The sequence below is a fragment of the Myodes glareolus genome, chromosome 12 (assembly GCF_982192425.1).
Source record: "Myodes glareolus chromosome 12, mMyoGla1.1, whole genome shotgun sequence".
NCBI classification, from domain to species: Eukaryota; Metazoa; Chordata; class Mammalia; order Rodentia; family Cricetidae; genus Myodes; species Myodes glareolus.
Genome location: NC_142037.1, coordinates 28,988,847 through 29,131,942, shown reverse-complemented (window position 1 = coordinate 29,131,942; position 143,096 = coordinate 28,988,847). Strand labels below are relative to the sequence as shown.

The 143,096-nt window shown below is 47.3% G+C and overlaps 3 protein-coding genes across 5 annotated transcripts; 1 reads left to right on the top strand and 2 right to left on the bottom strand.

Annotated features, from left to right (window-relative positions):
* Positions 1-33,876: 33,876 nt before the first annotated feature.
* On the bottom strand, positions 33,877-66,579 carry Fam167a (family with sequence similarity 167 member A). Of its 2 annotated transcripts, XM_048422115.3 has the most exons (4): positions 66,434-66,579; positions 61,232-61,332; positions 50,415-51,187; positions 33,877-37,021 (listed from the first exon to the last, which is right to left on the bottom strand). In XM_048422115.3, the coding sequence occupies exons 3-4, from the start codon at positions 50,796-50,798 to the stop codon at positions 36,758-36,760; spliced, it is 648 nt and encodes a 215-aa protein (XP_048278072.3). In that variant the 5' UTR covers positions 50,799-51,187; positions 61,232-61,332; positions 66,434-66,579; the 3' UTR covers positions 33,877-36,757. The 2 variants fall into 2 exon arrangements, with proteins under 2 accessions (XP_048278072.3, XP_085554764.2); XM_085698638.2 differs by lacking the exons at positions 61,232-61,332; positions 66,434-66,579 and adding an exon at positions 51,472-51,588.
* A 20,956-nt stretch (positions 66,580-87,535) lies between these two features.
* On the top strand, positions 87,536-142,823 carry Blk (BLK proto-oncogene, Src family tyrosine kinase). Of its 2 annotated transcripts, XM_048421938.3 has the most exons (14): positions 87,536-88,066; positions 121,835-122,030; positions 124,182-124,290; positions 125,773-125,824; positions 127,413-127,506; positions 128,306-128,404; positions 129,758-129,861; positions 133,359-133,505; positions 133,876-134,028; positions 134,922-135,101; positions 136,162-136,238; positions 139,196-139,346; positions 141,051-141,182; positions 142,076-142,823. In XM_048421938.3, the coding sequence occupies exons 3-14, from the start codon at positions 124,183-124,185 to the stop codon at positions 142,279-142,281; spliced, it is 1,503 nt and encodes a 500-aa protein (XP_048277895.3). In that variant the 5' UTR covers positions 87,536-88,066; positions 121,835-122,030; position 124,182; the 3' UTR covers positions 142,282-142,823. The 2 variants fall into 2 exon arrangements, with proteins under 2 accessions (XP_048277895.3, XP_048277894.3); XM_048421937.3 differs by lacking the exon at positions 121,835-122,030 and having other exon boundaries at positions 87,537-88,066.
* Positions 114,230-115,317, bottom strand: LOC146892278 (spermatogenesis-associated protein 31C1-like). The gene has a single exon (XM_085698100.2). It carries the CDS (start codon positions 115,172-115,174, stop codon positions 114,383-114,385), a length of 792 nt encoding a protein of 263 aa, XP_085554226.2. The 5' UTR covers positions 115,175-115,317; the 3' UTR covers positions 114,230-114,382.
* Positions 142,824-143,096: the final 273 nt, after the last annotated feature.

Sequence of the window (143,096 nt, the reverse complement as noted above, 5' to 3'; positions counted from 1 at the left end):
TTTCAAGTTCACTCCTGGTATTAAAGTGTATTTTCAGTTGCTTACCAGCATATGATTTTGGTTGTGTAGGAAAGTGTAAGTCTGAAGTTCATGAGTACTCTTAAAAATCTATGTGCATGGTGAAATTCAAGTAACACGAGTGAATAAATACAATGAAAAGGATGCCTCTCACCCTCTGCACAGGAAACCATGACATGGGTGTGTGTGTGTGTGTATGTGTGTGTGTGTGTGTGTGTGTGTGTGTGTGTGTGTGATGCTGGAACTCAGTGCTCATGCACAACCAGGTAAATGTTCTCCCATTAAGCCATATCTCCAGCCCCATCTGCTTGTTTAGTGGCTCTATAGCTCTTCATTAGCTGCTTGAACAGATTTGAACAGGTTGCATTATTAAGGACATGTGGACTTACAGACCTTAACCATCATAAATAATGCTGTAAGAATGATTGTTGCAAATACATCCCACTTTCATCGTCTTAAAGGGGCCAAAATCTCTTTCTGGCACTTTGAAGTACACAGCTTTTACATCCAACTAACTCTTAAGCCCTGCTCCAGCCAGCTTGTTTGCTGCTTGCTGCACACCACTCCACCATGGTGCCCCTGAAACTGTAAGCCCAAAACAAACCCCTCTTCTAAGTTGCTTTGGTCATGGTCATTTATCATAGCAATAGAAAACCAACTAAGACAGGGCCATTTCAGAAGTTGTTGGAAATTCTATCTTAATCCCAAGCCACAGTTCAGCAAACCATATTCTTTTTAAAACGAAATTCAAACAGCAATTTTAAAAAGAAAATGTCCTAACACAACCCTATTCAAAGATACTCTTAATCTGATACTAAACGTGCCTAGGCCTGATAATAGGAGGACACTATGAGATTCTGTTTCCTGTAATTAAGCCATTTTGTTTCTGCAGCAGCAGAAAACCATTGCGTGGGCGGAAATGGACTGCAACTCCTGAGGTTGGGCGGCCTCAGTCTGAGCCATGTTTCCTGCAAGACCCTGCATGGAGTGATGGTCACAGAATGCAAAGTGCACGTGCCCATCAGAACCTCAGCTGTGGTGAGGCTCTGTGACACAATGTGGTGAATTCTGCCAGAAACACCATGGGTTCACTCTGGGTCTGATTTTGAATTAATTTTTGATCTTCATCCTATATGGAAACCTTTTGCTGGTAACAAGATTTTTGAAATTTCCCCCTTCAGGTTTTGACCCACAGGGTAAAAAGCTGGGGGTTGGGGTCCGTGTCGGGTCTTTGGCATCACAGTGTAAGGAACTCACAGTAAATTGGTGGCTTTGTAAGTGCTGGGTGACCTAACACCCTGTTCTTTCTTTGTGTCCCACTCACATCTTTGAACCTGCTTACTGGGGTCACTAGAAACCGACATTGTCTCCAAACTGTGGAAGTCTGGTTTTAGAGGCTGGATTTGTGCATATGGAAGAGAAAAGAATTCTACTTACTAGGTTGCCTAGAGTTATATAATATTTTTTTAAAGAAAAGATAACTTTTTAATTATTTTTTAATTTTGTATCTGCATCTCTGTGTATGTGTTCATGAATGCAGTGCCCTCTGAGTGTAGTATTCTCTGGAGTTAGTTAGATGGTTGTGTGCCAGCTTGTCTGTTCCATGCTATGAATGAAACCCAGGTCCTCTGCAAGAGTAGCCAGCTCTCCATTGTCCAATCTTAATCAAGTCCCTTTCTGTCCTGATTCCCAACTGTAGGCAATGCTTTGAGTTTGACTCTGCAGGGTGACCCTTCTCCCTGTCCTCTGAAGCTGCAATTTAATCCTGGAGTTCAGAATATACCTACACTTCACTTTCCCAGTCCTAAAGTAAAAAGCTGGATACATTTTTAAAAAATCTGTAAAATGTACAAATTATAAAACATAAAAACAAGTGAAATGGCCCGAAACTTCCACCTGTACTTAGGAATTGCTTGTTTCCATACCATGGCCTTCGCCTTGGATACTTTTTTGATTTGGAGTTTGTATGGTAAAGTGAGGTTTGCTGTCATCTTCACTTCCATTTTCTTTTGCTCTTTAAAGAAACTATGGTCAAAATAACTCACCTTAAAAACATTTCCTTAGAATTGTTCATTATATTCACAAATAATCACTTGGTTGCCTTTTTTGCTTTCTCAAGAAACATATGCCTGAAGTCTCCAGGATGGCGGTTAATTGGATGTTTCTCCATCCACACCTCTTGCTAAGTGTGAGCCCACCAACTCCTGAATCCCTTCCCCACCCCGCCCCTTCGTCCCATCTCCCCCAGGAAGCAGCCAGACATGAACCAGCATCCATATACCCAAAGAGTCTGAGATGTTCTGGTGGACGCTTCATCCCAAGCCCCCATCCCTCTCCAAACCCTGCCACACGAGAAAGCCCGCCAAATGATGACCCTTCCCCCAGATGTGCTTAAGACCACTCTCACAAGGTATTTATAAACTGTCCCCCAGAAAACAGACATGATTTTTGGTCTCTCTTTTCCATCTCTCTGGGGTGTTGGAAAACCATCTGGGAGCATCTTATCCATTGAACCGGGGCTTTTTCTAATTTGGTTTAATTTGGTCTGATTTGGATTGCTGCGTCAGTGGAGAGGCTCATCGAGGTGCAGAAACTTTTCAGTCTTGTCAAGAAATAGAATCTACAGTAATGGATGTTCATTCTGTTAAATAGGTAAAATGTTGTATTGGAACAATTTGAAAACATCTGGCTTTATTCCAGGAACGTGTGTGTGTGTGTGTGTGTGTGTGTGTGTGTGTGTGTTTGTGTATCAGTGTCTTACTCTGTAGCTCAAGCTGGCCATGAACTAGTTAAAGCTGTCCTCCTGAATCAGCTTCCCGTGTGCTAAAATTAAAAGATGTGAACCATCACACCTGGTACCTAGTTTTCTGTTAAGTCGTATAGTTATTTGGGGAGGGATAAAAGCTCAAACATTTACTAAATATTGGCCATACTCTTTGAAACTGACTTCTCCGTGTTTACTAACTTCCAGAAACGAACCACATGCTGGAGTATTTATTCAGTCTTGAAACAGATGGGCAGCGGCTGCTAGGAAGAAACGAATCCTTTCCGAGAAGCCGGATCTCTCAGAAGCTGCCCCTTTAATGCTGAGCTGTGGTCATGTGACAGTCCCCATAGTTGTGGAGAAAATGTTTCAAACGTGTCTGTTCTGTAAAGACAATTCTCACCTCCCTGGGGAGCATCCTTAACAGCAGAAACATTGTGCTTTTGTTTGTATGTTAATGCATTCAGAAATAAATTATTTCTGTGTTACTGTCATTTTTCCCAGAAAAGCAAGAAGGGATCTAGAACAACCTCATTCATCTTGTGCCAAAGTCACTCCTGTCCCCAGGCCTGTCACTGTGAAGTAGATTTTCTTTACTGCTCTGGAATAAGGATCACACAAGATCAACCATACTTGTGTTGCTGTAGCCGGCTTCCTTTTGCTCGGTCCTGTTTGCAAGATCCAGTCGCACAGCTGCAGAGCCACAGTCTGCCCATTTTCGATGCTGTAGTGCATCCTGGTGTACACCTGATGAAGCAGCATCCTAAAAGTCTCCTTTTCAGCCTGATGGCCATTTAGATTGTTACTGCTTAGGAGTGGTAGGCATAGGAATGCTGCATGCCTTCTTTCTTGGGTCTGTGGTGAGTGGGTTTGGCTTCTCTTTGGCATCTCCTAGGTCTGTTGATCTACTGTGTAGCAGACTGGGTTTAGCTCCACACCTGTTGCCTGATCCGCACAAGCTGTGATCACCTGCTCCATGTCCCTGCCAACGTTTGATTTTGTTGGAGTTTTTAGTTCGAGCCTCCTGGTGATTGGGTTATATAGGATTTCAGTGTGCTGTGTCTTTGTTTGTGTGTGTGCGTGTGTGTGTGTGTGTGTGTGTGTGTGTGTGTGTGTGTGTGGTTGAGTTCCTCTTGTGCCAGAAACTGAGCTCGGTGCTTTGTATACACACACACATATATATATGTATATATATATATATATACACATATATATATATATATATATATATATATATGCACTCAGCCCCTGATTTCTATGTACACTGCACAAAAAGCACAAATTTTAAGAGATGGTTTTTAAAAGTTTGAAGGGCATTTGATAATTTTTATTACCTAAATAGGCCATTATTATTATTTATTTTTTAATATGCACTAGTGTTTTGCCAACATGTATGTCTGTGTGAGGGTGTCAGATTTTGGAGGTACAGAAAGTTGTGAGCTGTTATGTCGGTGCTGGGGATTGAACCCGGATCCTCCAGAAGAGCAGTCAGTGCTCTTAACCTGCTGAGCCATCTCTCCAACCCCTAAATAGGCAGTTTCTTAAAATATTAAAATTATTTTACTAATCTACTTGTATGTGTTAGTGTTTATGGATACGCATGTGTGTGAGAGTGTGTTTGCATTAAATGACATTGTTTATTATATGCATGTGTATGTGCACGCATGCATGTGTGAGAGTGTGTATGCCTGCAAGTAAGTGCACAACAGCTTGCACATGGAGGCTAGAACTGGCTCTTTTCACTGTGGGCTCTGGTACAGACCCAGACTGCTAGCCTTTGAAGTAGTCACCTTTACCTACTGCTACGTCTCTTTAGCCTAAGTGGACTATTTTAATTTAATTAATTAATTTTTTTTTCTTTTTCTTTTTTTGGAGACAGGGTTTCTATATAGCTTTGGAGCCTTTCCTGGAACTAGCTCTTGTAGACCAGGCCGGTCTTAAACTCACAGAGAATCGCCTGCCTCTGCCTCCTGAGTGCTGGAATTAAAGGCATGCGCCACCATCACCCTGCTAATTCATTAGTTTTTATGTTTAGAGGTTTTACATGCATGTTTTACCTGCATGTATGTCTATGCATCATGCACATACAGTTGCCAAAGAAGCTAGCAAAGGTCATCTGATCCTTTGGAACCAGAATTACAAATGGTTGTGAGACACCACATGGGTATTGGGAATCGAACCCCAGGTCCTCTAGAGGAGCAACCAGTGTCCTTGATTGCTGAGCAAGTGCTCCAGCCCTAAGCAGACTATGTTTTAAAAGCAAGTTTTGGTTCAAGGCATCTCCGCTGTTACATATGCACAGCCTCACCCAGTTCCATCACTGCACATGGGAGAGAAACCTTTGTTACCACTGACTCTGCCTCGGTGGGTCATCATCATCTACATCTACAATCTACATGAGCAAGAATTTGTGAGAGGAAACTGGCGTGTGTCTCTTCTGCGTGTTGGGGAGCTTTGACCACAAATTAAATAGTTCTTCTCAGTGTCTAAGACTCTGTCAGGGAGAAATAGAAAACAAAAACAATTAAGATATGCCATGGAAAGTTCTAGATAAAAGGAAGAAACCCTTCTACATGCGAGACTGTTTCTGCACTTCAAGCTTGACTTGTCTAATGCAGATCTCTTGGGAATAGAAAGAATGCGAAAGAATTTAAAATGGGAACAAAGATTACTAGATACTCATTTGGGTTGTCTGTGCTGCCCACTTAAAATCTTGAAGAATCATAGGTCATTTCACAGCTCCGAGTTGACTGAGAGCAATACAGAAGACTCTCTTCTCTAGAAGTATGGATGAATTTGGTCTGATGGAGACAAAATTGGTCCCTTTACCATGAATCCAGTTTGGCTTCTTAACAGAGATATCTTGACATTGTGTGTAAGGAGCCGTCCGGATATCGCCATCACAAGATGGCGCTGACGGTCCTGCAGCTTGGAGGTAAACAAAGTCCTTCTTTGATATTGCCTCGTGGGGCTGAGCGCCCTTTGCTTGTACATGCGAAATTGAGCCTTGTTCCCTGGCCAATCCCGAGGCTTCGGGCATCAGCAGACTGGTATTCACCAATCAGGACAGTACCCGAGTCCCTTCAACCTATGTAAGCAGATGCCGCTTGGCCTTCGCTCTCTCTCGCTTCCGCTCTCCCTTCAACCAAGAGGCTCCAATAAAGTGTGATTTGAGAAGGATCCTCGACTTCGTGGTCGTTCTTCCTTGCTGGTCAAGGGGCGCACCACAACTGGTGTTGTGAAACCCAGGACGCCAAACAAGGACAATGTATCAGTCACCGGCGAGAGGGCAAGAGGATTCAGAACTCTACACACGGAGCGGCGACGTCGGTAAATCCTCCAGGTATAAAGAGGAGGATAAGGATAGTGCACTGAAAAAATTCCCAGGTAAAGGGGAAGTCTGCCTCAAGAGCGGGGTCAATGACCACGACAAAAGTGCGGTTTAATGACCACAAGAGTGGTGTTAATATGACTGCTACAAAAGCAGGGTTAATGTAAATATGTACAGATGTATGTTATGTTGTTTGTGTTGTCTTTTGTGTACTGGACAGGAGAAAGATATTTGAATTTAGGAACTGCCAAAAAAGGTATTTTGAATTTAAAATATGGGCCTAAGGATATGATGTTTTGGAAAAGAGGTTCTGTTTTCATCTCCACAGAAAATGAGAGCCTAAGGATGTATTCGAGATTTATGTGGTTTGAATCACCGAGACCTCCTGAAATGTTGTAGTAAATACCCCTAAGAATGCAACGTCCCTATTCAGCAGGAAGTAGCCAGACAGACTGACAACACCCAGATTCCCTAAAAGATTAAGGGAGGTCCTTCCAGTGGTTACAGAGCAGCAAGCCTGCTTCTCTGAGTTCCGCTTCACTCCATGCACCAGTTTGGACTCTAAACGAATGCAGCTGCAGCTAGAAGGCAGCTGGAGCAGAACTTTGCTAGGTGGCTGTGGTGAAAGGCACATTGCGCCAGCCCAGTCGGTGCCTAGCCTGGCGGGTCCCACAGCAGTGCCGAGAATAAGAGCGGTGCCACAAGCTGCCAAACCAGAAGACTTGCAGTGTACCTGAAACTGTGAGGGGCTCTGAGGCTGGAGTGGCTCCGGTTCCACTTGGCTATGCTAAACTATGCTGACTTCAGGCAGGACTGGTCGCAACTATCATAATAAAAGCGCAATTAAGGTTTAGATGCAGTAAACAGGCAGTACCGTATTACATCTACATAGTGCGACTTAAGTTTTTAAGAACTGCTTAGCATTTTAAGAACTCACTTCCTCCTGAAAGATTGCTGTATATACGCTTGATTTATCTAATGTTTCAGGATCCGCAGGGAGGTGGGTGCGAAAAGCCCTTGAATTTTTAAGGTGATTGGGTCTTTGGCTAAATCTGTGAGAATTTACAGCCTCTTTTACTGTGGCACAGGTGTTGAGAGTTTGCTAATAAGGAAGCGGCCCTGTATGCCACCTTTCCCATCAGCCCCGTGAGCTGCAGTTCCGGCGCGGGCCTTGAGGTGTTGCCGGCCTGTGCCGCCTCGGTCACCGGTCCGGCACCTCTGGTGTCAGCTCCCACTGGACTCCCCACCAACACAGCCACGGAGAGCAAGGCTAGCCCCGCGGGGAAGGCGGGGGGGGGGGCCTGGGGCTGGAGCCGCCACTATGGGCATGGGCTCCATAGCTGTGCAAGCCGGGAACCGGCGGAGCAGTGCGAACCGGCCTCGGTGGAAACGGGCGGCGCGGCTTCCCTGAAGGGGCAATGTCCAATGGGGTGTACGCCCTGCCAAGTGCGGCCAAGGGAAAAGTAAAGCCCGTAGTTTCCAGCACGCCTCTGGTAGACTTCTTGATGCAGCTGGAGGATTACACCCCTACGATCCCAGATGCGGTGACTGATTATTACCTGAACCGTGCTATAAATTTGTCTAAGCAATTGTCTAGTTATCTTCTAGGTAATTGGACTGGAGAACTTGATGCCGTGCGGAAGCAGCAAGGATGACCCTCTGGGCAGTGATAAGGGCATGGCCCATACCGATACCAGTTCATGTTAATTCATCCCATTTGCCCACATTATTTTTCACCTCCTGTGACACGAGTGCGCCATGTATGTCTACATTATCACCTTGAACAGCACCCATGTACAACCTCTCACCTTGGAGCAATTTTTCTGATTGGCTTTCTTCTGCCTTTTCCTTCTTTAAGGAATGGGTGGGGGTAGGGATATTTTTGGCATGCTGCCTAGGTGGATGTGCGGTATGTCTGTGGTTGGTGTACCATCTGCAAGCCCAAATGAGAAGGGACAAGGTCATTGTGGCACAAGCCTTGGCTGCCTTGGAATGTGGATCCTCACCCCAAGTCTGACTTTTAGCCTTGAAGAGTTCATAGGCAATATGCTATGCATAGCCTTTGCACCCTCAAGGGACCCGATAGTCCCATTGCACAGAGGAAGGTATGCATAGAGGAGAGTGTGTAGATACAGCCCTTGCACTCCCAGGGAAGTATTTGTCCCATTGCATGGGGAGGGTGTATCTTGCCTTTTTCTTTCCCTCGATCGGTCCGCACATCATGAAGTGGGGACCAGATTGGGAAATAGTTTTGCCTTATTGCTCTTAAAAACAAAAAGGAGGAACTGTAAGGAGCCGTCAGATATCGCCATCACAAGATGGCGCTGACGGTTCTGCAGCTTGGAGGTAAACAAAGTCCTTCTTTGGTATTGCCGCGTGGGGCTGAGTGCCCTTTGCTTGTACATGCGCAATTGAGCCTTGTTCCCTGGCCGATCCCAAGGCTTCGCGCATCAGCAGACTGGTGTTCACCCATCAGGACAGTACCCGAGTCCCTTCAACCTATATAAGCAGATGCCACTTGGCCTTCGCTCTCTCTCGCTTCCGCTCTCCCTTCAACCAAGAGGCTCCAATAAGGTGTGATTTGAGAAGGATCCTCAACTTCGTGGTCGTTCTTCCTTGCTGGTCAAGGGGCGCGCTACAATTTTGTGTGTGTGTGTGTGTGTGTGTGTGTGTGTGTGTTTGTGTGTATGTATGTGTGCATGTATGTGTGTATATATGTTTACATGATATTAATTTCTAAACATAATTTTGCACCTGGCTTGTGTGCTACAGAAGGACCGAATCCTGTAGCCATATGGCTATTTTAGAAAGCACTAGGTGGTGATGTAGGATGTAGAGTCATGTGTGGTCCTGAGCTTTGCTCCTCTGCTAAAATGATGCTGCACTATGGCTCAAACTTACAGTCCTTCCTTCATGTCTCAGAAGAGTTCTAAAAATTAACAGAGTGGTTGAACCTCTATAAGGGTCAATAATGGCACCAGTGAAATTGTGCTTGAGGTTTGGGTTTTCTGCAAAAGAGCATCCCCCTCCCCATCCCCAAACACATTGATTCCTAATCTTTCTGGAAGAGTCTTCCATGAAGTGGAAGCTTTGGGTTTTCCTTGGGCTTTTTCAGAAGTACTGCCCTCCACCTTTTGGGAGCAGCTGATATGGCTTCACTCTGTAGGAGCCAAGCTTCTAGGCTCCACTGAGACAGGAGAAACTGTGCCCACCTCTTTTGCTAGTCAGCTAGATAGGGCTTGGAAGCCTGGCTTGCAGATACTCACAAAGATCAGATATGCAGGGAAAGATGGGTTGAAGATTCATCCCTCTCTCAGGGTGGCCTGGGGATGGGAACAGTTGACAGAGAGAGCACCGGAGAGGGAAGAGAACATAGAGGAAGAGAAGAAGGTGCTCAGATGAAGTCAGTCCTCAAGCCCTGTCCTCAGAATCCTGGGATACAGCCCTCAAAGTGCAGTTAGGAAGGGAAGGGCTTCAGGCAGCAGCCACTAAAATGGCTGCTGAGATTTGGGGACAATGGCTTGCTCATGGAGAAGAGAGGTCTCTGTCTCCGAGGGACCCAAAGCCTGACCACACAATGACCCCCACACCACATGATAGCTTTTCATCAGGTTATCAAAGAGTCCCCTTCACCTCACAGCATGAGCCATGGCATGAGTGGGATCCAGCAGATTCAATTCTAGTGTAGAGGCATAAACTTGCTGCCTTGGTTCTTCCTCTGCCCAGGAAGCAGGTATGGCTGGGAAATCCTCCAAAGCCCAGCAGGGCTGTGCCAGAGGACTCCAAGGCCGCTCATGTACTTGCACCCCACTAACTTATCAGTTGCTCTGCTCAGGCCTTGAGCTTGTGATCCCAGGCCTTGGAAGCTGATAGCATCCTCCCCTCCTGCTAGAGTCAACAGGGCTATGTGCCTGTGAAGCTGGCAGCCTTCCCTAGGGGAGTGGAGTGCGATGTTGGCACCTGGTGAGCAGGTGTGTTCTGGTCTTGACAGGTCCAGCTGGCTCCCAACCATCTTTCTGCCCTTAAGGGACTCTCAGTAGGTTGAGGCCTCTTTCCTCTGCCTCAGAGTCTCTGACATATATGTCAGTAGCTACAATTCTTCAATTTTAGTCTCTTGAGTACTGTTTTTGATCAACAGAGACCCTGTGCGTCTGGAAACCATTGTGCAAGAATGCAGAGTCAGCTCCTGGGTGGGCAGGAGCCTTGGATGACTCTCCCAGGCTGTGTTGGGCTCCTATGCCGAGGTGAACAAAAGACAGGGGTGAACAGCGCCTTTGCAGGCTGATTTTATGTGATGATGACGTCAGTTAATTTTTCCACCACTGTGACAAAACACTAGAGATAACCAAACTGAAAGGGGCGGGGACTACTTGTCTTATGGTTTCAGAGGCTCTGGTCCACAGTTGCTTGACTCCATTGCTCTGGGGACTGTAATGAGTCAGGCACAGGAAATAAGTGGTCGAGAAAGGATGCTCACATCATAGTGTCTAGGAAGCAACCTCTGGAGTCCTCACATTCCCTTCAAAGACACATTCTTAGGGACCTGACTTTCTCCCATAAGCCTCAGCTCATAAAAGTACCCCCCAAATCTTAGGACACCAGAAGGGGGATGGAAGAATGTAGGCACACAGGAAATGCCAGGAACACAGAGAGAAAACAGGAGGTGCAAGACGAAAGAGAGGTAACACCACATGATGGAACATACCTTAATATAAATAGGTTAATTTAAGTTGTAAGAGCTAGCTAGGAACAAACCTAAACTATAGGCTGAGCTTTCATAATTAATAAGAAGTCTCCATGTCATTATTTGTGAGCTGGTGACCCAGCAAAAGTTCAGCTACATGAAGGTTCTGGATAGTGGACTCATGATTGGACTCCTCTTCCTAGTAGAAATGGCCTGCTGCCTGCAGAAGGCAAGAGAGGAGGTCAGAGCTTCTGGAAGTGAGGAAGCTCAAGGGGCAGGGCAGCTGAGTCTTTGGTGGTGGCTGAACTAAGGAAGCAGCACATTTTGTATTTGATTAGTCATACATGTTTAGTTTTTGCACTTTCTATATGTTGCATGTTTTTATACAGTATCAAAACCAACTAAAACAAACAAATAAACAAACAAAAGTACCCCCAAAACAAAAATTCAACCCTTAGAAATGTCTGGTGCTGAATTAAACACTAGTTATCCCGGAGTCCTGGCTCACAATATCCTTTATTAAAATTGCCTTTATTCCCTGCTATCTCTAGTATTTACTTTCCCGGGCGAGCTCCTCAAACTGCTGATCTGAAACTGACTCCACCCTCAGAGGCTTCCCTTCCTAAGAGCCAATAGCCAAGCTTCCATGGAGAAGGCACAGTTGGCTTCTAGCATGGGATTCTGTCTCCCAACAGTTCCTAAGGCTTGGACCCCGGCTCCCTCCAGCCATCAGTAGAGTGCCTCCCTTTCTCACTGTGGAGTCTTACCTGACAACCCTAGTCAACCTTTCCCAGTGAATGAGGGTACTCTCTGGGTATAGATGTCAGGTACCCTGAGTGATAGGAAGCAGGGTCACCTGGCCCTGCATAAGAGTTACCCGGAGGCTTCTAAAAATACCTACCTTCAGCCCCACCCCCAGACAATCTGCTAGAAAGGTAGTCAAGGAAGAAGAGTTCCCATCCATCATACCTGCCAGGCACCAGCAAGGGCAGTTTTTTTCCCAGTGGTTAACTTTGCCACAACCAAAGCAAACTCCAAATTTGAGTTGATTTGTGCTGCCAGGAACAGACATGTCTCACTGTCATGAAAAGTCTTCTGTTATTAAAACATCTTAAATGTCATATTCTGTAGGTCTCTGAAGTATTTGAAGACAACCTATTTATCTAAAATATATCTCAGTATGACCTTGAAAACATACCTAATTTGACTACAAGTTTGTTATAGATGACTAACTACTAACCTGTGCTTCTTAATTATCTGAAATAGTTTATATTAATAGTTTTCAAGGACTAGAACTTTATGTTACACTTTTAAATGAGCTACATAGGTACAATACCTTAAACAAGAATAGAAACATATGAACTTTATAACAAAATAACCTTAAATTTGTATCAATATACAGAAATATCCTAAAGAAGAGGAGAAACATATTTAGAGTATGTTCTAGCAAAAATAACCTTAAATTGTGTCAATATACAAAAATCCATACCAATGTAAAATATTTAAAGTTAAGAGTTGCTTTTTAGTTAAAATTAGATTCAATAACTTACCCTTTTATCCTTTCATTGCTATGGTCCTCTTTTTATTTTCAGAAAAAGATCCTTGAATCCAACCTCCATTGCTTAGTTTTCTCCCTTACCATGACCAGTAACAACCTATAACCAACCTCCCTAAATGATGACAAACATTCATAACCCACCAAATGACCAAAAACCACCTCCCCATCTCTTAGGAATGTGAACATCTTGTTTTCTAGACTGCTTTCTGTTGTCTAGGTGCAATGGTATCTTTCAAGGAACCCGAGAAAAATTGGGATAGTGGTCAAGTCCTGGGAGAACTAGCTGTATTATTTTTTTTTGTTTAGTCTCTGTTTGAGGGAAACTGTAGAGATTATCTGAAGTCTAGCTGAAATAGTCTGTGAGACTGGGCCATCTCAGCTAGCAGCTTTGAAGTTGTTCTGAATGCAGAATTTTGAGGAAACTGTAACGGAGGCATTCTGAGAACCTGGATCACCTGGGTTATATGTCTTTATTGGTGTCTGGTTCGTTCTTCTGAAAACACATAAACTTTTAAAGGTAGCATATACATCTGTATTAACACAAGTTAATGTGTGGTGTGCACAAGTCAGATAAAGATGATTTTCTCTTCTGTGTTTGAGCAGGTAAAAGGCATCTGTCAACTTTATAAGTCCATTTGGACTATAAAACAAAACTTTACCCATGCCATATTAAAAGGTGGCATGCAATAATAAGTCACGAGGACTCTGTAGCCAATAAGATTTGTCATGTCTCATCCAATCTCAGAACTGTTTCCATGTGGAGGGATAAGCGATACACCACCTGTCCTGTAGTCTTTCTTGTTTTTTATGTCTATAGTCAAGATTTTTAGGAGGTTTCCACCAATATAATCTGATCTTCATTAGCTTTGAAGAGAACCAGAACTTTTTGTTTCCTGTGGAAACAGACATAATCTCTTCCCCAATGTAACATATTTTTTGACTTCTATTTTAAGGTAAAGATATTTTTTAAATATAAAGGTTAGTTTAATTTAGCAGTTTTTATAATCCAATGTATCTCAGCAGTTATTGTTTTTTATAATAACATTTAAAAATTCAAAGTCAACAAAGTACTATATAGGCTCCAGATACCCTGTGCATTTTTCATGTTTACACAGTTTATTTTTTATATTACATTCTTTTAAAAGACTTTATTTTAAACCATTTTTGACTATCTATTTCCATTTTTTACTGTATCTGTTTAAAAGTTTTCTTGGTCTAGACTGCATTACTAAGCACCTGTAGCTGTTTGTTGTCTGAGTTTTCTGCCCTGCTCAGTTCCCTCAGTCATTAAGTCCCAAACAGATCACACAGAGGTCTACATTAGTTATAAACTGATTGGCCCATTAGCTCATCCTTCTTATTAACTCTTATAACTTATATTAGCCCATTATTCTTGTCTATGTTAGCCATATGGCTCCGTACCTTTTTTGGCAAGGCAATCACATCTTGCTTCTTCTGAGGCTGAGTCACAACTGCGGACTGCATTTTCCCCTTCCCAGAATTTTCATTGCCCTGCCTCTATCTCCTGTCTGGTCACCCTGCTATACTTCCTGCCTGGCTATTGGCCAATTAGCATTTTTTTAAAATATAAGTGACAGGGTACAGACCATTGTCCCACAGAAGCTGTCTACTTGCAGCATTGACATGTGAGTCAAATCTTAAACTGCCAAGTGGCAGCTGGGCCCTCTGCCACTAGAATATGGCCTGGGGGCTGATTAAACCCCCTTTGAATAGGTGAGAGCTGAGCCTCATAGCTGTGGCCTGGCCTGGGGAGAGTGTATCCACCCCAGCTCTGGTAGGTGCCACTACCTAGTCTCCCACCACTGAATACCACACTGCCCACTATTCATAAACCCCATATAAGTGCTTGGTGGCAGGACCTCTTAAGAGAGCTGCATGTCTGTACCCTGAGCCTACCCAAGAGACCACTTTCTCAGGCTCATGTGGAAATATGTGCCCCATATTGGGTGCCATATGTAGTCAGACTTTTCTTTGGGCCTCTGGCTCACAAATAAGAACACAGAGACTTCTTATTAACTATGAAAACTGGACCTATAGCTTGAAGGTGTAAGTCACAAACAATCCCACACCAGTTTGGAATTATGACTAATAGAATGGTTATTTATTCAAAGGGGAAAAAACTTACAGATTACCGTCCCAGACAACAGCCCCTCTGCGCAAACAGGAAAGGAGTCTAGGAGCCAGAAGCGGAGATGGATGCCAGAGTGAGAGTGGAGGACAGCTGCTGCTTTTTTAAAGAGAGAGAGACCACGCCCCAATGGGCTGGTATCTCAGCGGCTATTGGCTGAAGGAGCGGAAGGAGCTCCCGCAGCATCTCCCCCTTTTGTTTAAGTAAGAGAGTTCTAAGCCTACTACAAAATTATATACAATAAGTACAAACCTATGAAATTATATACAATAAATACAAATATCCTATTCTAACTAGCTTAAGTCTCGTATAACAAATAACTTGGCCAAGTCATGAGAGGAAAGTAACTACATTTATATAATCTTCAATCCCATCGAAGATCTGAGAAGGGAAATAATGTTACCTGAGTAATTAGGAAGTGCAATCAAACAACTTCCAGAACATGTAACAAATCACAGAGACAACTGGCTACCTGGGCAAACACCCAAAGTCACATTTGCAGCATTGAAGCAACCAACTTTGGCTAAGACCTGATGTAACTGACATACCATTTTCAAAGGCAAGAAACTTTTCAAAACTATCTTACCCTGTCTTGGCAGGATATGACAGTCCTGTTTTATCCATTTAGGGATATTCTGTAACTCTGTCAGTAGTTGAGGTGTGGGCCTTTCTTTACCCAAAGGCCAGTTCTGGCAAGAAGAAAGGCTCCAGGTGGAGTGTCTTTGGTGCTCAACATTCTCTCGGGAATAGATTGGTGTTGCCAGGAGTGATTGTGTCTCACTACCACAGAACTCTGAATTAGACTAAAGGCCATTTTCTATATTCTTTGAAGAGGTTGAAGATTATCTATCTATACTGAATATAATCTCTATGTATCTAAAGAACCTCATTAGTTTAATTATAAATGACAAAATTAGATGACTATTGATCTATATAATTCTCAATACCTATCTAACTTAATGACTGGGACAATAAACAACTGTGCAATAAATGAGGACAATATGACCTCCAAATATAAACAATGTGCAAGTATACATTGCAATATGGTAAATACACATATATCAATACAATATATATATATCAATACATAAAAATGTTTTAAACAGAGGTAGAAGCATGCATGTATACAATAGTGAACATAATTTAACTTTGTATCAATATATAAGAATCGATACCAATATATTTGTCTAAAAACAATAACTCACAAGTACAAATCTATTATCCCATAATCCAACTATCCCTCTTTTTTTTTAAGATTCCTGCGCTTATAAAATTTCTCCCCCAACCCTCAACCATATACTAATTATAACCAATCCCTAAATGATGTCCCTAGACCCAAGGACAAACTTTACTGGGAGAGGGGACGTCATTCTCTAGAATTACTTCCAGCTGTCATGGGAGCGACGTTCTTTCTGGGGGATCCTGTGAAAGTAAAATGATGGTTAAATTTCAAGATCAATGTCTTTTAAAATTGCAAATAGTCTCTGAGTATTTTGTGGAGGTCTGGCCAGAATGTTGTTCAAGATGTGCACCATTTCAGCTAGCCATGTTGGAACCGTCTTGTGCAGCTGGTACCCAAAACAGGTCTTGTAGTAGCACTATCAGTATTATGACGTCATCTCAACCGGGTGGAGTTGTTGTTATGGGGCCCCATCTTCTTCCTGGAAACTTCAAAGGTCACTGCAGGAAAAACTCATTGTTCATTGTGGAAGACTTAAACAGTAATCATATAGACATATACAGACATACATAAATTCAATGAAAGGCATGATAGATATCTTTAATGAAAAGTATGATAGATATGAAGAAAAGTAAAGATGTTTTCTAAACTCATATTTCTTTCTGTCCCATATCATGGCTCTTGACATGAGACAGAAACTCCAGAAACTCTGGGTTTTTCTTTTAACAACAGGCTTGGAATTAGAGAGGGACTGAGCCAGAGTCCAACTCCAAAACCAGCTCTATAAATTTAGAAATATGATTTAGTATATTTTACTTACAGAACCTATCCAGTTTTCTTGATAATCCCTATTGGGCCGTTATTTTCCATCTGTCAGTATTCAAATATCCAGGGTCCCTTGAATTTTTCAAAGATGAGTGTTTTCCTGTGGAGATAAGAACAGAACCCTGCCCCCATTCTATATGTTTTTCTTACCACCTGTATGAATATCATCATTGTAGATGAGCTGTCATTTCTCCTTTCAAAGAGCTTTCTCCTCTTCAAATCGAACCTTTATTAATTTTGATGGTATCCACAATTTTTCTTCTCCTGTGGAAACAAGAGCAAAACCCCTTCCCTAATGTAGCACATCTTCTGGCTTCCATTGAGAGGTCAGCACGTCTTTGAAATAAACAGGTTGGTTTAGTTCAGAAGTTTTTTCCATTATCCAATGCCTCTCTGCTGCTGTTGTTCCTTTCTCATTAGCATTAAGAAAATTCAAGGTTAATAAGGCATTATGCAATCTATTTCTGGGGGTATCTTTTGTCCCTTTCTGTTTGTTCAGCATATCCTTTATAGTACGATTTGATCTTTCTATAACTGCCTGACCTGTAGGATTATTTGGTATACCTGTAATGTGTTTTATATTATAATAAGCAAAAAAGCATTTCATTTTCTTAGATACATATGCTGGACCATTGTCTGTCTTATTTGTGCAGGTGTACCCATGATGGCCATAACTTCCAATAAATGTGTGATTGCCGAATCAGCCTTTTCTGAACTCAGGGCAGTTGCCCATTGAAAACCTGAATATGTGTCTATGGTGTGGTGTACATATTTTAATTTACCAAATTCCATAAAGTGGAACACATCCATTTGCCAGATTTCATTCCTTTGAGTACCCTTTGGGTTACTCCCTGCAGGCAACGGTGTTTGATTATAGAAAGAACAAGTAGAACATCTCTTTATAATGTCCTTAGCTTGTTGCCATGTAATGGAAAACTCTTTCTTTAAGCCTTAACTATTGACATGATGTTTTTATGATATTCTGAGTCCTGCAGAATGCTTCCAATCAATAATTGGTCAATTTCAGCATTACCTTGTGCTAGAGGGCCAGGCAGACCTGTATGGGACCGGATGTGTGTTATGTACATTGGACAAAGCCTATTCCTAATTATGTCCTGTACCTGGATAAACAATAAAGTCAACTCTGTTTCATCTGGTATGAATTCAGCTGTTTCAATATGCAAGGTAACTCTTTCTGCATATTGTGAACCTATAACTATATTAAGAGGTTCTTTAAAATCCCTTAGCACCATAAGAATGGCATATAATTCTGCCTTCTGGACAGAATTATAAGGGCTTTGTTCCACCTTACTCAATTTTTCTGATTTATAACCTGCTTTCCCTGATTTATTTGCATGGGTATAAAATGTTCGGACTCCAGTTATTGGAGCATCACGTACAATTCTAGGAAGAATCCAAGAAGTCCTCTTTATGAGGTTAAGTCTATCACTTTTGGAATAGTTGCTGTTAATTTCTCCCAGAAAATTAGCACAAGCTCTTTGCCATGGTTCATTATCTTCCCATAACTTTCTTATTTCCTCGGTAGTAAAAGGCACTATAATTTCTGCTGGGTCTATACCTGCTAATTGACGAAGTCTCAGTTTACCTTTTATAATTAATTCAGAGACCTTTTCTACATAAGTTTTTAATTTTTTACTTGGTTTATGAGGTATAAATATCCACTCTAAAATAATATCTTCCCTCTGCATTAAAATCCCTGTAGGAGAAATTCTGGAAGGCAGTATGACTAGGATGGAACTAAGATTCAGGTTCACCCTATCCACATGTGCCTCCTGTAATTTTTCCTCAATCATTGTCAGTTCCTTTTCTGCTTCAACTGTCAATTTTCTGGGACTATTCAAATCTTTATCACCATCTAAGGTTTTGTTTAAATGAACTATTAAATCAGGTGTTATCCCAACAGCTATTCGTAGACTGGAAATGTCTCCTAACAATCTTTGGAAGTCATTAAGAGTCCGTAACCGGTCTCTCCTAATTTGTGCCTTTGCATTCGACTTTTCTCTAACCCTATTCTGTAACATAGGTAATTAATAGAATCTCCTCTTTGAATCTTTTCAGGGGCAATTTGTAATCCCCACCTAGGCAAGACTTTCTTTACTTCTTCAAACATACTTTCCAAAGTATCTTTATTTGAATCAGATAATAAAATGTCATCCATGTAATGATAAATTATGGACTTGGGAAATTGCTTACGAATTATTTCCAATGACTTATTAACAAAATATTGGCACAGTGTGGGACTATTGAGCATCCCCTGTGGGAGGATAGTCCATTGATATCTCCTAGTAGGCTGAGAATTATTATAAGTAGGCACTGTGAAGGCAAATTTTTCTCTATCCTTTTCTTGCAAAAGGATAGTGAAAAAACAATCTTTCAAATCAATAACTATAAGAGGCCATCCTCTTGGTAATAGAGAAGGCAAAGGAATTCCAGATTGTAGCGGACCCATAGGTTGAATTACCTTGTTGACAGCTCTTAGATCTGTCACCATTCTCCATTTACCAGATTTCTTTTTTACAACAAACACAAGAGAATTCCAAGGGCTGGTTGATTCTTCAATATGGTTAGCATCTAGTTGCTCTTGTACCAGCTGTTCCAAAGCCTGTAATTTATCTTCAGCTAGAGGCCACTGTTTGATCCATATTGGCTTCTCAGTTAGCCATTTTAAAGGTAGGGCTGTTGGTACCTCTAAAGGTTTGCTATTGGCTGTATGTTCTTGTACAGCCTGAATGGCTGGTGACCTTTTTCCATAATACCTCATTATATCCTTCCCAGAATTGTGAGTTCCTGGAACTACAGGAATGTTAATCTGGGTATTCCATTGCTGTAGCAGGTCACGGCCCCATAAATTTATTGCAATATTGGCTATATATCGCCTTAGTCTTCCTAGTTGCCCTTCAGGCCCTATGCATTCCATCTATCTTGTGCTTTGTTTTACACGAGATAGGGTTCCAATTCCCAGGAACTGAACATCTACCTCTTGAAGAGGCCAATTCGGATGCCAAGATTCTGGAGTAATGATACTTACATCCGTACCTGTGTCTAATAAGCCTTCAATAAAAATGCTATTTATACAGACTCTTAGCTTTGGTCTTTGATCGTTAATAGAAGTCTGCCAAAATATACGTTTACTCTGTCCTACTGAGTTTTTTGTCTCATTCTCCACATGTAATTCATCATTTAGACCAGTATTACTTTTTATAGCAGACATTGGAGTTTTCAATTTTCTTGGTGAGACACATTTTCCACTGTAACTGGGAATGACTGGGCCACTTTTGGCTTGGGGGCCTGCGAGAGGCCCCTCAAGGAGTTTCCCGATGGTATCGGGTTGCTTGTCTGTCTGTTGTTGACCTGCATTCATTGGACCAATGTCGGCCTTTACCGCATCTCCTACATATACCTGAAGGCTGAGGTCTCCTATTTTTGTCATTCCCAGAGGAGATATTATTCCTAGAATTTCTTTGCCTGCAATCCCTTTTCAGATGTCCCAATTTACCACAATTAAAACACCTGGTAGTTTGATGTCTCCTTATAGCTTTGGAAATCGCTTCTCCTATCCAGGATTCATCATTATAGCTAAACGTCTCAACATTCATTGTATGCTATATCCATTCTTCCATAGGTGCTGATCTAGATCTTAAAGGCCCAATTATCTTTTTACATTCTGTATTTGCATTTTCAAAAACTAGAGATTCGAGAAGTATTCGTCTAGCTTCTGGGTCTGTTGCCCCTATGTCCAGAGCCTTAATTAATCTTTGCACAAAGTCAGTAAAGGGTTCTCTCTGTCCCTGTCTAACCCTGGTATATGATTCGACCCTTTTTGCTGGATCTTGTATTCTATTCAAAGCATTCAAGGCTGCTTTGTGACATAAGGACAGCACTTCTTCGTCATAAAGAGCTTGGACCTGTGGGTCAGCATATGCTTCTACACCAAGAATTTGATCTTGGGAAACCTCCACACCTTTTGCTCCTTGCTGTTCCATATGTTTGGATTCCTCTCTGAAATAAATTCCAAACATCAAGGAAGGTCCATCATCTAAAACTGCAGACACTAGCTGAGAGAAATCATGGGGGGTAGCTCTGACATTAGAAGCCCAAGTCCTTATCATTTCCTTAACAAATGCAGAGTGCAAGCCATAATTAACGACAGCTTGCTTAATTTCTTTTAAATAATTTATTGCTATTGGTTTCCATCTAGCTTCTTTAACTCCCTTTGAGCCTTAGAAGTTGACCCTTTGTCAGAATAAATTATAGGGTATGTCGTTAGAACCCTGGGTAAGCCAGTTCTAACAGCTGGTGGTGGCATTGTATCCTGTCCTTGTGCCTTCTTACTTTGTTCACCAGCTCCAATAATTTCTTCAATCATTTCTAATCTTTTTATCATTGTCTCCCTTAAATTCTGAATCTCCTGACCTACCCGTGTTTCTAGGAATTTCACTAAGGTATCAGTTTTTTGGTTCCCATTCTGGAGGTACATTCTATCTTTTACCTTATCAAAACTTTGTGGTAACATCTGAACGTCAAATTCAACAGCCTGAACCCTTTCAGGTAACTTCCTAGTACCCTTGGACATGGAGTCAATTTTGTCTATCATAGTATCCACTTGTTCAGATAACCCCTGATTTTCAATAATTTTAATCCTTTCAACTAGTTGTTCATTATTAGTCTGTAAAAATTGTATCATCCTTACTGATAAAATATTGAAAAGAAAACTGAAACCTAGTAACAAGTAAATTAATGTATTCCCATAGTCATATAAACCTTGCATGACATAATCCATTGCATTAATAAAGAAAACAATAAAATTGGCATTGGAAACAAAAACTGCCATATTACCTCTTGTCTAGTGGGCGGCACTGTTGCCAAGTCGTGACTAGAACCACTGCAAAGGTGACGGAAACGGGGTCCTGTTTCAGTGTCTGCCTTAGTATTTGTTAAAAACTAGGAAATATAAGTTGCTCAAGAAAGAAAATGTAATTAAATCAATTCCATACACGGAACCAGAAACCCAGAATCCAGGGGTAGAAAAGAGCAACCCGGAAGCCGCATATGCCTCCACGTGACCGAGTCATTTTGATTCACGCCACTAAAGCACCGCACTTCCAAGGGAAATTTAAAAACAACTCAGAAAAGAGCAACCCAGGCAGGCAGAGACTGTCCCAAGCCTGTGGAGCTTGGGAGGTGTGGGGTTTAATTGAACTGCTGGCTCCACACACAGGGCACAGGCCGCAGCTGAGGGAGGTCTCGTGACTAGCCGAGCTGGTGGCAAGCAGTTGAGTGGGGGGGGAAGGGGGGTTCTAGAACCAAACGTTGGGCGCCAGATGAAGGCGTAAGTCACAAACAATCCCACACCAGTTTGGAATTATGACTAATAGAATGGTCATTTATTCAAAGGGGAAAAAACTTACAGATTACCGTCCCAGACAACAGCCCCTCTGTGCGAAGAGGAAAGGAGTCTAGGAGCCGGAAGCGGAGCCGGAAGCCAGAGTGAGAGTAGAGGACAGACGCTGCTTTTTTAAAGAGAGAGAGACCACGCCCCAATGGGCTGGTATCTCAGCGGCTATTGGCTGAAGGAGCGGAAGGAGCTCCTGCAGCAATAGCTTAGGCTTGTTCTTAACTAGTTCTTGTAACTTAAATTGACCCATTCAAATTAATTATATTTTATCATGTGGCATTACCTTTCTTTCATCTGCACCTCCTGTTTTCTCTCCATATCTCCTGGTTTTTCCTGCACACTTAGATCCCTCTTCCTCTTCCTTTTTCTCCCTAGAAATCCTGTCTGTACATCCTGCCTAGCTATTGACTGTTCAGCAATACACCTTCACAATGTGTATAAATATCCTACAACACCACCACTCTTTTTTTTTTTTTTGAGACAGAATAGCTCTGGCTGGCCTGAACCATACCCTGTAGACTACACTGAACTCTGATTCACAGAGCTCCATTTTTCTCTGCCTCCCAAGTGCTGGGATTAAAGGTGTGTGCCACCACACCAACATGTCCACTCTTTGGATCACTTTGCTTGTGGAGGCTCTCTGCAAATGCCACGGCCAGCAGAGTGACAATTTGCATGAAGCAAGAAGGAAATCTGGTTCAACTCAGTACCTTGTCATTGGTTCAAACTTCTAGAGTCTGACCCTGGGCAGTTTATCTTAGACATATTTAAGTACAGTACAGTTTGGGGAAATGTTTCCTTGTGTGGCACAAACCCATGTGCACAATAAAGCTTAAGGAGTGATTACATTGAAACTCCTCTCAAAGTACTTCTTCCATAAAGATGGATTCTGCAGAATGACTACATGTGTCATCGTTAAGGGCCTACAGGAGGATCTGGTGTGGTCTTTGTTATACATGCTGGTCATATAGCATAGAGCTCACCTAGACTATTAACTATCTCAAGTCCTATTTATGGGAGCTTGACAGGGGAGCCAGGTGTGGTCTGGTCCTACAGATAACATAGAGATCACCTACACTATTAGTCACCTCCATTCCCAACCTTCTGGGCAGAAAATAGGTTATACATCTCTTGCACTGAAGAGTCAACCCTGCATGTCTAGCATTCCTGGTTTCCCTAGTGCTCCCAACATTTTCTTGTGCAAGTAAGATGATGGCCTATTTCCTGCTAGCACTGAGGATTATATCCTTGTAGGAATTTGACAGAGAAACAGTGAGAGAGTAGTGTGTGATGGAGGGGACCTTTTAAAGGACTTTTGCCTATTGGTGATGATGTAGCTGGCTGGTGTTAAGCTGCTGAAGGTAGGCTGCAGGAGTGCCTAATTTCTAAAAATAAACTGAAACGAACCTCATCAACACACACACACACACACACACACACACACACACACACACACACACACGTGTAGCTTAATGAAGGCGGAACCTGTGTTTGTGTGCCTGTATCCTTGGGTTCTGCCAAATGCAGTTAGGAAATATTCAAGGTGAAAACTTCTGTGTCTGAACTGAACATTTAGACATTTCTCTTTGCCATTCCCCATGACAACTGAGTTATATATTTGAATTCATCTAAATATGATTTAAATGATACACAGATTATACCCCCCCCACACACACTGCAGATGGAAGGGACAGCTGTGCCTGTTCTGGAAGTCTTAAGTGCTGAGTAGTCCAGGGAAGGGAACTGTACCTGCTTCCTGTGCAGGCCAGCACCCTTGCGGAAGTCAGCATACATGCATTATCTGCTTTAATCTCAACTCATCCTGTGAGCAGAGCACATGAAGAAGGAGGTGGATGGGACTGGAGAGGTGGCTCAGAGGTTAAGAGCATTGCCTGCTCTTCCAAAGGTCAATTTCCAGCAACCACATGGTGGCTCACAACCACCTGTAATGGGGTCTGGTGCCCTCCTCTGGCCTGCAGGCATGCACACAGACAGAATATTGTATACATAATAAATAAATAAATAAATATTTTAAAAAAAAGAAGGAGGTGGATTAACTAGTTCCCATGGAACTTAAAGCTAGTAAGCACAGAGAAAGGCCTCCAAGCCAGTGAGCCTACGTTTCTGTCATTCATCTAACACAATCTATCAATATATCCAATTATTATCTATTTATAATTCAACTATATCTATGTATCATCTATCTACCTACCTGCCTATTTATCCATCTATCTTCTATCTACACACATGTGCCCACAGAATGACATGAAAAGAGAAGGAAGATTATTTGAGAAGAGGAAGGGAAGGGAGTAGGAGGCAGCGTGGGAGAACAGGAGAGAGAAACAGGAAGTGAGAATGATTGAAATTCATGACGTGGTTGAGCAAAAATGCCACTGTACCAATGGATTCAGAAATGCTTTTGGTTGTGTAAATATTGGTGATTTCATCAGGCCCAATAGATAGGTCTAATCCAGTATGTACTAAATGACCCTGTTTAAGCTAAAAGAGTCGGTAAAGCTAACCCAAAAGTCGTGAATCTGGGAAATGGACTGATAGGAACGGAGGGGGTGTTGGTAGGAGAGCGAAAGAGATAAGAGAAAGTGCTTGGAATATTATCATATGTCCATCTGCCGAGTTCCCACACCTCCCTAGGTAAACTGTAGTCTTAGTCTTTTGTGCACCTTTCCAGAATTTTAAGAATACGTATCTGGGCTGGAGAGATGGCTCAGAGAGTGAATGCACTTCCTGCCGAGCCAGACGACCTGAGTTCAATCCCCAGGACACATATGCTGGGAGGAGAGAACCCCATAAATTGTCCTCTAACCTCCACACATGTGCCACGGTATGACCCCCAGTAAGAAATAAAACATTTTAAAAATGAAACAAAAGTGCATATCCCAGAAAGTCAAACCTTAGATTCCTATCTCTCCTGTCTCTGTGAGTTTGTGCATTTCGTGTCGTCTTACACCACAGAAGTCACACCGCAAACCTTCCTCGACTCAGTCCGGAGGGAAGGTGGCTAGGTACATTGCTCTTACTGGGCCCTGCTTGTTATCTTCACAACATCCTTTCTTTGGGGGAGACAGAGTGTCTGTGTGTGTCTCTGTGTGTCCACACGCAAAGGAGTACGTGGGGGCATCAGAGACAACTTAGAGGAACTGAAAAGTTTCTGCACCCTGATAAACCTCTCCGCCGACCCAGCAATCCAAATCAGGCCAAATCAAACCAAATTAGAAAAAGCACAGGCTTAATGGATGAAACAAACACTCCTGGATGATTTTCTAGCGGTCCCTTTGCCCCAAGAGAGGAGACAGGAAAGCCACATGTCTGTTTTCTGGAGGGCAGTTTAAATACCCTGTGGGAGTGGTTTTGAGCATCTCTTGGGGAGGGGTCGTCATTTAGCGGGCTTTCTGAGATATGTCAGGGTTTGGAGAGGGATGGGGAAGGGGGTTTGGGGTGGAACTTCAGTTAGAATATTTGAGATTCTTTGGGTACATGAATGGCAGGACCTGGGGTGAAGCTTCCACCAGAACAGGAACTGGTTCTCTCCATCCTTCCAGGGGTCAAACTCAGCTTACAGTTCTTGATGCCAGGCATCTTAACACACTGAGCCTTCTGCTCAGCCCTCCTAATGTTTCCAAGCACTCCTCTGGTCTCCACATATGCTGCTTTACATGTGAACACACACAGACTCACATCCTTTCTCTGTGTCTCTCTGTGTGTCTCCCCCACCTACACACAGTAAATAAATAAAATTAATGTTTTCTTCTTCTTCTTCTTCTTCTTCTTCTTCTTCTTCTTCTTCTTCTTCTTCTTCTTCTTCTTCTTCTTCTTCTTCCTCCTCCTCCTCCTCCTCCTCCTCCTCCTCCTCCTCCTCCTCCTCCTCCTTCTAGCCAAGAGGCTGGCGTGATGGCTGGCAGGTAAGAGCACTTGCTGCTTTTGCAGAAGGCTAGTTCTCTGCACCCACATGGACGCCCAAAACCATCATAGAGCCAGTTCCAGGTAATCCGATGTCCCTTTCTGACCTCTAAGACCACCAGAAATGCACATGGTGCACATGCATACATACAGGAAAAACACTTATACACATAAAAGCAAATAAAATTAGGGGCTGGAGAAATGACTTAGTGGTTAAGTTGTTCTTCCATGGTATCTGGGTTCGATTCCTAGTACCCACAAAGTGATTCACAACCATTTGTAATTCCAATCCGAGGGGATTAGATACCCTGTCCTGGTCATGGGCACCAGGTGCACAGAGACATACATGGGTAGACAAACCCCTCATACACATAAAATTAATTAGTTAAATAAGACTTAATGTTTTATGTAGTTTTTTAAGTTTTTAATTAGTTATTTTTTTGCCAGCCTGTTCACACTTTCCCCTCTCTCTCTCCTCTCCTCCTAGCCCCTTCCCTCGTAAAATGATATTTTTTAAAAGCCCAAACCAAAAAGAGAATTCCTCTTGTATATTTGTTTCAAGGCAGATCATGGGGTCCATTTAGTTTCTGTACCATGCTTCAATCCAGCTGGGGCTCATTTTCCCTCATTTGCACCGTTTTGACTGTTGAAACTGAAGGAGCCCCGGCTAAATGAGCTGGCAAAGATGTCACCAAACTTGCTACAAACAAATCTGTTAGGGGTCCCATGTCCTCAAGGTAGTCCATCCTCCTCCAAGTCTGTCTGTTGGTCTGTTCAGAGACAAGACACCCACCAGGATCACCACCACAGGGCTGATGTGTTCTGACAGAGGTGGACTTGGGCAAGGGCTGGCAGCTGGCATAGGAATGAGTTCAGGAAGCTCAGCGGGTCACTGGAACACAGAGAGACCTTTCAGGTTTGGGAACTGTTCCAGGAAAGCGGTGCCAGTGACCCTGACTAGTGTCATCTGGGGGACAGGCAGGGAACGTAAAGAGCAGACACTCAGAAGTGACTGCAGTCCAGGTTGGCTTGGATCAGCACGCCAGGCACTACTGTCCCACTGCCACCAGGGGCAGTGTGGAACACTCTGAAGAGCATCACCGCACACTCCAGGTAACCATATGTCTCAACCGTGAGCTGGGAAAACAATCAACATCACTTTCTTCAGCCTTGTCCAGCTGTCTGACTCATCTCGGGGTTGCTGAAAACTTGGGGTTTGGGTACAAGAGACAATCTTTCTACTTAACAGTTTAAGGCAGGTATCAAGGAGTTGCCTGAACCCCTCACTCAGGCGGCTTACATGGAGTTTTTGCTGTTTAATTATTTATTTTGTGTGATTGTGTATCTTGGAGTCCTTCAGGACATTTATGTGTCTGGGTGGGTATTTGAGCTCGGGACCTCAGAGGAAATTGGGCATAAGAAACTTCCAACAGAGTTCTGGGTTGCTGGAGAAAGGCAAGCAGGTGGACAGGAAATCAAAAGGTTTGCGTTCATCCTATTAGAGTGGATGCCATCTCTACATACACAGAGAGAGAGGGAGAGAGAGAGAGAGAGAGAATTTGCAGATTTTTAATCTTGACAGATTACTTCAGTTGGAGGTTTTATGCTTGGTCCATGGAGAACAGCATCAAAATGTAGGTTATTCCAACAAACAGTAAATTCTGACAATCAAAGATGCCCAGGAAACGTTTGCCAAACCGACAAAAATGAACATACAAATATATCCCTCGTTTCTCCAGCAGAGGGCACTTTAGGCTTTCTTAATTGCAATGGGTTTCAGGCCAGCAGTCTGAAAGCCATTTGTGGGCAGATTTGTTTCCTCAGACCTTCTCTGCTGTTGTTTGAGCAAGAAACATGTGGACATGGGAAGCCAGAGGGAAGAGCTCAAGGAAGAAGCCAGGGACCTCTGGCTCATTGCTGACTCCACACTGGTTGACGGTTAACAGGCCAAGGTTATTTGGTTCTCAGTCTGGTAATGATTATGAATTACGCCCCAACCGCCACTTTATAAGCCACCAGTGCTCACAGCATATGTCGCTGTAACAACTATGTCCCAGGAAGCCAGTGGAATCAGTTCAGGGCCTTGGTTTTACATGCTGTGACCAAGCCCCAGAGGGATCCACTGTCTCCTAAAAATAAAAAGTATCTGTCATCTTTTAAACAAGAAACTTCATTTGCTTAAAAGAAATTGATGTGTCTCCTGGACGCCTGGCACATTTTTATGGTGGTGGCTTCAGCTTCGTCTACTTGAGGCCGGCCGGTGTGTGTGTGTGGGGGGGAGATCAGGGTAGCTGTGATCAGGGAGACCACAGTATGGGAGATGCTACTGGGAGTCACATGGGGCCTGTGAAGAGCAGAGTAGGAAATGACCTGCTGAGGGCTGGGCATCTCTAGCTGAAGCTGGGGTGTGGCCTCACAGAGACAACAGGTGATGGAGAAGCCTCTCTGGCTGGTGGGGACCGTAGGCCTGGGCGTCTCCTGCTAGGCATCAGAGTCTGCTAGAGCTTGAAACTCGAAAGCTACGGTTTGTAGGCCCTGTTCTTAGAATTGACCAGAGCATTGTTTACAGGAGGAAGGGAGGTGGCAGAGGAGGCAGGAAAGCCTAGTTCATGATCTGAGATTTAGGACCAATTCACATCATCCGAAGGCTCCCTCCCTTCCTGCCTTTTACATTTTCTGACTCCTGCTCTTTGGCTTCCCCACCCCCATGTTATGTCCCAGCCCACCTTTTCCCCTAGCTTGTATTTTCTGGGGCTTCTGGTGAGGGCTGCCCTGTGGCACTTAGCTCTGAGAAGAGTAGCGACTCTGCCTTTTCCTGAGCGACTGGCAAACACGCAGGCGCCTCCTGCTGTGGGCGAATAGAATGTGCCTGAGCCATCTCCCAGAAGAACAGTCTTGGCTCCTGTGTCATCAAGCACAGCCAAGGACCACCGCAGGCACAACCCAGCACCACGTCTGCAGACAAAGGCTGGCCACATACTTGCTTGATTTTGGTCTTTCAACCAAAAGGTTGGTGTGTCCTCCCGATTCATGTATCATTTAACGAGTTGCCATACCGATGTCATCCACATTGAAATCTCGCGGAAGACGTTAACAACACTAGCTGGAGTTGCAATCTTTTCTGCCCACACTCAACCACATTGTTCTGATGCCTGCCAGGGACTGACATAGCGCATGTCAGGTCTTCTCACTCAAGAGCCTTTGTGGCCACAGCTGATGGAAGATTTTGGTCTGTTCCCGGACTGAGGGCCCATCTGTAACCACTTGGATGTTCACGGCTGTGGCTTGGTTACCTATGCACTTCGCCACCCCTCTGAGGTCATGTTTGGCCCGAGAAGAGGCACAGCTTACCTCCCCATGGATAGTCACGGTTGGGAGGGAGGGGGCAAGGCCAGGCAGGAAAAGCAGATGTCCTGCTTTGGGTGATTTGCTGTTCTGGGTTCTTTCTGTTGCTCTGACGAAACATCCTGGACACAAGCAACTCAGAGGAGGAAGGGTTCATAGGATTCCGGGTCACAGTCTATCATTGCGTGGACGTCAAGGCAGGAGCTCGAGCAACTGACCACCTCATATCACGGTCAAGAGCAGAGAGAGGAGACTGTGCCCTTGCTGTCTGCTTACCCTGTTAACTTTCCACTGCCCACATGCCTAGAGCTGAAATAGTGACTCCCACAGTGAGCCGGGTGACATCAATGAACAATGAAGACACTCCTATAGACATGGCCGTGGACCAACCGGATAAAAACAGTTCCTCAGCTGAGGCTCTCAGGTGAGTCCAGGTTGTGTCAGAGTGAGAGCCGCAGCTATCCACCACAGCTGTTAGCGCAAATACCCCAGAGCGGGCGGCTCCCATGGTAACTGCTATTGTCACGACTCTGAAAGCCAAGAGGGAGCAAGGCTGGTCCTCCCCAGGCCTCCCTCTGGGGCTTGCCAAGGTCATCTTATCCCTGCGTCCTCACCTGACCTCCCTCCATGTGTCTATGTCCAAATCACCTTTTTAGAAATAAAGACACCCACACTTCTGACTTCACTCTAATCTCTCTCCCCATGAAGGCCTCCTTTCCAGCTATATCTATTCTGAGGTCCTCAGTGCTTCAGCATCTGAACTTGGGAGACTGAAGTCCAGTTTGTGACACCAGGTATAACCACTGTTTCCCAGTGGCCACAGCAGGCCCAGGACAGATACAGGGTGGAGTCTAGCAATAACTCCGGGGGAACTCAGGGAACTCCACTACCCAGCAGGGGAGCCCCAAGCCAATGAGCCCCACCCACCAGAAAAGCCTACTATTACCTGCTGTCCCTGCGAGGCCACACCCCAGTGAGGAGAGTTCCGGGGGTCACTTCCTCTGGCGGCCTTCCCTGACTCCCCTGCTCAGCTTTTCTTACGGTTCCAGAAGCCATCAGTTCCCCACAATCCCCTCCCTTTTCCCTTCCCAGAAGTCTTGGAGTAGCTTCCCGTTTTCCCAACCAAGGGCTTGATCCATCAAGGTGGGCAGGTAGAGAGGTTAGGTATCCTACCACTAGCCCCTAGTGACCCTTCCCAGCAAGGCTTGGGGGTGTAGACTTGGTGAGGGGGTGAGTTTGTGAGACACTTCAGGCCTAGCTGGAGTTCAGCTGGAGGGAGCAGGGGCCTGACCTCACATTTCTGCTCATTTTCACTGGATATTCATCACCTCCTTGGTGAGTGTCCCTTCCCAAGTACCTCTTCATCCCTGTAAGAAGAGGGTACGTAGCAAGCAGTGTGGGACTTTCTCTTTAACGCGACTTAGGCACATCTCTTGAGAGGCGAGGCCCCTGTAGTCTTGTACCATCCTAAGTGATGGAAATCACATGTTCAGGGCACACTTCCTTGCGGCAAGTGGGGTGATCACTTCCAGTACCTTTATACCCCTCTGAGGCTTCCCTTCCTCTGTATCTTCCTGTAGGCTAGGCTCTGTGGCCATTTGTCTTGTGCCTAGGAACAGGGCAACTACATAATAGCTACATCTGTCGCCTTCTCTCTGAGCAGCACCCATCAGCTAGGACCTGGGGACCAGGCCCGTCGGCATGGCCATTTTCCTCAGGGTAAGGCAGCTCCGTCTTTCCCCCAAGCCTGCACAACCACAGACAACCGGGTTCTGATATGGAGAATGAACAAGAGGGGAATCCTCTGTATTCACGTAGGAGGAGGAAAGGTTATGGCGTCGATCCACATTCCCCGGAATCCAGACAGCCAGTGAGGTCTGGAAGGTGGAGGCTGCAGGTTGGGCTGGCGACAAAAGCTCCCAGAGCACACTTAAGGCGGTCGGCCCAGCCTGATGAAGCTGCATCTAGGCTTCTGTTGAACAACCGGCTGCAACACTTCTGAGAGCTCACATTCATGTTCCGTAGTCTGGCTAGCACCTGTGAACACCTGTGTTCCACCACCGCCCTGTGCAGTTCAGCAGGCTTGCTCCCCAAAATACACATTAGAGAGATTATGCTCAACCTTCCACAGTTACTGCCCTATCCAGATCGCTACCTTCTAATTGCTCTTCTGTGCCATCTTGCTTCTACGTTTTGTGTGTGCATGCGTGTATGTCTGTGGGGGGGCTATGCATAGTCCCCTGAGATGTTGTTACTCAAGTGCCACCCACCTTGTTTTTTGAGACAGGATCTCTCCCTGGGACCTAGACCATGCCAATTAGGCTGGGCTGGATAGATAGTGAGCCCCCAGGGGTCTGCCTGACTCTGCTTCCCCAGTGCTGGGGTTATAGGCACAGACTACCACACCTGCCTTTTTAGCCGGGTTCTGGGAAGTCAGACTCAGGTCCCCATGCTTGCAAAGCAGGCACTTTGCTGACTAAGCCGTTTCCCATCCCCTTAGCTCTGCTTTCTACATACCACCAGTTAAGTACCTTCCTCTTAGATTTTGATAAGGTTTAACCTCGGATCGTCTACCACTCAAAAACCTCAAGACACTTCCTGTACTACCCAAAGAAAGCCTGAACTCCTGAGGTCCCAGAGGCTGGTGAGAGCTGCCCCTAGCTCCTGCAGTCACTAGGCATTCTGGCCTCACTTCCCTCTCCCTCTCAGAGAACATGGCTTTCCTCCTGTCTGTGTCCTTGTCTCTCTGTCTCTAGCCTTTTGCCCTGGTCTGTTCATGGCCGTGACTCAGCTCTAACACCAACTTCTTTGAGAATTGTACATGTAGAGATTTTACTAGTTAGAACTATCTCTCCATACAGGGCACATTGGCTCATTTTGTGTGTGTGTGTGTGTGTGTGTGTGTGTGGCACATACATAAACATGTGAAGGTTGAAGGTCAACCACTGCTGTCTTCCTCAGTCTCTTTCCTCCTTATTTATTGAAGAAGGGTCCCTCACTGAACCTGGACTTTATCATTTCAGTAGACTAGCCAGCAAAGCCCAGAGATCCTCTTGTCTCGACCTAACCCTGCTCCTTATGTGGGTTCTGGGGTCTAAACTCAGGTCTTCAAGCTTACACAACCAGCACCCTACCAACTAAGCAATCTCCCTGCTCCCACGTGTCTCCTCTGTGGTCCTCACACCCGGCCTGTGAAGCTGTGGCCAGCTGCCACCCACGTCACTCACATCGGAGTCAATGCCAGCAGATATCCAAGGAGCTTCTAGGCTTTCTGAGTCTGATGGGGATGGCAGAGGCATCCAGCTAAGAGAACAGAGTAGCTACCAGGTTCCAACATGAAGGTGATTGTTGAACTGCTCCCTTCCTGTCGCCTTCTGCCCTTACATTTGCTGTTTTACTTAAAGCACATGTTAGTTTTCCTTTGTGTTGAAGTGGACTTGCATCCTGGGCATTGAGGTGAAAGAGTGTGTAGCTTCTATGTGTCCTTTGAGTTGCATGATCATTGTGATGGTAGATTTTCTGGTTTTTTTGTTTTGTTTTGTTTTGTTCATTTGTTTATTTGTTTTTTGGCAGGGTCTCACGGTGTAGCACTGACTGATCTTGAACTCACTAAATAAATTAAATTCACCCCATTGGCCTCCAGCTCACAGAAATTCACCTGACTCTGCCTCTTGGACTCTAGTATTAAATGCATGCACCAACATGCTCAACTTCAGTGGTGGATGTCTGAGTGCCCTGTACTTCCTCATAGCCACAAGTCACCTTATCAGTTCTCAACCTGTGGGTCCTGACCCCTGGGGGTGGGGCAAATGATCCTTCCCAAGGATTACCTAAGACTACCAGAAAACAAGATACTAACTTGACAATTCATAACAGTAGCAAAGTTACAATTATAAAGTAGCAACAATAATAACTTTATGGTTGGGGTCACCACAACATGAGGAACTGTATTAAAGGGTTGCAGCGTTAGGAAGGCTGACAACTGCTGATCTTCATGCTGTGTGTGCTTTCTGAAAGAGCCTAGTCACAGCTGCTCAGTCTTCTGGAGCTGTTGAGAGGTGTTCCACATAAGGGAATTCTTGACCCACCTTGGCCTCTGATACAGCCTTTCTGAGGCTGTGAAGACAGGACTGTTTCAAGATCCTGGCACCCTTGGTCTTCCGGGGCACGAGGAAGAGGCATGAGAAGATTCTCAGCTCTGGAACTGCGCAGCCAGAATCCACGTCTCCAGAGTGTGTTTTCAGGGGCATCGCCACAGCGCTCTTGTACACCGATTGCAGGGTTAAGGGTGAGAGGCTGAAGCATTCTGAAGTTCCAGCCTCCCCCAGAACACAGTGATAATATTGCCTAGTAGAATCAGCTCAGGAAGACCACAATAGGAGGGAAAGGATTGCTTCTCCTTTGGCTTTGATCAAATGCAGGCAGGATGGCTACATGAGGTATGCTCACACAGCCTACTGGATGGAACTCCATGGTAACCACCTCCAAGTGGCCCTTCTTGGAGGAAGGTCCTGGAGAATCTTTTCCTCCCTCCTACATCTTCAACTAATTGTTCAAATCATCCATTTATCCATCCATCCATCCATCCATCCATCCATCCATCTATCCATCATTCATCCAATTATGGTCCTGGTCTTATGTATGCTGTAATCATGACAAGAAAAAGGAAATAAATGTCTCTATCTGGATTATCTTCTTTTGAAATATTTTTATTTCACTTTTTCTAACAGTAATATAGAAACAAATAATCATAAAAATAAAATTGTAAATTGTCCATTGATTATGTAATAGCACTTGGTATTGCTACAGGGGCAGATCTTGGATGAGACCAGGTTACAGCCAGGCCCGCCCAGGGCCTCTAGGGCTCTGTGATTGCTACTGAGTCCAAGCAGGCAATGGGCATGGCCTTGTGGCAGCACAGTGGATATTTCGTGTCTCACAGTGGGGTGGAGAGACTTGGGGGGGCATGGAGATGGTTAATGATGAAACAGCAAACTAGACTGTGTACAACGGTAAGCCCGGAAACCGGCTGAGGAAGGCTGCTAATGTTGCCACTGACCTACAGACATCTCTGCATGGATTCTACAAACAGAATGAACAGTTAATGACTTGTGCTCACCATGAAAGGCCGGGGACTAACAGATACTAACTGCATGTGAGAAAATAAAATGACTTTCCGCTCCACTTTTGTGACCCCACCCTCACCTCCCCACCTTCCGTCTTCATCCCAGGATGAACTTGAGATGAACAGCCTAAGCTGAGGCACCTAACCTATTCAAATCCATGCCTGGGACAAAGTTTCCTCAGAGAACAGAAGTAGGAGGAAGATGCTGGGCTAACTGAGCACAAGCTGCTCAATCACATATTTAGTTGCTGACCCCATCCAGTTCAATTGCTTTAAGCTGAGGGTGCCAGTTTCTGTAATGACTGACATCTTTTCCTTTTTTGTGTTTTCGAGACGTGGTCTCACGTAGCCTAGGCTGGCCTGAAGTACTGACTATGTATCATAGGTTAGCCTTGAACTCCTTTTCCTCCCCCTCCACCTCCTGAGTGCTGGGATTAAAGACATGGTAGCATGGCTAATGATTAATTTCTTACCAGGTTGGCCTTGTTTTTAGAATATGGGATGGGCCTTCTCTCATGTGTTCTCTGCGACGTGGTGTGTGAGGGACAGCCAGCGGGAGGCTGGAGTCAGGAGGTCCTGAGAGGTGCTGAGGCCTCTGGGGACTTGGCAGTGTTTTATGTGGTCTCTAAGGAAGGGACTGAGGTCAAGGCCTCTGGACTTCAGGGCTTTAAAAAACAATCTTGGCTATCTTATTCTACCTTTTAAAAAAGAAACACAAACAGCCTGGCTCTGAAATCACAAGGAAGAGACCGTTCAGTCATACGTGACCATTCAGTTACACCTTCCCATAGCCTCTCCCTGGGTGTATTATGGTGTGTGTGGACACAGCCAATTGGGATTCCAGGGAGAAAAAGCATTATATACACAGAGAGCAGTCAGTATAGACTACAGGACCATGACAGAAGTGTAGACTACAGGACCATGACAGATGGGAAGTGCCGAGGGTCCACCATCCGGGCATCATGCGTCTCCCCTTCCCCCAAGACTTCGGATTGCAAAGTGGGGAGAATGGGTGGGGTCTTGAAAGGGACAGGGAGAGAAGCTGGCAACTTACGGGTTTGGCAGAACATCAGGATCATCTCTTGGAGTTTAAGTTCACTGACAGGAGATCCGTCTAGGCCTGACTCATGGTAATTTCACACCTTAGTATTCTACAGCTACTAAGCAGCCAGGTGACTTGAGGGAAGCTGTTCTCATTCCTGGCTTCCCTTTGGCCCCTCTGCTAATGAGCCGGCCTCACTAGACACACCCAATGTCTGAGAAACTTGTGTCAACAGGATTACATGTGGCCGGATGTGCTGTATTAGGTCTTCCCTGAACCGATCAACTTAACATTTTGCTGATCTCCATGTTTCTCCTAAGGGGGGAAAAAAAACTCTCAAAACTAAACCCCAAACTCTGCTTGGCTTACTCAATTGGTTCTCAGTTTGGACAAGAATCAGACGGGTATTAACGAGTTAGCAACACATTAGTTAACAGTCATGGTCAATTAAAATTCACTGTTTGGGTCAGGCACAGTCTTGAAGAGAGACTAGGGGCGGGCTTCTGGACTCCCTGGGGTCTTTGGTGCTGAGGATAAGGTATTGTGTGTGACACCATCAGGTCCCACCAGGAAGGCCTCTGTCATGCCTGCTACAGTAGAATTTACTTGGGGGAAATCTGTTTCCTATCTGCCTGGTTTAATCACCAGCGGACTGCTAGGTGCTCCCCTGGGGTTGTGAGTGGCAGAGAAAAAGCTGAAGTGGTTGTAACTGGAGCTAGCCTGGACAGCAGGGTGTCTGGGTCCCTCTACTGAAGCTATACAAGGGACATGCGTCATGTGTCGTGGAGCAAGCTGGAAACAGCATGGCCCTGTAGCATTAAGGCTGTAATTCAAAGTCACAGGGCGGAGCTCCCTCCCAGGGATGCTGGCGCCCATCAAAGAGAAGCCTGCGTTCCCACGTGCCACCTCGTTATTCCTCTAGGTTTGCTTGTCCTAGCGCATCCCTGTTCAGGCTGCTGAGTCACCTACTTAGGAGCAATTAGAGCTAGGACTGAAAGGATGGTAACAGCACATGAGAGATGAGGGTGCCTTACACATTTAATCTTCCCAGCTTCCTCAGAGGGGAGCTTTCTGTACGAACAAGCTGTGTGTGTGTGTGTGTGTGTGTGTGTGTGTGTGTGTGTGTGTGTGTGTGTGACCCCTTTGGGATCCAACATCATAGCACCAATGATTTTAGGCCACAGAGGGGAGCAGGCCACAGGGATGTCTCCGAGACCCCTGTCTTACATAGTGTCTGTAGACTCTTCGGGAATTGAATGTGAAGACCCAGGTATGCAAAGCTGATGCCCCGGGGGCCTTCCGTTCCCCAGCATGTCCTCAGGGAGACCTGCTTCCAGTAACTCGGTCTGAGCCCCTGCCCCCAGCCCTTGGCTCTGGTCCCCCCCTTCCATCCCAAGGCTTCTCAGCAGAGAGAGAACCTTCTGGAGTTGATGTTCATTTTGGTGACGCCAATGAGCTTGAGCGGTGTGGAAAGGCTGAAGGAGGACGCCAGAGGGGAGTCGCAGAAGAGGTCGGACAGCTCATCGCGCTCCTCCAGCTCATAGGCGGCATCGTTGAGCATCCTCCTGTGCAGGCGGCAGGTCTGCTCAATCTTCAGCTTGTTGATGTCTCCACGGAGGCGCATGAGCTGCCTGGCCAGCTGCTGGTCCTGGAGTCGCATCTCTGCCTGGAGGGGCAAGGCCAGACATGGGTCAGCAGGGGCGCGAGGCCTGCAGCTCTGTCAGCTCTGCTGAGGACTCTCGTTAGTTAATAGGAATCCCAACTGATGCCCTGGATCATCAACAGGCCTGTCTGCCAACAGGTACAGTTCCAGGGTCAGCGTTCCTAGGTCAGCGAGGTGAAAGAACACCGCGGTGACATGGAAAGGTGTCATGGTCCAATGAAGCTTTGTGCCAGGCTAGCAATTACGTCTACGTCCTTTTTTTTAAAAAAAAAAAAACCTATTTATTTATTATGTATATAATATTCTGTCTGTGTGCATGTCTGCAGGCCAGAAGAGGGCACCAGACCTCATTCCAGATGGTTGTGAGCCACCATGTGGTTGCCGGCAATTGAACTCAGGACCTTTGGAAGAACAGGCAATGCTCTTAACCACTGAGCCATCTCTCCAGCCCCCACGTCTATGTCCTTCGACAGGCCGGTCCTAGCTTACAGTCACCTGCAGCTCAGTCCCATCCCTCGGTGTTCAAGAGGATGCTCAGGTGGAGTGAGACTGCAAAGAGTAATGGACACCATAGCTTCCGCGAGGGAAGAAGAGATGAGGTGGGCAGGACAATGAGGGCTTTTTACTGGGACCGTCCCCATTAGGTCCCGTGAGTGGGCTGGCACAACGTGCTTTGCTATTTAGAAATTCAGACACTTTACAGTGTGTTGTCATCATATCCGCCTACTACTACTACTACCGTCTTCCAATTTTGCCGAATGTCTTCCCACCCTAACTTTCAAATTCATTTCCTCCTTTTTTTAAAAAAAAAAAAAAAGAAAGTGTGATTAGTAACTCTGAGTCCAGTTAGTGCTGACCACATGCACAGCGGTGTGGACCATATACTGGGATGTAACGCCCTACTGGTGGTCATGTGACTCTCCCTCACTCTGCAACCTGTTATTTTTCTTTCATCAGACATCTTACAATGACTTGTTGATATGTATCTTAATAAAGGTTCCTAAGAGCCCATCAAAAAGAAAAAAACAAACTGATATTTACTATGAACCAGGCACAGCTAACACACTAAATCCTCGCGATAGCCTGAGGAGTAAATGCTCACTATGTAGCTTACTATGCTACAGGTCACAGATGGGGAAGTTAAAGTCAACTGTCAAAAGGCCCTGAAGCTGGAGTAGGGGCTCAGATTGTGGCTACCCATGAGACTGACAACTCCGTTCTGCCCCTTAGGTAGAGTGGAGCCTAAGGTACGAGGCTGATCAAAGCTTGGGACCCTGTAGCGGGTTTCTGATGTTTCTTCAGCATCTCTGTTTTCTATTAAGAAAGGGATGTACTCAGAACTCCTCTTAGCAGCACATTGCAAAATCCATCTCCACACCAGACCTGTGGTACTGCAGGCACCTGCCGTGAAGGTCTGTATTTTGCTAGTTAGGATACAGGAACTCCGAGGGCTTCAAGGTGTCCCCTGGCTTCACAGTTGTGACTCGGCAGGGGAGGAATGCAGCAGCGTTCTCACTAGGCTTCGTGGGCAGCAGTGTCCCATTAATAAAGCTTGCTCACTCAGACAGGCCACCAGCTGCTTCTACTTGACCTGAGACCCAATTCCATCCTGCCATTGACGCTGCTGCCTACGCCTGCAAGCGTCTATTGTTTCAATGCCTTTTCTGTCCTCAGACTCAGCTGTCCAGGTGCTAGGAGCCCAAAGAGCCCTGAGATTCAGGAGGACCCCGCCCCTGTGGTTAAGCAAATGAATGCAAATCTCACTTTCTCCTCTAGGTTTGGAAATACAGCCCATTTCCATGAAGAAAATTAGTGACTTCACTCACTAGTGAGCATTCAGTGTTCTCTCTCTTTCTTCCCCTCTTCCTTTCTCTTCTTCTCTCTCTCCCTCTTCCTCTTCCACACACACACACACACACACACACACACACACACACACTATATATATATATAATTAAATAAATCTTTTTTTTTCTCAAATGTGAAGGGCTAAGACTTCATATAAAGTCTTTAACACGTTACAAAAACGTAAAATCTATATACCATAAAATGTATCATCTTGGTCATTTTGAAGCACACAGTCCAGTGGCTTCAAAGACATGCATTGCTGTGCAACCATTGCCACCACTCAATGCCAGAATTGTCCCATATTTGTCAACTAAAAGATGTGCTCGTTAAAAAAAAAAATCCCACCCCCTTCCTCCAACCCTGGCAACCCCATTCCACTGTCTATCTCCATGAACCAGATGGCTCTAGGGGACCCCGTCCCTTCCCCCCATGAGCAGGACCCTACAGTGTCTGCCCTTCTGTGACTGGCTTATTTCACTTCCCATCATGCTCTCCAGGTTCACATGGCTGAAAGGCTTGTAAAATTAAAATTCTTTAGCCATGTCTAAAGGACACAGGTCACTGTGGATAACATGAATGGCAAGATCTGTGCCCCGACCCCTGGCTCCCTGCACTTTGCTGGCTGCCCGTCTCTTCCCTGGTCCTGTCATATAGAAGAGGAAACTATCTCAGGCCCAGCCCTTCTGGGAATGGTGGCACTTAGATACCTCTGGGTCAAGCAGTGGGTTTCCTAGGGCCTGGAGGTAGTGGCCTTCTGGGGCAAACCCTGTTGCAAGGGTGCCCCTCCCACCTGCTAGCTGAACCAGTCACTAAAGCTTCCCAAACTTCCATTCCCCGACCCGCTTCTCCAAGAAGGGACTGATGAGGTCTCCAGACCAGACAAGAAGCTGTGCATAGCAACCCTAAGGCAGCAGCTGCCTGTGGCCAAGTTCTTCCCTTCTGGTCAGGAAGGGACCCACGGGAGCATCTAGGCTGGTGCACTGGTCCTAAGACTCTAGTCTAGAGAACTCAGCTGAGCCTAGGTCAAATACTGTCCTCTGGAGCTCAGTGTAGAATGTACTTATTTTCCACCCCAACCCCAGGGTGGCCTGCCCTCCCTCTGGGGAGGCAGGCACAGGCTGGATTCCCAGCTGTGGTTTGCTGTTCCAGTGATCCCACAATCAGGGCATAGCACCTGATGAAACGGGTAGAGATGCCACCAGTCAGGGGCTTAGGGGGATTGTAGGGTCTCCAGAGACATGAGGTAGTGGAGGCAGCCTTTCTGAGAGAGCCAGTGCTGTCCCTCGGACTCCTGTGCTGCCTGTGGACACTGGTGGTTTGGAGGCAAATGAGAACCCTCTTAGGAGAATAGGCTTGTTTCTTCAGGTAGAGGGCGAACCCCTAAGGGCAGGATTAGCTAACTAAACAATAATTACAGGGCTCTGCAAGAGAAGACATCTCCTGACTTCCCAGAGAGGTGATGGAGATGCTGAGGGAAGAAAGCCTGGGAGGAGAGTCCATTGAGAGAATCCAGAGCAGAACCCTGCTTACTGGGAAGGGCACACCAACTGCGCCAAGTGTTTGCCTGAGGAGGAAAGAGAAGCTCAGGCCTGTCCTGAGCTGGGGGCAATGAAAATGACGGCTGTAGACATCCCCTGGATGCCCTAAATAAGTTCATTAGTTACCATATATATGACCAGGGGGTTCGCCCAAAACTAGAGGCAGGCACTCCAACAGAGACCTCTGCCCCCACATACATAGCAGCACACACCAACTGCAAAACAGATGAATGCGGTCAATCCATGCTCTGGAGGGTATCTAGTTGTAGCAAACAGGAGACTCAGGCACATGTCACAAGCGGATTTGGGAGCATTATGCTAAGTGACATTAGCCAGCGTCAAAGGGATAAATATGTAGCCTATCTATGTGAAGCAGCCGGAACAATTACATTCCGAAACAGACAGCAGAAAAGGGGTTGCCAAGGTGTGGGGGTTGGAAATCAGTGTTTAACAGCCAGGACTGATAGAGAATACAAAATAATGAAGAGCATGTATCTACTCCCTAATTCTGGGGCTCCTGTGGGTGCTATCTCGGCCTCAGAGCCTCCATTTGTCTCTGATGGATGTTACAAAGAGGTGGCCTGAGGATCAGGCACCGTCTCAGCACATGTGAAGGGGCAGAATGCGTTCCGTGTCCACATGGTTGGACAACGTGAGGTTTGAAAACACTCTTTGTATTCTGCGGCTGGTGTTTGTCTAGCTTCACCCAAAGGTCAGTCATTGTTATAACTGGACAAGTATAATGTCAGCCATTGTTACAGCCAGTATTGTGTTGGAGTCCGCATAGAACTAAGACAATGCAGGACACTTTAACCTTAGTATGACCCCTGAGGCTGCCAGACTGATGAGCGTGGAGGGAGGCAGGTGGTACGGGTAAGGTGTCTTGCTCAATGGAAACTTGAGTTTCTGGGAATCTGCAGAAGGAAAAGTTCAAAGGTTCCCAGAAACCAGCTCCACATGGTGAATAGGTTTCCAGGGGAGATATGGACTCAGGTGGAGGTGGAAGTATGCTTCATGGGGAGAAGGTGGCTGGGCCACAAAGGTGGGAGTGGCCTCTCTTGACAGGGGAAAGGCACTATTATCTGTAGTCCCTGGCCTGGGCTGAGGAACTGGAGAGCTGGCAGCTTGACTCCAGTCCCCTGGTCTGGTTCAGTTAGGGAGGAGGGAACTGTTTAATTTGCCTGCTCTGTCTGGGCCTAGTCTACTTCCTGTGAGCTGGGCCCATATTGATCAGGAAGGCCAGGCTAGGGTCAGGGCTAAGCACAGAACTGGGGCCCTTCAAGCCCTCCTGGGGAATTCCTGACTCCACCCAAGTGTGAAGCTCTAAAGACGTGACAAGGTTTTCAATCTTTTATACTTGGAAAGTCCCTAAACTGTTACCTTCTCTATGAGAGGCTGGACTTTCAGAGTTACCAGGGTCTTTGGCTTCCGGTTCCCAAACAGCGCCCTACTAGGTGAACATTCCTGGGGATGTGTGAACCCCTGGCAGAAAAGAGAAAAGGATGGTTGCCCCCACCCTGATTCATCAGACGGCATCAGGGTTAGGAAGAAGGGAGGTATGCCTGGAGGAGGCACACAACAGAGAGAAGCAGGAAAGGCGAGGAGTTGAGGACCAGTGGAGACTTGAGCTGACATGTCTCAGAAGAAGACAATACACACAGGTCACAATCCCAGAGAATCTGGACAGTGAGGAGGACCCCAAAAGAGACAGACGTGGATCTAATCTACATGGGAAGTAGAAAAAGACAAGATCTCCTGAGTAAATTGGGAACATGGGGACCATGGGAGAGGGTTGGAGGGGAGGGGAGAGGCAGGAAGGGTATACAGCTCAGTAAAAGCAATTTCAAAAAAAAAAAAAAAAAGAAGACAATATGGTAGCAGGCAAATTTAGGAAAAGGTGTCCAACATCTCATATCACTGGGAAAATGCCAATCAGAAGTACAATGATGTTGGGTGTGAGGGTGCTGACCTGTGATTCTAGCACTTGGGAGATTGAGTTCAAGGCTGGCCTGGGTTATGTTATCAATTCTAAGCTAGCTTGAGATACAGAGCAAGACCCTGTTTCAAACAACAAAAACAAACAAACAAAAACCCACAGCAAGATACTACCTTACCTAGAAATGCTGGTAAATGAATAAGGCAGAGCTACAAATGCACACACATGCACACACACACAATGCACACACACACACACACACACACACATACACACACATGCATGTATACCACTGTAAACAGAACTACCTACCTTGACCTCCTGAGAAGCTAACGAATTCCCGTGTTTACTGCAGGACAGACTGCCACAGTCAAGACATGGAATTGACTGGGATGTCCACCAAGAGATGAATGGCTTTTTAAAATGTAATTTATTATCCAACTATAAAACTGTGAAACCTTCATGTTTTCAGCATGGTAGAATGAAGTAGAAAACACTGTGTTAAGTGAAATAAGCCACACACAGAAAGACAATATACCACATGTTCTTACTCATTTGTGAAAGCTAAAAACTAGCTGAACTCTAGACGTCCTAGAGGCTGGGAAGGCGATGGAGAAATACAGAAAGACTGGGGTAGTGGGTATCAAAACAGGAGAAATCCATTCCAATATTCTTTTGGTAGTACTAGGGATTAAACCTAGGGCCTCATGAATGAGAGGTAAGCACTCTACCACTGCGCTACAGCCCTAACCCAGTTCTGTTAGTCTGATCATACTTAGATAAACAGTATACAACAGTTTAGTATATATTTCAGAATAACTCAAGAATTTGAGTGTTCTCACCACAAAAGGGGTAGTACTTGAAAAGGTGGAAATGTTAATTTTGATTTGACCACCACACACCACATCTAATAATACTACCACACTTTACAATAGAACCGTGTGTGTGTGTGTGTGTGTGTGTGTGTGTGAAAGGAATTATGCACCCCAGGCATGCTTCAGACTGAACTAACCGCTCTAATACTTGAGACCACCATAGCCAGCCTCTGTGTTAGTCATAAGATACCATCTCATATGGAGCAAAAGAATTAAATTCTTGGAAAGAGGCCAAGACGGGATTGACTTTGGAGAATAATACAACAAAGTGTCAAGAGTGGACAGGATGGGTTGAGGAAGCAGAAGGCACCTTCAAGTTCACTGACGGAAGGAGCGGTGGATAGAGCAGCCGTTTGGCTCTGAGGCTGGGGCAGATCTGAGTTCAAGTCCCCCATGCTGATAATCAGTTCTCTCGTCTGTAAAGAGGGGGTGGTAATACTCTCAGTAGCGCCCACCTTGGAAGGTGGCTGTGGGCATCTAGTGTTGTGAGAGGAGAAAGCGCGCGCAGTACTTATCTTGGCCTTTGGTTCCTCCTCTCTATTTTCCTTTATCAACACCCTGACAGGCAGGTGTTTGTTGGCCCCATTTTACAGTGACAAGATTGGGGAGAATTGGGGAAACTGCAAGTGGGCTATAGTAGAACTGCAAGTGGGCTGTAGTAGAACCAATCTAATTGAAGATGGGTGATTTTCCCACCCCACCCATGATCAGATACTGGACCAGCTGCTTTACGGTCAGTTACCTGTGGGTACCCAATAGCTCCCCCAAACCACTCCAGATTTACAGCATGGACTTCCACAGAGGCCAGGAGGGATCTGCCCTAAACAAATACCTTGGGCAGCCTTCCTCTCCAAAGAAGGACTCCACCTGCAGGTCTCTAGGCCATGTCTGCCTTCTCTTGAGAGAGACTCTGAACACCACATCCACCCACCTCAGTTCCATAACCCAGCCACCCAAGGACTTCCCATCTTGCTACAGGCGATGTGGTGGGATGAGAAAAAGCCCCTCTTGCCTTCTGTGGCTCTTGGGGTGCCCTGAGCTACTGCTCTGCTGAGTTGGGGTTCATGGGCTCCTTTGTTCCCTTCTCAATGCTGCAGGGAAGAAAGGGGACTGTGGGCAGGGTGTTGGGATGGGGGTCAGCTTCGGTCTATTGGCTATAGCTCCTCTAGCGTTCAGATCCCAGAGGCATATCTGGGGACAGAAGACCTTAGTTCTCTCCTTCTAGGAGACACCCATCTGCAGGGAGAGGCATGAGTTCTAACTACAGTGGCAAGACAAAAGAATCCAATACCTTTCTTTCTTTGACCTTTTATTTTTCATAACCCCTTTTTCTTGATTATATATATATATATTGCTTCTATTTTTTGAAATTTCTGGAAACTACAAAAAATTAAAAATAATGATATTACTAAGAAGAAATGATTCTCACCACTGCTCTGATGTCTCCTGTACCTTTGTCTATAAATTCTCTTATTTATTTATTTGTTTGTTTATTTATTTTGAGACAGAGACTTGTATGTAACCTTGGCTGATCCTGTACACTCTACGTAGCTCAAGTTGAATTTTAATAATTTTATAACCCCCTACAAAGTTAGTATCTTTCAGAGGAATAGAATTGGGTGCTCACGGGTGGAGGAGACAAGCCTTGGGCAGACAGATGCCTGGGCTATTTGTGAGTCAAGCCCCACTCGGCCAGTCTCCTACTGGCTGCCTCTGAACACTTTTTCATTTTCCCTGAGACAGAATGATCCCAGTGACAGTTTCTGAGGCACGGCATACAACCCTGTGGGACCTTCCAGGAACACCCTCTTCTGAAACCATCAGGGTTTGAATGCGGGCCTTTGACAGCCTGTGGTCCATGATATGAACATGTGATATGAATTTGTTTCGCTGAAACAAGAAAGACTCCTGGACCCTGAGTCAGATGGGTGCCATCCTAACAGGCTTAGCCACATCCTTGGCTGTCACTTAAACCTTCTGTCTTAAGACTCCTGGGCTTTCTGAGCCTCTGTCTTCTTTGTAAAATGGGAAGGGCAAACAGCCTCAAACTCCTGGAACCACCTCACGGAAGTGCTCTGGGGCCTTAGAGTCCTCTCTCGCCATCCTCACAGACCTCCTCCCCACACAGCGAGCGTGATTTGTCATCTGGCTGGGCGTCCAGCAGATGAGGATAATGGGAGCTGGTGTCATACGTGCCGGAGTCATGTGCTTGCCTAGATTTACCACTGAGAACTCTGGCTGGTGATCAAACTGAGGCCACAGGTGCCACCTGAACCTGGGTCTCCAGCTCTGACACACGAGCCCTGCCTGATCAGTACCCGCCAGGTTTCTTATTCTGTTTCCTAACAACTATAAACACCTTCTGCCTGCAGGGATCAAACACCTGCAGGAAACTAACAGTGTAGGTGCTACGGATTCTCGGGTTCTCACTACAGAGTGCCTCAGGGCCCTGGGAGGTTAGGCTTTTACTTCTGTCTGCCACTGACAGAGCAGAAAGTATCCTGGCCTGTTCCTTATCTCAGTGTCTTCCAACGGCTCTGCTAAGCAAGACCACAGAGGTAAGACAGAAGGTAGGCAAATGATTGTTGGTGGCTCAGCCCCAGGCCCAAAAGGAGCTACCAGGGCGAATGGAATCACACACTCATCTGGAAGGAGCTGACACATCCCTCCACCCAGGACCATGACCTTCGCATTTCACCCTTCCAGAACTGCCACCACCTCATCCCGGACCATCCATTAAGCTGTCTTCACTGCAGGGGCATAGCCTGGGGCTTGTGACCTCCTATAACTAGAACAATCTAGAATCAGCAAAGGAATATGGTGGCTATTTTCTAGGACCCTGAGAATAGTGAGGTCAGATCCCAGCCTGGGGGTATTAGGTGGCCCCGAATCACCAAGCATAGAGGCTTCCCTGCCTGTCACATTTGGGAGGCAACATGGTCTCTTGATCTAGCTGAAGCAGATGCCAGGCCTTAGTTGAACGTCATACGATTATTTACAATTTGAAAATAACTGAATGAATGGAGACCCAGGATAGGACCAAGAGGAAACAAGGAATATCAGATGGGAGACCAGGGAGGTCCCTAAGCTTAAGTTGTAGGCCCTATTCCTGCCATCACTGCTTCCATGTGGCCCAAGGCTCAGCCTGTGTGGGGGCCAGAGTGAAGGAACTCAGGCCAGTAGTTCAGGAATCACACTTCTTCAGAGATGGCCTCATGAGCTTTGAGTGGCTATGTCCCAATACCCTTGGTACATTAGCTGAAGGAAAAGCTACCTTACTCTAGGTCAACAGGGATGTTGGCTGTAACACCCTGTATATTGGAGTGAAAGCCAGGAAGGAATATCAGGAGGGAGCCTTCAGCACCTCCTTTGCTTTAGAAACCTGTCCAGATCCTACAACCCCTCTTCGCTGGCCCTAGAGGAGACAGGGGAGGGTAGGCAATGCATCCTGGCCCTGTACAGCCTGCCTTTGAATGAGGGCTCATTGACAAATGTCTCCCTGGCTGTTTTAACAGCTCCTGGGAGGATCACCAGACAGACAGGAGGCACACTATGGGTTGCCCTCTGCTAAGATCAAAATTTCCACTAAACCAGGGCCTGGTGGCAGAGGCCCAAAATTGCATCTACTTCTGAAGCTGAGGCATGAGGATTGTAAGTTCAAGACCTGCCTGGGCTACAGAGTGCGTTTAAGGCCAACCTATGCAACTTAGCAAGACCTTATCACAAAAAGCACACTAGAAGGAGGGCTGGGGATATGGTTCCAGGGAAGGGCACTTGGCTAGCATGGGAAGGAAAGACTTTAAATTCAATTTCCAGGACTACAGACAAACTTCTATTGTGGGTGTTCGGCAGTGTGTGTGTGTGTGTGTGTGTGTGGCAGGGGAGGGGAGCCTGAATACTGACTGGCATTAGAGTCTCAGTCTGTCTCCTCAGACACACAAGAGAAAGGATAAATTTGCACAGGAGCCTGACAGATGTGCAGGGAGAAGGCAGGGTGCCCGGGTAGAGAAAAATCTCGACTCTGAATTGAAAGAAATATAGCATAGGAATAAAGGTAATACAAGCTACCCTCACTGGGGCCTTAAAATTGTGAGGTTTTAAAGGTACCTTGATGGTGAGCGCAGGATAGATTAGAAAACTAGCATGAAGCTTTGTTTTAACTGAGACAGAGAGAAGAAAGCATCTCTAGTTCAGCCGCTTCTAGCTAAGTGTCTTACGAACTGCCTTTGTTGGTATCTGATTTCTCACAGGGCAGAGTTGAGCATGGGGGTCCTGAGATCAGCCCCAGAGCTGCTGCTGGCCTCCAGGAGGACCATCTTAAATCAGGTGGGGTTTCTGCGTCATTCGTTGGGCTGGGTGGGGATGCTTAGCGAGGAGTTCTTCACTAAGACCCCTTTGATGTCTGAACTTGACTTTGTGGGACAGTAAGGCAGGGGGACGGGTGTGAAGCTCAAGCTTGGAGACTCATGGATCAACCCTCTGAAGTCTTTTCACAGTCCTGTGGGCCTCTTTTCATGCCTTGGCACTCTAGGTGTGGTGTGGCATGTGGCATTTAGTGTCCCTGGACCATATTGGAAATCCCAAATCACAGATGCCCATCTTCGACCCACAGAACAGAATATTCATCGTTACAAGAGACTCAGAGGGCTCTGCATGCACACTGAAGCTCGGAGACAAAATGGCTTGTCCAGCATGTTCAGCTGGGCCCTCCCCAGTCAGGCCAGCTCACTAGACACCCTCCTGCATTTTCCAAAAGTGAGTTTGAGCCCCGGCTTTGTCACTTCCTAGCTATATTCACTGACTCCCAGGAGCTTCAGAGAATTCACCCGACAGCAAGTGCCCTGGACCTTCTTCCAAACTGGTTTTTCTCTCTGCCTCCAACCCACACATTCTGTTGACTGTTGACATCCCCGTGAACTCAGCTTTAGGAAAACTGACTGCCAAAGGAGGATGCCATATTCCGTGGCCGCAGCTAAGACTAGCATTGGCACCGTGACCTGATGGGCCCGGCTTCAAATGACAGCTTTCTTATTCCCGCTTGCATTCCTCTCTGAGTCTTTTTGGTCTTCTTGAAGAAAAGAGTTTGGGAAGGTGAGGTCACATGACCACGAGAGGTGAGTAACGCAAGTGAAGTCCCTGACACACACGGAGCACGATGACACATCAATCATCACCATCACCATCATTACCCACCCCTGGTCACCCAGGAGAACAGAAAATGCTATGCAGATAGAAGGCAAGTTACTAATGCACATATTTCTTGTGCCCACATCAGGACCGCCTTCAGCAACCAAATTAGTCCTGACTATGACTGCCCTGCCCTGGGACCCGACAGTCTGAGTTACCCTAAACATGGCCGGCCTCCTCCACTTAGCCAGCACACTCTGGGTGGGGCATCCTGCCATGCTTGTTTTGATGTGTCCTGGCAATGAGCATGAAGTATGCCCCATAGATCGCAGACACTGTTCTCAGCTAGGCTGCGTGCTGCTTTAACCAATCTTTAAAGTCTTTAGATGTTCAGCATCATACCCTAGGTATTCATTTCAATGGTCTGAGGTGTGGCTGAGGCTTTGGGGTCTTTCCTGAGCCCCCCTCCCATGGTACTTTGTCATCTAAAGGACGATGGGGGTGTCTAGGAAATTTGAAAGAAGCCCCTACTGTTTTCCATTTACTCAGAGGAATATTTTCTCTACTCCTCACTCCAAAGGGAAGCCCACAAGGAATGTGAACATATTTAGGCAGTAAACAACACTGCTCCGAGAAGCAATAAACTCTCAAATGAACCCAAAACCAACAAATTGCATCTTTGGCTAATGGGAATATTCTTTTTGTCCCTCTGTGAAAAACAGATCAAAGCAGGTTAGCCTCAGGAATTCAGGGTGCAGCCTCCAGGGTCTGTCTCTGGCCCTGCATGCCCACCCCTTCATCTTTCTTGCTCCTATGAGCACCCTGTGGACACGACGCAAGAATCCACAGGTGCCCTGTCTTCTGCAAAAGTCAATAGCAAGCATATCCTGCTCGGCTTTAACAGCATTCCCAATGGAGGAGGGTGTTCTGAGCAGTCTCAGTGTCAACTAGAGAGGCTCCCAATTAATCAGAGGCCCAACCTCCCGAGCTGCTACCACCCTGAGCTCCAGTGCTTCATTTCAGCCCACGAGAAATTTCAGCCTTGCAGGACTCAGCAAAGCAAGTCAGGCCAGCTTCTGCTTTCCTGTTGGCTGGAGAGATGCCACGGCTCTGGAAAGCAGCTGGCCTTGACTGGGGGCTCCCCGGAGTCAGATGGCCCTGCTGGGATTCAGGAAAGCAGGTAAAGCTTAGGGAAGGCTTGGTTTCGGATCCGGGTCTGCTAAGAAGCTGCTATGATGGAGGAACCTAGTGGTTTTCCGAGGGCGGCATGGGGAAATGTCTCACTTCCTTTCCCGGGTTTCTCATGGTTCCCGATGGGGGCCTCTGTGGGCAGTGAAAGGATCCAGCTGCTGTACCACTTAGCATCTTCTGTCTTTGCTCACTAGTCCCATCTGGAAGGCCTGACCCACCCTGACTTCTGGGCAGTCTCTTACTCAACATCCTTTGCCAAAGCCTTCGCTCAAAGCATGATCAGTCATGTGTCCCCTTCTGGCAGCTCTTGGACACCTTGAATTATCAAACAGCACTTCCCATGCTGAGCCCCAGGACTTACAACTATGACCCCCCAGACTGAGAGCCCTTCCCAAAGTCGCTCACCCCTCCTGGGGGACCTGCCACCTAGTGTCAACTCCCACCCCAGGGGAAGAGGCTGCGTGCTTGCTGAGTGAGTGGTGATCCCCAATCTGTAGACAACTGTGGTGCATGGGTTTCTTAGAGAAGTCAGCACAGGCAAACTCTGAGAATCCTCTGCCTGTCCAGGAATAAAGAGCAGGAGAATCTGATCCTGGTGCGAAAAGGGTAGGAACACCCTACTGTGGACTCAGATCCTTGGGGGTACACTTGTTTTCTCCATATCTTTGATTAGGGGCCGACTGACCCAGGCCACACGCATCCACTGAGAAATAAGGATTTACCCTTTGCCCAATAGGAAGACAGATGTGCAAAGGGGAAACAGGCAGAGATGGAAGGACAAACATCATGTGGGGGCACAGGCAAAGTCAGACAGAAAAATGGAGAGAGGTTACAAGCATGGCACACTTTCCGTGTAGGCCTCTTGTGGGGCAGCCACTCACCAGTTCCTTTCTGAGCCAGGTTATAGCTTCATCGATACTCCGGAAGCCTTCCAGCTTGCCTGTGGTCAGAGGTCCGTCACCCTGGCTGGTACTCCTGGGAGGTGGGAGCAGCTCTCTGGATTCCCTCAGAGGGACTGACGGCACTCCATCTCCACAGGCTCCCTGTTCCAAGCTTGCCTCTTGTGGGGCAGCTGACTTTGGGAAAGGCCACGTCTGCTCCTCTAGCCTGGCCTGCCATTCCAGATAGGAGGGTCTTCGGGTCTCTAGCCTCAGTTTCTCGGTGAGGGCCTTCAGGCTGAGTAGGTGGTCATCGGGAGGTGCGGCTGCTCCTGCCAGTCTGTCTTTCTCATCCACTTCTTCCACTTGGATCCGTGGCACAGACATTTTCTAGTCTGCCTTGGTTGCCAGGCATGGGAGGTGGTGGAGGTCACGCCAGAGCCTTGCTGGGTAGCAAGGTCAAGTCCTGCTCGGGAAGGACCTCATACAGTCGTGGCCATGGCTCCTGAAGGCATTGTGGGGATGGGAGTGAGTCTCGAGGCTTGACAGCAGCTGGAGCCAAGCGAGGCTGTGAAGTGCGCCTCTCCGAGCAGGTGTGGCTCAGGGTCTATGATTTGTCCCGTAATCCCGTGGGGGCCATGCTTCACAGAGGCAGGATCAGACAGGCATCAGCAGGAATGTCTGGGGCAGCCTCCTCCAAGATCTAGCTATGCTTGCCGGAAGTGTGCAGGTCGGAGGTGATGGGAATGCGCTTGGGGGTGGGGGAAGACGTGAGCCTGCAGGAAGGAAAAGAATCATATCAGCCCTGGTCTCACCCCCCTCAAGAAGGGAAACTGAGGTCCAGGGACAGGGTTTCTAATTGCCAGTTCTTTGGCAAGAAATGAGGCAATTTCACAGACTTCATGCAAGGCAATTGATAGAACCGGGCGGAGCTTTACTGTTTGTAAAACCATGCTACCTCTCTGAGGCCATGGAAGTCCCTGCAGGAGTTTAGAGGCTTGATTTTAACACCCAACACATAGGGGAAGAACCCTAGTCTCCAAGAGGCCAAGTGACTCACCAAGACAGATCCCTCAGCAAGAAATAGGGGGACAAAGCCAGCTGGTCCGACTCTCAGGACAGGTCTCTCCTCTGGACAGGCCGTCAGAGCCAGCTGACGGGCCAAGTGGGATTCTGCCCAGACTCAGAACAGGTGTCTACTGGCCTTGAGCCACCCCCACCCACCCAGCCCCACCTTCCATCCACACACAGCTTCCGCCTCCAACAACAACACCTGACCTCACCTCTTTAGAGGAAGCACATAAACCGGCAACCTGGGCAGGAAAGAAGCTGGCGGCCAGAGCTGGGCTGTGAAACTGAAGGCGACTCATGACTCACTCTTTTGGAAAGATGGTTCTCACGTTTACCTGGAATGCCCACAGGGCAGCACCACCTTGCAAGGGATCCAACTGTGCTCTGAGCTGACCACCTCTAGTGAAGGATGTAAGCCAAAACTCTCAGCCTATCACACCAAAGGAGGAGTAGCTGAGTGAGAAACAGACCCGAGCTTCCCAGCCTTAGCATCTCGTGTCTAAGGAGATCTAGACAAGGACAGATCGGAGTACAAAGCACATAACTTGAACTTGGGTTTGAAATATCTCTGTTGAGCTCTGAACATGAATGAACCGAGGTGAGACCGCCTCCAAGTAAAGGTTCAGATGAATAGCTATAGGCTCAGTCTCTTGTGGCACATGCTGTCCCTTGTATGGGAAAGGAGAGGGCGAAAGAGATGCTTATTTTTTTTAAATTTATTTATTTGTTTATTATTTATACAGTATTCTGTCTGCAGGTCAGAAGAGGACACCAGGCTTCATTACAGATGGTTGTGAGCCACCATGTGGTTGCTGGGAATTGAACTCAGGACCTTTGGAAGAGCAGGCAATGTTCTTAACCGCTGAGCCATCTCTCCAGCCCCGAAAGAGATGCTTATTGACTTTGTGAGTCTTTGAAAACCCCTGACTTCATGGTGACGCAAATCAGTCATGCTGCCTTTGCAAAGGCAGGATCCCCGCCCTCCTAATCCCCGATGATGATCTGTTTTCTATTTCCACACGTTTTCTTCCCGAGAATGCTCCGTCATTACACTGCATAAGCTCGGCCTTCTTGCGGTTAGTGTAGCACACTTGAGATGTGCCTGTGTTTATCAGTATTTCATTCTGCCTCATTTCTTAGTGAATGGATGGAATACAATTGGTCTCTCTACCTGTTGAAATGCATGGAACTGCTTCTGCGCTTTAGTGGTTATGAATAAAACCAATACAAGAAATTATATATATACATATATATACACATACATATATATCTGATCAAAGAAAAATTAATTCAGGAATTCGGGTGCTACCTTATTGCAATGATAGGAACTGGGAAGACAGAGATAAGGATTTAAGATGGGGGAGGTGTGGGAGAATCTGGCAGGCTGGGCCATGGAGGGGGCATGGTCCTTCTGATGGACACGGAGATACTCAGGAAGGTGAGAACAGAGCTTTCTGCTCAGGGCCACTCCTACAAGCCTAGGCTGCAGAAGAACTGACCAGAGCACCAGGGACCACCCTCTTCAGGCTCTGACCCTCACTAGGGCATCACTAGGGTATGAGAACGTTCCACCCCACAGATAGCAGGGAAACCCAGTCTCATTTCTTGCCTTCTCTGGACAGGTAATGGTACCGTGAGAGTCCTTGACCCCTCTCAGGGATTTTAAACCCACTATGGGGCCATAGGGCTCCCTCAGGAGCCGCTCAGCACATATCTTGAAAACCTTTAGAGATGCTGCCCCTCGCTGCAGGCTGTCAGACTATCTGCGCCTCAGTCTGGCTTTCTGTAAAAAGGGTTGGTTGGAACTACCCATCTCTTCCCATATGCGCTCTGACTGTTAGCTGGGAGACAGCAACTCTTGATATTCCGCCTCTCCAGATTCTCACGGTCACCTTCTTCAGATCTCTCCACGTAGGAAAACTTGGGAGTGGCTGTCTGGGGCCCTCCTAGGCGCCTGCTGTCTGCTTTGGGTGCTGAGGTGCCAACCTTGATTCTGAGTACACCTGGAGCCAGCTGAACCCTAGAAAGTTTCCTTCCCCAGACAAGGGAGCTCTCGTTACACCCAGCAGAACTTTTAGGAGAAAGTCCCGTTTAGACAGGCTGGTGAGCAGCACCCTCCGCACCGGGTCCTGAGAGGGACAATACTGGGGGGGAAGGCCTTCCTCTTCCTACATGCTTCTCTGCAGTGGTTGGGGGGCACTCTGTAGGGTCTCCTCTTGAGTCTCACTGTGTGGTCCTGTTTTAATTACTGTTTCTGAGCAGACTCAGAGAAGGCCTGAGGGGGAGCTCAGTGAGACGACAGCCCCGGGGAGCTGCCTTCATGGAGACTGGGAAGTGCTGACTATCCTCTGGCTCCAGGCTTGGTCTCATCCAGGAAGTCAACAACAGAACAGGAACCACAATGTGGAGAACCCAGAGATGGGAAAGGCGAGGTGCTTCCATGAGGGGGCTATAGGCAGCTGCCAGCTAGGATCTGGGCACACGGTCAGTTTCTTTCTACCTGGTTCAGAGCAGGAAGGCGGTTGTCAGGTCTGTGCTCTGGGCCCGTGGTTTCAAGACCACCTGTGCCTCTCCATCCTTATCTGAGATGTTGGTACAGCCAGAACTTGCATAATCTGCAGACTGGGCTCAGTGCAAAATGCAAACACTGGGCTCTTGGTTTTAAAAAGAACGAGAAAAGAGTTCCTAAGCCTTTCAGGATGATGGCTGCCGAGTATTAATGAAGGGAAGGTCTCTGTTAAATGTATAGGTCACTGAGGGGATCTGAGGTCAAGCAAGGTAATGGCTGTTAGCACTGTACCTAAAGTACAGGAAGCCTGGACCAAACTAAAAAGGCCACAGAGGGGATGGAACATACGGCTGATCCCACATTCACAGTCCCATCACCCCTCCACCACACTAGGTTGTCATTTGTGGGTCCTGGACCTTTTGGGTGACCTGAATCATCTTTGCTCTTCCCCGCCTTTCCTTGGGAACCAAATGACCCTGGCATCTGAAGGGGCCCAGAGGGTTTCTTCCCTCCTCTAGAACTGGGTGTAGGAGTTGGCCTGGAGTGTTACCCACACAGGCCTGGGAGGTGCCAGGAGAAAGTTCCACCGTCAACTGCCCACTTAGTGAGCACTTAGCTAACTTCATTCTGAGCTGGTGGCAAGGTGTTGAATGGATGTTTGCAGCAGGTGCCATCCCTGAGGCAGCTTCTTGGGTGGGCAGAATGGCAGCAGAGCCCTTCTGTCTTTCTTGATATAGTGGGGTATTCTAGAGCCTGGGTTCAGGAAGGGCCCTCTGATATGCTGGGCAGCAGGCGTCTCACCTAACCTAGATTCTTCTAGAGTGGTAAGCACATAGTGAAGCAGAAAGCCAAAAGGCATCCTCAGACTTGGGACCAGGGAATCAGAAGAAATAAGACAATCCCAGAATCCCACCAGGCTCAGGGAAGCCCCACATGGCAGATGCCCCAGTAATAGCAAGGCCAAGCCTTGCAGGTGTTGCCAGACTTCCTGAAGAAATGATGTGTGGGCCATGAGACCAACTCTGCATACATGACTGCTGTTCAAACATGCTCCCTGGTTTCCAGGATAGCACAGGATGCTTCGCCAGCTGTGAGCTAATTCCTAGGCTGCTGGAGGAGGTGGGTGGGTACAGTTCCATCCATCAGCCAACACCTTGTCTCATTATGAGCTAATTCGTTCATCTGGAAAGACTTCAAGCCCACTTCCCCAGTGGGCTCTTGGGCAGAGGCAGACCAGGGGAGTGTTGACTAATGCTCCCCTCTTTCCACTGGAACACACCATTTCCTCTCCAGGAGATACAATCTAATACCGCCTCCCGCCTCTCCTGCCCCCTTAAGCCTCATGACTTTGTACAGTTGTTTCTTCCTCCCTCCCTTCCCTACCTCCGTTCTCAGGGATTTGAGGCCTTTCTCCTTCCGGAAGATTGCTTTAATCTTTGCTGGCTGAGTGGTGTGTTCTGGTGATGTCAGTACACAGGAAAACAATGATGTCACCACAAGATTAGCTAGCACTAGACGTGAGCAGAGCAGAAGTATTCTAACAGGCCTGTCCTGACACAGGAACGCAGGACAGTAATTTGAGCATCACAGAAGCCTGGGATTGTCCCCATCATACAGACAGGGAGACTGAAGGCCCAAATAGGTGTGGCCACTGCCTAAGGGCACAGAGCTAGTCAGTGGTGGAGCTGGGACTCAAGTCTTTCGTGTCTGTATCTCGTCTGTCTCTTAACGTCTGCGCTTCTTGTCCTTCTTAGACCAACACATTTATACCAAGCTCTTCTTTTTTTGTAAGACTTGTTTGTATTTTATGTGTATGGGTGCTTTGTCTGCATATACGTCTGGGTACCACCGAGGAGTGTGCCATGCCTGAGGAGGCCAGAAGAGGTTGTTGCATCTCCAGGACGTGGAGCTACAGACAGCTGTTAGCAACCATACAGGTGCTGGGAGTTGAACCTGGATCCTCTGCAAGAGCAGCCAGTGTTCTTAACTGCCGAGCCACCTCTCCAGCTCCTGCCAGGACCTCACGATGCTCTCCTCTACCACACTGTGATGCTCACAATGTGAACCGGCACTTTGGTCCTGAATTCAGAACCTAATTAGCACAGGGCTGCCTGCCTTCTGTAATCAACCCTGTTTCTGTGGCCTGTGCTTGCTCACATGTGTGCCCACTGAATGGGCTCAGAGAAGCAGAGGTGCGGCTCCTGGGCCTACTGTGGACATCTATCTGTCCTCAGGTAATGCCACACCTACCCCTGCCCTGCCCTGACTGCCTGAACGAGAATATGTCTGTATACCTGTGTGCCCGGCCGCAGGTGTGCAGACTTCCCCACCCTTCCCCAGGCAAATCAGGAGCAGACTCAGCATGTGCCATGTCCTGAGACTTTGAACTGATGCAGTTAGGACTTCCTTGGCGCTCAGTATGGTATGGGGTCATTTCCACTTGGAACCTTCTGCCTTCGGTCCTCCAGAAAGACCATTCCACTTTGTTCTGAGGAACCCGATCCCTAGGGCACTGACATTCCCTCTCACCTCAGGTGCAGTCACATGACTTTAACTGAACTAATCAGAGCATTCCTTCCTCCAACCTGACCTTACACCCAGCAGTCCGGGGTTCCTAGGGACCTCTTGCTGTCACAGGGAAAGCATTTACTAGGGTATAACCCCAAGCACACACAACAGTTTGAGGCTCCCAATTAGACCTTGTTGGGAGCCCAACTGTCATGGGACACTGTTCTCGGGGTATGGCAAGACTCTCAGCAACTGATATCACTCACTGAAGACCTACAAGACCAGGCTCATTCATATTCCATCATGGAAGGAGGGAGCTCATGAGGCTCTGCCTTTCCTGAGGCATATATGAGGTTAACAGTGGCTAAGGGGAAACAGGCATTTTCTTCAGTGGTGTGAAAGGAGCCCATGTTCCTACAGACATTTATTCAGTTACAAAGGACCCTACAATCTAGGCTTTGACAATGCAGCCCTTCAGATTCTCCTCTGAGACCTAAGCGACTTCTAGCTAGATTCTCAACTGTTATAACTGGCTGGCAGAAGCACATATTACGGAAAGGAAGGAAAAGAATATGGCGAATTCTTACTGGTATTCGGCATTCGCTCGTTTCTGTGCCACAACGGAGCCCCTCCTTTGCTGTCTGCAGGGAGCTCCCATGTTGTTTAGAACCAGAATCAGGCCAGACACCCTTTGTGTTCGTTCTCTGAGACCACAGACTAGCCCCAAGTCCCCTTCTTCTGCTAAGGACCTGAGGACTAGATTTGAGCATGTGACTTGAGCTTGGCCAATCAGAGGTTCAGGCCTGGGCTCTGAATTTGGAGTGTGTGAGGCCCAGATGAAGAGCCAATGAGAATTCCCCTGTGGCCACCTAGGTGCCAGTCCCAAGACAGTTGTGAGCTACAGAGACCACCTAGCCTCTGCTAAATAACCGGGGGCTGGTTCTGACTTCCAGTTCTGCCCTGTATCTGCATGCTTTCTTCCTTGGCCTTCCCCCTCCTCTCACTTCCTGCGGCTGCCCAATATCCCTACAACCACGCTGCACAGCTCATTTGCATGGGCAACAAATATAATGGAGACTCAAGCAATGCCATGAGATGCCATGCTGCCTAAAACACTCTCTTCTCCCACATTTCTCTGTCCCTTAGTGACACACGGTTGAGAACTAACAGGATGAGCTGTCACCTTCTTCTTAGTAAATTTTTTTACCAAGTCCGTCTGCATTCCGAGTCAGTTCCTAATTTACAGTCAACCACAAGCAGCACTTGGTGAGGACAGGGTGACAGTTTGCCATGTGTGACTTTTCACACTTCCTCTGCTCCTTCTAACAGAAATGCCACCCAGGGGTCATTGTGAGGAAGAGGACATGCTCTGGGCCTTCCCTAACGGACAGCAGCAGGATGTCCAAACTGGGGCAAATATTTGTATGTCTGGTCAGCCTGGACAGCTGCTTGGCGATGTGCCTCACTAGGTGGCCTCAGCAAGGTGACAATCCCCTACTGCTACAGTTTGCCTCCTATAGCTGGTCGCCACGGATTTGAGCTTCCTCCAGCCCCACACTAGCAGGCTAGTTTCACTATTAATTCCTGAGGTCGCCTGGAGACGTTCCCTGCCGCCTGGAAGAGGAACCATAACTCTAGCGCTTTGGGTTGATTCTACAGGTGGGAAACAACAAGAAGAAGAAACCTGTGCCACAAACCCCCAGCCCAGGAACGCTGGCAAGGGGCTGTGATGGCCACCCAGGAAAAAGAGGCACATTATTTACGACACAGGATCAGATAGGCGCCCCAAGCTCAGAACAAGAACATCAAAGATAACAGTTCTCAGAGTTAACACATTTGAGCCTCAATCGTTCTGATTCTACAAGGTCCCCCAAGGCTGAAGAGGATGGTTCTTGGGAATAGGGTCCTACTGGGGAAAGCTGGGAGTTCTCTACCTCCTGCCAACTACCACTGATGCCTTCCATTCCCCGCCACTCCTCACCCACTGATGCCTACCACACCCCAACACTCTTCAGCGTAGGCCTAAGACCAGGGGTCCAAATGTTGTCTCCTTCTCAGTGGCCCCTTCCTTTGTGCCCTTGGATGTTCCTCCGGGACCCCATTAGTTGTGATCTTGCATGGTACATCTTGGATCCCGCTCTAGCAACCGTGCTTCTAGGTACTATTTATTAACATTGCCAAGCTTTTAATACCTACCAAGCCAGGCACTCTGAAGAAAGAGCATTTCATGAGCCTGAGGGACCTGTGACTGCATAGTGTGACTATCCCATTATTTGAGGAAACTGAGGCACAGAGATGAGAGAGAACTGGCAGGGCAAAGGTGGACACTGGGTAGTTGTGAAGAGAACAATGCCAGCAAGGCAACGAGGCTGAGCTTGGAGCTAAGGGCTAGGCTCTCTCCCTTGTTATATAGCTCAACAAGACGGGGCTCACATATTGTTTATCGAACAACTGTCCTGGAGATAGCTAGCTCTGACCCAGTTCTGTGCTATCCAGTGATGCTGTCCCCACCTGGAGGACCCCCTTGACTGTGACTACAGGCCACCTCTATATAACAAAGAAGGTCGGTCAGGTCTTCTAGACTACATAGTTGGCCAAGTGAGTTGGGGACTGAGTGACCAGCTTAAGGCATAGGCTACCTTGGTGACAAGCCCACAGCCTTCCTCCACATTCCTTGGGGCTGCTGTGCTGTTTTCTAGAACATACTATCTGGACAGGGCTGGCTACTTCCTTTCTGAGTCCCACCCATATAGAAAACTTTCCATCAGCAGGTGTTACTTAAGCTAGTTAGGGAAGCTTCTGGAATGAAGAACTGGCTACCCCATGGATCAAGCTCCCTTGGAATCTTAACTTTTCTTAGCAAGGCAGGTATAGGGAATGTCTTCATAGAGTCTGGCTTTCATACCCAAACATTGTCTCGCTGCCCAATACTCTACTGCTGAAGCCCGGCCAGGCTTAGCCAGTGGGGCAGAGGCTCACACTGTGTACAAGAAGTCAGTGTTCCTCTGCTAAGTGTGCCTGCGTGTCACCAAGCAGCAAACTCCATCAGAAAGGGTGTGACCTGATTGGGGACATTGTCTTTGGTCTCCTAATCAACATGCTAGGGCAGGCAGCCCCTACAGCCCCTTCTACCAATAGGCTGTGCTCTGAGGGAAGGACAGAGTGACCTGAGTTGACAGCCTGCATGCACCTTCTCGTTCAGGTCTAGGCTCCTTCTCTGAAGATGAAGCTGTCGTAGAGTCACGGGGTGGATGATGAGGGACAAGGTATTCAGTGGGCTCTACCATTTTCTCAGGTGTTGGAAGAGTCATAGGAGACGGGCTTCCTGGCCTAGGCAGGCTTATCTGTCCAGGTTTAATCATAAACCTGATGCTTATCTTACACGGGGGTGGGGCACTCCTACCCAACTCACCCAACCTGGAAGGTGTGGTCTGTAAATATGACCACCCATGCTTGGCAGATGTGCCTCAGCACTGCCGAGTCGGGGATGAAAGGAGGAGACACAGTGCCCCCCCACCCCCACCCCCACCCCTGGTGTTGACGACACCAGCTGGGCACTGACTGCCCAGAGCCCTTTTCCTCCTCCTTGGAGTTGCCATGGTGACAGAAGCAGGAGGGACACCCGCTGATCTGGCCCTCTGCCAGTCATCTTTCCCCTTCCCAGGCCCAGTTTTATTCCAGTTTCTAGTTAGTATTGTTGGGAGCACCTGAAACGGGGCGTCCCTGGCCACAGAGGCAGGGAGGGGGTTAATTGTGCTGGGATGTGTGTGTGTGAGTAGGAGGTGGTTGTTCTGCTGGCTGTGGAATGCTGTGTGTGTGAGCGCACGCACACACAAATATCTTGATTGGTGTGTGTGTGTGTGCGTGTGTGTGATAGTGGTGGGATGGTTGTCTTGTTTTTGTTTTTTCTCTCTCTCTCTCTCTCTCTCTCTCTCTCTCTCTCTCTCTGTGTGTGTGTGTGTGTGAATCATGTTGCCTTACACTCTCTGTGTGTATGCATGAGTGAGTGTGTGTAGTACGACAGTTGACGGTTGTCTTGTTGGATGTGTGTTCACGTGAGTGAACAAGCTGTCTACCCAGGGCAACTACGAAGCCATCTGGGTGCTGCCCGGAGAGTTCCTCCCTGCAGCAGAGCACCATGCTAATCTAGTCCTTCCTTCCAAAGAGGCTGGAGTCTGCCTCTGGTCTGGGGTCCTCCTCTGCAAACAGGCATTGCTGTGGGGTCACTTGAGCTTAGGGATGGTTCTGCCACATCCATCACGCCACCCAGATAAGCCACACGGCTTTTGGAACTTATATGGTGTGGGGACCGACTTCTGCCTATGTGTAGGGGACTGACCAGGAGGCAGTCCTGATGCTAGGCCTGAGTCCTCCAGTGTGTGTGTGGAGTGGGGGACAAGAAGATGGCAGGAGGTCCAATAGAAGCCATGGGGGAGGTGAGACTCCAGTGACAGTGTGGGCATACCCCCCACCACCCCGCTTAGAATCCCCAGCATTCCTGAGGGAGATAGAAATAAGAACTAGTTGAGGCAGGTTCCGCCTGGGGATGGGGAGAAAGGCATCAGCCCCAAGCCCACAGCCTGGAGAGACATGGCCCAAGAGCTGTTACCGAGCTCTCAGTGAGCCCAGTGTGTCACTGGCCTCTGATTCCTTCCAGGACAGTTTCTCAGGTTATAGTAGCCAGTGGGCTGGCAACCATGTTTTGGAGCAACAGGTAACAGAACCCACTTACCTGTGTTCTCGCAGGGACCTTCACCCAGAAAGGCTTGGTTTGCAGTGTCCAGTGCTAACAGTTGTCCCTCCACTCAGGATCCAATGCTTCTATCTGCATACCTGAAATACGATCGTCCATAAACATTTTCAAACGACACTGCTGTTGATAACATTTTTTGGTGGCCTGGGCTAGAGAAACCTTCTCCAGTGTTAGACCCCATAGGAACCCCAAACTGGAGATGTCATAAGACTGGCCCAGGGTCACATGGCTCCATTAGAGGGGTTGACTAGACCTAGACTTGAACCTTTGGACTCTAAGCAGAGTCCTACCTCCATTGTCTAAGAAATGGGAAGCCCTTTTTTTTTTTGTCACATTGAGACACCATAAGGGAAGAATCTATAAAAGTACTTACAAAGATCTTTGCAAATGCAAAGTGCTAGGTCAGTGCTGAATAATTGATAGGCCTGGCTCCACGGGCCTCCTGCAAGACGCCTGAGTTTGCTTTCATTTTGCCCAGTGAACAAAGTTGCCGAGAAAACGGCCAAGAAAGATGTGTGCTTCCCTATGGGTCTGGGAGAGGCCATGGCTCCCAGGATTCAGACAGCTAATGACAACATCCCTGAAAGGAGGGCAGAAAGGATGGGGCTACTGCAAAGAGGAGGGGGTCTGTGAGGAGACCCGGGCTCCTCCTTATGTCCCCTCCATAGCCCTAGGCGAGGGCTTCTCTGGCAAGTGTGGAGGAAGATTCCTGAGAGGCAGAGTAATGGGGTGGAATGGAGCCTTGAGAAATGAGAAGGAAAAGGGTCCTCCTTGGAAGGAGGACCACTGATAAGTCAGTCTGTTACTGTTCCAGTCATTGGCCCCACGTGACCACAGTGGCTCCAAGGAATCAAACACAGAGTAGCCCCTTAAGCAGTTTGTATACAAGCAGAAAGCAGTTGGGGTGTGTATCTTAGCTACTGGAGCAGCATACATTTCCCAGAAGGCTCAGGTACCACTTCACAATTAAGGACATAGTGGCCCTCTAGAAAAAGTCCTAAGTGGCATTTTCCCCAGGACCCTAAACAAGGCAGTTAGGCCTATTCAAATCCACGCTAACAGGCTCCAACTTCAAATAAGCAAAATCAACAGTCTGGTTAAAGTGGGAATCTGTTCTATTTGTTTCCCGTGTCCTTCTGCAAGCTCCCAAGGCCCAACCATTTTGCAAGGATTTCCTAGGTGGATTCCTGGTGCACTGTTGTGTCTACTTGAGTACCGCACCTCCATACCCTATCTGGGTCGGCTGACTGCTCAGGGATTGGAGGGTCTTAGGGTTTGGTTTGGTTGAGTTTGGATGGAACACAGTGGAGGGTGCAGTGGGGTTATAGCTGGTCTAAGTTAGGTGGGGCAATGTCCAGGGTGGCCTGCAGCTGCCCGCAGGAGCATGCTGTGCTCACACTGGGGTATGGAGAGAATCTCTGTTCTAAGTGATTGAAGGCAGAAGAGGAAGTTGGTTGTGTGACCCTGTCCCTTATTATGTCACCAGAAGCTGCACCTGCTGGCCACAGAAGGAGGGAATCTGGTGCATCAGAGAGATCCCAGATAGTGAGGGATGGGGCAGGCGGAGATGGTGGAGACTGGCCACCAACTACCGCTGTTATGGTGGATGGTTGACATCTCAGACTTTCAGTTCATAAAACGGGATCACAGGAGAACCAATCTATGGTCTAGGGGGTGTCAAAGGAGAGAAAGTGTATGTGTAGTACTACTGACAACTCAAACTGAACTGCCACCCTGTGCCCCTGACTGGGCCTTGGCCTGTCCCCGGGAACGCAGCTTCCCAAACACTAACAGTCTGCAGAGTGTCTGTATGTTCTAAGATGGGCAGAACACCAACTGGATGCCACCCTTTCCTCTGTGCAAAGGGCATTTACTCCTCAGCAGTCTGGACCGGAGTCTTTGCTCCTTTACAAGAAACCCCCATGTAATGCTCAACTTGATCCTAAAAGGCTTTGAAGATGAAGAGAGGCTGCCCCCAAGTGCATTCAAAGGGAGACTCCCTCCTCCTAGGGTTCACTGAGTGGGAAATCCCCACCCCTTCCAGAGGCAGCAGTGCAGGTGGGCTGTTGTGCTCTGGCAGCAGGAGCACCCAGCAACCGGCAAAGCAAACATGCTTTTTCTCTGATCTTTTCTGCAGACTGAGGTATTCCAGAGGGGTGGGGTGAAATGGATTGGAGGGACAGATGGACTTGGAAGGTGAATGCTTCTAGAGAGTGCTCCAAGGACGGGTGGCCAGGGTGCCAAGAAGCAGATGGCTGGGATGTCCGGAAACCTCCAGGACAGGCCCCCAGGACATGCTGGAGCTCTTTGGGAGTATGCACATCCAAAGATGTCTACATGTGGACAGAACTTGCTGTCAGGCTCGCTTTGACTCAAACTGGATAACAAAACAGGCTTGCAGCCACCTTCTGCCATGTTTCCAGCGGCTGCTACCAACCAATCAAGAAAACAGATGAGGAGACAGCACAGCCTAGCCTGAGCCCGGAGCATCTGCTATTCTCCAACTACTTGGTTTGGTCAGGCTCTTGACTGTCTTGTGTCCCCAGGGTTCGGCACCTGTGTAAGTTCAAGGGAACATGCATTTGATGTCACTGCTGACTGGGTGGTAGATACAGGAAAGCCAGGCTCCTAGGTGGTCTCCTAGTCATACAGGTCCTCCTCAAAACTTCCTCAAGGTTTCTACGACCACCTTTCCACCCCAGTTCCTTCCAGCTGCCATTGGTCTGTCCTCAGGCACTGCTCAGAGGCTTTACTGACTTCTTGGAATGAGGAAATACAGGCCAGCTTTTAAGAATTGGGACAGTGGTCACTGCCTAGGCTGAAGCCTGAACTCACGCAAGTCTCGCCCTTCAACCTGGAAAATGAGGTCTGACCCAGATTTGCCCTACAAGTCCCTTATAGCATACCCTGTAAGGGAGTTCTGGGGATCCACCACCAACCTGCTCCCACATTTGATCTGGGTATCCTGAAAAGAATTTGTAGCCCCAGTGAGGAAGGAGGGCTCGGTCTTCCCACTCTGAGGTGAGAGACAGAAGCCTGTCCCATTGGGTGGTAACTCTGGAAATGCTTCCATGAAGGCAGTTACCATACACCAGGAGTGTCTTGGAGAGGCTGAGGTGTGATGAAGAGACCTGATGTTGGAGAGCTTTGAGAACAGGGCCCTCTCCCTAATGCCAATGGGACTCAGGGCTGCTAGCCACAGAGCTGCTCCCTAGGTGATACGGCTCGGCGGTATGATAGAGAGGAGTGTAGTGCTTGGGAGGACTGGGTAGGGACTGGATAGGAAGGGTGGAGATAGGGTAATACAACTTCTGACCCCTGGTGTCCTCTTCCCTCTCCTTTCCTTTGCTCGCTACTCAAGAGAGAAGCGGTAGCTATTACTAAGGAGAGAATTGGTCCTTAAGGGGCAGGAATCCTGGCCCAGGTCCTCAGATCCTGTCAACCCAGCCTTTATAGAAGCTCAGAGACCACAGGGGACTAATTGGCAAGGCTCATCTGCCACTTCCTGCCAACTCTAGCCCACTTGCCCGTCCTTCTTGTTCCCTAGGAGCTCAGCCAGTCTCATCCTTCTAGGTCTCTTTCATAAGGGGTCTGTCTTCCTCACTGACCCAAAGTACATTTGAGTATGAGATTCCAGCTGCTTTTTTCTTCTCCTTCCTCCTCTGGGATGTAGCCCAAACTTGCTAGGTAACCAAGGATGATCTTGAACTTTTTGATCATCTTGCCTCCAACTCCCAGGTGCTAGGATTACAGGCATGGGCTACCAGGCCCAGTTTATGCAGTGCTGGGTAAAAAAGTCAGGTCTTTATGCACATGCAGGGGACTTTCTCAGGCCATGAGACAAGCACCCCGTGACTGTGATTTCATGTGGGTGTGAATTGTTTCTTCCTGTCTCTGGGCCAGGGTGTCCCTGGCCTCCGAAGCAACCTTTCCCTACAAGCATTTCTGGAGTGCACAGGGAGTTAGGCACAGGGATGTCTCCGCACCTTCCAAAGCCACACAAGCTGCTTGAAGTTCCCTTGCTTCTCGGACTCCAAACAGAGACTCACACTGTCTCCTCAAAGGGCAATTGTAAGATTCAAGTGACCAAGGATGCAAAGGGTTCTCAGCAGTGAGGTCAGTAGGAAAGAGGCACCGTCACTTTGCCGCTTGAAGTAGATAGAGCATGTTGCTTTGCCAAGCTCTTGAAAACCACTCTGGCAGGATCCCCCATCCCAAGGATGAGGACAGGCTAACAGGTACCTCGGTTACCTTGGCTTGGCCAGGACTTTGACCAATGAATCCCAAGCCTGGTAGGAGAGGAGAGAGAAGGAGGAGAGAGAAGAGAGGACGAGGGAGAGAGAATGGTGGGGGGGGGGCAAGAAGGGAGGAGGGAAGGAGAGAGAACTCTAGGGTGTGGAAGGAAACCGACTGTGGGGGCCACATCTCCTGAGCATTCCCTACAAGAACCTGTTCTCACCCAGGACTCTACAGGAATGATTGTCCAATGGTGGGAGGGATGGCGGTAGACACAACCTGCTGTGAGTGTAAGACAGACGCTGGAGACACCAGCCTAGAGACAATCCATTTTCCAGATGTTCCCAGGGCTTATCTCAACAGAACTGATGCACACAGAAACCGCATCTGAGAGAAAGCTGCCCCCTCCCTCCCATCGTAGCCCCTTGTTCTTTCTGGCCATCCAGGTGCTTAGCTTCATGGCTGACCTGCTCCTTCCTGAGCAGCCTTTGAGTGTGCAGTCCCCTCCCGTTTCCCTGCCTTCGCTCTTGGGGCACCACAGAGCCAAGTAGCCTGAGTCACTTCAGAGTTGGGGATTGAACCCCTGAGGCCAGAACTCTCATCTTCCTTAGAAGTGCAGGTATGAGGCTCACCAGCTCAGATAAGTACACCTGGACCTGAGTCTCAAGGGGTTCCTCCCTCTCAGGTTATAGACCCACAAATCCCCACTGGGAATCATAGCCCTGCAAGGGTCAACAGAGAGCTATGACCCGAGGCAAGGAGTCCACATTTGACTCCTCCACGCCTTCCAAACAGGCCTGAGACCCCAGGAGCAAACGGGAAGGGACCACGCTGTCTGATGGCAGTGTCTTCACTACAGGGTTATGGGATCCAGAGCCCCCCATTGCCAGCCCTGAAGACCTGGGCGCCCGAGCGCCTGGCCAACCCGCACCGCCGCAAACCCACCTCTTGAGCCCCAGCCGTGTAGCCGGAGCTGTCGCGGACCCTGCAGCCAGCCGGCGCCTGCCCTCGGCGCTCTCAGCTCCCGGCTCCCAGCTCCCGCCTCCCGAGCTCACAAACACTGCAAATTCTCCGCACGGTTCTTTTTTGAAGGGACGTTCTTTTGCATTGCGTCAGGGCGGTTGCCTGGCGACCACAGAGCTATTCTACTAGCCTCTCGGCGCCGCCGCCCGCCTCCCATTCAAGCCACGGCAGGTTGGCCTCCAGGCCCCACTGGTCCGAGCGTGTCGGGGTCCTAAAGACTCCCTATTCAGGGCCGAGCCCAGCCAGACGCTCTCAGAAAGCCTCAGACGAAATCAAATTCAAACATTGATTTTTTTTTTTCTTTCCATCAAGACCAAAGCCAAGAGAGTTGTGTCCCGTCCCATCTCCACTCCCCCCACCCCAGACCTCTCCAAGCATGGCAACGTGGCTTTGCCACTGTCAGCAGTTCCGCTGCGGGAGTGGGCAGGGAAAACCGGCAGCACTCCACCCACCAAAGGCTTGGGTTCTTGATCCTAGCTCTAGCAGCAGCCACCAAGTCAGACCAACTGCCACTGCTTGCATGCCACACATCACAGGACTCTAGCTGGGTGGGCATCTGCGGACAGCTTTGACTTAGCTCTCGAATGGGGAAACTGAGACTCCGGGATGTTAAGGGAAAAGAACTGTGGGTAGTGTCAGTGGGTCTGATTTGAGCCTTTTGCCCCATGAACCACCTGTGCCTCATTGCTGGTGTGGTTTTAAGGGGATGAAGCTTTCTCTTTCCTACTGGCTACAGAAGTACTTGAGGAGCGACCTTCAATACCCGACATACCCCTCCCCACTCAACACTGTGGTTGCACTGTGGGTGGACTGGGTTACGAGTGTGGACAGCAGTGTAAAGTTATCAAGTAGTTGGTTAGCTAGGTGCCACATCTGCCACCTGACGGCTCCTTGTATGTAGGCTAATGGAATGGCAGAGAGGCCTTAGTAGACTTGTTTGAGCTCAGTGCGGGCTGAGAACCTCATAGAAAGAAGTTCAGTGGTCTGCAGCATATTCCAGAGTGAGTGTGAGTGTGTGTGTGTGCACGCACACACACACACACACACACACACACACACACACACACGTGCAGAAGACAAAGGGATGCTGCACATAGGGACAAGGAAGACAAAAGCCACCTCCCCAGGGGAATAAACCTGGGACTAGAAGCCAAGGGCTTGATTGACCAGGTCACTCGTCATCACACATCACTTGTGCCATCTGGAATGTCACTAGAGCCCCTCTGCTCGCTTGTCAGAAGCCAGAAACCTCTGTGACTAGTACATGGTCCTGGATTGGTAGCAGGTCCCTCCTACAACAAACAAGCAGGGCCTGGAAAGGTGTGAGATAGGAGCCCTAACTTTCCAGGCTTCCTTCTAGGGCCACCCTTTCATGTAGTCACTTCCATCCATAGTGAGGTGACCAGGAGAAACTCCTCTCTTTAGTTCTGGGGTTTTACAATTGAAACACAAAATACCCCGTCTTTCATCATTTTCCTGGACTGGCTTTCCACCCACCCAATAAAGATATATTAATACCTTGTAAATGCCAGACCCTTCTTGTGGCTCTTTAGGACCACCTTATTATAAAGGACCTTGACCTTGCCAGGCTACCGAGGTGGGTCGTGACACCCTTCTCCTCTCCAGAGGGCAATTAGGATGCCAAGTCTTGGGCCAGAGTCTGTCAGCTTCAGTCAGCTGCTCCTGGAAGAGACTTTTCCTACCAAATGATAGAATGACTTTCAAGAAGGGACAGAAGGTGATTGTCATGGATGCCTTCCTCCTTGTCTCTCAGAGAAGTCCACTCAGCAACAAGGCAGGCTCCCATCCTGTAGGGAGCCCATTAGGTCCACTTAGGGACCAGCAATCCTAGGCATGGTGCGCACAACTTTTTACTAGGGAGATAATTGACTGACTGTTCACTTGGTTGCTGTGGTCAGAAAATGGTCAGATGCCTTAGGAGCACAGGTAAGAAGGTGGGTGGGTGTGGGCTAAGGGAGGCTTCAGGGAATGCTGGGGTGAGAAGGAGAACTGGGGAGAAAGAGAAGGACCTGACCACACACTGAAGTCCAATTTGACTGAGGTCAGAGTATAGGTGTCAGGGGCTGAGCTGTGGTGTGTGGCATAGTCCCCAGGACTGTGGGATTAAGAAGGAAGGTCACAGCTTTTGTTTTAGGAAAGATAACCAGGAGTGCAACAGGAAGCCTGTGATCAGGTGATTTTCTCTTCAAAGCAGGAAGGAAGCAAAGGACATACAAGGCTCTGATGAGGGCCAAGAGAGTACCAGCATCATGTCCCCAGTAGAATGCCAAATGGGGATAGCAGAGAGGAGGGACTCAACAGGGATTCAGGAGTTAGGAGGACCTGGACCAAGTCTTGGCCCTGCTGGTGTTTGGTGTATGGGAGGCAGTCCCTGAGGTCCTTGGATATGAGGTGACTTTTTGGGTAAATGAAAGTGATTTCTTTGATGTTGATAAGTTGAGTAACAGGACTCCAGGATACATGTGGTAGCTCTATCCTGGGCCTGTTGCAGATCAAGTGGCTTCAGGCTCATGAAGTCTCTCACAGTCCCCACACCCTTTTTTCTCTACCCTCTAGGTAACAGGGCCCTGGAAGTTCCTGGGAGAAATAGCTGCGGAGATGGCTCAGTCTGTGATGTGCTTGCCTTGTAGGAAGGAGCTCCTGGGTTCAATCCCCAGAACCTGTGAAAATCCATGTTGGTGATTGCACGCACACCACACACCACACACACACACACACACACACACACACACACACACACACACACACCACACACACACACACACACACCCCACCCCCACACTAATCTTATTTGGCTAGTCCCCTATGTGGCCTCTCTTTGGTCTATAAAGACTCAGATGGAGGCTAGACAGCCAAATTGGGGAGTTCCTTTGCCCAATTTAAGTTCCCAGGGTGGGAAAAGAGAAAAGAGAAGGTTTGCCTCTTTTCTCCTGCCCCTTTGAGTTCCATATTCACGAGTGAATGGACCCCACAAGATGTGAAATCAAAGCCTGGCCTTTGTGGTTCTTATAAATGTATATTTGTCAAGGCAGGAGGGAAGAACAAACCTTATTTCAAAGTTTATTAGTTTGATTTATAACGTTCAAATATTTAGACACATGGCGCGTGGGCCTCCTTCATTGCATTTGCTTTGGGCTTCTCAAATGTCAGGGGTGGGCGTGATTCCAGTCTGTGTTGCTGGTTTGTTTAAGGAACAGATGACACAGCTCCCCGTGCACAAGCCCCGGCTGTCACTATCCTCCCTTCCAGCTCCACAGTGGCCTCTTGGAGCTTGTTCTTCTCTCCTGTGAACACTTGTAAGAACGGAGATTGAGACAGTGTTTCCAGGTCTGGTACAGCAACTGCACAGAGGTGTCTCTCCAGCACATACAGCATTAGAAAGAGTTCAGCAGTCACTGCTACCAATAATGCTGTTCAGCCTTGATGGACAGGGGAGAGCCTTCCAGACATTATGCTATGCAGCATAGCATAGTGAATCCTGGAAAGGAACCAAGAGACCCAGATTCCAGTCTCAACATACACACAGACACTAATCTTTTTAGTGTTAACATTAGGTTAGCCCTTTTTGCATCTGGAACTATTGATTTCTGTCCTGGCCTCCTCTGACCCCGGTTCTGTGATGCTCCGTACCCACTGCCTCGGATCTATCACCCTGGCAGGGGCAGGGGGTGGTGCTGAAAACCCACACAGCAGGATGCTTCTGATGGACAGTGCAAATCTGGACCAACAAGAAACCAAGGAGGTCTTATGAAGAGAAACAGTGTGATGAGAGCTACAAGAACACCTGATTTGAGACACTACCAAGGAAGAGGTTGGAGTGGGAAAGCCTGGGTATAGAAGTTACTGTCTTCATCTAGGTGACCAAATCCCAGCAGAAGTTCAGGGAGGAAGCATTTATCTGACTCATGGTTCAGAGAATTACAGTCCATCATTAGCACCTAGAGTGGGCCAGTCAGCTTGTGATAACAGGAGCTTTCAGCAGTGACTTCTCGAGTAGTGGGGACAAGGAAGTCAAGAGCTTAGACCTGAAATGGAGCTGGGTTATTATCAGGGGCCATGTAAGGGGACCAACAGCTGGCATTGGAACTCATGAAACATGGCTGGGTGATTGGCAAAGTCACACCTGAGAGAGCCTTGGAGAGGCAATGCCATGAGGACTATGTGTCCTGAAGACCTCCTGCTGTTATTGAGCATAGCTCTGATTGGTTCCTTCATGGCCACCACATCTCTCATAATCTATAGGTTGTGTGAAAACTCTCAAAGGGTTCCTATCCCCTCAGTGGGCAGTGTTACTGGTACTTATAACAGTGATGGACTTTTTCCAAGCATTGCTGCTAGAGCAAAATAATGATTCAACCACCATCCTTAGAATTAAGACTTGTAGAACTGTTAGTAAGGTTAGGTTAAGCTGGTTTTGCTAATGGCTTTGAGGTAGAAAATTTGGGGGAACAATTTAAAGTTAAGAAAGGCACATAGTTAGTGAGGCACTTGTTGAGGTCGAGAAACAAAAACAACAACAGCCTGAAGAAACAAACAACAACCATCAATAGTTGATGTCCTTTCTTGCTAGGATAGATTGTTGATCAAGAGTGATGATTAGGGCTGGAGAGATGGCTCGGCAGTTAAGAGCACTGGCTGTTCTTCCAGAGGACCTGAGTTCAATTCCCAGCAGCCACATGTTGGCTCACAACCATCTGTAATGAGATCTGGTGCCCTCTTCTGGCCTGCAGGCATACATGCATGCAGAACACTGTATACATAATAAATAAAAAAAGCCTTAAAAAAAAACGAGTGATGAGTAATTCCTTGTGTGCATTTCTGCCCTCAGCTTCCTGATATAAAAAACTGGTGATGAATGGGTATGCACCCTGGGGATTTAAAGTAGAGTTGACTGGTTTTCATATATAAAAGTTTAGATTTGTGATTCTTTTAAGATTTCTTATAAGATTACCTTTTGAGATAAATAATAAAATGATTGATCCTTACATTAACCACAAAATGCAGCCTGCAGGCAAAGGAACTGGCTGAGAAAAATATCCTGCTTGCTTACACTCTGTTAATCTATGACAAGTTGCTTGGGTGTGAATGTATATGGGTTCTTGGGACAGCTTGTTTTTCATCTGTAATATGTAAAATGTTTAATTGTGTAAGGGATATGGAAAACGTGCAGTTTTTTTACTTATATTTATTATAGTCATTCACTTAAAACTAGAATGTAGCCACATTGTAATTTTTATACTGCTTGAAAGATTTTGCTGGCTTATATAAGATTTTGCTGAGGTATATAGAAAGATTTTGCTGGAGAAAAAGCAGACACAAGAGAAGGAAAAGCACTGGGAAAGGTGTAGAAGGGGAGTTAGAAGGAAGACATCAAGAGAGAGACAGATGGGAAACATCAGGGTAGAAGAACAAAATAGAAAAAGAACAGAGTAGAACAAACAACAGGAAGACTAATAAAATGAAGAGTTAAGCTTTGGCCCTCACGTAAGGCCTTGTGTGTCTGTTTGTCTGTCCAGTAGTTCACTTGCTCTGCATCTCCTCTTCAGTTTCTCTGACCTGCTGAAGGTTTGCCATTCATCAGTACCCTGGGTGAGATTCTGAGATGTTGGAGATTGTGTGTGTGTGTGTGTGGGGGGGGGGTTGATGGGCAAAGCTCTGTTAACCAATCACCTTTAAGAAGAGGAGCCTAGTTAACGCGTGGCTACCTGGAGCCCAGGAAGAAAACTGGGAAGGACCAGGTGCGTGCTCTTCCTGGGTGATTCCTGCCGGACACAGAGGAACTCGGACTTCCCATTCTTGTGGAGTGGGTTTCCCCTTATAACAATTAAAAATACAATTGTTTACCTTTAAGCTGGCCTGGTTATTTCCCGAATCAAGCTAGATTCAACGTGTGTGTGTGTGTGTGTGTGTGTGTGTGTGTGTGTGTGTGTGTGTGTATTTCTTTTTCACTGGCCCCAGGAAGTTAAGTTTAGCCTCCCTCGCTGGCCCCAGAGAATTAAGTTTTACTCCCTCAGATAGAAAAGTCAAAAGTCAAGTAGAGTGATTAGTTTGCCAAGTCTGTGAATCCCCCTCAATCCCTGAGCTACTGAAGGTTGGTCCACACAGTAGCAATAGGTTATTATTCTCAAAGCCTGTCCATAGCGGCCTGGCTTTCAAAAGCCACCCCGATAGCCAACCTCCCCAAACAGCGCCACCAGCTGGGGATCAAGTGTTTAAGCACTTGGTCCCAGGCTGGACAATTCAGGTTCAAACCCAAACATGGCTCATTGAGTGCCCTGCTTTAAACTCGTGTTCAGATGACCAAACACAAACAGGAAGGAAGGGATCTAGAGCCTACGGCAGAACACCGCCTCTACGCAAGCCAGGACAGGGTGACTTCTAAGCTCCTCTGCCTTACTCACTCAGAGCCAGCGGGTGATCAGGGCTGGCAGATACAGACCTGAAGAGTTGATTCCATCAACCAAACCCCAATGACGGATTTGAGGTGGGTGGGGGAGCAATTGTTGCCTAATAAGATGGATCAACCTAGTCATTCTGCACCCAAGGGAATCTAGACATCAGCAGGGGATTCGGAGCTGGGTGGAGACCAGAGGGTAGGAGATGTGGAGTGTTTGCCTGTATCATGTAGAGTAGGAGGGAGTCGGGGAAGGAGTCTGTGCATCTTCATCTTTAACCCTGAGTTTTTGGGGGAGGGTGCCTGGTGGTTCCTGTTCTGCCTCTGTATCTGCCTCTCACAAATGGGCTGCTTTGGGCAAACCTGTCAGGACTTAAGCCTCAGTTTCCACACCTGAACACCAAGGTAGACTGTTTTCTGTTAATCGTGGTTGTAAGGATTAGAATCAATGGTTATAAATGCCTGGCATATTGGTTGACTGGACATAGGCACACACTAATATTGTTCCTTATCTTGTCTGCATAGGGGCTACCTGAGAAGGGGTGTGGTTTTTTCCAGTCTAGGTTAATATCTAACAAGCAAATACTCTCTTAGCTGGGCAGAGTGGAGACTGTCTTAGCTAGCTGCCTTCTTTGTCCAGGCCTGAGGCTGGCCTGTTTGGAATATGACAGCAGAAAGATAGAACATATAGAATGAGGTGCCAACAGAGATGCCACAGTTTTGGGGTGTAGAGCATGGACCACTCTACATAATCTTCCTGATTAAGAGTGCAGCAGATAATTTCTCGAGGGTCAGCTGCCATTTCCTTGTCTCCCAGTAAGGAGCCTGCCTTTGTTTCTACTTCACAGAGAACTGAAGTCCTAAACGTGAGATCAAGGGAGCCAGATACACAGGGATGGGTAAGCTTGCTTATCATACAGGAGACTACAGAGAAACTGAGAAGCGCAGAGAGGAGTCACTGTAGCTGGGCCATCAAGAGCCGCCCCCAGCTAATGTTCCGGTTCAGCACACAGTCAGCTTTCCTTGCAGATGGTCCTTCTGGAAGGGGTCGGAGAAAGTGAGGCAGAAGAGGAAAAAAGGGGGAAAGGGATGGAGAAGACCCCCTTCTACAGCGTCTGCCCTGTAAGATCTCCCCCATCCTGACCTCAGTTTCCCCAGATACTTCTGTGAAAATTTCTACACCCTTTAAAATTATAGTCATAGTATGGAAGGGGTTGAGTTGTCTTTGAAGCTTTCAAAGAGCAAAAAGCAACACAAAAAAGCAACATGGTGGCGGCACTTCGGTGTGCTAATAAACAGTTCTCTCGGTTCTTACTCTGCCCAACCAGCCTTCCCATGTCGAGTACTCAGGTCTATGAGAGCTCAGAGTCTGAACATTCAGACTAGGCCAAACGACAAACATAAAAACAAAAAACAGATGGAGGCTAAGATTAAAATACATGTCTGAGGCTGGAGAGGTGGCTAAACCACTGAGAATGTGTACATCTCTTACAGAGTACCTGTTTTGAGTTCCCTCCATTGATGGAGGGAGTTTACAACCTCTGGAGATTCTGATGACCTCTTTCAGCCTCTGTAGGTATCTGACTCTCATGTGCAACACCCCCCCACAATACACACACACACACACACACACACACACACACACACACCTTAAAAAATAAAAATTTTTAAAACTCTTGTTTTGAATCTCCTTCTCCAAAAGGCTTCTTGTCCTCATTTGTCCATCCTACTCACGACCAAACATGCTCACATGAATGTATCCATAACAAGCTGTCTGACTGGACTGGACTTCATAAATCTGGTCAGGTGTTCCTGTTTTTTCCTGTTTGCAGATACTAGAATGCATGCATTCGCTGTTCCAACACACACACACACACACACACACACACACACACTCCATTGCTGTCCCTGGAGGACCTCTTTTCCTTGTCATCCAGGACAAGCTCATACTGTGGACATATCCCTATGTCATTCCTCTGTCATCTCTGTCATCTGCCTTCCTGGGATATTTCAAGTTCTGTGAGTTTGGGGATGGTGGGTATTCATTTGTGCTCTGGAATGTTCCTGGGGCCCAGCACAGGGTTAGAATGTGAAACATGTGGTGTGTGTACCGGTGCATGAACGGTATGCATTCTTATTACCTGTGTCTATTTTCCTCCATTAAAGAGGCATGGTTGGCTTTCTGCTTCTCTCTATTCCGGCGACATCCTCATCTTTGCATGAAGTACCAGCCTATGCCTGAGACACGATGGTGAAGGTCAGAATGAACAGGTTTGGCTGTATTGCACACCTGGTTACCAGGGCTTCCTTTAACTCTGGGAAAGCTGACATTGGACATTACCCCTTCATTGACCCTACTACATGGTCTACATGTTCCAGTGTGACTCTACCCAGGGTCAGTTCAATGGCACAGTCAAGGCTGAGCATCATCCCTGGATCCACAGGTACTTGTCCTCAATGGGAAGGCCATCCCCATCTTCCAGGAGTGAGATCCTGCCAACATCAAATGGAGTGACGCTGGTGCCAAGTATGTTGTAGAATCTGGTATCTTCACTACTATGGAGAAGGCTGGGACCCATTTGAAGGATAGGGCCAAAAGGGTCAACATGTCTGCCCCTTCTGCTAATGCCCCATGTTTGTCATGGGTGTGAACCACGAGAAGGATGAGAATTCACTTAAGACTGTCAACAATGTTCCCTTACCAACAACTGCTTAGCATCCCTGGCCAAGTCATCCATAACAACTCTAGTATTGTAGAGGGACTCATGTCCACAGTCAGTGTCGTCATTGCCACCCAGAAGACTGTGATGGACCCTCCAAGAAATTGTGATATAATGGGGCTACCCAGAACATTATCTCTGCATCCATTGGTATTGCCAAGGCTTTGTGGGTAAGGTCATCCCAGAGCTGAACAGGAAGTTCTGGTGTGGTCTTTCATGTTCCTATCCCCAATATGTCCATTGTGGATCTGACATGCTGCCTGGAGAAAGCTGCCAAGTACGACATCAACAAAGTGGTGAGGCATTAAGGCATTGGAGGACCCTCTTAAGGGTATCCTAAGGACCAGGTTGTCTCCTGAAACTTTAAATGTGATGCCCTCTCTTCCACCTTAGATTCTGGATCTGGCGTTGCTCTCAATGACAACTTTGTAAAACTCATTTCCTAGTATGACAATGAATGTGGCTATAGAAACAGGGTGGTGGAACTCGCGGCCTCTATGACCTCCACGGAGTCAGAAGTCTTGGACCATTCTCCCCAGCAAGAACATGAGAGCAAGAAAGAGGCCCTCAGCTGCTGAGGAGTTTGTCTTAGTTTCGGTTTTTATTCCTGTGAAAAGACACCATGACCACAGCAACTCTTATAAAGAAAACATTTAATTAGTATGACTCGCTTACAGTTCCAGAGCTTCAGTGCATTATCATCAGGACAAGAAGCATGGCGGCATGCAGGTAGATGTGGTGCTGGTAATTGATACTCCAACATCTTGCAAGCAGCAGAAAGTTGACTGACTGCCACAGTGAGGGAAGTTTGAGCAAAAGAGACCTCAAAGCCCGCCCCTACAGTGACACACTTCCTCCAACAAGGCCACACCTTCTAATAGTGCCACTCCTTTTGGCAACCATTTTCTTTCAAACCACCACAGAGTCCCTGTCCCTAGATCAGCACCCAACACTGAGCATCTCCCCTCACAGATTCCCAGAAGAAGGACAGAGGCTGAGAGCCCTGCTCTCTTGAACATCATCAATAAAGTTCACTGATCCCCCTCCCCCTAAAAGAGGCATGGAGGGAGATGGGCTGACCTACTAACCCCAGAATGTTCTGGAAGAGCCTCTACTAATGAAGTGGGGAGAGAGTATACTGGGCCTCTTGTCTTCTTTACTAGGGTGAGAAGAGAGGCCCAGGGAAGCAGGAAGACGCTTCCTGGGCTATCTTATTCACCTCTGCTGTGGAATGGAAGCTGGATGCCCCACCACTGAACTGACTATGGCAAGCCAGAGACAGATGTGTCCCCTCTCCTTAAAGGATCTTTATGAGCTCTCCTCTAAGGGCTAAAAGAGAGCTGTGGAGTATATTGTCTCCATTTTTGGGAGAGCAGGAAGGGGTAAACTGAGACACAGCCATAGAAGGAGAGGCTAAGGCTAGAGCCTTGCCTCCTCACAGTACTTCTGGCCTCAGCCTGCATTGAAGCTACCCATGCATCTCCCTGAGCCCTCCAGCTCCCAGTGGGAAGATGCCTGGGTCCCTGCCCAGGTTGACCTGTCCCTCTCATGTATTCTTCCCTGGCTTTAAGCTCAGACTCGGGCAAGAGGCTAATGAGTGGTTCGGCTCTGTAGTTCTAACTTGGAAAGCACTGTTTGCTCTGTTCCTCCTGGTTTAGGCTGAGGAGCTCTTGGCACCCAGCTACTGGAATCCTGCGAGCTGAACCAGGCTGAGGAAGGAAACACAGGGCCAGTGCATTTAGTCCCTGACCTGACATCATCCCTCATGGGCCAGTACTTTGGCCTGAGGGAAGAAGGCTGGAGGTACTCTCTGGCTCAGAAACCCAGATTAGGCCTGAGTCACTCTCTCCATGAGCCTGTGTGGGAAAACTGCTTTGGGCTGAAGTGTGGGGTGAGACCAGGGTTCGCAGAAAAGATACAGGGGTGTGGGAAAGGAGGGATCTCTGAAGACAAAGTAGGAGTTCCAGCTCCATAGAAAGCTGAATTTATAACAATCAAGGACCCCAAATCAGACAGTCTAACTCAGACATAAAGAAAACTCCCACAACGTGCAAACTCTAGGCCCAGCCTGAGTCTCCACTGAACTGGTTTCCCAAGGCAGGCAAGGGATGGAAAGTGACTACCAGGGAACTGAAGGGACTGGGCTGGCTATCCTCCCACCTGGATGGGCAGGCAGCAGAATGACTGTGGCTGAGGAGAAGAGCTAGGCACAGTAGGAAGAATGGCATGGAATGAGGCTCCCTCCTCCCTGTGATCCCTCTCTGAATGGGACATCCTCAGCCATTCCTCTGTCTGGTATCATGCCTGGAACCCCTTTGCCCCTTCACCTCTGGTTTCCTAGCCCCTTCTAGAACATTCCTTTTTCAGAGAAAAGGATCCTTTACCTTACTAGATCTAACTGGGGGACTTTAGAGTGTAGGTCGGATCCAAACAATCACCCCTAACCACCATGGCTCATTGACACAACAACCCTAGCTTAGTTTGTGTCGCTCTGATGGCACTTAGGGTTTTAACTTGGAACTTTTGACTTTCACTTTGAGTTTTCTCTTTTAGGTATGGGAAATGTTTAAAAATGAAGCCAGGTGCCCTGCCCCCAAGGAACAGTCACTCACATTCCATGGTGAACGGTCATTCATGTTTCAGCCCTTTTGTTTCGTGTTTTTCCCTAATGAACACTGTTTGTAAAAGCATGATATAGACTTCTCATGCTATGGGCTAGAGAGGAAGGTCACTCGTTTATGGATGACAGTGTGACGCTCGGTACCTAAATCCCAGCTGCTGTTGACCGTGCATACATGTTATTGCAGTGTTTCTTTTCTCTACCATGGGAATTTGCTGCTGCTGTGAGCAGATGTCACCTTCCCTTCATGATGGGCATTCCAGCTGTTCCAGCCTGCGCACTGTGAGCTTATCCAGCCTCCCTGTGCTTCTCCAGCACAACTTCCCTCCCTGCAGGGATGCAACTAACCACACATCTGACTGTAAGGACTATCACACTAGCTTGTTAACCAAGTCGACTCCTGATTATCTGTCTAGGAAAGAGGAGATGGAATCCCATTGATACTCGCATTTCTCTGGTTGACACTCAGGCTCAATTTTAGTTGGTTATTTTTTTTACTCTTTGGCTCTTTGTTCTTTTGCTTTTGGGGGGCCACCACTCAACTCCAAATAAATCACATAGAGTCTTAGTCTTACTTATGAATGCATTATTCTATCTTTTTCCTCTGGGATAATTTAAGAAAAGCAGTCTATAAAACGTCAAGATAAGGCCTTTCTCTATTGCTGTGTGCCTTTCTGTACTCCTTTCTCTGTGTCCGACTGTGTAGCTGAGAGACTGGACCGAGGTGTCTTCCTCTCCTCTTTCACTTGCTCCTCAGTTCTTTCCTCCCAGATTTCTCTTCCTATTTATCCTCTCCACTTCCCAGTCCTGCCTATCTTTTCCCCTGCCTTGCTATTGGATGTTCAGCTCTTTATTAGACCAATGAGGTGTTTTAGACAGGCAAAGGAACACAGTTTCACAGAGTTAAACAAATGTGACATAAAATAATGTAACATATCTTAGCATCATTAAACATTCCGCAGCATAAACGGATGTAGCCCATCTTAAAATAATATTTCACAACAGCTCAACATATATGGTACTGTTTTTGTACAAATCTCCAAGTTCCTCAGCATCCTTTTCAGAGTCATTTTTCCTTTCTCTACTAACTTAAACTGCTAACATTTGTAAAAGGAGACTGTTCTTATGCTACCGGCTGCCCAGACCCGGATAATCACACAGAAACTGTATTAATTACAACGCTGCTTGGTCTATTAGCTTAGGCTTTTTATTAACTAGCTCTTACATCTTAAATTAACCCATTTCTATTAATCTGTGTATCACCACGAGGTTGTGGCCTACCGGTAAGGTTCCTGCGTCTTTCTCCTTTGGCAACCACATGGTGTCTCCTTGACTCCGCCTACTCTCCATCTCTATCTCTGTTCCCACTTTGCTATATTCTGCACTGCCATAGGCCAAAGCAGTTTCTATATTAACCAATGATAATAAAACATATTCACAGCATATAGAGGGGAATCCCACATCAAACATTTTTAACTTATTTTAGTATAAGTGTGGATCATTCTACTCAGTTCCATCGATCTGGTTATTTCTAAGTTAGTCAGTGCTACATTATTTCAACTATAGCTTCAGAACCTATCAACAGTCACACATTTTGCTAAGCATGGTGGCAATTTTGTTTGCTTTCTATGGATGGGAAATCTGAACCTCAGGGTTAAATTGATTTGCCCACAGCCTGCCTCACCAAGTTCCCACAGCAGAAAGGATCTTTACACAGGGCCACACCTTCTTGTCTGTTCTTATCCCCCCCACACACACACTCCAGTCCCTGCTACCCCACATCATTTACTGTGTGCTAGGAATTACCAAGGAGCCTTGTTCCTCAGCCTTGCCACCGGGATTGGAAATGCTGTATCTACGGTGTCTCCAGCAAGGAACACCCACTAGGCAGTTGGGAACATTGGGTGAATGATCTTGTTGTCTCAGCTTCAGAAGAACTAGGTCTCTGAAGGTGTTTTTACCTTCCAGACACTTATTTCTCAGCCTATGTGTGGTCTCTACTCTAATTCTAAAAGATCCAGAGTCAGGAGTATCCTCTGGGCAAGCATAGAAGTTTTCTAGGAGGCCGTCACTTGGTGCCCTTTTCTTCCATACTCTTCCATACTTCTTAACCCTTTCACTCTTATTTCCCCTTTGGACTTGTTCCTTCAACTCCCTCTTTTTCAGAAATGTGTTCTTTGGTCCGTTGTGCAGAGAAGTTTGTTAGGGAACAAAGTAACAATGCGATCTATAAATGAGAAGTGAAGGTGAAGTATCCCGACATACGGGGAAGGATCTAGAGCCCAAGCAGGTAGTCAGTGGGTACCAGGTGCTGCCAGGGCATCCTGGAGTCCTGCCCTAAATGAAGTGGCCTCTTCTTCCCTGGAGAGAATCCACCAATGCCTGCTCTTGAAGTCACTGTGTTTGCCCAGCCCAGTCCCTGACCCCACCTGTTCTTTCATGTGCTTGATGTCCTATGATGAAAGCCTGATTCTCTACCAGCAGCTACTGCTGCTATGGGAAGACCTGGGCACTGAGGCCTGTAAGAGCAGGCAGTGACCACAGCTTGCCAGGGTGGGCCCTGCAGCCAGGGTGTCCCCTGGAGTCTCAGGGGGGCTTGCGGTGGTTGAACTATAAAGACTTCTGACCTTTGAGCTACTAAGAGAGCTTAGTTTGTGGCAGGCTGCTCGGCCTTCAGGATTGGAAGCTCCCAGCACCACTGCTCTGGAACCCGTCATTAGTGGGATTGTGGAATGGAGGCCTGGGAAGGGTTTTTCCAAGAAGCACATGTTGGAGAGAAAAAGAGGAGCGGGCTGCAGATGGGAGAGCCTGGAATTTGGTCTCATGCAATTGTTCCCTGGCTTTTAACTTGAACCAAAAGCAGTCCCTTTCTTAACCCTGTAAAACGGGGTGATGGGACCCAGATATGACAACTCCTTCAGTCACTCTACAATTGTGACTGTCAGAGGCCACTACAGGCACAGTGGCCGAAAGGCAGCTCTGTCCCTTCTCGTGGGTCTTACTTTATTATAGTGTGTGAAGACAGGCAACAGCAATCGCACAAACCAATGAACAAAATTTCTTTACAGGACTGAGAAGTACAATCAAGTAAACAAACAGCAGTCACGGGAGAGGAGGAGAGCATGAGAATTGGTCAGAGGTTACTGTCTAGCCATCAGGGCCCTGACCCGGTGCTAGTCATGGAGATGGGCAGAGGAGGGTCTACACATATCCTGATGTAGAGGGACTCGTGGGAGCTTCTGCTTAGGGGAAGGAATAGAGAGGACTCACACTGTTCAGATGTCGTGGTTGTCTTTCAGGATATAGGCTGCTCCTTGCCAGTGAGGTCGGTAATGGAGCCTGGGGTCCGGAGTAGCATATGCCAAGGAAAAGTCCCTGGGAAGACTTGCGGTAAGGTGGGAGCACCAAAACTGGATTCTGGGACCTTTGCCACTCAGCTGGAGCTTCAGCTTTGTCCAGAGCTGGTTTTCTAAGTGAGTAAGACAGTTGTCCTGGCCAGGAAAAGCCTCGGCTTGGTGACTATTGGCAGCTGGAAGTAAGCAGACTGGCAGGCTCTTCAAGAAAGCAGCCTTACCAGAGCCTGCAGCCACAGACAGATGGGGTCGAGGGGAGAGTCACCTCTGTGACTTCCATTGAGGGGCCACCATGCTAGAGACCTGAAAACCTTAGGCGACAGACGTTAGCGTCACCCACATTTTAAAGCAAGAAAATGTGCTTCAAGCAGGATAGGTAGCGCCGAGCTATCAGCCGTCAAGAAACCTATGAGGTCTCATGTGTAAGGACTCGTGCTGTTTCAAAGAAGAAGTAATAAACATTTTCTGGGTACATTTGAGGATCAGCTACTTAACAGACCCGTTGTCACAAAAGCCCCAAGACCTGAGTTTCGTTGTCTTAATTCTAAATGATGAGGAAATTGAAGTTCAGACAGTTGGGAGATACAGTGGGCCTCTCAGAGCTGGCCAGTTTATAAACTGGGACCTCAGCATTGCCCTGCATGGCGCTGAGGCCTGCCGCCTCCCCTGCTGAAGTCAGCTGTCTTCTGGGTTTAAGAAACTCCTTTCCAGAAACTTCACACACACACATGGAGTTTTTGCTCCATGGGACCTGAAGCTTGAGAAGTTGGGAAAACCAACTTGGTTGATCAAACTAACATTTAGGAAATGAAATAGAAGTGAGGTGAAGTCAGCAAGATGGCAGCCTGTGAGTTCCCAGCCTTTGTTTATCCACAAGAACAATGATTTCACAACCACCACAGACGAAAATAGGTCCCGGAGAGCTCTGGAGTGCAGTCAGGAGGCCGCAGTCCCTCAGGGGAGCAAGTGACTTGACTTGACGCTGGCTGTGAGCGGAGCCCAGAAAGCATTTTGAGTACATTGTCTTAATCCCAGGCCAGTATAGCAGTTCAGTGCCTAGAGGTTTCTGCTTGGTCATGACTTCCTTCCATGGTTGCAAAAGGAGGATCCCTAGCGTCTTTGCTATTGTTATGGTCACTGACAAATTTTGCCTCTGAAGGCCAGTGCTAATCCCAAGCTGATAGGGCTGTCCAGCAGCTACCCCACTTGCTTCCTTAGAGCCAAAGCTCTCACTGTCCTTTCTTGGGCAGAAAGCCATCACATACAAGGGAACCCCCATGACTCTATAAGCGTATTTCTTAGTAGAAGCTTAGCAGCCTATAAGACCAAGATGACACCGTCAAAGGACCAAGCAAGACCGTTAAATACTTCTAACTGAGGATTACTTCTAAGCTGGAATGAAGGACTAGAAATGGGAAAGAAGAGATGGTTCCAGGCAAGAGGTAACCCAGAGGAATGGGCTGTAGATAAAACAGTCATACATGCTGACAGCAAAGTGTCGTCACTAGGACTATATCTGTATCTAAGATCAGAACATCTAAATGTATAAAGGAAGCCTGTGTAGAACTGGAGGAGGAAACGGGAGCTCTACGGTAGTCATTGAAAGCTTTGATGTCCTACCCTAAGATCAGCTAGAGCACCAGACGGGAACATTGTAAACATATTTTTGAGCCTTGGCAACATATATACGGAGTTTACCGAGCAGTGACAGAAGCACGCACATTCTCATCAGACACACACAGAAAGGCTTCAGGATGGAGTGCTTTTTGGGTCACAGAAAGCCAATAAGCTTAAGAAAACTCAAAAGAGTGTGAAGTACCTTTTCTGAACACAATGGACTAAAACCAGAGTTGGTAAAAAACAGAAATTTCACAAATGCATGGAACTAAATAATGTTTCATAGACTAACTTTTGGGTTTTTTATATGCATGTGTTTATTTAGCATGTGCACACATTAGGTGGCTGGAAGTGCCTGCTCCATCATGTGTGGCGGTCAGAAGACAACCTGCAGGCGATGTCATGTGGGTCCCAGGGAACAAACTCAAACCCTCTGGCTCGGGGAAAAGCACCTCTTGCTGGCCCTTTAACTTCTGGTTCAGCAATCCTACTCCCAGCCCTGCTTCTGCCTTACTCTCTCAGCTTCTTGGTCTGCACCCTGTGGAAGACATCTACCACAGGCTGGCACCACCAGAGACTAAACCATTCCCACCACCGTGCCGTGATGCAACTCTCTGAAAACCATAAGCCCCAGACAAGCCTTTCCTCACTGTGACCAGAGTGCCATGAAAGTTACCAGCCTCGCATCATAAGCAAATGGCAGCCCCCTGTGACCTCAGTGAGTTCTGAAAAACATGTTCGCTTCCTAGTGGAGGTCCCGAGGCCTAGGAACAAGACTCAAGGACGGCTGTTGAAGTTACGCACCCTGGCTGCTCCTTACAGGTAGTATGGAGATTTCCGCAGGCTGTGTCCCAGACCTGCCCTATGTCTGTGACATCAGGAGTTCCCTTGCCACACTGGGGGCCCTGCTGTTCTTTCTCTTGGAAAGCACGCTGTGGGAAAGAATTTTCTTAACTTTCTACCCGTTACCATTCCTGCTTCCGAGGTCCACACTTTGAGCTGTCTCCTCTGAGACTGACCTGTATTTCTACAATGTGATTTTATGTCAGTTCTCAATCTCAGCTGTTGGTACAGGCCTCACTCATGGCTTTCCTGGTTAGTTTGGATAATTCATAGCTCCAGAAATTCTCTTTATTATTTATTATTTTTTATAGCACTGGGGGTCTAACCCAGTGCCTGTGTATGCTAGGAAAATTCTTTAACCCCTGCACTATATAACCCCAGCCTATTTATTTATCTATTATTTATTTATTATAATTTCCATTTCTCTGTTAAGAGCACATATTTCCTGACTTTTAACATGAAATGTAACAGCTTACACCTTGGAGACTAGCTTCCTTTAACTCCCTGAACATGTCCATAATAACTGCTTTGAAGTCTCCTGTTTTCTGGTCAGGTTTTTTTTTTTTTTTTTTGGTCTCATGTCTGGTCACTTTGTGGAAAACTTGTCATTGCATCTCAGTGATTCTGGTTTTGCTTGATTTTCCTGAAAGTTCCTGATACTTGGTTTTAGGAACTTATCTGGACTTGGTTTACCAACCGAGCCGCCTCCGTGGTACTTGACCAGTGTCGCCTCTGCACAGGGCAGTGTCAGCATTTGCTTTATTTTTTTAAGATTTATTTTCATTATTTTCAATTATGTATGTTTCATTATTTCCAGTTGTATGTGTGTCTGTGTGCATATGTGCAGGTGCCTGTGGAGACCAGAAGTCCTGGATCCCCTGGAGCTGAAGGTACAACTGTGAGCCAGCAGACATGGGTGCTGGGAACCAGACTCAGGTCCTCTGCAAGAGCAGCAAGTACACCCAGCCACTGGGCCACCTCTCAACCCTTTCACTCTACTTTTCAGTATGGACCCCCAAGGGTCTGGTCTCTTTCCGCATTGCTGGATAATCGTTTGAACAGAGAGCATGCTCAGACATCTTGAACAAGAAGCTCTCCACACTTGGCTGCCCAAGCTGGGTGTGGTTGGAGAAACAGTTGTATAACAAGCCCTCCTGTCTCTCTTTGATCTCACTTTGGCTGCACTCTCTTGGGTCTCCCCCCACCCACCACCTCACTCATGCTTGTGTTAGCAATCCCCTGGGTGTGTGTAGAGACTTTATTATCTCAACTTCATTATAGTCACCTTGCCTGAAGGATTCTCTCATTCTGGCTGAGTGTTTTGCCACCTGGAACCAAAGCTATAACCTTAAGCCAGGAAAGTTGTAGTTTTTCCTACCTCTTGTCTACAACTGAATATATAACCTTTAACCTATAAACGGCAGATTCTCTTCTCCTCCTCCCAGACCAAACCTGCTCCCTCTACCTGGTACACCACTGGTTTCCATTAGCCTTGGGACCAAGCCCACCATGAGCAAATCTATGATTTTCCTTATCCAAGATAGCACATTGCAGCGAGGCAGCACAATCAGGCCTCAGACTAGTGGCCATCCTGGCACAAGAGAAGTTCTTAATGATTGCTCATTTTCCAGTGATCTGAATGGTTGTTCTTTGTATTTGTCTTGCTGACAATTTTGTCTGATATACTTGTTGCCATTCAAAGGGAGCTGTCTAATGTCTTGTGCCACCCCTTTGAGGTGAATCTTGGGTCAGATTATCGCAACTCTTTTTCCTGCTCAACTATTTTATTGCTCACATCTTTTGATTTTAATTAGAGATAGGCTGCTACCAGAAGGTTGGTGTAGAGTCATGGAAAGAGAGCCCTGAGTTTTGCATAAGTCGCCTCAAATGCTCAAAAATAAATGGGGAAAGTGACTGAGGGAAGCAGTCAGGCTGAACGCAGAGCCGGGAGATTCAGACCTAGGGCCTGGTCTCAGTCATGCCCCCAAAAGACTTCTCTGAAGCTCCCTGACTTTCTACAATGTCTGACAAAGGATACCCCGTCTAACCTGACATCCTTTACCATCTCTCCCCTGGGTCCTGTCCCCACCAGTTCTCTTAGGGGCCCTGTGACTTTATTCGGGTAAAAATGGCTGAAGTCAGCTTTCACTTCTGCTCAGACATCTGAAGCCAGCAGCAACATTTCCTTGTTCTTGTCTGAGTGGTTACTGGAATCCCTGTGTGTGTGTGTGTGTGTGTGTGTGTGTGTGTGTGTGTGTGTGGTGCAACCTCTTTTTGTGGAAAGCAGAAGGATATGTTTTTCTCAGACTAAACCAAGGCAAAGGCCATAATCTACAGCCAACGAATTGGAATCTCTTCTGAGCCAACTCTCCCCGCTCTCCCTCTGTATCTCTGGGTAGATGAACTGGTGTCAGAGCAAGGTGGATCCTAACTTCCCTGTGTATTCCTAGCCTCAGGTTCAAGTGTGTGAAAGCTATCCAAACACTCTCTGCTCAAGGGAGATGGTTCAGTTGGTAAAGTGCTTTCTACACAAGCAGAAGAAGCCAAGTCAGGTCCGCAGAACCCACTTTAAAACAAAAGCTGGTGTGTGCTTATGATCCTAACCCAGAAGAAACAGAGACAGGAGGATTTCTGGAGTTCAGTGGCCAGCCACCGTATCCTGTTTGTCAAGTTTAAAGTCAACAGGAAAACTTGCCAAACAAACAAAAAACAAAAACAAAAAAAAAGACACCCGAGGAACAATTTCTGTGATGTTCCTCTGATTTCCACACACATGTGCCTGTTTGTTGCAGCTGAACACTCCAGCTGTTTACTCTGTCATAAATAACTGTGATAGGAACATCTGTACGTCAATCCAACTCCCACCCCCAACCCAAATCTTTGGGGGAAGCAGCAACACTTAGAACCCAAGAGCTTCGAGCCCTGCTGCCAAGAACTTCTTATAGCTCTTTTCTACAAGGACTTGCAGTGAACGCGGTCTTAGCCCTAAACTCCCAGAAAGGAAGCTCCCTCCATTTGGAGGCAGATTACGGGGTGTGGTGTAGAAACTGGCTGACTGATGATACACTCCATCCTCCCAGACCATAAGGACAAAGGAAGATCTGCCCACCGGTTCCCTTAGATGCCTGGGTGAGCAGGTGATCAGCGGCCCATGAAGTCTGCTGGGCCAGCAGACCTTCTAGGTCCCATTTGCCCATTGACTGATGTGGGAAAGGACATGCCCAACCCCTGTCACCTTACTCTTTCTTCTCTGAGTTTCATTGCCAAGTAGAGTGGTTAGTTGAAGAATCTCTGGGGTCACCATGCACTGGCTGCTGCACTATCCACCGTGGGGGATTTGTACTTAACAAGCATCTATTCCACACACTCTAGTCACACCCATTCTGCCACTGAACGGTCACAGCATCCTGTGACCTCACTAATATTAGCATCGTTTAAAAGCACAGTCAAACCAACGGACTGGAGAGGACAACCGCCCTAGTTCCCACAGGTGGCCCAGGCAGAGCCCACTGAAAAACACTCCCTAGAGTTAGCTGGAGGTGTGTCGGCCCTGCTGAACCAGCTGAGGGAAAACACCAGCTACACGGTGAAACCAAAACCCATGAGACAACTTTGGGGTGGCAGAGGGACATCGTGACCAGCATGGCTGAAGGCTAGGTGCCCATGGAACTTCCCAGGGGCACCTCTGGGGCTGAGGAGTCAGTAGTCCCCAGAAGACTTGGCTGGGGGGTGGAGCTCACATTGAGCAGCTCCTTGGGGCAGCCATAGAAGTCTGATCACAACAGGGGGCACACAGGTACCTCTGTGTGCTGCTGGCAGGAAGCCACGAGCAACCAACGCTGACTGAGATGAAAAGAATCCCTCTGGGGATGGGATTGAATTTTCTTAACTGGGACCAGCGCTTCTGGTTACCACTAGAGGTTTCCTCAATCACCTGTACCCTGGGATCTGAAGAGCCATGGTGAGAAGCTACTGAAGTCCTACAAGGTTGGTCTCTCAGCTGGGTTCTGGGTAGTTCATTTCTCTACACGATACCAACGGCACTCTGAGGCCTCTGGGATGCGTGAGTGGGCAGGGACTTTGCTGTAGGTGTTACAGATGGAATTCATGCGCTCTGTGCTGTGCCTATGGATAAGGCACCCCACTGTTTGTTCCCTGAGAAGTCTTTGGATTTATAAAAGTGCATCCATTCAGAGGAGACTCTGTGTCTGACACTCTAAGATTGGAAGGGTGGCGAAGGTTCAGGCCTGGGCTGTGAGAGAAGACGGATGGGAACATGCAGAACAGCTGTGGGGCTAGAGGCCAGCTCCCCAATCTCCTAGGAAGGAAGGCAGCTGGAGCTGCCATGCAGAGTCCAGTGAGGTTGGCGGCAACGTGTGTGTGCTCCGTCCGACTCAAGGTCAATGCCTGGCCGTTGCTTTCTCTTATTTTGTTTTTGAATGAAATTGTCTGGTTTTTCAGGTATCCCAGGGGTGATATGGCAGGACTGATTCTGGAATGATCTTTTTGGCCAAGATATGCTTTGTTAGGAAAGGCAAACCAATGAAAGAATAAATAGTTGATAACATATTTTGAAAGGATTTGTTGTTGTTGTTGTTGTTTTGGTTTGGTTTGGTTTTTGGTTTTTCAAGCAGGGTTTCTCTGTGTAGCCCTGGTTGTCCTAGAACTCACTTTGTAGACCATTCTGTCTTTGAACACAGAGCTCTTCCTACCTATATCTCCAGAGTGCTGAAGTTAAAGGTCCATGCCACTACGTCAGGCTTTCTTGAAATGATTTTTTTTAAGTATCTTGCACCTGGCCTAGGGAGATAGCTTAAACAGTAAAGTATTTGCTTTAGAAGTGTAAAGACAGCTTGATCCAGAAGCATATGTGTTTAAAAACCTGGGCCTAGTGGCACACACTTGCAATCTCAGTCCTGGGAAGGTAGAGAAAGAAGGATCCCTGAGGCTCACTGGTCAGCTAGACTCTCCTACTCCATGGTCTTTGCTACAGTGAGAGATCATGTCTAAACAAAATGAACAAAAAATACAAAACAGCTCCCGAGAAACAACACCCATACATGTGCACATACACATACCATTTTTTTTTATTTTTTTATTTTTTTGGCTTTTAAAGACAGGGTTTCTCTGTAGCTTTGGAGCCTGTCTTGGAACCAGGTTGGCCTTGAACTCACAGAGATCCGCCTACCTCAGCCTCCTGAGTACTGGGATTAAAGGCCTACGCCACCACCATCCAACCCATACACACAATTTCAAAGACTTTCAAAGCTTCTCATTTACTTTGTACTTGGCCACTGATTCCATCCTCACCGGCCCACTCCAACAAAGAACCAATGTTACCATGAGTTGGAACTGTGAGGGAATTCTCTTGACTTGTCTGTAGATGGGAGGGCTAGTTACCTTGAACTTGAGGGGGACTAGGCCTACAGTATGAGAGGCAGACACAGTAGCAGTATAGGATAACTTTACAGGTTGCCGCTTAGCCAGCTCACCAAGACCAGCCGCACCAGGGATAGGACATGTGCTTCTGTGAACTTCTGCCACCAGGCACTTCCCCGCCAAACCCGCAACACAGCCCGATTAAACAAACGAGACCGTAGGGGTCCAAACCGAGGGTCATTAACCAGTGTTTTCATCCTCAAGACTGGCAGGGTCACAAAAGAACAGACATAGGTGGTAAAGCCCCAGATCAGTGTCCCTGGTGCCACTGTACCAGTGGGAGTCTCTTAGTTCTGGTGACTGCCATTTTCCCATAATTTTTTTTTCAAAATAAAAAGTTCAAAAAAAAAATTGTGCTCGTCTCGCCTCAGGGCAGAAGTGGTCACATGATGAGCCCTCCCAGGGAAACTTGTCTTTGAACCTTCTGGAACAAGGAGGCCTTTGCCACTAACCCCACTGGTTCCAATCCTCCATCTGTTTCAGGGCCACATTGTGATCCCTGCCCCTCGCTGTATTTTTCTTTTTTTTTATTTTTTGTTGGATTTACATTTTCGAGCTCTCCCTCATGTCAGGGGCTATGGAGCTGAGCACGGCCTACCCTGCTGGGCGGTGCTCACTGTCTAGTGTGGACTCAGCCTCCCAAGCCCGACTGTGCTTCAAGGAGGCAAGGGGGTGCCCAAACCTCCAGAGAGCCTCTCAACCAGACGGAGACAGTCATCCTTTAGGCGATACCGCACAGGAGTCCACGGCTCACCCAGCAGCTCTGGTCTGTGTTTGAAAACGCTTCCCTCTGCGTGAACTCTAGTCTGTGGGATGGAGCTCAGGGACCGGAGGCTGACGCTGGCCATCAGGGACCTGCTGCGAAGGTTCAGGGGTGAGGAGAGGAGCTGTAGGGCAGGGCAGCCCAGCTCTTCCCCAGCAGGCCCAACAGAGCAGGTGTGCTTTCCTCAAAAGCGATGCCTCTGCCAGATTAGTGGCGCCTTAGAAGCTGAAGAAGAAGGAAAGAGACGGATGAAGTTGCAGAAAGTTGCCTAGATGTGAATCACAGCGCGGAGATGAGAATCAAAACAGAGCCCAGTGGTTAGGACCTAATCACAGGGGGCTTTCCCGCCAACATGGCTTCTGCTAGGCTATGCTTTGTTGCGCTATGTTGTCCTGGAGTCCTCTTCTACCTACTCATGGAGTACCCCTTCCTTTCCCTTCCCTTCCCTTACTCCTCTTCCCCCTCCCTTCCCTTCCCATCCCATTCCCTCTGCTCCCCTCCCCTCCCTTCCCTTCCCTTCTTCCCCCCTTTCCCCTTTCTTTCCTCTCCCTGACTTGAGACTGAACTTAAGGTCTCAAGCTTGCTAGAAAAGTATGTGCTACCGACCTAACCCAGCCCCTTGTTTTCCTTTCGTTCTTTTATTCTGAGACAGTCTCACTGGGTGTCCAGGCTATCCTTTACCTTGCTCTGTGGCCCGGACAGACATGAAACTTTCAGTCCTCCACCCTCAGCCTCCTGAGAGGCTGGGATTGCAGACCTGAGCCACCAGGCTGGGAAACCATTTTTGAGTGACTGAAAGAGTGAGGTGCTGAGTGCAGGGCAAGGTTAGACTAAGAGGAAGAGAGCCGGAGGAGGAAGGGCCGAGCTCCAACAGTCCTCGTTAACCGTGGTGGACTCCACGGTGGTCTCCATGGCCTGTGCTGTGGGCTGAAGCAGCACATTCAGGAGAAGGGGCAGCCCTGCATCCTGGCACATTTTTCTTCCCTTGAGGTGGTGTGGTACAGAGGTCTGAACAGGGACGAGGCTGTGGAACCTGCTAGGTGAGGGAAAGTGAGACTGCGGCCTGACTGTTCCATATTCTGCTCCCTTGCCATGTCAAGGCTCAGGTCTAACAGTGCAGTCTCAGAGACAAAGAGACCAGCAGGACACCATCCACCTCCAACACTCTGCTTCTGGCTTTTCTTCCAGTCTTAATCCCAGCTCACCATCTTGTCCTGTCCACATTATCAGCATCCTATGTTTGGCTAATTCTAGGTTGTAGTTTTACTATTCATCAACATGGACTTTGAAGCCCCCCCCCGACTCTCCGCCTCCACCTCAGGTCAGCATCTAGAAAGTGCCTAACTTGCAAGTGCTCAGAAGCCTCTCCTCTGAGCCTTGTATTCTAGTGGGATCAATGGGCCTCTCACTTTCAGAGTACCCTTACCCTAAACCTTTGTCTGGCTCCTGACATTGAAACATGACTTTGTCATCTACAAAATTCATGCTCCAGAACTGTTCAACGAAGTTACAAAAACACTAAATCAATCAATCAATCAATCAATTGCGAACCCCACTTCATAATGCTTTAATTACATTGATGACTTTGTGTTGAGGCTGTACTCACAGCTGCTAAACAGGGTGAACACACCTGCTTTAGAACATGGACGTCTGCTACCAACTGTGCTTTTTGCAGTGGGGTGGGGGGAATAAGCTACCTCTCAGATCCCACATCAGATCTTGATGGCTCTGTGGGTATGGCATTCACTCAGGTCAAATAGTGAAGAGTGGTTGGGACTCAGGCACCTAGAAATCTCGTTTGGTCCCCAAAGGGTTCTGTGTTAGCTGCAGGAATCTGCCCCAGGGCCCAGAGCTGGGAAGGAATAAGGCTGGGATGCACACTGAGGCTAATGTCCTTGGGATTGTCCGAACCTTAGCACCGAAGCAAGGCTAGGAAGTGGGAGTGGGGGAACGGGAGTTGGAGTTGGAGGAGTGAGGTAGACAGTTACGGAGGTGAAGACTGCGAACAGGCTGCGCCATGACCTGTGCACAGCGACTGAGAGATCAGGGGCCGGGCTGTGATGAGCTCTGAGCTACGCTGAGGGAAGACCACAAGCTTTGACCTACAACCTCTAGCCGAGAGAGTTTCTACCCCCAGGAGACTCTGGCGCCTGTTTGCCTAGGAACAACCTTGCTAAGCCTGCTTCTCTGACCTCTGGGCTGTTTGTGTGGTAACCTTCCCTTGTTCCTCTAGGCCACTGGCTAGATCTTTCCCTCATCGATCCCTCCTCCTACCATCCCACCGCTTTTGGGGGTCAAGTTCTCCTCACCTTCCTCTGCCTCTTTGGCCCTCAGCTCGGCAGCTCTCCGTCACCCCTCAGTCAGTCAGAGACCAGGACACTGTCAAGCCTGAGGAGAACAGAAGTGAAAGTGATGATGAAAGTCGGTCTGTCACGTCAGCCTTTCATTCCAACAGGAGTCGAAATGATGGGACTGTGGAGCTGTCCCCACGGTCCTGCAGACTGCTTTGATCCGGCAGAAAAGGAAGCCAGGTCCTTTGCGTGTCCAGACTCAAAAGAGCACTGGGGTCAGAGAACAGGAGGGACCCCTTAGGCCCTTGCTCACTTCTGCTAGAAGGACTGGCTGTGAAAGAGAATCCCCTGGGAGCCCTGCTTGAGGAGTTCAGCAGGGCTCTGAGGGCAGGCCTGGAGGCAGTTCACTCGGCACTGACTTTGACCTCGAATTAGCCTTTGGAGCCTCTCTCTGTCGGAGCTGTCTCTTTCCCTCAGATTCTGCGGTAGGAACCTATCCACAGTTTTCTCGGTAGCTGTGTGGGAGTAGCTGACTTCATGCTCTCATGGGGACCCCATGAGGACCGCAGATGCCAGGCGGAAGCCGGGCCAGGCCAGGGTCTTGGCAGCTGAGGGACTGTAATGTTTCTCACCACTAATTGGTCACCACAGACAAGGCATTTACATCTGACTCCAAACGTCAGTCTGCCTGTGGGTGATGTGAATGTGACCATCAGTCTCTGACGACTTGAAGAAAGCAAGACAACATGTCTATTCCACAAACCCCATGAATTTAAACACGGAGCCCCCCCCCTCACACCCCTGCTCACAGAAGCCAGTCTCTTCTGAGGACAGAAGCTAGAAGGGGTCTGAAAGGAAACAGAATGAATGCTGGAAATGTTGATGGGGTCTTCCCTGCTCTTTCTCATGCCAGGCTTGGGGTTTGTGGTCATCCGAGTCTGGGGGTTCTGCTAGCTCTGCCCTGGCCCTACACCCCCAAAGCCAGTCACAAGGGAAGCCACAGGAGGAGTGGACTGCTGGGATCAGGGAGAGAGAGCCACTGGGAGCTAATCTAACACAGATGTATTGTCTCCTGACTTCAAATCTGTAAAAATTATGTAACCCCCAAAGGTAATACTGAAAACAGACAGAAACCATATTTTGCCTGACTTTGCTGACGTTGGTCCTAAGGCCTGCTGCTCACTTTGGCTTATCCTGGGCGTAGTTTATCACGGATGCGTGTGAGACCTTACTTTGGTTCTGCTTTTCCCTTCTCTTGCATCATAAGCTAAGCATCTTCCCGTGACTCTATGGCACAATGGTCACCCTCAAGACTGCATAAATATTGGACTTCTAAGTTGCTTTTATTTTTTTTTAATGACTACACAGCAAGATGTGATTCAAAAACGAAACAGCACACAGGCAAAGCTATTCTGAGCCGCATCGTGTAACCAAAGGCTGTCTTTTTCTAATCCCTCCAAGGAATGGCAATTAATTGGGAACACAAGATGCTTATTTGGGGGGCAGCATAGGGTTGGCATCAAGCCGCAGCATAAGTGGTGACGATGGTGGCTGAGAGTTTTATCCTCTGTGATCTGGCTCCCTGACAACCGTATTTGCTGGCCAGTGCTGTGATGTGGTCTTTGGCCAGAGAACAGACTTTCCTGCCTGGGAAACGAGGTGACTCATAAGGAAACAATCCCCAGAGCTTTGGGCTAGTTTGTTCTTAATCAGAAGTCTGTGAATCTGCTGTAGGCCTTGCCAGGAAAAGGGATCCTGAAAGTGGGTGCCAAATTTAACATATAAAAACTCTCTCTCTCTCTCTCTCTCTCTCTCTCTCTCTCTCTCTCTCTCTCTCTCTCCCTCTCTCTTTCTCTCTTGGGCATGGGGTGGGGGCATATGCCGTGGGTGTGCCCCCAGAGGCCTGAAGAGGGCATCAGACCAGAGCTGGACTTACAGAAATTTGTCAGCTGCCATGGGGATGCTGGGATCTAAACTCTAGCTCTCTGGGAGAGCAGCAAGTACTCTTAACCGCTAAGCCATCTTTCCAGTCCCTACATTTCTAATTTATTGTTTTGTTTTGGCTTTTTGAGACAGGGTTTCTGTGTACCCCTAGCTGTCCTGAAACTCACTCTGTAGATCAGGCTGGCCTCAAACTTATTTAGAGATTGGTCTGCCTCTGCCTTCCGAGTGCTGGGACTGAAGGCGTGCACCACTACGCCCAGCTCTAAATTTCTGTTTTAAAAGAATGTTTGAATACTCTAATTTTAATAGTAATAAAAGTAAGCTCTCTTACTATATTTCTTTTTTTTTAATTTTTAAAAAAGAAAACAAATTATCCTATTTCATTTTACATACCAATCCCAGTTTCCACTCCCTCCCTTCCTCCCATTCCCTCCACAGTCCCCCCCACCAATCCACTCCTCAGAGAGGCTAAGACACATTGCTCTAAGAAAGGATCAAGGCCCTACCTACTACATCTAGGCTGAGCTAGGTATCCATCCAAAGAGACTGGGTTCCAATTCTTACTATATTTCAAAAATAAAAAGCAGTTACTTTTTAGAGCCGGCCTGTTTATGGTAAGCATATTTTCATTTTCGATATTTTCAATTTCGTCACAGTCACTAAGGAGACTCTGAACTCTGAAATATTTTTTAGAGAAAGAGTGTCAAGCAACTCGGGCTGGCCTAAAACTTGCTAGGAGGCTAAGGGTGACCTTGAACTCCTGATCCTTCAGCTCCTGAGTGCTAGGGCTGCAGGTGTATGCCTCCAAACCCAGTCTGAGATGCTAAGGGTCTCATAACCCAGAGCTTTGTGTACGCAATGCAAACTTTCTACCAACCGAATCATATTCACAGCTCCATATGCGCAGTTCTTACGTAAGGGAAACACTCAGTTGTTTCTAGACTACCCTATTTCACCAGTTTCATTCCGACTTCCCTCCTGAGAGTCAGAACAATTTGCCAATTGTGGAAGATGGCTCCTCCCACTGTGAGTGAGCTGTAGGTATCCACCTTAAATGTTTTTAGCTAAGGCTGAAGGGGCCTTTTGAAATGCAAGAGATGTCAGCCTGCTAGTCTGTTGGCTTCTTGATGCAGCAATAAGCTCCTTCCTTTTAAAATAGTTTTTTATGTATATATTAAAAATTTATTTTTCATTTTACAAACCAACCCCAGTTCTCCCTTCCTTCCCTTTTCTTGTCAGCCCCTCCATCCACTCCTCAGGGGCGGGTAAGGCCTTCCTTGGGGAGTCAGCAAAGTCTGGCATACCAAGTTGAGGCAGGACCAAGCCCTTCCCCCCTGCATCAAAGTTGAGCAAGGAAATGGGCTCCAAAAAGCCAGTTCATGCACCTGGGATAGGTCCTAGTGCCACTGCCCCCCAACAGATCAAATCACATAACTGTCACCCACATTCAGAGGGTCTAGTTCGGTCCCATGCAGGTTCCCCAGCTGCCAGCCTGTAGTCCGTGAGCTCTCACTAGCTCGGATCAGCTGACTCTGTTTTTCTCATCATGCTCTTGACCCCCCCCCCCCCTTGTTCATACGAGCCCTCCTCCCTCTCTTCAACTGAACTTCAGGAGCTCAGTCCAGTGCTGGGCTATGGGTCACTGCATTTGCTTCCTCCAGTTACTGGATGTAGGGTCTACGATGAGAATTGGGAGAGTCACTTATGTGATTAAGGGGGAAGGCCCCTTCAGACACCCCCCCCCCGCTAGGAGTCTTAGCTGGGCTCATCCTTGTGCATTCCTAAGAATTTCTCTAGCACCAGGTTTCTCTTTTACCCCATAGTGGCTCCCTCTATCAAGAAATGTCTTTCATCCTTCTCCCAACTGGGTCTTCCTGACCCCTTTTGTTCCCATCCCCCATCCCCTCCTTCTAAGCCCCCTCCCAGTTTACCTAGGAGATCTTAACTATTTTTCATTCCTAGGGCTCTCCATGTGTGTCTCTCTTAGGGTTCTCATTTTTACCTAGCTTCTCTGGAGTTGTGAATTGTAGCCTGGTTATCCATTGCTTCAGATCTAATATCTACTTATGAGTGAATACATACCATATTTGTCTTTCTGGGTTTGGATTACCTCAGTCAGTTTGGTTTTCTTCCTAGTTCTATTCATTTGCCTGTAAATTTCAGGATGTCATTGTTTTTACCGCTGAGTAATACTCCATTGTGTAAATGTTTTGCATTTTCTTTATCCATTCTTTGGTTGATGGGCATCTAGGTTGTTTCCAGGTTCTAGCTATTGCAATACCACTCTTAGGCATATACCCAAAGGGCGCACAATCATACCACAAGAACACTTGCTCACCTATATTCATAGCAGCATTATTTGCAATAGCCAGAACCTGGAAACAACCTAGATGCTCATCAACCAAAGAATGGATAAAGAAAATGTGATACATTTGCACAATAGAGTATTACTCAGCAGTAAAAAGAAATGACATCTCAAATAATTGTTTTTTATTAATAACAAACTCTCCTGCCCCACTCTACGGCTGAGAGACTTTTTTTTTTTTTTTTTTTTTTTTTTTTTTACAACCAAGGGGATGCGAGTTCTTAAGCCCAGTGACTTAAATATGTCTGACCTCCTTTCCCGATAATCTTGTCCTGGATCTCCTTAAGTTTGTGTGAATGGGGCACCAAGCACAGGCACACTCAGCTTCCATTCTTACCGCTTCAGAAGTCGGTGCTAAATTCCCTAGGTGCTACTACTGAAAACGGGAAGTCTTGAGGGAAGTACTCAAGAAAGGGAAAAGATTTCTTGACATACGGCAAGCAGTCCTGTTGTCAAAGCCAGCAGATTGTGTTTGCACGTGGCGTTCTGTGATGTAGTGATGTAGAGCAACGCTGAGTAGTGAGTCCCTCCCAGTCAGTGTGCAGACAGGCACTGGCTAGAGATGAACGTCTTTGTACCTTTGTAAGTTAAAGCGCACATTCTGTGTGGCAGTAGGGTATTTGGGAGGTGAAGAAGTGTCCGTTTTTGATGCTTGGGTTTTCCTGGATTGACTGACTGATTGATTCCCTCATGCATTCAAAAAAGAGAAATACGTGCTGTGTGTGCTGTGTGTGCTGTGTGTGCTGTGCTCCCAGCACTAAGGGGTCTGCGAGGCAAAGGTGAAAACAGAAGCTAGCTCTTCTCCTGGGCTCAAGGGAGGCTGGTTCCTTGCCTTATCTTAGGATGCATGAGTCCAAATCTACCTTTAAGGTGTTTGGGGCAACGTAATATGGTTGTCTTTAAGAAAAAAAATCATTTAAGTGGCAAAGGCTAGACCAAGAGTCTCTTGAATTCTGCATGCTTAATAAAATATACTCTCTTACCATTTTGTCCTCATGCCCCATCCTTCTCTTCCACACTGGGTACCTGTATGCTCTCTGGCATTGAGTCTTGGTAGGGCTTGCCCAGGTTCCAGGCTCATCTTCATGTGCCCCTCACTGTTCCAGGAGGAGGCTGGTGATCACACTGGAAAGGGACCCTGAAACTTTGGCGGTACAGGGTTGTTTTACCCCATATCTCGGCAGGTCTGAGCATAGGTCTCGGTCCCCCTTTCACCCTACTGTACCTCCATAAACCTGCCGTAGACTCGTGGGACTGCTAACTGTGGGGTTGGGACTACTTGGGGATCACTTGTCAAGGCCCTCGTTATGCTGATGAGGAGATAAAGCCCCAAGGGGAGGTGGTTCATACCAGGTGAGTCGGGGAGGTCTCACCACCCCCACTGAGCCTTCGGAATGGTCAGAATGAGCAGTTTAGCGCATTTTGGGCAGCTACAGGAGAGAACTGATCAATCCCAGGCCATTTAAGTGTAGTCTATCAGCAAACCTCAATTCCTGGACTCTGTGTGGGCACTGTGTGGAGGAGAATGTGACCAGCAAAGAAGCCCACTGCCTGGCCTCCACAGTGCTTGGGGCCTGCTGTGACAAGAGAAGTCCGGCTTGGAGAGGCTCCAGCTCACTGCCCTGCCTTTAGTGAGATAAACATTGAGGATTTTTCTGAATCACAGCAAGCTTAGCATTGTGTTATGATGAATAAAGAGGAAGGCTCTACTGAGAACCACACTTTGTCTTTCTGCCACAAGGACCATTTTATTTCAGCATCATGGGAAACAACTCAAGGGGCACCTCTGCTTATTAGTGGATGGGGTCTGTGCAAGCTCTCAGACTCTCTGTCCCTCATCACCTTGACCATACGCCATCTGTGTCTGAGTCAGGGGATCATCCCCACTCACTGAAACATACAACCCAAACCAGAGCCACAATTTGTCCTTGAGGGAAACACCAGAAGCCCAGGCGTCTGCTCATAAGAGGTGCTCGTGTCCCTTTGTAACAGTATAGTCACAACCGAAGAACACTAAACAGACAATATGGAGGTCTGTCACCCCGGAAAGATGATAGGCTATGTTTGTCCCCTCCCACCTTTCATCCAGGCAAAGGACCTCTGGCATACCTGGCCAATCTGTCTAGTCTGTTTTCTTGCTTGTAAAATAGGGCAGTGGGGCTGCCTTGGGAACAGTGTGAAGTCTGTGCACAGTGGAGACTCAGGGTATCAGGTGGGTAATTTGATCCACCTATGGATCAAAGGCCTGATTGGAGGACATGAAAAGAAGCAGAGAGACCAGAAGAGACCTTGCAGGTATCTCAGTGAGGGAGACGACAGTTCAGCTCAAGTAAAATATCATGGATGGAGGCCACAGGACATGTCCAATTATGCCACCATGTTGATGATGGCACCAACAGAAATTAGCTGTGCATGGTTATGAGGAGGAGAAGGGAATGTCTCCTCCTCTGTCTAAAATGGGATAGCATTGGGAAAGGTCTGGGCCTAGCAGGATGGTGAATAGGTTAAAAGCTTAGTTCTCACCATTTTCAGTCTGAGTCATCAGATGTCTCTGAGGTGGGCTGAGGAGATATCTCGGCTCGTGGTGTACTTGAACAAGCACAGTGGCCTGAGTTTAATCCCCAGGACCCATGTTGTAAAAGCCAAGCATTATGCTACATTCTTGTCATGCCAGCACCAGGAAGGCAGAGACAGGCAAACTGCTATAGCCTGCCAGGCAGCCAGATTGAATCAGTGAGCCTCAGACCAGGGTAAATCCTGTCTCACAAAAGCAAAGTGGACAGTTCCTGAGGAATGACACTCCATGGACCTCTGACTTCCACAGACATGCACACATGTGCACCCACACACACACATGAATACACACAAAAGAAGTTCCAGAACCAATAGTCTGGTTGACGGTCTCTGAGTTCTATGGCCCTTTCTCTGGTTCTTTCTCCCTCACGAGTGTTGTGGCCTTCTAGCCTCTTTGCATACCCTGATTGTTCAGATCCCGTGCAATTATTCAAGAATGCTTTTCTATTCTCAGATACACAGTTGTGAGAAACCTCCAACATGTAAAGGATGACCACCTGGGCCATGGCAAACAGGGACCAGACTTCTAAAACCCACACAGCCTTCCTAGTCAAACTAGGGTCTTTAGGACATAGCCAAGTAGCTGTCTGGGGGGCCTTGCCAGCCTCAGTCCTGCAATGGGGACTTTTGACCCCATTGGATATGGATTGTCCTGTTACCATAATCCCCAATCAGTTGGACTTGAGTCAAGGGTCCCCTGTCAGAGAAGGGAGTGACCTTGGGAAGTCAAGAAGCACATTTCCCATGACATCAGGTCGATCGGGGCTTCAGGAGTTATCAGAGGATAATTTGGGCTAGGCTGGCCCTGTCACCTAGCCATTGCATGAAGGAATGAAGGCTAGGGTGCCCTCAGTAGATGTTGAAGCTGGGTGAAGAAAGTACTCGGGCCCAACCATCATTTCATGAATTAGGCAAAGCACTGGACCCCTGGGGTCCAGGTGAGCTCAGTGCCCAGCCGTCGGTCTCATATGGGCACTAGCCACCTTTATCCACAAGGTACAGATTCTTTATAAATATACATACATATATATGTATATAATTTTTAAAGATTTATTTATTTTATGTGCATTGGTGTTTGCCTGCAAGTGTGTTTGTGTGAGGGTGTCGGATTCCCTGGAACTGGAGTTATAGACAGTTGTGAGTGCTGGGAATCGAACCCAGGTCCTTTGGAAGAGCAGCCAGTGCTCTTAACCCCTGAGCCATCTCTCCAGCCCAAGGCACAGTTTCTTAGACTCAGGCTCCTGCAGGGACCAGATGTTGGCTCAGTTGCCCTTCAGACATGGCTTGCATATGAGCTCAAGCTGCCTAGATGAACATTTGCCTTCATGGCTTTATATCATGCGGTTGGAGTTCCGGATGCTTGCTAGAGACGGGACTCTGAGTCTGAACACAGATCCTAATCTTCTTCGGAAGGGTTGAGGTGACTCTTCCCGCTGCAGAGAGCCCGCCCTGCTGACATAGGTCATCACACATTGCGGATGTCAGTGGCATCTCACTGTTTCCATCCGTGCCCCCATATCTCCTGCTAACGCCCATGGCTTCTCCTTCTGCCTAGGGCCCCTGCCTTCAGCTCTCATTCCCAACCTCTTCTCCATACTGCAGCTGCAGTGATCTTTGTAAAAGGTATGTTGGCTCTTAAAAGCGTGCAGTGGGGCAGTTTGGTATTAGCAATGGAATCCCAGCTCCTCCTAGGCTTATGCCTATTTCTTCTGCTGTTCCTGCATCTATGCATTCCAGGGCCTTACTTTTTGCTCCCGGATGATGCTGAGCCCACATTTAGGCTCTGCCTCTTGTCCTCCCACTCCTGCCACCCAGCAATGCTTTCCTGCCATTCATACCCAAGTGTGATGACTTTCGCCCGACCCTGGAAGAGGTTTTGGTTTTATCTGAACAGTCCAGCCACTCCGATATGGTTGATAGACTTTCTTCATAATATTCTCCTCTGCTGGGAACTCCTGGTCAGTGATTTGTTTGTTTACCACTGTCTTCTCTTGACTCTCCTCCCATGTCATTCTGAACATGAACTCTCTGTGCCCGCCCCCACCTCGTACTTGTCCACATCCCGGCTCTGGAAAGCGTCTGTAGCCTGATGTTGGGATCCTCCTGGGGCATGCACACACATCTCTGAGATTGTCCTGGGAGGTAGAGATCATACTGTCATCACAGGAGGCAGCTAGTGCCGCCATAGCCTTTCTAGCAAGCAACTTGGTGGCTTGAGTCAGGGATCCTGAACCAGTTTCCAGAAATCGGTCCAAACAGGTTCTCGTTCTGAGAACCTAGCAACCCTAAAGTGCAGGGAGATCAGTAGTCAATCCCATGCATGTGTCAGATGAAGGTAAGCTCACTCATGCAAACACTCATACACATATACGCATGCACAGTAAGGAGAGTTGTAAAAGCATGTTCAAGTCTGCAGGATAAGAAGCGAATGACAAAATATTGAGTGATAAAAAAACAAAGGCGAAGTATCAGTCAGTGCTCCAGCTGAGGCTGTGCAGACTCAGCTCCACTAGGTGTCTTCTGGGAGTCGCTGGGAGCCGCTAGTCCTTGTCACCTCCACTTTACCAGGCGGTGAAGGAGATAAGGACACTGGCAAACAAGCCATAGTTTGCAAACATTGCAAACCGTCATGTCAGGACATGGGCTAGAACCACTCCTTCCACAGACCCCGTTTAATCCGTACTCCATTTAAAAACATGCTCATTTCCCCCATGAAGAGTAAGTGAAATTCAAATAATCAAGAGACTGCCTCTGGGTAGTAAAACCATGGGGATGCTTTTCTGCATAATTTCCTGGGTTAGCATTCTTCTTGGTAATAAGTGCATATTGTTTCATGTGAAATTTTGAGTTGCATATAAGAAATCAACTGTCAAGGCAGGCGTGCGGAGGTTGTGCCTGTGATTCCAGCACTTGAAAAGCTGAGGCAGAAGGATTGTGAGTTTGAAGGCAATGTGTTCTACGTAGTAAGGGCCTGTCTCAAAATGAGAGACTGGGAGAGGCTCTATACAAACGTACCCCATTGATTTAGAAGGGAATATTTCTTTTTATTTATTACTAGTGTCTATGTAAAGTGCACACATGTACATGCATGTGTGTGCATGAGCACACTTGAACACATGCACACACACCAGGATCCACCCCACAATGAAAAGAGAAACCCACTAATTTGTGTCCTGACTGTCCTGAGAGTCTGTGAACGACACAAGATGTGAATTGGAGACATCCTGCCCAGCGTTCTTGTGACCCAGAGAAAGTTTGGGCCAGGGAGACGGCCTGCTGCGTCAAGGGGCTTGTGGCCAAGCCTGACCACCAGAGCTCAATCCCTGGGCCCCACACGGTGGGAGGAGAGAATGGAAACCCACAGATCGTCCTTGATCTCCACACATGTGCTGTGGTATGTGTGTGCATGCCGTGTGTACAAACTTGGTATAAACGTGCAAACTTTGCCACTGCTTCAAAAATAATGCGTGATCATAAATGTAATGCGAATTTAATTGATATAAAAATTCTTCTCAATATTATACCTGAATCATTTTTGAAAAATAGGTAAGAAGGAATAAAGTCCTGGCAAGAAGGAGTTACGTGGATCCTGTACAGGGGTAGTTTCCATGTGGTTCTGTGCAGGGAGCGTGAGGACTCCAGGTACAGACTTGAGAATTTGTGATAGGATTTCGGCCATGAGAAAGATGAGGTATTTAAAACTTTTATTATATGTTACTTGGCTTTCCAATTCCGCAACCATCTTCATTTAGTTTCCTCTCCTCTCCTCTAACAGTTTTAAAGTCTGCCTTTGATTGCTCAATCTTTCGTCGACGCACAGTTGATATTAGGGCAGCACAGTTGTGAGGGGAGAAAACAGTTTCACATTTTGTTGGGAAAAAAAAATCAGACGTCATAGCATCCTGCACGGAGTGGCTTTCTTTCCAGTCATCCATGGTGTCTGTCTGGTGTCTAGTGTGCTTCCGTATGTGTGGTGCATGGTATGTGTGTGCGCGCGTGTGTGCGTATGTGTGTTCACATGCATGTACGTGTGAGAGTGTGTGTGTGTGCGTGTGCATGTGTGTGTGTGCGTGTGTGTGTGCACATGCATGTACATGTGAGTGTGTGTGTGCGTGTGTGTGCATGTGCATGCGTGTGTGTGCGTATGTGTGCACATGCATGTACGTGTGAGTTTGTGTGTGTGTGCGTGTGCATGCGTGTGTGTGCTTATGTGTGTGCACATGCATGTACGTGTGAGTGTGTGTGTGTGTGTACTCTTTTTTGCCATCTCACAGCCACTGCAGCTTTTACTGAGGCCTCTTTGCCGTTTCTAGTCTTTTCCTTTGTTGACATTTTTTCTCTTCTTGAACATATTCCTCATCCCACCGAGTTTTAGAAACATCTTGTAAAGTTTCTGCTGGAATACTGATAGAAAGACCACTTGGCTTCTGGAGGCTGTGGGGAGAAGGCTTGCCTCTGTGCCAGCGTCATCAGCCTGTGAGACGGTCCAGCAGACACAGTTGCTTACAGTGCACATCAGTTCAGGACCCACAAGGTAAAGGGAGAGAACCAGCTCCACCGAGCTGTCCTCAGATCTCTGAACACCTGCTTCTACAGACACAGCAAGAGCACACACAACAACAACAAGTGAAATGTAAATCTTTTAAATTTACTATAAATATCACTGGCCCCTCAGTCTGCCCCAACTGTCAACCCCCTTCAGAGTTGACTCCCAGTCCAGTTGGAGTTGGTGAACTCAAGCAAACTGTCTCAGTGGATGAACCCCTCATGGTCTTGGACTCCTTGCTCATACTCCCACTCCTTCCACTCTTCAGCTGGACCTTGGGAGCTCAGTCCAGTGCTCCGATGTGGGTCATTGCCTCTGTTCCCATCTGTTGTTGGACAAAGGTTCTATGGTGACATTTAAAATAATCATCAGTTTGACTACAGGCTAAGGCCAGTCAGACACACTCTCCTTTGTTGCTTAGGGTCTTAGCTGGGGTCATCCCTGTGGGTTCTTGGGCATTATTCTAGAGCCAGATAGTGACACTGGGATTTGTCTCTACGTCTTGTACTGGCTTCTTGCAATTCTGTTCTCTTCGGATGTAAGCCTTGCTCAACCTCAATGTAGTAGGGAGGGCCTTGGACTTTCCACAGGGCGGGGTGCATGGCCCTCTCTTAAGATTGGAGGGGGTGGGGTAGGAGAGTATGTGTAGGGAGTGGGAGGAGGAGAGGGAGTGGGAATTTGGATTGGTATTTTTTAAGTAATAAAACAATAATAATAACAAAAGAAAAAATAATAAATTTACTACAAATAGTAAGTTTCAACAGTTTCAACACATTTCTGTGTAAGACAGATGAATGAACTGAGCAGATACAACAATGACCCCTGTGTGTAGTGTCCCACACAGGAAAAATGCAAAAGCTAAACTGAGAAAGCCTCTACGGCATACAACACAATGACATGTGTATTAAACATATGTGCTTTATATAAAGTTCTCTGGCGTATTATGAGGAAACCAAACAGTAGCGTTAGAAGCTGTAGTTAATAAACATGATAGATTTTAATAGATGTAAGTTAAAATTGTCTGTGTATCACTTTTCATTTAGCAGGTGGGCAAGGTTGGCTTTCCCCACCCTTTTCTCTGTTGACAAGGAAGTAAAAAAAAAAAAAAAAACAAACAAACCTTTTCCTTCAACGCTGAAAGTGTTAATCAGTCTTGCAATCACAGATCCGCAGCCAAGTGTGCCTGATTTTGAAACTGAATCCCACTGTTAGAGTCACAGCTTTAAAAATTCCCAGGGGTAGACGAGAGGGCAAAGGGATAAAGGAGCTTGCTGCTAAACATGACCATCTGGCTTTGATCCCAGGGACCTGCATGGTGAAAGGAGAGAATCAACTCCTACAAACTGTCCTCTGACCTCTCCACACAGACCATAGTGTGTGTGACACATACGCGCGTGCATGCACACAAACCCACAGACACACACACAATCAATCAATGTAATTGCAATTCTTCTAAACGCACAAACAACTAAATATGTATTTTACAAGTTTGTTTGCAATAGATTTATTTATAAATAGTAAAAGTTGAAAATAACTCATTTGGTCAAGAGTGGTTATATAAATTAACGGTAAATATGCAGAATGGCAGTTAATAATCTGTCAAAACTATACTTACTTATAAATTAATATTTTATTTAATTACCAACTTTTAATTACTTAATAAATACAAATAAATTATATTTACTTATGAATATAATTCACAGAATAATATTCATGAAAATAATCAACTTATTAAACAGGATAAGCAGTCTGGCTATTTTAAGTATACATGTATATGTAACAGCCCTGGTAATGTTAATGGTAACTATTTATAATGGTTTTCCACTGTTGTATCCATTTTTATTTACTGTGATCTGTTTTAGGGTTTTTTAGTTTTGGTTTTGATTTTTGAGACTAGGTCTCATGTAGCTCTGGTTGGCCTTGAACTCTTAATGTAGCAGAGGAGGACTTTGGACTTCTGATTGTCCTGACTTCACCTCCTGACACAGCTAACGGTGTCATCGGACTGAGTCACTGGCTTTGTGTAGTGTGGGTGGTGGGACTCAAGGTATTACACATGCTCGGCGAAGCTACCAGCGGAACCACATTCATAGTCAGCTGCTGGGGTTTTTCTACGTATGTTGCGAACTTAACAAAAAAGTGAAATTAAAAGGCAAAGAATACTTTTTAATAAGCAAACTTGGGGAGCACACAGGGTGAGAAGCGTTCCTGCAGGGAGATACAAGCCCCTCCACTGCGGTTAGGGGCCAGCTGGTAACTCTCAGGAGGACACTCAATGCCTATGCCCCTGGAATTCCACCCACAGCCATTTAACCTTGACAAAGATTAGTGCAAGGGTTTAGTTAGATTCTGACCTTGATTCAGGATGTTTTCACACACACCTGGGGTGCAAAGGGCATTGGAAGTCAACTGGTGTGTAAGAGAAGGGACTGAAAGCCCGAAGCTCTACTGAGAGCCTTGATAGACAGTTGAGCAATGAGGGGAACGAAGCAGATGGCAGCAGGGAAAGACAACTGGGCTGAGCGCTTTCAAAAGCAGGTCGCAAAACAGGATGTAGATAATGATCCCATTTTTGCTTTTTAAAAATAAAATGGTCTTGGAAAATTGCATACCAGAGTGTTCACAGTGGCTGTCTCTGAGTGATGGTGTTGGGGGTAATTTTTATCTCTCCTATGTTATTTTCTGAATTCCCTGTGGTAAAAACAAATCACTGTGTAAAAGAGAAGGGACATTGATTTGATTCGTAATAGGTCTCATTCTGCACAAGTGGATGGAATTGGCCGGGGGCAGGGTGTCACCTCCCTCTTGTCCCTCTGCCTTTCTCAGATGGGGTCCAGGACACACACTCTGTTTTTAAAAATTGAGTGAGTGCCTGTTTTGCTTCTCTCTGCAAAAGGTGTTTAGGCAGCCTTTAACAGCCCCGGTAGAGGCCTGAAGCCTTCCAATGCTGGCAGTTTGATTTGACTCCATGGATTTCTATGTATTTCCTTTTATATCCTCAGATATGTACAGACTGCCCTATTCGTTCCTTTTACACACCTCGACTGTGTAATAAACACCACCTGGGAATTTCCTCTGCTTAACAGGAATATATTCTGGATGATTTACCTTTCTTGCTCCTGTCTCTTACTTGCTTGTTTTCACCCGTGCATTCACTACTTAGCTGTGTGTTGTGATTGCATACGCTACACATAGATACTTTTTCTTTCTTTTTTATTTTTTAAATTTCGGATAGCCCCAAAGATGTCAGCTGAAAACTAAAAATGTTCCTCCCAGCCACCCCTTAGGGCTCCCTCTCAGAAGCAAACCATGATAGATGTGTTTTTAAACCTGCTTTGGCTCCAATTAGTACCGCAGTGAGTCCCGAGGAGCTGGGGAGATTGCTTAGTCCATAAAGTGTTGTACAGGCGTGAGGTTTTAAGTTCAGTTCCCAGAACCATGTAAATCAGCTGGGTGCAGCGACAAATGCTTTTAATCTTCTGTGGGAAGACAGACAGGTGGGTCCCTGGGGCTTGCTGGCCCATCAGCCTCCCCTATTGGGTGACCCCAAGCCACCCAAAGTGGATAGCTCCTGAGGAATGGCAGTAGGGTGAACCCTCTGGCCTCTGTACTCACACACATGAGCACACACAGAATAAACAAATCGGTGTGAATTCCAGCACCTCAGTGCTAGCTATTCGGAAAGCCATGGAAGGCCTCTGCCCTGCTGCCTTTTTTCTTGTCTTAAATCACCCAAGCTGTCCCCTCCCCAGTTCCTCCATTTTCATCAGTTATCATCTATACTCGGGGGTCAGTTTTATGGTTTAAAATAGCACATTTAAATGCTGATGCCTTCATTCATCAGCTTCCAACTATATCTGTCTCCACAGTCTCTACTCTGAGCTGCACATCCTATTTTTAACTATGCTGTTATGTTTATTATATTTATATAATTTATTATATTAATACTTACAATATATGTAAACTATTAAATCTTCTAACACTCTTGTTCTGTGCTCATATTAGCTTTGCTGTGCTTTGTCAGTAAGATACTACCAAAATAGATTAACTGAAAAACAAGCATTACAATAACAAAACTAGACAACCCTTTTATACTTTTAAATAGAATAGTTAGACACACAGAAAGGCTTTATGATACAGTATCAGTAGGGATGATCTCCCAAGTGTTGGGCTCTAATGAAGCATCTTTTGTTTCCCTTTCTGCATCCAGAGATTCGTTCCACTGCCAGTATCTCTCCTATCTCGCACTGCCCTGGTCCTGACCACAGCACGGCCAGGCTTTCTTGCTACTTCCCTTTGCAGTTTTCTTTCTCGTGTGAATGCTTGAGTATAAGGAAAAGTTACCTGGCTTTTTGGTATGATTTGGGACGTCTCCATGGAGATAAATGAGCACACTTAGGAGTACAGTTATGACTTAGTGAAAGATAAACTGACTTGCTCAGGAAATGAGCACACACCTGTACCCCAGGATTTAGAAGGCTGAGGCAGGCCATGCTGGGATAATGAGTGAGACTCTACTGTTCAACCTTCCCCACATAAACACTTCCATCACCCCCAAAGTTCCCTTAGTTGTTTTTCATTTCGTTCCTCTCGCCATCCCCTATCCTAGGCAATCACAGGTCCCCCATGCCCAGCACTTTGTACATGGGGGAGAATATGTTTTCCTGTATATTCAGCCTCTGTCTCACAGCACAATGCTCCTAAGACTCACTCATGTTGTTGGAGATGTCAGTGGCTCATTACATCCAAATTTTTATCCATTTATAGTTAATGGATGCTTTGTTGTTTCTATTGAACACTAACTTGAGCGATGCTGCTGTGACTGACTGTACATGTGCAAGACTCTCAGTAGTCATTGTCTTTTCTCTGTGACAACTGGACGTCCAACACCAATTTCTTATTCCATGAATTGTGCTGTCAGTGTTCCGTCTAAAAAGACAGTGCCAGGCTAGTTGTGGTAGCACACAACTGTGAATCCCAGAACTCAGGTTGTGGAGGCAAGACAGTAAGGAGTTCTAGACCTGATTGGGTCTCATGAGACCCTGTCTCATCATGAATAAGATACACAAATAAATAGATAATACCAGTGGGAGGTAAAAATAAGAACATGATATTTATGAATGAAGATGTCACAGGGAAACTCACTATTATGTAGACTAAAATTTCTAATATAAAATCAAACTTGCTTTTAAAATGGCATTAGTAAGCCAGGAGAGATGGTTCAGTGGGTAAAGGTGCTCACAGATGACAGAGTTCTATCCTGCGGGCCTGCATGGTGGAAGAAGAGAACTGATTCCCACAGGTTGTCCTCTGACCCCCACACGGATACCATGGGTGTGCGTGTGCACACACACAGAGGCACCATAATAGCACTCATGGGGGATCAGAGGGCAACTTGCAGGAGTTGGTTCTTTCCTTCTACTGTGTTCTGAGGACTGAATAGTTTCTTAGTCTTGGTAAGTACTTTCACCCACTGTGCCATCTCTCCACATCTTAAAACTTTTGGTTATTCTTTGGGATTTCTTTATGCATAGAACCAAGTTGTCCATGAACAAAGACAATCTTTACTTACTCCTTCCTGACCTCATCTGTTTGTTTTCCTTTCCTGTCTGATTGCTAGGACTCTTAGAACGATGAGGAATCAGAGAGGTGGGTGCAGACACCCTTGCTGCCTGTCTGGTTCTAGATTAGTTTTTGTTTGATTTCTTTTTTATTTATGTTTCAGATCACCAATTCAAACTCCATCCATATCGTTCACATCTATCCTATTGCCCAGTCATTTATTTTCTGAATATTCTTTCCATGGTTACTCCAGAGAAAGGTGAGCAGCTGAGAAGGGTGAGGGGAGTAGGATGAGGGAAGAGGGAAAACATTCTACAAGTCAGAAAGGACCACAGAGGTGTGAGCTAGTACAGAAAGGGAAATTGTCTCCCCTGTCAACAAACTATGAAGGAGGAGCCAGCAAGCTGGGCTGGAGTGGGCCTGGGATGGTGAACTCTATAGGAGCAGGACTAAGCCAGTGACCTAGGCCAGAGCAGGCCTGAGGCAGTGAACTCCACAGCAAGACTGAACCAGTGACCTGGGCTGGAGCAGGTCTGGGACAGTGAACTCCACAGGAGCAAGAGCGGATTCATACCAGTGACATTTGAGGGAGAAAGATGGGGCCAGCAACCTAGGCCAGAGCAGTGTGAGCTCTGAGGTGGTGTGTTCCACAGGAGCAGGACAGGGCCAGCAGCCTAGTCAGAGCAGGCCTGAGACAGAAAGCTCTGCTGGAGTGTGAGCAGATCCAGTCCAGTGTCATTCAAGGAACCAGGACTGAGCCTGCAACCTAGGCCAGAGCAGACCTGAGACAGTGAACTTCACAGGAACAGGTACAGGGGAGCAACTGCTGAGGGTGTGGGCTGGAGTCAGAGATCTCTGCAGGTTCAGGCATGAGTCTGGGACCTACAAGGATATAGACAGGAATCAGAGACTTCTGCTGGTTTGAGCATAAGTCTGAGACCCTTGAGGGAGTAGACTTGAGCCAGTACCCCTGCGGGTCCAGGCATGAGAGTCTGGGACCTCCGAGAAACTGGCCTGAGCAAGGACCTCTGAGGGACCAGTCATGAGTCTGGAGCCTCCAAAGAAGTGGGCAGGAACCAGAGACCTCTGCAGGTCCAGGCATGAGTCTGGGACCTCTGAGGGAGTAGGACTGAGCCAGGACCTCTGCGGGACCAACCCCAAGCCAGGGACATCTGCAGGAGCAGATCCAGACCAGGGACATTTACAGAAACAGGTGTGAGCTGGCAACCTAGACCGGAGCAGTCCTGAGACAGCTAACTCCATGGTAGTGGACCAAACACCAAGAGCACTGAGCATTCTCCAGGAACACAGAGTTACCAACAGCTTGACTGGAACCATGGCATTGACTGCACCACGAGTAGCAACCATCTGAGCTTTGGTTCTACTATCACCGGGAAGACTGATCACCAGAGTCACAGACAGCCCCAACAACACCAATTAAAGGAAAAGATTGGTAGACAAGGTAAGAACACACACAACACCACAAAGACAACAACACAATGCCAGAAAAAAAAATCTAGTGACCCTACAACAGCAAGACTTAAACAACCAAATATAGATGAAACAGAAGAAAATGACCTAAAAAGACAACTTCAGGAGAATGTTTGAGGCCCCTAAAGAGGAAATCAGAAATTCCCTCAAAGAAATGGAGAAAATGACAAACAAAAAATTAGAAGACATCAACAAATCCCTTAAAGAAAACCGATATAAAGCAATGAAACATGAAAGAAACTATTAAAAACTTGAAAACTGAAATAGAGACAATAAAGAAATCACAAGCCGAGGGAATTATAGAAACAGAAATCATAAGAAAATGGTCAGGAACCACAAATACAAGCATAAACAGCAGAATACAAGAGATGGTAGAGAGAATCTCAAGCACTGAAGATACAATAGAGGAAATAAACTCATCGGTCAAAGAAAGCATTAAATCTAACAAAAGCTTAACACAAAATATCTAGGAAATACGGGATGCCATGAAAAGACAAAACCAAAGAATAATAGGTATAGAAGGAGAAGTTTAACTCAAAAGCACAGAAAATATATTTAACAAAATCATAGAAGAAAACTTTCCCAACATTAAGAAAGATATGCCTATGAAGATACAAGAAGCTTACAGAATACCAAATAGATTGGATCAAGAAAAAGTCCTATCACCACATAATAATCAAAGCAATAAACATATAGAAGAAAGAAAAAATATAAAGAGCTGAAAAGGAAAAAGGCCAAGTGACATATAAAGGCGGACTTATCAGAATTACACCTGACCTTTCATTGGAGACAATCAAAGCCAGAAGGTCCTGATCAGGTATTATGCAGGCATTAAGAGACCATAAATGCCCAGACTACTATACCCAGTAAAATTTTCAATCACCATAGAAGGACAAAACAAAATATGACAAAACCAGATTTCACCAATACCTAGCCACAAACCCAGCTTTACACAAAGTGCTAAAAGGAAAACTCTAACCCAAGGAAGTTGGCTACATCAACAAAAACACAAACAATTGATGATCTTACAGCAGCAAATCCCAAAGAAGGGGAAAACACACATATTAACACCACCAACAATGAAAACTAAATTAACAGGAGCCAGCAATCACTGGTCATTAATATCCCTTAATATAAATGGACTCAACTCACCTATAAAAAGATACAGGCTAACAGATTGGATACAAAGACAAAATCCATCCTTCTGCTGTATACAAGAAAGACACTTCACCTCAAAGATAGACATAGTCTCAGAGTAAAGGGTCAGGGGAAAAATTTTTCCAATCAAATAGACCTAAGAAACAAGCTGGTGCACCTATCCTAATATCTAACAAAATAGACTTCAAACTAAAATCAATCAAAAGACATAGAGCAGGACATTTCATATTAGTCACAGGAAATATCCGTCAAGAGGAAATCTCAATACTGAACATCTATACCCCGAATACATATGTAAATACTTCTAAAGCTTAAATCACACATTAAATCCTTCACGATAATAGTGGGAGAATTAACACTCCACTCTCACCACTGGAAAAGTCAGTCGGACAGAAAATTAACAGAGAAATAAAGGAACTAACAGATGCTATAGCTCAAATGTACTTAACAGACATCTATAGAATATTCCATCCAAACAGAAAAGAATATACCTTCTTCTCAGCATCTTGTGGAACTTTTTCAAAAACTGACCACATACTTGGTAACAAAACAAACCTCAACAAATACAAAAAAAATTGGAATAACCCAATGTACCTTATCAGATTATCATGGTTTAAAACTAGAAGTCAACAGCAATACTAATTCCAGAAAACCCACAAACACATGAAAATTAAACAATGCTCACCTGAATCAGCAATGGGTCGAGGAAGAAATAAAAGGAGAAATTAGAGACTTCCTAAAATTCAATGAAAATGACCACACAATATAGCCAAATTTATGGGACACAATAAAAGCAGTGTAAAGAGGAAAGTTCCTAGCACTAAATGTCTACATAAAGAAGCTGGAAAAATCCCACACTAGTGAATTAACAGAACATTTGAAAACTTTAGAACAAAAAGAATCAAACTCACCCAAGAGAACTAGAAGCAGGAAGTAATCAAATTGAGAGCAGAAATCAACAAAATAGAAACAAAGAAAACAATAAAAAGAATCAATGTGACAAAGAGTTGGTTCTTCAAGAAAATCAACAAATCGACAAACCTTTATCCAAACTAACCAAAAGGCAGAGAGAGAATATCCAAATTAACAAAATCAGAAATGAAACGGGAGACATAGCAACAGACATGGAGGAAATCCAGAGAGTCATCTAGTCATATTTTGAAAACCTGTACTCCACAAAATTGAAAAACATAAAGGAAATGGACAACTTTCTGAATAAATATCACTTACCAAAATTAAATCAAGACCGGATAAGCAAATTAAATAGACTGCTAAAGAAATAGAAACAGTCATCAAAAGTCTCCCAACCAAAAAAAGCCCAGGATCAGATGGTTTCAGCTTAGAATTCTACAATATTTTCAAAGAAGAACTAATACCAATACTCTTCAAATTGTTCCACAGAATAGAAACAGAAGGAACATTGCCAAACTCTTTTTATAAGGCTACAATTACCCTGATACCCAAACCACATAAAAACATTACTAAGAAAGAGAATTACAGACCAATCTCACTCATGAACACTGATGCAAAAATACTCAATAAAATGCTGGCAAATCGAATCCAAAAACACATCAGAACCATCATCTACCATGAACAAGTCGGCTTCATCCCAGAGATGCAGGGATGGTTCAATATACGAAAATATGTCAACGTAATCAACCATATAAACAAACTGAAAAATAAAAACCACATGATCATCTCATTAGATGCTGAAAAAGCTTTCAACAAAGTACAATATCCCTTCATGATAAAGGTCTTGGAGAGAGCAGGGATACAAGGAATATACCTAAACGTAATAAAGGCAAAATACAGCAAGCCAACAGCCAACATCAAACTAAATGGAGAGAAACTCACAGCAATCCCACTGAAATCAGGAACAAGACAAGGTTGTCCACTCCATATCTATTCAATATAGTCCTTATATTGGGGTTCTAGATAGAACAATAGGACAACAAAAGGAGATCAAGGGGATACAAATCGGAAAATAAGAAGTCAAACTCGCATTATTTGCTGATGATATTATAGTTTATATAAGCAATCCCAAAAATTCTACCAAGGAACTTTTACAACTCATAAAACACTTTCAGTAATGTAGCAGGATACAAGATTAACTCAAAAAAAAAATCCGTAGCCCTCCTTTACATAGATGTTAAATGAACCGAGAAAGAAATCACAGGTTAAGGCCTGAGATGGTTGGCATGGGAGAAGGCAAACCATGGCCAAGGTGTGCTCTGTGAGGTCGCCAGTATTTTTCAGCCAACTGAGAAGCTGCCATGCTGGGATCTGGCATGGGTGGAGGACAAGCCACAGGATCCAGAGGATGAGATGGGTAGGAAGCTGCCTGTCGCTGTGGTGGTGAATGGCGTCTTCCAGTTGTCAAGGTCTCTGGTGGCCAAGAGGCACTCGCAGACGACAGTGGTTTAATCAGTGAGGAATACAGCAGGACAGATGACAGAGGTTTAGAATGTTTGATCAACAGGTGTCCATTGCGAGGAGCAGAGGAAGTCTCTAGGGACGAACTGGTGGCCACAGTCCCCTCTATGGGCAGCCTAGGTGGCAGGTAGGCTTTGGCAGCGTCTGGTGTGAATGCTTCACCTGAGGCATCTTGTTCTAAGAGTTGGCAAAAGCTGACGGTGTTGACAAGCCTCTCTAGCATGCTGTGCAGAACTGAAGCCAGTACCTTGTCCTCCTTGGGTTTCTTCCAGCGACCTCTGTAAGCCTTCATGGTCCTGATTCTCTTCCTGAGTTTGCTGCGCTCCCTCTTCACCACCTTTTTGGCGGTGGTGCTTTCTGCTGGTGGAGGTGAGGGTGAGTCAGGGTCAGGGAGGAGGAAGGGTAATAATAGGTGGAAGAGCCCCAGCCCACACGCAAAGGCAAAGATGATGTCCATTGCCCAAGTGGTGGAGATGGGGGTCAGCCATAAAGGATCAACACTTTCCAGAAGAGAGAGAAAATTCTCCATCTGAATCGTACTGTTGTTCTCAGGCAACTGAACGCTGAGAGTTCTTTCTGGGAGTTGGTAACTGGGTCCAGGTCCGCATCACAGAGTTCCTGTCTCCCTGTCACAAAGGGCTCCTGGGTGTGGGGGAGGGGCACTAGGAAGAACTGACCAGTCGCTCCCTGTCCTCCAGGCTTCCCATGGGCTCTTCGTGTCTGTTTCCAATTCCATCTGCACACTCCATCAAAAACAGAGTCTCACCCATTTCACCTTCCTCTCCTATCCCCAGAGAGAGGCTTGTCCATGTTCTGTGGGCTTTTGAGAGCTCCATGCCACTTCCAGTGACATACCTCCTCCAAAAGGTCCCACCTCCTAATCCCTTCCAAAAGTTCTACCAACTGGAGACCAAGTACCCAAATATATGAGCCTGTGGGGTTTATTCCACCCCTAACAGTCCATTCTCTGGCCCTCCATAGGCTTGTAGTGATATCATAAAACAGAATTCACTTGGTCAAAGTTCAAAAGTTCTCATAGGCTCTCACAGTCTCAACACTACTTCAAGGCCCCAAATCTCTTCTGAGACTCAAGTCTTAACTGTAACCTAATATAAATGTAAGCATCAAATTGCCTGTTTCAACATACAGTGTTACAGAAAACATGTTTCCACTCCTAAAGGGAGAAAAGAGGGTGCTGTGAGGACATGCTGGACCAAAGCAAGACCAACAGCCAGCAGGGCAAACTCCAAACTCTGCGTCTCCATGTCTGACGTCAAAGGGCTCTTCAGCTCTCCCTGTCCTCTCAGCTTTGCTGACTGCGACACACTTCCTTCTCTTGGGCTGCGTGCACTCCCTGTTAGCAGCTCTCCTTGGCAGGGATCCACGGCTCTGGCATCTCCAACATCTTAGGGCCACCAATGAAATCCAGGCTTCACCTCCACAGCTTCACATAATGGCCTCCCTAGGCCTCCATGCTGGGACACCCCAGATATATGCCTGTCCTCATCAGCTTTCCTTAAGCACGGAGGATGATTCCACAACATCTTTACTCATGTTTTCTTCATGACTATAACACCAGAACCACATGACCAAAGTTGCCAAGTTCTGCTGACTGCTTAGGATGAAACCTGGAACCTGGACCCTTTTTGAATTGTATTGGCAAAAGTTGTGACTTGTTGTTGCTCTTTAGGGACAAGTCATTCCCTAAGGCCTTTTCTTTTCACAAATTGCAGGATTGGCTGGCTGGGGTCTTGCCCTGAGAGGACCCCTCTCTTTACTCCATTCCTCTTTATCTCTTTCAGCACCAAGCAAGACTCCAACGTTACATTTCTTGTGCTCTTTGTCCCCTCAAACTGTACACTTGTATTTCCTTCTGTTCTGCCTGATCTTTCTTATTGCAGATGTGCATACCAGTGACTGATCTCTAGCAACCACACAACAGAGACAATAGAAAACTGTCTTGAAATCTTCTCTGCCTTAAACGCCTTGGCACGGGAGACCACTTCTTTGGCTGCAAGATCAACAATGTTCCTGCAACTTGTAGGTGTTAGAGAAAACCAGTCTGATTGTAAGACGTATTAGAATTCCTTTGAGAATGAGATGGTATGTTGGAGTAACTAATGTGAACTCTTTATGTACAGGGATTTATCTGCTTGCTCACACACCTCAATCTCCAGACTTCGGATCTGTGCGGTGACACCACCACAATCATGTTTTCTGTGTTTTAGTTTCTGTAATATTCTCTGTTGTAAAGAGAAGTCTCTTTGTGGAGAGATAGGATGTACACTTATCTTTTTCGGCGAGGCAGTCACATCTTGCTTGCTCTGTGTCTGGCTTCCTCTGTTTCTGGGTGGCTTGGTACCTTTTTTTTTGGAGGCAGTCTCATCTTGCTTCCTCTATGGCTGGGTGACGACTCGGTCTACACGTTCTTGATGATTGCTTTTAATCCTTAACTTGTCACAGTCTTGAGCTGTCTGGGAAGAGATCCTCAATGAGTCATTGTTTAGATCAGGATAGCCGATGGGCATGTCTAAGGGGAATTATCTTGATGACTGATGTTGATATGCACAGACCCAGCCCACTCTGGGCAGCACCATTCCTTGTCAGGGATCAAGGGTTGTGTAAATATAGAGAACGGACTGAGTATAGGTAAACACGTGTGTATTCGCTTTCCCTGTTCTTGATCCTAATGTGATGTGATGAGCTGTAAAGTTCTTTTTGTCATGATTTTCCCACAATAATGGACTGCTGCTTGGAACTGTAAACTTAAATAGACTCTTCCTTCCCAAAAAAGGACCAAAATAAAAAAAAAAAGACTATGCAGGAAACATAGGGCCACATAAGAAATTTTTTGCTTGTTTGTTTTTGTTTGTGTGTTTGTTTGTTTGGTTTGGTTTTTTGAGACAGGGTTTCTCTGTAGCTTTGGAGCCTTCCTGGAACTAGCTCTTGTAGACCAGGTTGGCCTCACACTCACAAAGATCTGCCTGCCTCTGCTTCCCAAGTGCGGGATTAAAGGCATGCGCAAACCACTGCCCAGCTAAGGCCACATAAGACATATGTGTATGGAGGACAAAGAGGCAGTTCACTTATAGACAAGAGGATAATTAGTGTTGTTTATGGGAAACTCAAAGAAAGGACTGCAGAACTATTGGTCCCTATTACAGTGCCTGCTCCGGAAGCAAAGGCAATTAGCAGCATCTGTGTGAAGTGTCATCAGTCCGATCACTGACCTTAAAATGCAGATCCTGGAGCCCAACTCTCCTTTGAGGCAGAACCATTGGGATGGGGCTCCAATCAGCTGCTCACTGCACAAAATCATGTTTCAGAATCCTTTGCCATACAAAGAATGGGTTCCATTAAGAAGTATTGAGCTTGAGATTTAACATTTCATTGAACTGTTTAAAGTTACCAAAAGAAAAAAAAACACCAAAGAGTAGATTACGACCCTTGTGCTGTCAATGCAAGATATGAGGGTAGCTATGTTGACGTGAGAGCAGATCCCTAGCGTGTTTCCGTGATCACTAGTGGGGGATTTTTAAAAATATAAATTTGCATGTGATTTCCCTCCGAGAATAATTTTGATTCACATAAAGAATTTCATTTATGCATATGATCACGGAATGTGTGTTGCGCTTCTCCACGGCTTTAGAGAGACACAGGTTTTAATGCATCATCGGCATGCCTTATTCGGAGCAGCCTCACGAGAAGGACAGCTTCCCTCCTGAAGCTCTGCTCGGAACCCTCAAACCGTTTATCATCAGAAAATCTTCTCTAACAGATTTACCGCAGTGGGGCTGGGAGGGTTTCCACAGCAGAAATGATCTGGGTTTTACAGAGTTGAAACAGCACCAGGAGCACCTCCTCCTCACAGTGTGCCTCAGTCATCGCTGACAGCTTCTGCCTTCACACGGAATCAATCACACATTCCCAGGGGTCCTCGCTCACTCAGCCAGATGGTACAAAACCACACGTTGTTATCAAACCCATTGCTCACGTTGGGAAAGTAAACTACTGGGGAGCTAAGTAGGATCAGTCAAGGTGTCTTAGTTAGGGTTTCTATTGCTGTGATGGAACACCGGGATCGAAGGAAAGTTGGGGAGGAAAGAACAAATTCTGATCATATTTCTGCATAATTGTTTATCATTGAAGAAGGTCAGGACAGGAACTCAAATGGCAGGAACCTGATTCAGAGACCATGGAGGGGTGCTGCTTACTGGTTTGCTGCCCATGGCTTGCTCAGTCTGCTTCCTTATAGAACTCAGGACCACCCCAATGGACTAGGTCCTCACCCATCAGTTCCTAATTAAGAAAATGCCCTGCAGGCTTGCCTACAGCCTGATCTTCTGGAGGCATTTTCTCAATTTAGGGTCCCTCCTTTCAGATGATTTTGGCTTGTGTCAAGTTGACGTAAAATTAACCAGTACACATGGTTAATCCCTTGATGGGACTATCAGAAGTGTTCAGCTATCTTAAAACATATATTTGTTTGCCTGTCTGTGTCCCGCCTGCATGTATGTCTGTACACCACAGATGAGGATGTCGGGTCTCCTGGGACTAAAGTTACAGGTTGTTGTGAGCTGTCATTTCAGTACAGGGAATCAAACGGGAGTCTTCTGGAAGGTGCAGCCAGTGCTCCTAACTGCTAAGTGATCTCTCCAGCCCCAAATTATCAGTCTTTAAAAACCATTGCACATGACTTGGACTGTGTTCCCTTAAATGCCCTCAGGAAAATACCTGCCTGTGGTAGGATTGTGATTGGCAGTCTTTCTGGGGTTCCCATTTTCTGGCCATTTCTTCTCTCAACTCCCAACTAACAAATGTGAGACCTATGATGAAATTAGAGTATTAGCTTTTGTAACTATTAATGAAAAGTCAGTTGAAATGTTGGTGAGAACATAGTGGATGGAGACAGAGCACCTGAACTTTGATGATCTTAGCATTGCTACATTGTGTCCCTCCTACGGCACACAACACCCTTAGGGAGCATCCCTGCCAGGGAAAGATGTATCTGAATCAAATGGAGCCCTAGGCGTTTGTTTGCTCCATGTATAAGAAGGAGAGCGAGAGGGAGGGGGGGAGAGAGAGAGAGAGAGAGAGAGAGAGAGAGAGAGAGAGAGAGAGAGAGAAAGTAAAGGCAAAATATAGAACATTCTATAGAACTTGTATTTTAAAAATCAAAAATCAAGGACCTGGAACTAGTCAAAGTTGGGGCAGAACAGTAATCTCAAATTGTGTAGGACTCTGTTGGAATCTCAAGGGCAAACCAAGGAAGAAGCCAGCATGTGGTAAGTATTGGCTGTATATTGGGTGAGTTCTGTACTTTCTGCTCTGTGAGACACAGTACACTGTTTGCAGGTGTGGAATGTTTGAGACAAAATGAATAAAAGGTTATAGATTCCTGAGAGCCATGGCTGGGGCTGCTTCAAATTCAGGTGTGGAGGGAACGATTATAAGTTGTAACTGTGTTGAAAGCTAGGCTTGCTCTCCCCTGACGGCACAATGGCAGACAGATTGCTGCTGTCCCTAACTGTCATCTGCAGTGAGGGACAAGGGACATTTATTTTCCTCTCGTGGTCATTGAAGGAACTATAACCATTGGTTGTTCGTGTATCTGGCTTAACAGTGTGGTGACTATTAGGCATTTAGGTGAGCTGGACACTGTCCTAAGATGTACTACTAATAAGTAACACGAATTCAGGCCTTATAACAACACCCTGGGGATAGAAACAGTCACTACTCCAATTAACACACTCAGATCCTAAGCCACTTACTGAAGGGCAAACAGTTGCACTCTGTACTTTTGCTTACTACGCTGTCTGACCCCCAAAACAGTGCCCTGTGGGTGGAGTGTTATGATCGCTGCCTAGAGCACCAAATACCAGACAACCCCTGCCCCTTGAAAGTATAAATCAGAGTCAGACAGACCTGAAACTGTATACCCTAACAATGACTTCATTCGTGATATCTGTTTCAACCAGGGGTCCCCTGTTTCTAGAAGAACAAGCCTGGGTTTCTGGATTAGTGATGCCAGTGTAGGTATATAAATGACTCAATGCTTTGCTGGCTGCAAGGGGGTTCCACTGGCCACCATCTTTCAACCCACTCCCAAACCTTCTGGTTTCTTACACCAAGTCTTGGCCTCCAAAGAAAAGACAGACAATCCCAATGCATCTCAGGACTACCTTGGAAATTACAAAGCCCTGGTGGGTAGGGGGGAAGAATCATGACTCCCACAGGTCACTCACTAGCTCATCTGCATTGGAAAACAGGCTATCATCTGTGTTAATCATATATATATATATATATATATATATGATTTATATATATAATATGTATATTATTATATATTATTATATATATGTTATATATATTATATATATAACAAAATGTTTATTTGGTGTCCTGTTTATTCCTTGCTTCTTCCTTGTCCTCACCTTGCGGGGTGGGGTGGAGGGTGCTGGGCAATGCTTGTTAATTGCATATACGTTGTTGACCTTTCATTTTAAACCTACATATCTACTCCTTTTGCATCAACTTGCCCAAACATCTTCTGTGCGCTGAACCTAAACAAGAGCACATCAGGGAGAGACTGGGCAGTCGCAGCTGCCCGGGAGCTGCGGCTGCTTAGCAACAGCCCAGTGGTGCTGGACAACTGCTCTTTGCCCAGGCAGCAGCATTCACACAATTGTTTCGATATTTCAGTGCCCTTTCCCCTTATTTTATACAAATAGACATAACCAGCTGTCACAGGAAAGCATAATTAAAATACACTTGTGACCAGCTGGAAATGGATTGCAGAGACAAGTCAAACAGACAAGATGGAATTGAGAATTTCGTACTTTGGTTTAATTCTGCAGAAAGAGAGCTCTGGGACCCCATCCTAGATGACAGGGCAATTATTCAATTTTCTCAGCCTCATTTCGAGGATGCCTTCTTCAGAAGGCTTTGTCTGTGGGACTAGGAACGGATTCATACTCTACCATCGACAGGGAGATAGACTCCGAGAAGTGAAATGGCTTGCCCATGTTCACAAAGCTGATGGGCGGGCTGTTCTGAGCTCTGGCCACCCAACCCCTGACCGCCATTGTTGCAACAATGGGGAGAAAGAAGTGGCCTTGGAAGCTCTGTGAGCAGGTGGCATCCCTCGCAGGGGAGAAATCAGAGATCTGAACTTGAACTGTCCTGGCAGGGTCGCCTGTCCACCTGTTTCCTGCGTGAACTGCCACAGCGTCAGAGCTGCTGCTCGGCCACCTTCCAGGCCACCTCAAAGCCTCCCTGGCTCTCCTGTTTCATGCGCAAGAACTATTGCAGCCAGTCTGCTGATGCAATCACAGACATCAAAACTGAAGGTGTCAATTGCTGTTCAACTACGACACACACAGCAGGTGTGGCTCAAGGGTTTCTGCTCTCCGGCTCTAACTGTTGCCTTCACCACATCCCGTTTGGTTGAGGCTGGGTTTTGGACTTTGAGCACCTCCCTAGGGTAAACAGGGACCTCCCAGCTCTTGTGAGAGTCTGCATGGGGGTCAAGTATGTTTCTAAGCAACGAAAGTCTCCTGCCCTCTTTTTGGTAACCCACAAAGTACACACACACACACACACACACACACACACAGAGAGAGAGAGAGAGAGAGAGAGAGAGAGAGAGAGAGAGAGAGAGAGACCCACATTCTCCTCTTATCTTTTCTGGGAAGGGAGGTCATTGTCTACTGAATGAAGCCAAACCTCCTGAAACACCAGAGTTACATGTGCTCCTTCTGCACTTCCTGTCTCTAACCACCCTGAAACTGCAGAGTTATCCCAAGCCCAGTCACAAAGAAAGTTGTCACACAGCCTCCTCTGTAGTTGGTCTTCACTGAGAACCTGTGTTCTCCCTAAAGCCCTGGAAAGCCAGTTGTGCATAGAATGTAAGTAGTGGGTCATGAACTGGACTTCCTGTCAGAGTCTTTAAATATTCAATTTTGCTGGTTAAGTGGACATGTTTCCCCAGAAAGTTCAAATTTGGTGGCTGACTAGATGGAGGAAAACAACGTTGTGTGCTGTGGGATGTCCTTTTGTACATGTGTTGCTTTTATTGGTTAATGAGTAAAGCTGTTTCAGTCAGTGACTTAGCAGAATAGAACAAGGCAGCAATTCCAAGCTGATAGAGGAGGAAAGAAGGCGGAGTCAGGGAGAAGCCATGAAGTCACAAGAGGAGACAGATGCCCGCCCCAGAACCTTGCCAGTAAACCATGAGCCTAGTGGTAAAATATAAAATATAAAAATAAAAAACCCATTAAAAAGATATAGGTTAATTTAAGATGTAAGTGCTAGCTAGAAATACACTTAAGCTATTGACCAAACAGTACTGCAAATAATATAGCTTCTATGTGATTATTTTGGGTCTGGGCGGCCGGGAACAAGCAGCCTCTGCCAACAGTTGTGGTTATCTGAATAAGGGCAAAAGATCTCCAAGTGCAGAGAAGGTTCTAGAACCTGCCGCTCACTGACTTGTCACTGAGCCCAGGAGATAGGGAGGCCAGGAAAGGTTTGAGAACTAGCCACTTAGTGTCTATTCAAGAACTATTCTTTCCCAGGCTCTAAGTACCTCTGTTGCTAGGCGAATTGTTAAGATTTTCTCTTAACTTTTCTTCTTGTTCAAGAGTATACACTTGCTATTGAAGTGCTCAGGGAATATAGGAAATTATATGAGAGAAAATAAAAGTCATATGAAGTCCTACCGCCTAAGTAAACAATATCAACATTCTAGAACTATCTTCTGGGGAGGGGGAGTGCTTTGCCTTAAGAACCACACATACACAATCTTAAAATTTTTGTGATGTTTTTTTTCTTCACACCTTGATTTTCTTGTTTTGCTTTGTTTTTTTAAATCTGCATCTTTCCCCCATCAATTATCAAAATAACAAAGGAAGCATTACAGACTCATTTCTGCTGTCTGGATTTGGGTCTTTCCCACATCCACTAAGATTCTTCACCAAAGAACAAACTTGACCATGATCTCTCTTCCACACAAAATTTCCAGTGTTACCAGGCATCGATGACCGGCCTTCAGTGCCTACTGTGCTAGCTGCCAGTTTGTCCTCTGCGTATGGCATCTCACCCTAAAACTCTATCTGCAGAGCACCCTATTCGACATGCTAAAATAAAACTTCACCATTGACAAAGGTCCCCATGGGCCCAGGGAGGGAAGGGGAGACTCCCCAGTGACATAGAGGCCCACTGGCAAAATAAGATTAAAACCAGTCCACTAGACATGGCCAGGCTCCTGTAGAATCAAGATCACTCCCCTGCACAGGTCATTGCCTCTGAGAAACTGGGACCCATGCCAGATGATGTCTGTGTCCTAAACATGGCTATTTTCCCTCTCTGGGTCACTGAGTAAAAGATGGATACCAGATTAACCTTCTTGTTCTCTTCTCTTCTCCCAAACTCTGATGTGGAGAGCTATACTGTCACATATTTCTAACCAGAAGGGGTTGAAAGGTTGGGTGCAGGGGCTTGGGTTCTCTTGTCAACTACCGTGTACTCTCCTACAGGATGGGGCTGCTGAGCAGCAAGAGGCAGGTCAGCGGTGAGAAGGGCAAGGGCTGGAGCCCTGTGAAGGTCCACGCCCAGAGCAAGGCTCCCCCACCCCTGCCACCTCTGGTAAGTGATCAGCCCCTTCAAGGAGAGAGTCTAAGGTACGAGGTACTCCCTGAACCAGTCCTTATGGTGTCTAGATGACTGTTTGATTTCAATTTCTGCTTGGTCACAAACCTATTAGTTTGGGGGCAATTGGAATCATGCCTGGACCCATGTCCTTCCCTGCCTGTCAATGTGGGCAGACCTGAGCAGAGACTGCCGGTTTTCTTTTATAGATGAGCCCTGACCTCTCTTCTAGCTGAGTCCAAGTGTCACACAAGACTCTGCACACAGTGAGACATTTATTGAGTGAATGAATGAATGAATGAATGAATGAATGAATAATGAAGGATGGATGGATGGATGGATGAGAATATGGGTAAATTCAAACTTAGGTCATTTCCCTGAAGTGACATACTAATCAGTAGACACCTAGAACCTAATTTTTAAATCTGCATAATGCATATTAATTTGAGAAAGATGGTGATTCCTTACTATTGCACTTCCCAGAGATACTTAGAATCGGCTCTCCTGAGCTCCTGCCCCGAGGCCCTTTCTTCATCCATTTAGTTCATGGTTCTAGGTTAACAGTCCATCAGGGCCAAGTCATAGGAGCAGGAGGCTGAGGCAGCTGGTCTCATTGTTGCTGCTTTAGCTACATTTCTGTTACTGTAACAAACCACGGTGACTAGGGTAACTCAAAGAAGAACTTATTTGGGCTTCGGTTCCAAGGGAATAAGAGTCTGTGGATCCAGCATGGTGTTTGTGAGATTTAACCACACTGGTGCATGGTAGATACAGCTCCTTACTTCATGGTCTGCCATGGATTGTGAAGGATATTCCCATGATGAAAAATGCTTTATGTGGGCTGGAGAGATGGCTCAGAGGTTAAGAGCATTGCCTGCTCTTCCAAAGGTCCTGAGTTCAATTCCCAGCAACCACATGGTGGCTCACAACCATCTGTAATGGAGTCTGGTGCTCTCTTCTGGCCTGCAGGCATACACACAGACAGAATATTGTATACTTAATAAATAAATAAATATTTTTTAAAAAAAAGAAAAAAAGAAAAATGCTTTATGTGAGACTAATATTACACTAGACATACCCTTGTGCTGTGTTCTGGCACAAACGTGTGGAAGTCTACCCTTGGGATGGACATCAGAGAACAATGATTGAGTTTTAGGGAAACATAATTTTAAGATTTTTTTTGCCAGTAAATACCTGTCTGCAGTTTCTTTAATGGTAGAGACAGAACTTTAACGGAGGAGACAGGGCTTTTTTCCCCTTTGAAGCTGTGGCATCTCCATATATGGTCTAGGCAATGATGGCAGGTGGCCTGGGAGGACAGAGGTGCTCCAAGGAGCATATACAGAATTTATCTAAGTATTCCCGTATGGTGGCAACCCTTCTTCCTCAAAGTGGGTCCCCACAGGTAATCTGGCCAACTGGTCATTTAGTCTACTTTTGCTGCAGACTGCCCACTAACTCAGTGTACTTCTGCCCAAGGTTGTCTTCAACCACCTCGCCCCTCCATCTCCTAACCAGCACCCAGAACAAGGTAAGAACGGGGCACAAGTGCATCTCTCCAGGACACACCATGTGTTAGAACCAGAGCGGTTGGGGCGGGCCCTATAGGACTGGAAAGGGGAAGCTGGGAGCGTAAAATCCACTCTGCAAGCTATAAAAGATCCCAAAGAAAGGAGTTATGGGAGTGGATCTGGCAATGTCAGGCCTGGCTCACAGACGCAACCTGGCAGACTCCTTCGCTCTTGGCACAAGGTTTGGCCCACATGGAGGACTGTCTGTGTCCCGTCTCCCCTGGAAACCTTCTCGCCACGTGTGCTTCCTCCTTCATCCCAGACTCCACTCCGCTCTGACTGGACTTTGGTGGTCACATAATGAACGAGCCTCCTCTTGGTCTGGGACTCGATCAGGCCTCGTTCAGAACTGACCTCCATAGCATCCCCCATCAGCCACCCATACCAGTCATCTCTTCACTCACCCACGGAGAACATGGAGCATGCAGCACACAGACCACTGTATTCCAGGACAGGGGAAGATGTCACAGTGGGTAACACACCTCTCCCGTCCTGGGAGAGATCGACTTGTTATCTTTATGAGCAAAGCATTGGAACTGATCAGTGTTGTCGTCTGGTGTCCCTTACCAGGCTAAGGACACCATCTTTCTCAACGGATTAGTGATCCTCCACTTTCTATCAGCAGGTATCCCGTCTTTTGAATAGAGACTCACGGGAAGGAAATAAGTGACAGTCTTTGGTACAAGTTTGAGTCTTAACATTGCAAGTTCGAAAGTTCTGCATTGGGTTTGAACTGAACCCCTAAGTGCCCTGACCTTTGGCCCTGCGTAGGTTTTCAGTTCCTCCCTTACCAGCAGCCCTCCCTCCTGGGTTTGCTTTTTTAACCAGTCCCAACTCATCCCATATTTTAACAACCCCTGCCGTTCATGCCAAACCTGTTCCCACCAAGGATGGTCCCAACCTCAGGCCATACCGCTCATCCAGGACAATGTTAGGTTATCTAAGAGATTCTGCCAGGTATTCAGGGAGCCCTGGGGTCCAACAGTGATCATTTGAAAGGCGGTCCACTGTGCTCCCAAGCCTCCTGCTGCTTCAGGACCTCCAGCATGTCAACAGCCCTCCAAGAGAGGTGCAGAGCCAGGAAGGACAGGTGCTCAGAGCCACTGGGAAGCTCTGGACACAAACACCGTGGGGAGGACAGGGCTAGAGTAGTCACACGACTTCTGGGGTAGAGGTTGGGAAAGGATGCTTCAAAGGCAAGGTGGATGCAGGGTCAGCTAGTTACTGACTCCAGACTTCAGAGTCCTACAGCCCTCTGAGAGCTGGCCATAGCTGCTTCCATGTCGATGCCCCTCAAATCTCTGCCCAGGCCTTAGGTCTGAAAGGAAAATGAGGCAGGCAATGAGGGCCAGCCTACTGCTAGAGTAGAGATGGATCTGGGTGTCAGTTCCTGAGAACTCCCCCTGTATTGGCCAAAGAGTAGCCTCGCGTGGCTTCCCTGTGACTAATCATCTTAGGGCTCGGAAGATGGCTTGCCGCACACAGTACCCAGATCTCCACCTTTCTTGGGGACCCCAGTGGTAGCCATCCTTTCCTTGTCGTTTTCAGGGGAGCATTTTGTGGTGGCCCTGTTTGACTACGCGGCCGTGAATGACAGGGACCTGCAGGTGCTGAAGGGAGAGAAGCTCCAGGTCTTGAGGAGGTAAACTTCTAGAATGCTGTCCCTGTCAGCACAGGGTCCCCCACGGTCCATATCCCTGGGGCATCCCTAAAGAGTCTTCACTTTCGCCCTGCCCCTCTCCTGTCTCCGGGTATTTTCTTAAACTCGAGCCATTATCCTCCCCCCATGTCCTTCTGACCAGGTCGTTTCTGTTTCCAGCCTTCTGCTCTGCTGTTAAAATCTAGCAAGAAACCTCTCTGGACCCCACACAGTAACTCCACGTCAGCTTACTTCCTGTGCCCTTCCTCGGTACACCCTCCAGTGTCTGCCTGTTTTCCCCATTCCCCTCTCCCTTCCTCCACCCTGTAAGCCTACACCATGGGGCCCCAAGGTCTAATTGGTTCCTGAAGTTCTGCAGTGGGTTTGAGCTGAACCCATAAGTGCCCTGACCTTTGACCCTACATAGGTTTTTAGTTCTTCCCTTGTCAGCAGCCCTCCCTCCTGGGTTTGTTTTTTTAACCAGTCCCAACTCATCCCATAAGTTTTAGACACGTCCCATCCGTTAAGACAGGGGCCGCTTAGAAAAGGACATGATCCCTGGGCCAGTCAGGCTGTCCGGACAAATCTTTCCTTCTTCCTCTGCACCGTGACCCCTTCTGTCTGCCACATGCTCTGCACAGTGGATGGGCCACTCACACAGCACCTCTTAATCGCCATACTGTCTGTCCATCTCTGCCATCCTGTCTCCCACCAGAACAGGACCTGTTGTAGGGTGCTGGGAGCTGCCGAAAACATCTATGGTGAGCCTCTGTCATATTTCTGTCTCCCCTCTTCCCACTAGCACGGGAGACTGGTGGCTGGCCAGATCGCTCATCACCGGAAGAGAAGGCTATGTGCCCAGCAACTTTGTAGCCCCGGTGGAGACCCTGGAGGTAGAAAAGTAGGTGGATAAACTGCCTGGAGCCAGACGTGTCAGGGTTGCTCTAGCCGTTCTGAGTAGGATAGGGCCAGGACGAGCTGATAGTGGCTGTTGATGAGGGGTTGGGAATCATAGGTTCTGGATCTCGTCTAACACTCTGAGGAATACTGAGGGGGTCTGTCTTCCCATCTGAAAGAAGGGACACTCACCTCCTGGCTTCTCTGGGTGAGATTATCCCCATTGCCTGGTCCCCTCCAGAATCCACAGCAAGGCTCTATGCGACCACCACCTCCCGGGAGAATCCCCAGAGGACTTCTTCAGCGTTCTTCTCACCAGCTTCCATACACAGGGAAGGTCCCCCTCGGCCACTCACCTACTCCCTCACATAGAACAGAGAAATGGGCATGCACCACCTCATGGTGGCGACACTTGCCTCCTTCCCTTCCACACACCGTGAACCCTGGTCTTTCTCCAGAACCATGTTGTATTAGTTATGTCTTCTGTCCCTATTAAAAAAAAAATATATGGTTTATGGGGGGTTTATTTTAGCTCATGGTTTAAAAGAGTACAGTCCATCCCGATGGAAAAGACAAAGTAGAATTCATGGTGGCAGGAATGTACAACTGGGGACCTCTCTCATCTCGGTGGGCCAGGAAGTAGCCAGAGCTCCGGCAGGAAAGCTGAGCTGACTTGTCGCCTCAAGTGACACCCCCATGGCCTCCAGTTAGACCTCATATCTCAAAGGTTCCACAACCTTCCAAATGGAACCACTCGCTGGGGACCACATACAAGCCTGTAGGGAGTATTCTACATCCGACCACAAGTGCCAAGGTCCCCGTGCTGAAGAGAGGGGACTTGGGAAGAAACCAGGCCCAGAAAGCCCCTGGCAGTACTGTTATTCACTCGGAAGGCAAGACAGTGGCAACCTCATGACAACATCTGGTGCCAGGGGGAGGGTAGTGGATCGGGTGTGATTTTGCAGACAGATACCAATAGAGGTCACATAACTGATGTTTTTTTTAATATTTATTTATTATGTACACAATATTCTATCTGTGTGTCTGCCTGCAGGCCAGAAGAGGGCATCAGATCTCATTTCAGATGGCTGTGAGCCACCATGTGGTTGCTGGGAATTGAACTCAGGACCTTTGGAAGAACAGGCAATGCTCTTAACTGCTGAGCCATCTCTCCAGCCCATAACCCATGTTCTTATTTCATCAGGGAAAGCATGAGCTTAGAAGTTGTTGGGAGATGGGATGGAACAGGGTTGCAGGGACTTTGGGGCATCTAACTTAATGAGATGTGAGGACCATCTCAGGATAGGCTTGGGGGTATCCCCAACTCTGAGGCACACCCACTCTTGCTGTTTTCCAGATGGTTCTTCAGGACCATCAGCCGGAAGGATGCTGAAAGGCAGCTGCTGGCTCCGATGAACAAGGCTGGTGCCTTCCTCATCAGAGAGAGTGAGAGCAATCAAGGCAAGTCTGGGGGCCTCCCTGTCCCTCTTGCTGTGTGCGATCCTGGATCCTGGAAAGCCCCCACCGAGGCCTCAGTCTGGAGTGGGAGGGATCCCCGATGGCTTCTGTCCTGTGTCCCTGCCTGGGGGCTGGCTTTGAGGCTGTCCACATCGGCTGTTTTCCTGGCCCCGAGACTGACACCCTTGGGATCTGAATGGCAGGGGCAGTGGAAAGCCCTGTGCCGTGGTGATCATAGCTAAGGGAGGCAGATGGGGGCTGAGGAAGTACCACGTAGCTCCCAGTCTCCGACACATTTTGAAATCAAAGACTCAAGAAGCTCGGAGAATCTTTAAAAAACATCTCAGGCAGAGGCTGACAGGTCTGAGGAGGTTGGCAGGTGGCCTGTGTCTCGGTGTAGATGGGGCAGTGACTGGTGAACTAGAAGCTGCCAGGTATGGTGGCACAGGCCTTTAATTCCAGCACTTGGGAAGCAGAGGCTGGTAGATCTTTATGAAGTTGAGGCCAATCTGGTCTACAATACAAGTTCCAGGACAGCCAGGCCTGTTACATAGAGAAACCTGTTACAAAAGAAAAAAAAAATCAGAGCCAACACCCAAGACTCAGAGATTCATATCTGTGTGTGGCTGAGTCAGATGCTGCTACCAGCCTCAGGCCACTGCTTTTGCTTCCCTCCCTCCTGTCTGCCACTTTCCAAATAATATTCTCCTACATTCTTCTCCTTGTTTATTTATTTTTTTAGAGAGATTCTTGCTATATAGAACAGACTGACCTTAACCTTGTATTACTCCTCATGCATCTGCTGGGAGCTGGGATTACAGGCATGTCCCCCATCCAATTGACATTCCTCCTAATGTCTTTTGTTTTGTTTTGGAGACAAGGCCTCACTTGTTTTTGTGGTTCTGGGACTCAAACTCAGGACCTTAAACTCTAGTCAACCCCTCTACCAACTAAACTGCGCCCCAGATCCTTAATGTCCTTCTTATTATACAATAGGAAGCATGTACATTGCATGCAAAACTGTGAGCGACTATAAACTACAGAGAGCAATAAATAAAACCCTATGTAACCACAGCCAGAAGGCAGAACATTCTAGATGTAGAAGAGCCCCTCACTCCTCCACTGGTCTCTTCCCTGAGATGTGATTGGCTTGTCTAGAGTCCTTTCTTCTGCTGGCTAACTCTTTGGTTAGCTTTCTACAGTGCTATTCTGCTGTGGGTTCACTTAACACTGTGGGATTCTCCATCAGTATGTTCCCCATAACCCCGAAGCAGAATCCTACCCTGCATGGCAAAGTCACGGCCTATATTTCAAGCTAAGCAAGAAGCTGCCTCAGAAGCCCCGTGCAACCCTTGGGATGCCCCTCGGCTTCTCAAGCAGCTGGTTATTGGTTTCTGTGTGCGGAGCTACTGACATCCTGACTGAGAGGTAGACAGACTCTTCAGTGGTAAGGAATTTGAGAGGAAAGGGTTCAGTGGGGAGGGTAGGAGAGGAGAGAGGGTGATGGAGAGTGAGGATGACTGTGACCCATGATACAGTGCCAAAACTAGTGAAAGAATAATAATATCTTTTTGTGTTTTGTTTTGATTTTTGTTTTTTGCTGTTGTTGTTGTTGTTTTGTTTTTCGAGACAGGATTTCTTTTTCTAATAGCCTGGCTGTCCTGGAACTAGCTCTTGTAGACCAGACTGACCTTGACCTCAGAGATCATTCTGCCTCTGCCTCCCGAGTGCTGGGATCAAAGGTGTGTGCCACAACCACCCAGCAAAGCCTTTTTTGTTTTTTAACAAAACAAAATAAGAATGGTGGGGTGTAGAGATGGCTGGTAAGAGCACTCGCTGCTCTCCCAGAGGAGCCAGGTTCATTCCCAACACCCACGTGGCAGTTTACAAATGTCTATAGCTCCAATCCCAGGGGAATTGGCACCTTCCTCTGGCCTCTGGGTTTTGCACACGCATGGTGCACAGATATACAAGTAAGCAAAATGTACAATAGAAGTAAATGTTTAAACACCCAAACTAAGCCAGGTGTGGTGGTACACACCTTTAAACTCAGCGCTTGGGAAGCAGAGGCAGATGGATCCTTGTGAGTTGGAGGCCAGCCTGGGCAATAGAGTGAATTTCAGTACAGCCAGGGCCACACGGAGAAACTCTTCTTCAGAAAAAAACAAAAACAAATCCATACTTCTCCAACGCCCCAGGCAGCCCAGCCACTTCCCAAAGACAGGAGGTTCCATCGACATGGAGCTGACAGCACTGGGATGCTCTTTAACATTACCCAGTTGCTGTAAAGCAGGCAGGACCTTGGAGGGCTTCAAGTTTCAGGAGCCACATCTAGTGAAGGAAAGAAAGAAAGAAAGAAAGAAAGAAAGAAAGAAAGAAAGAAAGAAAGAAAGAAAGAAAGGAATGCTTTGGCATTTATACAGGCGCAGCATCCCGGTGGCAAAAGCTCTTGACCTCACTGTGCTGGTGTGAGATCGTTGGACTCAATAGTGCCCGCTCTAGGTCCTCAGAGACAGAGGCATGGTTGCGAGAGCAGGTTGGAGTGGGGAAGTCTGCAGTATCCCATCTAGGGCTAAGGTCCGGTGCAAGGGCTGCGGCAGCCTTAAAGTGTGTTGGACGGGAGTGCGGCCTCTTGGCATTCTTTTGCAAGTAGGTTGTGAGGAACACATAGGCCAAGAAAAGACACAAGCAGGAAAGAGGCTTGAGACACGAAAGCACCCAAAGCTATCAGCCTGGACCGGTATCAAGGGCCTCATGCAGAGAAGTGTCCTGGCCTGACCCCTTGTGGCGGAGGGTGGGACTGCGTCTCAAAAGAGCACCCACAGGGAAAGTGGAGCCATTCTGAACCCCAAGCCGGCTGTTAACTTTCAGAGTAACCTCCTTTCAGTGTCTCTATATCTCACAAATAAAGAGTTTGAAAATGGGGGAATCTGTGGCCGTCACGCGGCCCAACAGAGGCGTTTTATAAAAGGTTTAAGGAAAGAAGTTTCTTAACTGAAAATTCTTCCTTTCTATGTATTAATCTCTTGCCGCCTGCTTCCTTGTTAATCTGAAAAATGTCAACACAGACTATAAAACACTGTGTGAATTTGGAAAGGCCTCTGGGAAATGGCTTGCTATGCCTCTAGAAAGAGTATGGAACTAAAGAGCCTGACTGGCCATTTCTCTGGGGAAGTCTTCAGGCCGCAAGTCAAAGATACTAAACCTCCGAGTCTCCTGGCAACCCTCTGTATCTCAGGTACTCCAATAGAGGACCCGTGTATAGCTGAGAAACGGTCCTGTCTGCCCCTGAGTTCCTGGTTCCCTGCAGTTTGGGAACTCAAGGAAAAGTCTGGGTCAGACATCCAAATAGGAAGTGTTGTGGAAGAGTGGAGTTAGACCAAAGGGAAAGGGGGATTGCCCTGAAATGGCTGAAAACAGAATTGGGGGTACTTTTTTCAGCTCACAGGAGCCCCACTTCTAGTCCTGCCTCACTTCTCACGTGTCTATTAACCCTCTAGGTGCCTTTTCCCTGTCTGTGAAGGATGTCACCACCCAGGGGGAGGTGGTCAAGCACTATAAGATCCGCTCCCTGGATGACGGTGGCTATTACATCTCTCCTCGGGTCACCTTCCCCACCCTCCAGGCCCTGGTGCAGCACTATTCCAGTAAGAGGTGTTGGGGTGGGGAGGAGGGTCCCAGAGGAACTCTCGGGTTCTCTATTGTATGATCCCACACGGTATGAGTCAACTGGAAGGCAGGGGTGTCCGCCGAGCCAGACTTCAGGAATTGTCAAGTTTCGGCTTAATGATTCAAAGTCAGTGGGCTTAATGATTCAAAGTCAGCGGCCTAATGCTCAGCATGGGCCTACTTGGAAAGTAACAAGGACCTGCAGTCCCAGAGAGGGCAGGTTTCAGACACCATGTCCTGCCTGCCACGGTGGGAGGGAAGAGACAAGGGACAGAGCTGGGGACAATGTGGTTCCTAAGGGAAGTCTGCTCTGATGGCCTCTAGCTTCTCTTTTCTTCCCTGATACAGAGAAAGGGGATGGTTTGTGCCAGAAGTTGACCCTGCCCTGTGTGAGCCCAGCCCCGAAGAACCCCTGGGCACAGGATGAATGGGAAATCCCCAGGCAGTCTCTCAAGCTGGTCCGGAAACTTGGGTCTGGGCAGTTTGGAGAAGTCTGGATGGGTGAGTGGTGACATCCCAGGCTCGCTCTCTCTACTCTGTGTTCTGAGCCTGAAGTGGCCATGGGGGCCATGTGTGGCTCCATATGAGCAGCACACCCCCTTCCCTGAGGTGCCTGTGAGGGGCAGACGCATACCTGTATACCTTTACAGAAGAGCTAATAAGGCCTGATGCCAAGGGATCCACATCGTTGCTCTATCTTCTTTGCAACAGAAGAGAATCAAATCCAGGTCTCCCTGAATTTAAGCCAGTTCCTCTTTCATTCCCAATTGGTTGCTAGCTTTGTGGCTGGCTTACGTGGATTCGACCATTTTGTCAGGTCCTCATATCTCCAACTGTCTAGACAGAAGCTGTTCATCAGGCACTGGGAGCCAAGAGCCAAGCGGCAGGAGCTCAGGGCTCTGTACAAACGGAAGCCACGCTTGCCCCAGCGCTCACACCATTCCATCACGGCTGCTGCCTGCTGCTAACTTACAGCACTATCCAAACAGAACATACGGCCCTTTGTCTTATTTTTATTCTGCTCTGGTCCATGTCTCCAGGGCACAAGTTCAAAGCCCCATTCTGATGCCACCCAGAACTGAGACACCTGTGGTTTGAGCTGCAGACCTGGTTCTCACAGGGCTCATGACCCTGGGAAGCACTGGTTCCGGCTATTAACTTACACCCTTTAGTGGGTGTCATCCCTTCCCTCAGACTGTGTGAATTCCACCACAGCCCGAGGCTCCATCATGGGGCTTGCCACAACAAGCTGGAATCTTACACAAGACATGCACTCCCATCATCTCCCTCAGGGACCCGCTTGGACCTTGAGCCCACCAAGAGTAGGGCTTGAATCTGTGGTGAAGGGTTTTCTCCAACGTCTGAGTGGCTCCTTCATTCTCCTGCCCTGTCAGGTTATTACAAAAACAATGTGAAGGTGGCTGTCAAGACTCTGAAGGAGGGGACCATGTCTCCAGAAGCGTTCTTGGGCGAGGCCAACGTGATGAAAAGCCTTCAGCACGAAAGGCTGGTCCGTCTTTATGCCGTGGTCACCAGAGAGCCCATCTACATTGTCACTGAGTACATGGCCAGAGGTGGGGCCCCTTCCCTCTCTACAGGACAGGTCTTAGAAGGCAAAAACAAGAGTGGGGCATGGTGGTGGGTTTGTCTGGCCTGGGGGTTCCTGTGGGATCTATAAGCTTGATCTTATGAGAAGGGAGGCTGAGAAACAAGGTGGAATCATTTTCCCAGAGCCATGTTCTCAGCTCAGGGGAAACTCAGCCTTCCAGAGCATGAGTTTTGTTTCTGGAGTGTGTTTTCCACTCCCAGAGCATGCCCCATGTTTCCAGACCTCGGTTTGTTTGTTTGTTTATTTCTGAGGCACACACATCATGCTTTGATCCCTGCTATGATGCACAGAGCCTTGCACAATAGGAAGAGCCATAGACTGGGCATCCAGAGGAGGACCAAATAACCCAGTTCCACCTCTTCCCGGCTATGGGAGCTCTGGCAACCCCGTGAACATTTCACAGCATGGATGACAAGGGAAATGGTACTTGGCAGCCTCTATTTTGGGCCTGGCAGTTTCTGCAGTGTCTCCCCAGGGGACAGTTGGCCAGGAATGAGACCTGACTTTACCCTCCACCTAAGGGATCTCACCACTCCTGTGGCCCTGATATCACCTTACTTCCTCCAGGTCCTTAATGTGACCATGCTAACTATAATCATTGCCACCAAGGGAATCGGCATCACAGGCTGTGCCGGGTACTTGCCTCCTGGCTGAATTTCCAAGAGCACCTACCTGGCAGTGGACTTGGTGGAGGACCCGCATTTTTTTAAACCTGCCCTAGCTCTCTCCTCTGGTGTCTTCCTGTTAACACTTCCCTCCGGGGACATCTTTCTCAAGGAGGGAAGTGGACCAAGAAAGACACACAGGAACATGATGCTGGGAAAGAACCCGAACCTTAGGCCCAGCTCTACTGCCCAAGAGACCCTAGGCATGTCCCTAAACTTGACTGAAAACTTACTTTTGGAAGTCTAGGGGTGAGTGTTTCTGTGAAGTATGAGGCTCCTCAGCCATAGGCAGACCCTCCATGGACCTGGAGAGCAGAGCCGGGGTCCACCACTGTGCAGTTCCTGTCTCTCTTTTCCTAGGATGCTTGCTGGATTTTCTGAAAACGGATGAAGGCAGCAGATTGTCCCTCCCCAGGCTGATTGACATGTCAGCCCAGGTTGGTATGCTATGAAGCAGAAGAGGCCTGGAGGGATGAACCCCCCCCCCCTCCTGTGCTTTGAGTCCCCTGGTGAGAGGCTGTGCTGGTCAGATGTGGGCTGGGCTGTGAAAAACAGAAAGCCTGAAGTACTAAATGCATAAGTACCTAGAGGTGGACAGGTGAGAGGCTCTGCCCGCTGGTGTCTTCCGCTGGGCACAGAATCTTAGCATGGAATGGCATCTTACTATGCCCAGTGGTTGCTGGCTTTACTACCTGCCTCTTAGGAGATGAGGATTAAAATCCCATCTTCTTCGCTCTAGGGACATTCCCATTACATTTGTTCTTACACGTCCTCCCCTCTCCACTTGCCTCAATGACCCTCTTGGCTGCAAGGGGGTCTGGGAAATGTAGTTCCAATTCTGGGCAGCCATGATGGGATAAGATAGTTCTCTTGAAGGTAGAGACGGCAATGGGTGTTGGAAAGCTAGGGAAGAGGCAAGAATTCTGTTTAGTAGCAGGCAGGTACGCTTTGCTCTGACTTTGTTTTTTAACATACCTGTCTTGTTCCAGCACCAGTAAGTCTTGGTGCAGCCCTGGACTGGCCCTAGCCTGATGGGCAGGCATGAGCCACTCATAGTAGAAGGGATATACTTTTCTAGACACACACACACACACACACACACACACACACACACACACACACACGTCTATCATCAGAGAATTCCAGACCCCAGTTGTCCTGGACTGGCCTTTGGTTCCCTCTGGGTCCATGTATAGACGTCTCCAACTTCTGTGAGGCAAGAGCAGAATCAAGGTGGGGCAGTATGGGTATCTTTCTCCCCCGGGGACTCTAGCTGAGGGGTCTAACTGGCAGGAAGACACATCTGGTGGCTCTGAGTGCAGCTGTCAAAACTGGAACTCTCAGCAAGAAAGCTGTGGTCTGTGGTCAGTCTGTGAGACATACTGTTGACACCTACAGAGCTGAGAAGGGGAGCCTTTCTGCCCACACTCTAACCCACTTGTCCGCTTGCCCACTTTAACTTCCTCCGCTGTCCCATATTATCTGCAGCTGGTATCAAACTCAGGAACTGAGGTCACGCTGTCTTTTTTCCACTGGGGTAGCAGAGACCTGCCGAGGTAGCTAGTGGGGCGGGTGCAGAAAGTTCACCCCGGCCGCTGGTTTTGAGGAAGGCGCTTGATGCTCAGGATCCCAGTCATTCCGTTTCCTTATCTTTCCTTGCCCGTTCTCTTTTCACTCCACCACACAAAGACCCTCCCCCCAAGGAAACACTGGGTCCTCTCCCTGTGGCCTCTGCAGTCACAAGGACAGTGCCCAGTGCCCTAGCATACCCGTCTATTTTGTGCAGATTGTCTTGAACTCTTCCTGTCCACAGATTCCCAGCCAGTGCCCAGGACCCACCCTCCTTGTCAGAGGTCATGCCCACCAAGGCTTTCCTGGACAAGGGATGTTATTGGTTCTTCTCTTGGACCATTTGTCCCTCATCAATGGATGAACAAGCCTTTCGGTGTCCTTGGTTACGAAACAACAGGGAAGAGAGCTGCTAGAGAGCCCAGGCTCTCTCCTTTGTAGCATCTTTTCTACAGAGCAGTCTGGCCCACTGTCTTCTATGTTCACGTAGTTTCTTTTTTCGAACGCTGACCAATGCGTGTTACGTAAGAATGTGAGCACCTCCCGAGCTGCCCAGGTAGAAACTGCGTAGGCTCAGGCTCGACACCCTTCACAGCCTCGCACTAGCAAACACATACTGAGTGAGTGGCTTCTCAAGGGAGTGAAGGAGTAAAGGAAGCGACTCATGCATGAAGCAGGGCACGTGGAAACAGAAGATGTGGGAACCAGGGGCTGGGGTGTGGCTCAGCAGGAGAGAAGCTGCGAGTGTGTGTACCTGAGTTCCTGGGCAAGTAGGTTCCTGTCAGAGGCTGGCAGCCTGCAGGGACAGACGAGAGCTAAGGTGGCTTCATCCATCCATCAGTGAGTGACTTGGTGCAGGTGATTGGGACAGATATGGCTCCTCTTCCATGAGAACCTCTGCTCCCCTGAATTCCACCCTTCCCCGACAAGGGTTCACTTGGGGCAGGGAACAGGTCCAGGGCCTCAGCTGCAGTCAGCTCATTGGACACTGGCCTTAACTTTGCGTCCTGAGATGATGTCTGATGTTGCAGATCAGACTGTGTTAGGGGAGGCTACTTGTTCTTCCCGGCTGCCCAGCTATCTTAGACCCAAAATAATCACACAGAAACTGTATTAAATTAAATCACTGCTTGGCCCATTAGCTCTAGCTTCTTATTGGCTAACTCTTACATTAATTTAACCCACTTCTATTAATCTGTGTACCGCCACATGGCAGTGGCATCTGGCAAAGACTCGGCATGCCTGACTCTGGCGGTGGCTCCACGGCGGCTCTCTGACTCCGCCCTTCTTTCTCCCAGCATTCAGCCTAGCTTTCCCTGCCTACCTAAGTTCTGCCTTGCTATAGATTCAAAGCAGCTTCTTTATTCATTAATGGTAATCACAGAACACAGAGGGGAATCCCTCATCAAGACTGTGACCCCCACACACACCAAAGAAGTGACACAGCCTCTTGGACATTAGTGATCCCAAGGCATGGTTGACTCCTCTGAGAGAACTGTCCTCTGGGGGAGCAATCCTGTCCTTCCCCACTATCCCTGTACACCCTGTTTATTCTTTCTTCTCTGTCTCCCTTAACCACAGACTTCCTTTGCTATTTCTGGCCTGTAGAACCTTGGAGACAGTTGCCTGGGACAGGAGGACAGGGGTGGGGGAGGCAGTTCAACTGTTTGACGAGAACTTCTCTGCTGCCCTGGGCTCTGGGCTGGTCTCATGGGGAGGGGTGGGTGCTTCCCTCCACCAGCCTTGCTCCTCATTACCTGGCAGGGGAGGTGAGGCTGGAGGGCTCCGTTCTTGCTGCCCTCCACCATGTGACCCGTTCCCTCAGATCGCAGAGGGGATGGCTTACATAGAGCGCATGAATTCCATTCACCGTGACCTGCGGGCGGCCAACATCCTGGTATCTGAGACCTTGTGTTGCAAAATCGCTGACTTCGGCTTGGCCAGGATCATCGACAGTGAATACACTGCCCAAGAGGGTGAGCAGACTCTCCCCCTCCCCCGCCTCAGCGTTTAGACTTCTCAATTCCCTGGGGCCCCCTCGAATGCCTCCTTGGTCCTGGAGAGGAGTCGGGAGACCCATGGGCCTTGTGTGTGCCATGATGCTGGCCTTTTCTTAGCTTGTTCAGCACTTCCTTTCCCTGGATAGAAGAGGGGGTGGGGCAGAGAAGCACCTCGGGTGTAGGAGCACCTTGGGACTCTTCATTCAGAATGGCCTTGGAATGCTGAACTATCTCCGACCCCGACCTGGAGACAGTCACGCACAGGGATCTTAGCAAAGGGTCTGAGGAATCCTGCAGTGGTGCTTAATTCCCACGTGTTTCACCTGCTGATCCTCCGACTGAATTGAGAGCATATTTTCTTCCACTCAGTTCCTATCAACCTCCTGTGGAAGGAGGATGTCATGGAGCACAACTTGGAAAACAGGTTTCAAACGAAACCTAAGCATCATCCGACTCTGGCACCCAAGTAAGGGGCACTACGGAGCACTCTGCCTTGTTAATATGAATGAGGAAAATTGACTTTGTCGGGAGACTCTGGTGCACGGAGCAAGCAAGCAGTATCAGCTGAATGTGCGCTAAGCAGTGGATTCAGGAGGATAGCCAAGGCTTGGGGATCCATTCTTCTCCTCAGGGAACTTCAGGCTGGTGCCTAGGACTGAGAAAACAGTGCTAAGCCTGAGGTACCGGCTGTGGGCTTTGCCGTTCTCCCACACAGTGGCCCTCAGAGGTGCGTCTGCATGCCAGGGTTTCCTTTTGCAGGAAAGGATCGGCTGAGGCATAAATCTGTTAAAATGGCTCTCCCTTGCCATGGTCCCTGCCACTAAACTAGGCCATATGAGATAAGAAAGGATCCTTCCACCCCAGATGGAAATGCACAGGGCTGGAGGCATAGCTTGTTTAGCAGAGTGCTTCCCCGGCATGCACAAAGCCCTCAGTTCCATATTCAACACAAACAGGGCATGGTGGGGCATAGCTGTAATCCCAGCTCTCAGAAGGCTGTGGCAGGAGGATCAGGAGTTTAAGATTATCCTTGGCTACATCAAGTTGGAGGCCAGTCTGGGATACACAAGACCCTATCTCCAAAACCCAAAACCAGACCAAACAGGACCGCAGATAGAAGCCTGTGTTAGTGACCCTGAGGGTCGACAGGTTTTAAGAACACCTAAGATTGTGGCAAACAACTGTATCTTCCCATATCCTTGTGTATCCAATGTCCACACCCTAAAATACCTCCAATGGGAACAGATAGGATGGGGCTGAATGTAACAATGTTTCTTTGGGTTGCCAGCTCACAAACAATGAGATGAAGGCTTATGAACTTATGAAAGCTCAGCCTTAGCTTAGTCTTGTCCCATTAGCTCTTATAACGTAAATTAACCTGCTTTCATTAATATACACTTTACCATGTGGCTTCTTACCTTTCTTTCATTCTATATGTCCAACTCCCTCCATGCCTCATTAGTGTCTCCTCTGTACCCCAATTATCTCCTCCTACTTCCCCTCTCTGCCTGGAAGTCCTACCTACATCTGCTGCCTAACCATTGGCAGTTCAGCTCTTTAGTACACCAAACACAACAATACATTTTCACACTGGGTACAAATATCCCGCAACAGCTGTGGCTGCCGTTGGATGAGGGTGGAGAGTGGGCAGTCCCTGACGCTAATGCACTTTCCTGGCAGGGGCCAAGTTCCCCATCAAGTGGACTGCCCCAGAGGCCATCCACTTCGGGGTGTTCACCATCAAGGCTGATGTATGGTCCTTCGGAGTCCTGCTGATGGAGATCATCACATACGGGCGTGTTCCCTACCCAGGTAGGTTCTATCCCTGAACTTCTCGCCATCCTCCTGGAGCATCCTGGTGGTGGCTCCCCAGGCTCAGTGCCTGTAGGTACCACACACTGGTCAGGGCAGGTCCTGTCACAGGTCCACAGGGCTTCATCCTTCCCTCCCGCAGAGCTCGCATGGATCTCCAGGAGCAAGCACAGTGAGTGTTAGGGGACAGGTTATAGGTGGAGGACAAGATTGTCAGCTTCACCTTGTCCCTGAGGGTGGGATCTCCAAAGTCATATCCTGACATGAGGCATTTGACTCATGCCTAAGAGGATCCAGGCAGCAGCTGTGGGTGGGTGCTTTCCACAGTGTCCACCTTCAGTGAATACTTACGTAGGTCACATCCAGGAGAAGCTGCCTATGATCACCGGAAACCCTACAGTTCCTTCTCAACTCTTCTCCAAACAGTGGAAAGCAAAAGACATCCTTAAATATGTCACCAGGGCTGAGGAGATGACTCAGGGGTCTCACACACACACACACACACACACACACACACACACAGAGAGAGAGAGAGAGAGAGAGAGAGAGAGAGAGAGAGAGAGAGAGAGAGAAAATTAGGGAAAAAATTGGATGACCCCAGAGCCAGAAGTAATGGCTCTTGTGATCCCAGCACTTGGGAGACTGAGACAAACCTCTTGAGTTCAAGGCTAGCCTGGGTTATTCAAGAAAACCCTGTCTTTAAAAACAAAAACAAAAACAAAAAAAACAAAGTGGTACCACCTCCATACCTATGTTGTGACCTTCCAGGATTAGAATGGTCATAGCATGTCAGAGCCTGCTCTCTCCCATCTAGTCCTGGTCTACTGCCCTCAGAGCCAATGACTGCGCCCCTGGGGTATCTGCCCTGAAGCACCTTGTCTGCCCTCCTGCAGGGATGAGTAACCCTGAGGTCATCCGCAGCCTGGAGCAAGGCTATCGCATGCCGTGCCCGGAGACGTGTCCACCAGAGTTGTACCGTGACATCATCACCGAGTGCTGGCGAGGCCGGCCTGAGGAGCGACCCACCTTTGAGTTTCTGCAGTCGGTGTTGGAAGACTTCTACACAGCCACGGAGGGCCAGTATGAGCTGCAGCCCTAGCCACCCCCGGACGCTGCAGGGCTCCCTGCCTGAGCCTCCTGCTAGACGCTTACTTCGGGTTAATTGTTCTCACCTGGCTCCTCTTCTAGACCAGACAGGCTGTAAAATCAGGACGGAATGGCTTACCTACTTTTCAAGTGAGGGAACCAGGAGACTTCATGGTCGGGCGTGGACTCTGAAGGCAGATCTCTGGTCCACCCTTCACTGGCCGTGTGCCTTTGGGTGTGTTAGCTAGCCACTCTGTGTCTCCCATTCCTTGCATGTAAAACAAGGAAAGATTGTATTAGAACTTCCCTACAATTGTGTTCAGGCCCGGGAGGGTGCTGAGAGCTCAGTCTGAACTGTAAGTGATGGACAATGTGTAAGGCTGTCGTAAGCCAGAGGGTGGCTGATGGCAGACACCAGGGGTCCTACTTCTCTGGCCTTCAGAGCCTCAACATCAAGTGCCTCCCTGTCTGCTGCTCCGGAACCTCCAGGTAGCCCTGGCCTGTCTGTGCCCCTGCACTTTGGGACTTTTCTATAATAAACTCATGAGAGTTTTACATCTTTCCAGGTCTTTACTGGTGACACAATCAGACACACGAAGTGTGTGTAGGATTTGGGGAGCTCCCTGAGCAATTTCCAGCAAACACTGGGCACAACCGACAATGTCTGTTCTGGCCAGCAGGTGGCAGTCTCACCCCACAAACCCTGGGTTTGAAATTCCTGGGCTCCATAGAAGCTAAGTACTTTGTGCTCAGAGTTCCCCTCAAACAGGGACAGAAAACCACGAGATGGGGTGGGGAATCCCCCTAAGTGTGGCGACTCTCTCGCCT

Excerpts from the sequence above, each read along its gene's own strand:
- Fam167a (XM_048422115.3), bottom strand. The coding sequence starts at position 50,798 with ATGTCTGTGCCACGGATCCAAGTGGAAGAAGTGGATGAGAAAGACAGA. Across the intron at positions 37,022-50,414 it reads CCTGGCTCAGAAAGGAACTG|GCAGAGATGCGACTCCAGGA; the intron begins GTGAGTGGCTGC and ends TTGCCCCTCCAG.
- LOC146892278 (XM_085698100.2), bottom strand. The coding sequence starts at position 115,174 with ATGGAGAATTTTCTCTCTCTTCTGGAAAGTGTTGATCCTTTATGGCTG.
- Blk (XM_048421938.3), top strand. The coding sequence starts at position 124,183 with ATGGGGCTGCTGAGCAGCAAGAGGCAGGTCAGCGGTGAGAAGGGCAAG. Across the intron at positions 128,405-129,757 it reads GAGACCCTGGAGGTAGAAAA|ATGGTTCTTCAGGACCATCA; the intron begins GTAGGTGGATAA and ends GCTGTTTTCCAG. Across the intron at positions 136,239-139,195 it reads TGATTGACATGTCAGCCCAG|ATCGCAGAGGGGATGGCTTA; the intron begins GTTGGTATGCTA and ends CCGTTCCCTCAG.